Raw genomic sequence first — 144,179 nt, forward strand, 5'->3', positions numbered from 1 at the left:
TAAATAACTAATAATTATTATTTGCATTGAGATGGAAACTGGAAAGTATTTTTCGCTCAATAATGGGTCACAAGACTTGAAAGTAAATAACAATTGAAAGTGTATGGTTTTGCCTTTTTAAGGCCAGTGGTGGAAAAAAAGGATATTCTTGTTCATCCCCATTGTCGCCAATCCCTGCGAAAGCCAAGGAGTTATGTGCAATTTGAATGGATTTGAGTGGTGTATTTGGACATCTGTGGGATATATGAAGAGGATTCTATGATAGTACAAGTGAGGCACATCAAGCGATGCAATGATATTGATTAAGTGGCCAATGAAAGAGAAATTATGTAGAAGCGGTTACGGGACAAATGGTAAGCCCAAGAGCAAAAAAGGCCATGTAGTATTGAACGATTATAATAACCATCAAAACATGAGAAGGATCTAGATGGATAGGGTAAGGCTATAAATAGTAGAGGAATTCTATAAAAAAAAAATTCTTCATACTAACCCAATCAAACCCAATATTATCTTTCAATTACCCATTTTATATTTCTCTGTGTAATCTGATGCAGGGGAGGACGTGAGGTCGAGCACCGTCTTCCTCAAGAGGATAACTATTCCGAATCCACGGAACTTCTCTGGACTCCTCACAAAGACTTCTCGAATCCACGAGGAAAGAAAGCAGAAAATAGAAATAAATTCTAATAAATTCGAAATTGATTGATGAATGATTAAAAATGAGTTCACAACCCTTTAAATAAGGGTATCAAGCAATGGGAAAGAAATTGTAATCAAACTACAGCTCAAACTCCTAGAATCCGCAACTTACTATAAATAGTAAACTTACTATTTATAGACGGTCGTGATGTCTACTAGTGCGCAAGGTTTTCGGCCAAAAATAGTAAGTGTCCTATTTGGCTTCACCAAACCATTCCCCTAATTATTCTAAGCTCTTTTCACGTTGGGTGCAACTCCTAAAGCCCGACGGATGAAGAGTTATAATTAAACTAAAACTTACTATTTATAGTAAAAACGAAATTAAAACAGGGAAACGACTGTCAATCAAGGGGTTTTTCGAAATTCCGGGCTGCGCAACTTGGCATAGCGGGGTTGGTTGGCTAAAGTAGCTCGTTCTACCCCAAAATCATATATTTTACGTCAGCTAACTCATTCCGGATTGCGAGATATGCCCGATCTAAGGTCCGATGGTCTGGATCACTTCTGTCGTCGACCGGGCCTTTTCTGATCCATCTTGGCCATGAAACTATCCGCGACCCGCTCTACATCAGTCCCATCCACTTTTCTATAAGTAAATTACATTTTCTAGTGTAATCTTTTACTTTTTGCCTGCTATTTATTTTTCATGGTGCAATCCATAGTTTTAATTGAGTAGCTAGTAATCTTAGCTGTAATTTGGGTCTACGTTCATACATTAGATTCAATTCCTCATTTGGGTAGGTGCTTTATAACTGTTCTTCACGACCGATTGTGAGAATCCTTTTCTCGTTTCTCTTTTATTTGTACTAAAAAATTCTTTTGTACGGAAGGCAAAGGTGTAACCCATTATTAGAGGATGAACACCACATTTAAATATCGCTTGATTCTATTTACACACTAAGTGATTGGCTGAATAGGCAGTCGATCTCATTCGATCTCAATCATATACTATGCCTATCTCGGCGCTTGGGGTCATAGTTGTTCTGTTTGAATTGAGCTGCAAATTCAATTCTGACACGCCCGCACATATCACTTATCACACAATCAAATTGCTGAAAATAATGAGCAATAATTCTAATCGGTGTTATTTTGGCGTCACTCCATTTAATTTAGGTTCGATGAGATCAACGAATTAGATCGTGAAACCCTTTGCCCCATCTAGATTAAAAAAATGTTACACATCAATAACCCTGACTTAGATGAAGTGAACCCTACAAATCATCTCTGCATAGATTGACTTTTGAGCATACATTTGGCGAGCTGGGTTAACAGGCTAGAATTGGGTAATACCCCACCAGGACCTAGCGAGAGACTGATGGTCGTGTCAAGGGCTCAGTGAGGCTCATCGTGATGTATGTGTTTTATCCAAGCCATTCATCTATTTTAAAAGATCATTTTAGGAGATGAACCCAAAAATTGGATCGAGTGATATTCAGATGGTACGGTTCATCCTCTAATGATGGTTACTCCTTTGCCTTTTGTACGAAAAGACTTTTCAATACATATCAAAATTAAATGGAAAAGAAATCCTTATAATTGATCACGAAAAATAGTTGAAGAATACCTTTCCGATAGATGAACTCACTCCAGAGTGCTAGTGTAAACTCGAATTACAACTAGAGATTATTAATTGCTTGGTTACCGCTACGGATTACACTATGGAATGTAAAAAATAACATGCTTAGAAAGTAAAGAGTACGCTATGAATTGTAATTTAATTGACAGGAAAAGTTAAAAAATTACACTATAAAATGTAAATCGACAGAGTAATTGAAGGAAAATTGAAAGATAAGTTTTAATTTGTTTGGGTTGATATGAGATGATTTTATTTTTTTTTCGCTTTGTCATTTATTGCTTTGATATAGTCATTCCGAATTCTTCTCACGTTCCGACGGTTACCATAATTATTCTCTATTAATGTCTTATGGAAGCTTCCATGTTCTTGCCTATTCTGCTCCCCTTGCCACATGTCATGTAACTATTTAAGCACGATTGTTTCTCCAGTGGCCACTTTAATAGTACACAGTATCACTAGATAGGTCTTGACTACGCTTATTGAGAAATTTCCTTGGTAAATATCCGCACATCTTTGAACATACCATCCTTATCTGTGCAGATCACACGTAAATATCTTTGATTGGCCGTAACAGGGAATGGTGATAATAGAGTTGAACACACCTAATGATTTTTCAAAATAGATGAATGGCGTGGATAAAACACATGCATCACGGTGGGCCCCGTAGAGCCCTGGCAGGACCGGCCGTCTCTAGCGTGGTCCTGGGTACGTAGTACCTAATCGCCGCCCTCTTTTGACAGTTTATTCATAGCCCAGAAACGGTCATTGTTCACTCCCCAAGTATAGGGTTGTGATGTAGTAATAAACTCGGTAAGACCGAGGTCGAATCCACAGGGACTGATACCTGTATGTTATCTGAAACCAAGTAGAACTAGAACTAGACTAAGATGTGATCTAACCAAATAGACTTTTAAGGAATAATTGTGGAATACTTATCTAAAACTTTAAGGAATTCAGAGGAAGGAAACTAGGGATTCAGAGGATCCACTTGTAGAGATCAGGGAGATCTTATGCCTGCTTCGAAAATCATGGAAATCAACTAGACTTCCTTTGATATAGTTTTCAAGAGATGAAAGGTATATGAATTAAAATGGATTCCATCATCAAACCATGCCCAGGAGACAAAGTAAACAACAAAATTAAACTAATTACCAACCAACCAACAATGTATGAAGATCAGGAAGGGTATTGTCATCCTACCATGCCCATGGAACAATGATGAACAACAGGGCTTCCTGACTTCATAAACATAAAAATGGGAAAGAAATATTCAAAGCCATTGCAAACCCATTGTAATTTCAGTCACAACAGACCATTAAAGACTAAGAAAAATATTCCTTTAATAATCAACTAAATCAAATTCAGTTTATGAATTTTAAAGGCTCAAAGTAGAATCTCCCATCTCGCTACAGGCTTCACCTCTTAGCCCTAGCTAAGAGGTTTAGCCACCCATGAATGGGCTAAGCTCCAATTAAAAAGAAGAAAAAGAAGAAGAAGAAGAAGAAGAACCAGGTCAGCCTCTGCTCGCGCCCCGCCCTACTCCTTCCATGTTTTTCTTTTCTTTTCTTCTGTCTTTTTTTCTCCTTTCTCCCACGTGCCAGCAGCCAAACCAGCCAAGCCAAGCTCCACTGCTCTCCTCCTTCTCTGTTTCTCTTTCTCTCTCCCTGACGTCCAGCAAAAAGCCAAGCTCCCAGCCGAGCTCTGCCTCTGTTCACGGCTGCACTCTCCTGTCTTGCTTCTCACGTCCCTGCCAAAAAAACACCCCCCCAAATCAGTCGGCTGAGTGTTGGTTCCAGATTATGCACTCCCCTGTGTAAGATTTGTTTACGCAAAGAGACTTCCGCAGGAGCTATTCTACGAAACCTTGGGTTGCGATTGATCCGATTTTAGTCGGATATCATGGGATTTTCCACCATCAAGACCTTTCAGATTGTTGGCCATCTGATGTCTGGTGGCCCACCAGCAAATTATTTTTAAACTGTTGATTGGACGGTCTTGTTTGATTGGACGATTTGCGAAAGTGCCTCCTAGGTGTTGCGGCTGTCTTGCGTGAGAAATCAGCAGACTCCAAATTTTCTACTTGCTTCCCTTCCAAAAGGACAACGTCCTCTGGGAGATTTGTGGCAGACCTACATGATGAACGGCTCAGATCAGCCGTCCGATCGCCCCCACGAGCGCACAGCTCGCGGTAAAAATCGGAGAATGTCCGGTTACGAAACAGAGTGCGTTACGCACTTACGCTGTTTGATGGTGGGGCCCACATAGCTTCTGTTTTGGAAAATCCACTCCGTCCATTGGGTTTGCAGTCGAATTTCGATGCAGTGGGAGATGATTTGTACTTTCGATACTGCGGCCCTCTGACTCTGTTCTTTAGCCGTCCGACCGGCGTTTGGACTCTCTGTATATGCACTGCTTCCGTGAAAATCGGATCGTAGATCAGTGTGCGGTCGGTTTGACCTCCTGATCACATTGAACGGTGTGGATCATGAAAAAGTACGCTGATATTAGCCCACCTGCAAAGCCTGTTGCGAATTAGCGTCTCTGTTTCCTTGTTAAACACGGACGTTGGGTCAGCGCCTGCTGACCGACTCCGTCCGTTCGATGCACGGCGAGTGCATGATTCCTCTGTACGCCACTCGCATACAATGGACCCCACCTTGATGTATATGCAAAATCCAATCCATCCATCCATTTTATCAACTCATTTAACGCGTAAATACCAACTTTTAAGCATATCCAGATAGCAGGTGGGCCCCAAATCAAGGGTTTATGGGCTGATCTGTCTGTTGGGACACTTGCACAGGGATTGAACGGATGAAATTTGACGTGTACGGTTAATTTATGGTCCTCGGTCGATGTATGAATTTTCGAGCTGAACGGATGGTGGGAACCCTGTGATCTTGCATTCTGGATGTCCTTCGGGCCACTTGAGCTTCAGTTTCTCGATTTTCTTGAATCCCTGACGTGCACATCCGTCGATCTTGGTCTCCTGGGGTCCGTCGCTTGCCTTGGTGATTTCAGACCGTTAAATCCATGCTTTTAGTACCTTTTCCCAGTCCAGGCTCGTAAATACGCCCTGCAACACAAACACGATTAAAATAGGGCGTTTAAATAGTATCATGTTCGTAAATCTAGGTAACAACTGGGTCTGATATGCATTATTTGACCCTCAACACAACCCCCAACCAGCATTTTGCTAGTCCCGAGCAAAATATGCGAAAAGTAAGTTGAGAATTACAGAACAATTTCTATAAAAAAATGACTTCGAGTGATTTTTGCAGAATAATCCAGATATGAGAATTCTCAGATTCATGAATGTTGGGTATTACTTTCTCCTAGACTCAGGCGCACGGTAAACTTCATAATCAAGTTCAAAGTATTATTCCAGGAATTAGAACAATTCTAAACAATGAGTATCATGAGTGTATAATGAAATCTCGGCTTATTTCTATGATAACATTGATAATCAAAACAACATTTAGGACACTCAAAACCTAAACCAGAATTTGCCTTACAATTCTTCTTTTTTTATTCTTCCCACTTTTGATTTTTTTCATCGAGGGAGAGGAGAATCGAATCCGCACCTATAGGGAGTAAACCTATGGTGAAGATTATTCGCCTAACCTTTTCCAAAGGTGTCTTTTTTTTTTTTTTTCAATTGATCATGACGGGCAAATTTTCCAAGCTGGTTCCTTACATGCTCAGTGATTACCAAGTTAATCCTTTAATATCAAACTGAAATCTTAATGTGAAAGCGAGATGTGACATGTGAAATCATAACTTAATCAATGTTTAAAACTTCTAATTATAGATTAACACTTCAAACTTAACTGTGAAATCTAATATAATAGATGACTGAATCTAAGAGTCATAAATTACCAACTTCACTTATCTTGTAATTCTAAATCCAAGATGGTTGTTAAAATGACTTCGAATTTAACAAAATGTCAGAAATTTTTTTAAAATTTTCACAACTTTCACAAATTTTGTTCAAGACCAAGAAAATGCTGATTAGGTCACCTAGTCTCCCACCCCCAACCTAAAAATCTACATTGTCCTCAATGTAAAAGATATGAGCATGCAATGCACTTGGGACAATGAAAAGTAAATATGAAGTGATGGGAAGATAGTACCTGGATGATGAATCGAGAGACACTTTCCAAGAAATCGCAGCATGGGCGTCGGTCAGTACGAGAGAGAAGACAACACAAAAATAACAAAAATAAAACCCTACCTATACCACTTTCGTAGGTGCTCTCGATTGCATTTAGTGTATGTAACAAGCCTTTAAACCCCTAGGTTGCCCCTAGAGGACGAGTTGTAGTCTCGTGAGGGTTTGCAGTAATGTTACTCACAAACATTGAACTAACTAATGATAGAAACGAAATGAAATGAAGAGCTGGGTTGCCTCCTAGGAGCGCTAAGTTTACCGTCTTTAGCTCGACAAATAAACCAACTACCCTAGTCCTATGAAAGCGATAAACCTACCTATACCTCCATCAGACTAGGAGATCAATCCTGGTAAACAGGAGCAGTCAGGGGCATGAACATGTTCTCTGAATCAAATTTCTCGACAAATGGTTTCAATCGATGTCCATTGACTTTAAACTCCTTGCCATTGTCGGGATCTCTTATCTCAACGGCCCCATGCAGAAAAACAGTAACAACAATGTAAGGGCCGGTCCAACGAGATCGAAGCTTACCCAGAAAGAAATGTAATCGAGAATTGTACAAAAGGACCTTCTGACCAGGCGTGAATGATTTTCGAAAAATGTGTTGGTCATGAAATGCTTTCATCTTGTCCTTGTAAATTCTCGAATTATCGTACGCATCATTCCGGATTTCCTCCAGTTCATTCAATTGAAGTTTGCGTAGCGAGCCAGCGTTGTCCAGATTGAAATTAAGATTTTTGATCGCCCAGTACGCTTTATGTTCCAGCTCCACAGGCAAGTGACAAGCCTTTCCATAGACAAGTCTAAAGGGAGACATTCCAATAGGGGTTTTAAAGGCAGTACGGTATGCCCATAAGGCATCGGTCAATCGAATTGACCAATCCTTACGATCAGGGTTAACCATTTTCTCCAAAATGTGTTTGATTTCCCTATTAGAAATCTCAGCTTGCCCACTTATTTGTGGGTGATATACGGTGTGCACCCTATGAAAGATACTGTATTTTTTCATTAAGCTCTCAAATGGTTTATTACAAAAGTGTGAGCCCCCATCACTAATGATGGCTCGAGGCGTTCCGAATCGAGAAAGGATGTTTTCTTTTAGGAATTTAATGACCGTGCGATGGTCATTAGTTCGACACGGAATCGCTTCGACCCATTTAGTGACATAATCCACAGCGAGCAAAATGTACAGATTTCCAAACGATTGGGGGAATGGTCCCATGAAATCGATGCCTCAGCAATCAAATGCTTCAATGATAAGGATGGGGTTCAAAGGCATCATATTTCGACGGGACAATGCTCCCAATTTCTGACAACGCTCACAAGCTTTGCAAAACTCATGAGTGTCCCTAAACATAGTGGGTCAGTAAAAGCCATACTGCAGAATTTTGGCCGTGGTCTTTTTAGCAGAAAAGTGACCACCACAGGCCTGTGAGTGACAGAAGGAGATGACGCTCTGATGCTCATCGTTTGGTACACATCTCCTTAGGATTTGGTCTGGGCAATATTTAAATAAATAAGGATCATCCCAGAAAAAGTTGCGCACCTCAGTAAAGAATTTCTTCTTATCTTGCGTCGTCCACTATATCGGTATGGCACCTGTAGTAAGATAATTAGCAATATCAGTGAACCAAGGTGAATGGGAGACTCTGAACAGTTGTTCATCAGGGAACATGTCGTTGATATGGGTCGTCTCAAGGGAATCAGAGGTATTAAGGCGAGACAGATGATCGGCCACTACGTTCTCTACTCCCTTTTTATCTTTAATTTTCAAATCAAATTCTTGAAGTAGAAGGATCCATCGTATCAAATGAGGCTTAGAATCATTCTTAGAAAGAAGATACTTAAGTGTCACATGATCTGTATAGATAATGATCTTGGATCCGATCAAGTATGACCTAAATTTGTCCAAGGCGAACATTACAACTAAGAGTTCCTTTTCCGTAGTCGAGTAGTTCACCTGGGCAGAATTTAAAGTTCTACTTGCGTAATGAATGACGTAGGGCCTCTTATCTTTTCTCTGGCCTAGGACCGCCCCAAGAGCATAATCAGAAGCGTCGCACATAAGCTCAAAAGGAAGGCTCCAGTCGGGTGACTGCATGATAGGTGCAGTGGTTAACGTGCCCTTAAGCTTGGTGAAAGCTTCCTGGCATTACTCAGTCCACTCGTACGGAGCATCCTTTTGAAGAAGAGTGTATAAAGGACGAGAGAGAAGACTAAAGTCCTTTATGAATCGCCTGTAAAATCCTGCGTGTCTTAAGAAGGATCGCACGTCTCTGATGTTCTTGGGTGGAGGTAGGTTAGAGATAAGATCGATTTTTACCTTATCTACCTCGATTCCCTTGGACGAGATGATATGCCCAAGGACAATTCCCTTCTGAACCATGAAATGACACTTCTCCCAATTAAGTACCAAGTTCTTTTCTTCACATCTTTTTAGCACATTTAAGACTTTCCAAGTACTTGCTGAAAGATGGACCGTAAACAGAGAAATCATCTATGAAGACCTCTAGATATTGCCCCACCATATCAGAAAAGATACTAAGCATACATCGCTGAAAGGTGGCAGGGGCATTACATAGTCCGAATGGCATCCTTCGATAGGCAAAGGTGCCGTAGGGACATGTAAATGTGATCTTTTCCTGGTCTTCAGGAGCTATCTCTATCTGGTTGTAGCCCGAATACCCGTCAAGGAAACTATAATAGGAATGACTAGCTAACCTTTCCAGGATTTGATCAATGAATGGAAAAGGAAAGTGGTCTTTCCTCGTGACGGTATTCAACTTCCTTTAGTCAATGCACATTCTCCAACCAGTAGTGACTCTAGTTGGCACGAGTTCATTATTAGCATTGGCTACGATGGTGAATCCGGACTTCTTAGGGACCACTTGAGTTGGACTCACCCATTGACTATCAGATATAGGGTATATGATACCCATGCCCAATAGTTTAAGAACCTCGGCCTTAACCACTTCCTTCATGTTTGGATTTAGTCGACGTTGTGGTTGCCGAGCGGTTTTTGCATTATCCTCGAGATATATGCGATGAGTACAAATCGAGGGATCGATTCCCTTGAGGTCCGCTATCGTCCATCCCAGGGCTCCTTTATGCTCAATGAGAGTAGATATGAGCATACTCTCCTGTTCTTTCTCCAGGTGGGCAGAGATCACCACCGGGTATGTCTCATCTTGACCTAAATAAGCATATTTCAAATCAGAGGGCAAAGGTTTTAGGTCAAGTTTCGGCAGCTTGAGATTAGACGGTAGAGGCACTACATTGGTTTGAGGCAATTCTTCAAATTGTGGCCTCCACCGGTTAACTTCAAGTACCGGTGCAGTATCAAGCAAGGCGCACGTCTCCCTAATCATGTCATCATCAAAATCATGGGAGTGGGCTAGGTACGTCTCCAGATGGTCGGAGGATAAGGTTAGAGGTGTCGTATCTTCCACGAAAGAGTCAATCATGTTAATGTCGTGGAAATCGTCATCATCCTCTAAGTTTCTGCCGTTATTGAAAAAGATGTTTGACTCCAATGTCATATTCCCAAAAGACATAGTCATGACACCATTCCTGCAATTGATAATTGCATTTGAAGTGGCAAGGAATGGGCGGCCAAGAATGACGGGGATCTGAGTGCTTATGTTATTGATGGGTTCGGTGTCCAGGATGATAAAATCTACAGGGTAGTAAAATCTATCAACTTGGACCAACACATCCTCGATTATCCCTCTTGGTATACGAATAGAGCGATCAACAAGTTGTAGTGTGGTTAGGGTGGGTTTTAATTCACCTAAACCTAACTGTTTGTATACCGCGTAGGGAATCAGATTGACGCTCGCTCCTAAGTCAAGAAGTGCATGATCAATTCGATGGTCCCCGATTACACATGATATGGTTGGGCTACCGGGATCCTTGAATTTCTGCGGCACGTCTTGCTTCAGGATGGCACTCACTTTCTCAGTCAAGAAGATTTTCTTTTGAATACTTTGCCGTCTTTTGGTCGTGCATAAGTCTTTCAGGAATTTGACATATGAAGGTATCTGTTTCACGACATCTAGTAGAGGAATATTGACTTTCACTTGTTTCAACACCTCTAGGATATCCTGAGAGTTAGAGAGAGGTTTTGATGTAACCAACCGTTGGGGGAACGGAGCAACTGGCTTCTCTAGAAGTTCCGGTTCTAATTTTTATGGGGCATCACTAGATCCATCATTGCTGTTCTCTTCTGGTTCTTGAGGCTTTTCGGGCCTAACCGGAAGAGTTTTATCAATGATCTTTCCACTCCTAAGAGTGGTGATGGATTTAGCGTGCCCCATCTGATTTGAAGAGCTGAGATCATTGATCTTGTACTGCGGTTTAGGATTGGGGAGAGGTTGTGCAGGAAGCATCCCCTTTTCTATAACCGTCATACGAGAATCTATCTTTTGCATAAAATCTGTAATTCCCCGCATTGCCTGAGCCAGCTCTTGTATGGAATTTTGAACAGGTTCCTCTTGAGGTTTCGCTTGATTTGGATTTTGATTGAAGAAACCTGGAGGAGTAGCCATTTGTCCATTCCTCCAACTAAAGTTTGGATGATTTTTCCAACCAGGATTGTACGTATTGGAGTTAGGTCCAGTAAAAGGTCTTTGATAGTTGTTTACGGCATTGACTTGTTCATTCAACACTTCTCGAAAGGCGGGTATTGTAGGACAATTTTCAGTTGTATGAATGTTACAATCACAGATGCCGCAAACAATTTCATTAACCTTATCCTTCTTTCCTTCCATGGCCTCAACTTTCCTTATGAGCATAGTCACTTTACATTTGAGATCATCCTCTTCTTTCAAGAGATATAATCCACCTTTCTCCTTTAATTGAGTCAGCCTAGACGTGGTGTTCGACTTTGGGTAATAGTCCCAAGATTGTGTTTTTTCAGCCAAACTGTCAAGGTAGTCCCATACCTCGTCGACATCTTTATTAATGAACTCCCCATTACACATTGTCTCGACCATTTGGCATATGGAAGATGTCAGTCCATCGTAGAAAAAATTTGTAATGCGCCATGTTTCAAATCCGTGTTGTGGGCATGAACTGACCAAATCTTTGAACCTTTCCCAACATTGGAAGAATGTTTCATCTTCCTTTTGGGCAAAGTTCATGATTGCTTTTCTGAGGGTAATCATTTTATGATGTGGGAAGAATTTTTTTATGAATTCCCTCTGCATATCGTTCCATGTGCCAATGGATCTAGGACGCAGTGAATGTAACCACGTCTTAGCTTTCTCTTTTAAGGAAAAAGGAAAGAGTTTCAGCCTAATTGTATCCTCAGATACATTAGGAAAACATAATGTAGCTATAATCTCATCGAACTCTTTCAAATGTAAATATGGACTCTCTGATTCAAGTCCATGGAATTTGGGAAGGAGTTGGATAACTCCTAGCTTGATGTCCATTTGTCTTGTGTTTTCAGGGAAAATCATGCATGAGGGCGTACTCATTCCCGCTGGTTGTAGATAATCTCGTAAAGTACGAGGCAGGGGTGCCTGTTGCACCTTATTCTCATCTTGGGTATCCTCCACCCTGGGTGAAAGTAGAGGAGGTTGGTCTTCAGCCATAACTTCAATTAACTCAGGGGATTTCGAGTGGTGTCTAGTCCTGCGATGGATAGTCAACCCCTCAACCAATCCTCCTTCAGTCAAGAGACGTCGAGTGTTGTCACGGGCCCACTTGGGCATGAAACACTCGCAGCCCTCAATTAAAAACCTAATCTTAAGAAAGGAAAAGAAAATCTAGAAAGAAAGAGAGAGTTGGAAAGAAATTACCAAATTTGAGTCCTAAGTTAAAGACCTGCAAAATAAAACAAAATAGATTAGATTCTAAAAAAAGAAGAACAATCCTTTAAAAGAAAGATAGCAGTAAACTGATTTCTAAAAGAACGAATTAAAAGAAAGTGAAAATCTCTAAAATAAATTAGGAAAGACCTAAACTAGAAAGTAGATTACTAAAAAAGAACTGAAAAAATAGAAAGTAGGGAAAGAGCTTACCGAATTAGAAATTTCTATCTTAAAGGCCTACAAAATAGGAAGGTTAGTTTCTAAACAAAAATTCTAAAAATAAATTAGGAAACAAATTAGATTCTAAAAGAGTTAAAATTAGAATGTTACTAAAATAAAAATAGAAGGTTAATTTCTAAAAAGGGAAAGAAATAACCTAATTTCTAAAAATAAACTATTTCCTACAGATGGGAGGGTACTAGAATTAGAAAATTTCTAAAATTTTAAACCCTAATTCTAAAAATAAGAAAAATAGATAAATTAGAAAGGAATTACCAATTCAGAAGTTTACGTCAGGATCCTACAAAACAGGAAACAAGTTAGTTTTGAATTCAAAAAAAAAAAAAACTAAGGTTAGTAAAATCCTAATCTTAAACTAATTCTAAAACCAATTAATTTCAGAGAATCGTAACCGTCAGTCCCCAGCAACGGCGCCAAAAACTTGTTCACTCCCCAAGTATAGGGTTGTGATGTAGTAATAAACTCGGTAAGACCGAGGTCGAATCCACAGGGACTGATACCTGTACGTTATCTGAAACCAAGTAGAACTAGAACTAGACTAAGATATGATCTAACCAAATAGACTTTTAAGGAATAATTGTGGAATAATTATCTAAAACTTTAAGGAATTCAGAGGAAAGAAACTAGGGATTCAGAGGATCCACTTGTAGAGATCAGGGAGATCTTATGCCTGCTTCGAAAATCATGGAAATCAACTAGACTTCCTTTGATATAGTTTTCAAGAGATGAAAGGTATATGAATTAGAATGGATTCCATCACCAAACCATGCCCAAGAGACAAAGTAAACAACAGAATTAAACTAATTACCAACTAACCAACAATGTATGAAGATCAGGAAGGGTACTGTCATCCTACCATGCCCATGGAACAATGATGAACAACAGGGCTTCCTGACTTCATAAACATAAAAATGGGAAAGAAATATTCAAAGTCATTGCAAACCCATTGTAATTTCAGTCACAACAGACCATTAAAGACTAAGAAAAATATTCCTTTAATAATCAACTAAATCAAATTCAGTTTATGAATTTTAAAGGCTCAAAGTAGAATCTCCCATCTCGCTACAGGCTTCACCTCTTAGCCCTAGCTAAGAGGTTTAGCCACCCATGAATGGGCTAAGCTCCAATTAAAAAGAAGAAAAAGAAGAAGAAGAAGAAGAAGAAGAAGAAGAACCAGGTCAGCCTCTGCTCGCGCCTCGCCCTACTCCTTCCATGTTTTTCTTTTCTTTTCTTCTGTCTTTTTTTCTCCTTTCTCCCACGTGCCAGCAGCCAAACCAGCCAAGCCAAGCTCCACTGCTCTCCTCCTTCTCTGTTTCTCTTTCTCTCTCCCTGACGTCCAGCCAGAAAAACCCAACTGTTGCTCTTTTTTCACGGCTGCACTCTCCTGTCTTGCTTCTCACGTCCCTACCAAAAAAACACCCCCCCAAATCACCTTCCCTTCCGTTGTCTCTTATAGCCAGCCTCAGTCGGCTGAGTGTTGGTTCCAGATTACGCACTCCCCTGCGTAAGATTTGTTTACGCAAAGAGACTTCCGCAGCAGCAGTTCTGCGAAACCTTGGGTTGCGATTGATCCGATTTTAGTCGGATATCATGGGATTTTCCACCATCAAGATCTTTCAGATTGTTGGTCATCTGATGTCTGGTGGCCCACCAGCAAATTATTCTTAAACTGTTGATTGGACGGTCCTGTTTGATTGGACGATTTGCGAAAGTGCCTCCCAGGTGTTGCGGCTGTCTTGCGTGAGAAATCAGCAGACTCCAAATTTTCTACTTGCTTTCCTTCTAAAAGGACAATGTCCTCTGGGAGATTTGTGGCAGACCTACATGATGAACGGCTCAGATCAGCCGTATGATCGCCCCCACGAGCGCACAGCTCGCCGTGAAAACCGGACAACGTCCAGTTGCGAACAGAGTGCGTTACGCACTTACACTGTCTGATGGTGGGGCCCACATAGCTTCTGTTTTGGGAAATCCACTCCGTCCATTGGGTTTGCAGTCGAATTTCGGTGCAGAGGGAGATGATTTGTACTTCCGATACTGCGGCCCACTGACTTTGTTCTTTAGCCGTCCGACCGGCATTTGGACTCCCTGTATATGCACTGCTTCCGTAAAAATCGGACCGTAGATCAGTGTGCGGTCGGTTTGACCTCCTGATCACATTGAACGGTGCGGATCATGAAAAAGCACACTGATATTGGCCCACTTGCAAAGCCTGTTGCGAATCAGCGTCTCTGTTTCCTTGTTAAACACGAACGTCGGGTCAGCGCCTACTGACCGACTCTGTCCGTTCGATGCACGACGAGTGCATGATTCCTCTGTACGCCACTCGCATACAATGGACCCCACCTTGATGTATATGCAAAATCCAATCCATCCATCCATTTTGTCAACTCATTTAACGCGTAAATGCCAACTTTTAAGCATATCCAGATAGCAGGTGGGCCCCAAATCAAGGGTTTATGGGCTGATCTGTCTGTTGGGACACTTGCACAGGGATTGAACGGATGAAATTTGACGTGTACGGTTAATTTATGGTCATCGGTCGATGTATGAATTTTCGAGCTGAATGGATGGTGGGAACCCTGTGATCTTGCATTCTGGATGTCCTTCGGGCCACTTGAACTTCAGTTTCTCGATTTTCTTAAATCCCTGACGTGCACATCCGTCGATCTTGGTCTCTTGGGGTCCGTCGCTTGCCTTGGTGATTTCAGACCGTTAAATCCATGCTTTTAGTACCTTTTCCCAGTCCAGACTCGTAAATACGCCCTGCAACACAAACACGATTAAAATATGGCGTTTAAACAGTATCATGTTCGTAAATCTAGGTAACAACTAGGTCTGATATGCAATATTTGACTCTCAACAGTCACCAGTGCCTAATACAAGAATACTATGAGCTATGGATCTTCAGCCACAACCTGCTTATTAAAATGTTCAGATGTTATCCACGTAGGTACATGGTTCTTCTTCTTCTTCTTCTTCTTTTTATTATTATTATTATTATTATTATTATTATTATTATCTTATGCAGAGATCACTACCATGATTTTGATTTGTTCTTTTGTTTCTATACAGCCACTGAATCCTAACCGTTCTTATGGTGGGCCTGACAATAGATAATCTACATATGAAATTCTACCCATCTCATAAACAAACTTTTGGATAATTGGACATTAATAATTGCACCATCCATTTGAATATAATGGATCAGACAGCGGAGATTGCTTGATCGTTGGTTTTTCCGATATGGGCAGTACTACAAAGATCGCAACAGATGGGTGGCGTGGATTCATTGCCGTTAAGGCCACACGTGTTTTCACGAGCGGGTATGAACCAAACCGAGTTCTATGAACTTTTGTGCCTCAATAAAAAAAAATTGCATTAGAACAATTGCATCAGATCATCGAGCATTGACGTTTACGATCGGCCTAAGCCACCTCCAGACATGGGCTTCTAGACACATCTATTCTTTTATGTGCTACTAATTCCACGCTCGTGCGGGAGCCTTGCCGGCCCAATCCACATGCAGGCACACGTGCCAGTATAGAATACATGGACGAGATCAGATCTTTCCATCAAGTGGGCTTTATTGTTTTGATCATTTAACCTAAAAATTAGGCAATTTTACATGTCAGATGTCCTCAGCGTACCCCACAAAATAAGGACTACAAAACAGCTGTTAATTTACCTTCTAGATCGTGACCACCTGAGGAGGGAAACTCCCTGAATTTTCTCAGGTTGAAGGTCTATATATGTTCCTACCACACGGAAAGATCAGATATTGCGCACGTACTCCATACGAGCACGTGTGCATGCATGTGGACTGGCGGGGCTCCAGGTGTAATTAGCACGCTCTCATCCAAAACAGGCCTTTCTAGAAGCCCACAGGTTCACCCTCTCCGCGCCCACATCGGCCAACATCCCACGTGTGCGAGAAATCCTTTCCAATCATTGAGTGGTTACCCAATCCTTAATAGCCGTCCATTCGTTTTTTACACCGTGGCTCGTACGATGAGTCAAGCAGCTTAATCTTTGGGTCCATAGAATCTAGATGGTGGGCCCGACCGGATGAGCAGTTCGGATGTCTCACATTCGTTCCAATGTAATAATGCACGTGTGTTGACTTTTTAAACAACGCGTTTCATCTTAAATACATCTCCATTTATTTCCTGCATCTGATCCTAGCAGAGGCATCAAAGAACACAACACAGCAATGTCACACCCCATCAACTTTTGCCTACTCGTATTGATTTCTGTTCATCCATGGGCTGCAATCTCCCGATCAATCATCAGTTCCTTACCAGGCTTTCCTGGCCCACTCCCCTTCTATCTAGAAACCGGGTAAGCTGATTAGAAAAAAACACACAAAAAAAGCCTCCCACACTGCTTGTGGTTGTTTTGATCAGTGATCTCTTTCATACATGTAACGTGTTATCGCTGTAGGTATGTGGGTGTGGGGGAATTCAATGAAGACCAGCTCTTCTACTACTTTGTAGAGTCTGAGAACAACCCAAAAGAGGACCCACTTGTGCTATGGCTCACAGGTGGGCCAGGTTGCTCTTCATGGAGTGGCTTTGCTTTTGAAATAGGTATGTATTTTCCCTCCAACTTGTAATACGTGTAGACATCTGAGCCATTAAGAAGTTCCCCATCATTAAGATCACCCGTCATCAAAATTGAAATCAATGGAAGGCCGACGATCAAAACCATGATACTGGTTTGTCCCACCTGGCGGTTGGATCGATCTGATTTTAACATGGTGAGCTTTCATGATAAGACCGACAATTTGTATGGCTTGCATGCTCCGCACATGTGACATCTAACATAAAAAAGAGGGATAGTACGGTAAGCTTATGGTACTACTTAGGGGAGTACCTGATCATTAATATACTGTGCCAAGATCTCCAATGCTTGGGGCCTGCTGCGCCGTTATTTGCTGTTTCACAGCCACCTTGATTGATTTTCATACACCCAATTCGGATTTTGGAAAATTAAATATGGTAAAAAGTGTACTGTTTTAATTCTCGAAATCAAAGGTGGGTAGAAGCAAATCAATTAGAGCGGGTGTAGATTTCATTTCCCTGGAATTAATTAATGAGGTATGGTTTTGTTGTCGAATGTCCTCCACAATCAGTGGGACATACCAGTTTCAGTTGTGGGCCTAATCGATGTTCGTGTGTATCCCATCATTTCGCATGTGGGTCTCATGCTTTCTTCCAATTAGAGCCTGGGGGCCCATCTAATCATGTGATCCTGTGGATCACAATCTTTTTTTCTCTCTCTTTTTTGAAGCACCGCATGCTTTGGAAGCTGCTATTTACATCCACTTAATTGATAAATGCACCCATCATTTGCACTTTGTTCATAACAATCTAACAATTAATTAATTATTATTACTATTTTTTTTTTCTAAAATTCAATGACGCAATCTGTAAATGGTCGCTCAGCATCTCTGGTGTACCACCGGTATACTTGTTGCATTCGTTTGCTTACCATTGATCTAATGGGACACCACAGGCAAAAATCATAATTCTCACCTATGGTACTATATTAGACCTCACATCAGGCGTGGATTGGCTGAATTTTACATTGATCAGACGATTAGAATCACCGGACCGATTTGATTTTTGGGGTATGACCCATTCATAGGACAAAAAGATGAACGGTTTGGATCTCATAAATTTTTACAACATGTAAATAAATGGTTGATATCTAACTTTTTTTTTTTAATTTTTTTAAATTTTTAATTTTTAATTTTTTTTTTCACACACCACACGCACTCACGCTGCTGAGAGTATACCCACTGCTGAGAGTATACCACCTGTGGATACTCAAACCCTTGACCGGGTGTTGAAACTCCTGAGAGTATACCACCGAGCAAGAGTAAATTATAAGCATTTTGGCACCGGAAAATAGGTTGCATGCTGGCCCACCAGTGACCAAACAAGGCATAGGTGTGGAAAATGTTCTGTCTGAATGTTTCATATCATTCAATATTGGACCATCCTGTTCCTACCACTACATGATTATCCAGGCCGTTCATCTAGATGGTCCCATCTGTGGATGAGCCACACATGAAATTTCTGAGTGACCAACGATCCTCACCTATCATGAATTGTCATTGAGAAATGGACTTTTTTTCCTTCAACAGTGAGGGTCTTTACTCAGTGAAAAATATATTAGGTTGCCATCCATCGTGGCTGGACCTTCTAATGAACGGCCTGGATCATAGAAGGGGCAAAGGGGGGAGCCTCTTTAGATTCATCTTATCCTGGGTGACAATTACAGGGGTGGGGTTGACAGTCAACATCACCAGCCGAAGCTAGATGAGTTTTGGTAAGTATCCTATGTTGCGTGAAAGAAAATCTATCACCAACAGGCGAATCATGGACTTTAACGCAGACGCCAGACACTAAATTCCTCCATGCGACGACTGTTGATCTAAAGTCATCGTATTGACAGCTAACTCAGTTGAAAAACTCTCGTATTTTAATGCGAGATTTTTTATTTAAATTAATTAATTAATTAATTTTTTTAAAAAAAAAATTTGTCTTTTTTTTTAAGGTTAACTATGTCCCCACCAACAGTGAAGATCATCACCACCGTTTCCTGTGCTCTGGTCCACCTGAAATTTGGATCTGCTTCATGTTTTGGCCCATGCCTTAAAATGACATGTAGAAACGGGGATGGACGGCATGGATATACAACGCATGCATCAAGTTGGGCCCATGGGAATGACCTGACAGAATCCGCGCCCTACTTTTTGAGAAGTCAAGCTGTAAAATTTTCGGGAGACCCGGAAGCACGTTGAATTCTACACGCACCGTGGTAGGCTCCACATACGCATTTGTACAATAAGCTTGTTCTACAAGCGTTGTAGACGATCCAAGCCCCTAACTTGAGTTTCATGCATGACACACGTGCAGTAATCGTATACATTTAATGAACCATCCAACCAAATCATCAAAGAACTCTTATTGCCCATGAGGTTCTTTCATGCATGGTTGTCCTTGTCCCGCGATGATGCAGGGATGAACGTGATGAGGTCGATCACTGGCCATCTTCCTCCAGGATAACTACTCAGAATTCATGGAGTTTCTCTGGACTCCTCATGGAGACTTTTCGAATCCCGAAAAAAAAAAGCAAGAGAAATAGAAATAAATTGTATAAAATTCATAATTTGACTGATGAATGAAATAAGAGAGTTCACAATCCTTTAAACGGATATACTAAGCCATGGGAGAATTTTCAAAATTAAACTACAACTAAAACTCCTAAAATTCGCAACTTGCTATTTATAAACAATTGTGATTTCCACAATCACGCAAGGTTTTTAGCCAAAAATAGATTTGGCTTCACCACGCAGTTTTCCTAATTATTCTAAGCACTTTTCACGTTGGGCGCAACTCCTAAAGCCCAACGGATGAAGAGTTATAATCAAACTAAAACTTATTATTTATAGTAAAAATGAAATTAAAATAGGGAAACGACCGTCGATCTGAGGGTATTTCACAAATTCAGTGTAGGTAACCCAGCATAATGGGGTTGGGTGGCTAAAGTAGCTTGTCTTACCCCAAAATCATATATGATACGTCCAATAGCTCATTCTGGATTGCGAGATACGCCCGATTTAAGGTTTGACGGTCGAAATCACTTATGTTGTCGACCGAACCTTTTTTGATCCATTTTGGCCATGAAACTGTTCGCGACCCACTCTACATCAGTCCCCTCTACTTCTAAAGAACTTGTCCTCGAGTTCTTGTCCTACTTTGGTTCATGATACTCGGTTAGGTCTGCAACATTGAAAGTCCGTGAGATCGTCATGTTATTTGGAAGATCAACAACGTAAGCGTTTTCATTGATCTTTCAGATCATTGATACCCGTTTAATCTTCTTATTCTTTAATTTGTTTTGCATCCTAGTTGAAAATCTCTCTTTGCGCAGATGGACCATAACGTGATCGCCCACATCAAACACCTTTTCTTACCGATGCTTGTCTGCTTACTCCTTATACTTCTTGTTCAAGGCATGTAGTTTGGTCTCACCTCCATATGAATGTGCATATCCTGTCTGCCATATGATTTGCTGCAATGCTTGTGCCTGGGATCTTGGGCAGAGAAACCAAGTCGAGTGTGCACGAGACACTCGTCCGTAAATAATCTAGAATGGGGATTTCCTTGTCGAGCAGTTCACCATGTTGTTGAATGCAAACTTTACTTGAGACAAGGCCAAATCACACTGCTTCAGCTTTTCTCCTGAAATATATCGAAGGAGGTTTCCCAACATGCGATTCACAAGCTCAGTCTGCTCATCATCCTGTGGGCGGTAGGTGCTTTGAACCGAAGTCGTGTATCGAATTGAGTCCACAAAGTCTGCTAAAAGTGGCTAACGAACTTCGTGTCATAGTCAGAAGTAATGGTCTTAGGAATCCCATGTAGTCACATGACTTCTCTGAAGAATAGATTCACCACACGTGTTGCATTAAGGTTATCCTTGCATGTGATAACGTGCGCAATCTTGGAGAAACAATATACCACCACGAGTACTGAATCCATACTGCGTTATGTTCGTGGGAGACCAAGCATAAAGTCTATAGATAAATCCTCCCAACGGCCGTCAGGCACAGGTAACTAGGTGTAGAGGGCTGTATTTTGAGATTGCCTCTTAGATGTCTGAAAAATATAACAACGTTGTACTGCTTTTCCCACATCGTGTACCAATTGTGGCTAGTAATACCGCTCTTCCACAAGAGCTCACATCTTGTCTCGCCCAAGGTGTCCACTAAGGCTACCTCCATGTAGCTCTTGAATAATATGCTCCCTCAAAGAACTTTGGGGAATGCACAATCGATTTCCTTTGAAGAGGAAACCGTTCTATATATGTGAGTTAATCAGATGACCTTTTTGTCACTACATCAAAGAATCTTTGAAGACCTCGTACTCAGCATACAGCTCTTTGAGACACTCGAAGCCGATCACCTCATTGCTCATTATAACAAGTAGTGATGCACGCCAGATAAGTGCATCAACCACCTTATTCTGCTACTCTGACTTGTGTTTTAGAATGAATATGAATTCCTGCAAAAACACAACCCATCTGCAATGCACATGATTCACATTAGTCTGATTATTAATAAACTTTAATGCTTGATGGTCAGTGTATAGAACAAACTCTCTTTGAATTAGATAATGCCATCAATGTCGTAACGCCTGAACAACTACTACAACTTAAGCTCATAGGTCGACCACTTCTATCGAGCTTTACTAAGCTTCTCGTTGTAGAAGACTATCAGCCTACCTTCCTGTGATAATACTCCAATTCCAACATATGAAGTGTCACGCCCCGAAATCCGGCACCTGGGTATATCCGACCCCGATTCCGTACCCGCAGGCATGACTTATGTTTTGTATGTTTACACTTCATATTCCACGCATATATTGACAAAATAACCTCATTCATAAAATATAACAATCCAAAATTTTAATAATTAAACATTTATTTAAAGAAAAATGTCCATGTTCCGATTATTCAAGATTATCATCAAACACATATCATCGTAATGTTGTCATACTAAATGTTCATTACACTTATTTAGAAAATGGTAAAGAAACAAAATAAATAAAAGAAAATCTCTTTAAGCTCCTCCATGTGATCCTGATCCTGAAATTTTAAAATCCCAACAGGGTAAGCTGCGAAGCCTAGTGAGTAATCTCAACACAGGTTTCAAAATAACCTCATATAACATGAATAAAAGTATTAAAAGATACAATATCTATTTAGGTAAAACAACAAATGAGGAGATCTAATAAACACCAAATTTCAACGTAAATTCAAAGAAACATGAATGAATGAAATCAACATATGATATACTCCATAATAAAGGTGTGGTTTATTCTTTTTTAACACCAGGGCCAGTTTACACCGGTTGGCCAACACCCGTGCCAATACAACACCTAGCCTGACAATGGGAACCTCTTGCATGACATGCTCACCCATCCAAAGGGCACTTGGTGAGGGACCCATTTGTCCGCTAGCTCGTCAGACTACTACTTTACCGAACCTGGCAGTGGGAACCTTTTGCAATCCTGGCATGCTCACCCACTCAAAGGGTACGGTAGATGTTCCAAAAGGTACCAATTGGGTTTCTGGGACTTTCAACCCAAGGGTCTTGATCGCCCCACCTATTTACGCTTTAGGGATTTTCAACCCAGAGGACTTGATCGCCGCACCTATTTTCTGGTGTTTCATAACTATTTTAATGATGCATGATTTTAATATTACACAAATCAAATATTTCTAAAAATATTTAACGACTCCTATTGATCAATTCATAATACGTGATGTGCACAATTTATTAAATTTAAAACAAAATTGTTAATCAATGTAAATTGCATATACATGATTAAAGTTCTACAAAAAAAGAATTTAATAATAGTAAAAATAAAAATAAATAAACATGCAATATAATTTATTTGATTTAAGAATCCAAAATTTATAAACTCAAGATTTTTGCAATCATATCATGTTAATTAAAATAAAGACAACTGAACGACAAAAATTAAAATGACATGTTTAAATCTATAGTAAGCAATTAAAATAAGTAATAAAAATTAAACAAACAACAAAATATATAAGATGGGCAAGTAAGATCTATTTATTTGAATGAATGAATAATTAAATAATAAAAAATATATATTTTTTTTAAAAAAAATCAAGTGAGAGAAAACTCACTTTTTTCTTAAGAAGTATTTTTTTTCTTTTCTTTTCTTCCTCTTTCTTCCTTTTTCTCTCTCCTCTTTTCTTCCTTCCTTTTTCTCTCTCTCTTCTCTCTCTCCCTCTCTTTCCAACGTGAATGTCTAGCAACTTTTTTTTTTTTCTCTCTTCTCCTTCTCTTCTCTCTCCTCACTCTTCTCACGTCCCTACACTTGCTCTTTATCTCTCCTCACGTCACACACTTCCTCACTTTTCACACTCACATCTTGGTTAAGAGCGATCCTCTGATTTATAGTGTTGTTGTAGGCACGTGCATTAAAGAAACTCTCACCTTTATTACTACCGTTTTCATTTTCTTTTGGCCATGTTTTTTTTTTTTCTTTTTCATTTATAGTCATTTACTGTCTAGTGTATACATGTACCATGCATTTCACAACTGCCACGTGTGTGCCACACACATTTGTCAAATGTGTGTACATGCCACACATGTGTAAGTGTGTGTGTCTCATGCATGTGCCACATGTGTGTGCATGTGATGCATGCGATGTATTTGATGCATGTATGCCACGTGTGAAAGGTATGTGTGCATGATGTGTTTAGTGCATGTGTGTGATTGGGATGTATTTGATGGTACATGGATGATGTAGATGGATGGATGGATCAATGTATAATAGATGGACGAATGGATGTATGGGTAGATGGATGGATAAATGTACGGCAAGATGAGATCGAAGAATGAACTTTGTTATGTACCTGTGGATTATTGGTGAGATGGATGGTCAGTTTAGATGGATGGTAGATGGATGGACAAGTATTCTGATGATTTCACCATTTGGACGGTTTGATGGTTGTATTGTTGGATGGATGGTTAAATATAGGGTTGGATTTATTAGTTAACGAACAGTTGGATTGGATATGTCCAAATTAATGGTTGAGATTGAACCAATTGATCTTGTAGATCGACGGTCATATCAGGCTAATTGGATACATTGGTCAATGGTTAAAATTTGACGGTCAAGATTTATTTGGGTTATTACATTCTACCCTCCTTAAAAGAAATTTCGTCCTCGAAATTTACATACCTATAATACGAACAGGTGAGGGTATTTCTCTTGGATCTCGGCCTCGCGTTCCCAAGAAGCCTCTTCCTCGGTATGGTGACTCCACTGAACCTTGATTAACGGTATAACTCTAGATCGAAGCACTTGATCTTTCCGGTCAAGAATACGTACTGGTTGTTCGATGTATGAAGCATCTTCTCGGATCTCTAATGGTTGCCAGTCTATAACATGAGAAACGTCCCGCTCATATTTCCTTAACATCGATACATGGAAAACATCATGAATACTAGACAACTGAGGCGGTAAAGCAAGCCTATATGCGACAACACCAACCCTCTCTAAAATCTCAAACGGACCTATATACCTTGGTGCCAACTTTCCCTTTTTACCGAACCTCATAACGCCCTTCATAGGAGAAATCTTCAAGAAGACATGATCTCCAACTACAAACTCTAGATCTCTTCTGCGATTGTCTGCATAACTCTTCTGACGACTTTGGGCTGCGCGCAAACGGTTTCTAATGATGAAAATCTTCTCTGTTGTCTCTTGCACAATCTCTGGTCCAAGAAAACTACCTTCTCCAACTTCTGTCCAACAATTTGGAGATCTACAAGGCCTCCCGTACAAAGCCTCATATGGCGCCATGCCGATACTTAGCTAGTAGCTATTATTATAAGCGAACTCGATCATTGGTAAATGATCATCCCAACTCCCTTTGAAATCAAGCACGTAAGCTCGGAGCATGTCTTCAAGGATCTAATTCACTCTTTCAGTCTGCCCGTCAGTCTGAGGGTGAAAAGCGGTGCTAAAATCAAGAGTGGTTCCCAGTGCCTTCTGTAAACTTCTCCAAAAATGAGATGTAAACCTAGAATCCCGATCGGATACGATAGATACAGGCACTCCGTGCAGTCTAACTATTTCTTTAATATATAGTTTACATAATTCCTCTAGGCGATATGTAGCACGTATATGAAGAAAATGTGTGGACTTAGTGAACCGGTCGACGATGACCCAACTACATCATGATTATTACATGTTCGTGGCAATCCCATAATGAAATCCATAGATATGTGCTCCCACTTCCACTCGAAAATTGGAAGTGGCTGTAACATCCCCGACGGCTTCTGATGCTCTGCTTTCACCTGTTGGCACGTGAGACATTTGGCTACAAAATCAGCGATCTCCCTCTTTATATTATTCCACCAATATTGCCTACGCATATCGTGATACATCTTCATACCTTCAGGGTGGATTGTGAATTTAGTGCGGTGTGCCTCGTCCATAATTTCCTTCTTTAATTCAGCCACATTTGGTATACATAATTTTCCTTGGAACCTTAATCCACCATCAGTACCAACTTTCCATTCTGACTTACCACCTTTTTCAGCTTCTATTACCTTAGCTTGTATCCATGAATCTTGTTGTTGAGCTTCTATAACCTTACTAATTAAGGAAGGTTGAGCGGCTAGGTTCAAGAGACGAGCTACAGACGTTTGCGGATTCAATTGGATGTCAAAATCCTTCACTGTATCTAACATTTTCCATCGCTGAATCATGAGGTGAGCGATTACTCCGTGTGGCTTACGACTTAAGGCATCTGCTACTACATTGGCTTTACCTGGATGATATTGAAGGGTGAAGTCATAGTCCTTCAAGAATTCCATCCACCGACGCTGCCTCATATTTAATTCTTTCTGAGAGAAAAGATACTTCAGACTCTTATGGTCTGAAAATAGCTCAAACTTCTCCCCATATAGATAATGCCTCCATACTTTGAGAGCAAAAACCACGGCTGCCAACTCCAAGTCATGAGTAGGGTAATTCTGCTCATGCACTTTCAGTTGCCTAGAGGCGTAAGCTACAACCTTACCTTGTTGCATAAGGACGCAACCTAAACCTCTATATGAAGCATCACTGAAGATTACAAACTTTTCACCACTCGAAGGAATGGTGAGGACAGGCGCTGTAGTCAACCTAATCTTTAAATCTGAAAATGCCTGATCACAAGTATCATCCCAAATGAATTTTACACCCTTCCTGGTCAATTGAGTTAACGGTGCCGCAATTCGAGAGAAGTCTTTGATAAATCTTCGATAATACCCTGCTAAACCAAGAAAACTACGTATTTCGGTCACACTCGTGGGCTGTTCCCACTTTAATACTGCTTCTACCTTTGATGGGTCTACTGATACACCCTTCTTCGAAACTACATGGCCCAAAAATTTCACTTCCTCCTTCCAAAAGTCACACTTTTCAAATTTAGCATATAATCGGTGTTCCTGCAGGGTTTGAAGAGTGACTCTAAGATGTTGCTCATGTTCTTCCTGGGTCTTTGAATATATAAGAATATCATCTATGAATACTATGACAAAACAATCTAGGTGTGGCTTAAATACTCTGTTCATCAGGTCCATAAATACTGCTGGTGCATTTGTTAGTCCAAACGGCATCACGAGAAACTCGTAGTGGCCATAACGAGTCCTAAAGGCCGTCTTTGGTATGTCTACTTCTTTAATTCTAAGCTGGTGATATCCTGACCGCAAATCTATTTTGGAGAAAAACTTGGCTTCTTTCAACTGATCGAAAAGATCATCTATCCTAGGAAGTGGGTATTTGTTTTTAATGGTAACCTTGTTTAGTTGGCGATAATCAATACATAACCTCATCGAGCCATCTTTCTTCCTTACAAATAAGACTGGTGCACCCCACGGTGATGTACTCGGCCGAATGAAACCCTGCTCCAATAACTTTTGAATCTGCTCCTTCAGTTCCTTCAACTCTACTGGTGCCATACGGTACGGTGTCATGGAGATTGGTGAGACTCCGGGCATAAGATCTATACCAAATTCGATCTCCCTTCTTGGAGGCAACCCTGGTATGTCTTGAAATACATTGGAAAACTCACATACGATTGGAATTTGATCGATACCTACTTCATGTGGTTCTTCCTCCAAAAGTGCTAAGAAATCGCATAACGGCCCATTCTTTTGCTTTCCAAGAAACTGGAGTCTCGGTCGCCCAGGAATAGAGAATGCCACGATCTTCTCAAAAAAATCCAAATTTGCATGGAACGAAGCTAACCAATCCATTCCCAGAATAACATCGAACTCTTGCATGTCTAATACGATAAGGTCGGCTAACAATACGGAATCTCCAACCATGACAGGGCAAGATCTACATATCTGATTTAACACTACGGAGCTTCCTATTGGTGTAGCAATTACTAAATTCTTATATAGGAGTTCAGGAGATAAACCCAATGTATGCATGAAAAGAGTCGAAATAAAAGAATGTGTAGCTCCTGAATCAAATAAAACTTGAGCGGACGAGGAATAGATAATTATGGTACCTTCCACCACTGCTCCATTAGCATTTGCGTCTGATGGTACTATAGTAAACACACGACCCTGGGCTGGTTGTCGAGAAGCCTGACCTTCCTGCCTCAGCTGATAGTGTTGTTGTTGTGGGCGTTGCTGCTGCTGAGGGGGTCTTTGTTGCGAATTTCTCTGATACTGTTCCGGTACTTGATGATATGGGGGTCTCTGGTACTGCGGTTGATGTGCTTGAAACTGTGGCTGAGGTCTCGGGTGCATCTGAGGGAGCGCCTGATAATGTGGTTGCTGAGGTGGTTGTTTACAAAAACGCGCAGAGTGACCCTCCATTCCGCAGTTATAACATTTACCCGTAAATCGGTTCATTGGCTGAGCAGGAGTTGAGGTATTTGTTACCATCGTCTTTAGTTTCTTAGAAGCATCACCCTGTGTTTGAGATGTATTCGATGCAGCCCTAGCATTGCTCTTCGCTTCTCTCTTTTGGTTACGACTTTTCCAGAATTCTTCGTTGTCTCGCTCTATCATTAGAGCCCGTTCTACTACATCGGCATACAATCTAAGCTTAAGTGGAGTCAACTTGTTACGAATTGACCCTCTCAGACCTCGTTCAAACTTCTTAGCTTTGCGAGCTTCATCCTGAATCATAAATGGGGCAAAACGGGATAATTCAGTAAATTTAGACTCATACTGGCCTACAGTCATCTCCCCCTGTTCTAAGCTTATGAATTCCTCTGCTTTTTGCTCTTACACACACTCAGGAAAGTATTTCTCATTGAATTTCTCACAGAACATATCCCATGTCCATGCAGTATCTTCTTCAATTGTTCTAGCAATTGTCTCCCACCAGTGGTCGGCCTCTCCCTCTAACATGAAAACCGCAAGTGTAACCTTCTGCTCCTCATCACATCCTAAAACAGTGAATATCTTCTCTATTTGCTTTTTCCACTTTTCTGCCTCCATAGGGTCCGATAAACCCTTAAAAGTAGGTGGCTTCAATCTCTTAAATTTCTCTATTAAGCCCCCAATGCCATCCTGCACAACTTGGGCGGCTCCTCTATTATCACGACGAATGTGTTGTCCAAGAATGGTTGCCATGTCACCTAAAGCACGAAAGACCCCATCCAGTGATTGGCCACTTTCGGTGGTCCCCGGTGTGGCTGCCACAGGACTAGCTCGACCTCTACCTCTACCTCTATTTCCACGCCAGCTCCCGGACATGTTCTAAATCAAACAATAAGCTTTAGATATCACATAAGGATGGATCACTAAAAGACAATACTACAAGTTAAGTTTTGATCACAACAATACTCACAGGGGATATATCCTAATTTTCAAAGTGACTAAGTTTTCAAGTAAAACCCTAGGTCCTCAATGATTCTAAACTTGGCTTTGATACCAATCTGTCACGCCCCGAAATCCGGCACCTGGGTATATCCGACCCCGATTCCGTACCCGCAGGCATGACTTATGTTTTGTATGTTTACACTTCATATTCCACGCATATATTGACAAAATAACCTCATTCATAAAATATAACAATCCAAAATTTTAATAATTAAACATTTATTTAAAGAAAAATGTCCATGTTCCGATTATTCAAGATTATCATCAAACACATATCATCGTAATGTTGTCATACTAAATGTTCATTACACTTATTTAGAAAATGGTAAAGAAACAAAATAAATAAAAGAAAATCTCTTTAAGCTCCTCCATGTGATCCTGATCCTGAAATTTTAAAATCCCAACAGGGTATGCTAAGCCTAGTGAGTAATCTCAACACAGGTTTCAAAATAACCTCATATAACATGAATAAAAGTATTAAAAGATACAATATCTATTTAGGTAAAACAACAAATGAGGAGATCTAATAAACACCAAATTTCAACGTAAATTCAAAGAAACATGAATGAATGAAATCAACATATGATATACTCCATAATAAAGGTGTGGTTTATTCTTTTTAACACCAGGGCCAGTTTACACCGGTTGGCCAACACCCGCGCCAATACAACACCTAGCCTGACAATGGGAACCTCTTGCATGACATGCTCACCCATCCAAAGGGCACTTGGTGAGGGACCCATTTGTACGTTAGCTGGTCAGACTACTACCCTACCGAACCTGGCAGTGGGAACCTTTTGCAATCCTGGCATGCTCACCCACTCAAAGGGTACGGTAGATGTTCCAAAAGGTACCAATTGGGTTTCTGGGACTTTCAACCCAAGGGTCTTGATCGCCCCACCTATTTACGCTTTAGGGATTTTCAACCCAGAGGACTTGATCGCCGCACCTATTTTCTGGTGTTTCATAATTATTTTAATGATGCATGATTTTAATATTACACAAATCAAATATTTCTAAAAACATTTAACGACTCCTATTGATCAATTCATAATACGTGATGTGCACAATTTATTAAATTTAAAACAAAATTGTTAATCAATGTAAATTGCATATACATGATTAAAGTTCTACAAAAAAAGAATTTAATAATAGTAAAAATAAAAATAAATAAACATGCAATATAATTTATTTGATTTAAGAATCCAAAATTTATAAACTCAAGATTTTTGCAATCATATCATGTTAATTAAAATAAAGACAACTGAACGACAAAAATTAAAATGACATGTTTAAATCTATAGTAAGCAATTAAAACAAGTAATAAAAATTAAACAAACAACAAAATATATAAGATGGGCAAGTAATCTATTTATTTGAATGAATGAATAATTAAATAATAAAAAAAAATATTTTTTTTAAAAAAAAATCAAGTGAGAGAAAACTCACTTTTTTCTTAAAAAGTATATTTTTTTTTTCTTTTCTTTTCTTCCTCTTTCTTCCTTTTTCTCTCTCCTCTTTTCTTCCTTCCTTTTTCTCTCTCTCTTCTCTCTCTCCCTCTCTTTCCAACGTGAATGTCTAGCAACTTTTTTTTTTTTCTCTCTTCTCCTTCTCTTCTCTCTCCTCACTCTTCTCACGTCCCTACACTTGCTCTTTATTTCTCCTCACGTCACACACTTCCTCACTTTTCACACTCACATCTTGGTTAAGAGCGATCCTCTGATTTATAGTGTTGTTGTAGGCACGTGCATTAAAGAAACTCTCACCTTTATTACTACCGTTTTCATTTTCTTTTGGCCATGTTTTTTTTTTTCTTTTTCATTTATAGTCATTTACTGTCTAGTGTATACATGTACCATGCATTTCACAACTGCCACGTGTGTGCCACACACATTTGTCAAATGTGTGTACATGCCACACATGTGTAAGTGTGTGTGTCTCATGCATGTGCCACATGTGTGTGCATGCGATGTATTTGATGCATGTATGCCACGTGTGAAAGGTATGTGTGCATGATGTGTTTAGTGCATGTGTGTGATTGGGATGTATTTGATGGTACATGGATGATGTAGATGGATGGATGGATCAATGTATAATAGATGGACGAATGGATGTATGGGTAGATGGATGGATAAATGTACGGCAAGATGAGATCGAAGAATGGACTTTGTTATGTACCTGTGGATTATTGGTGAGATGGATGGTCAGTTTAGATGGATGGTAGATGGATGGACAAGTATTCTGATGATTTCACCATTTGGACGGTTTGATGGTTGTATTGTTGGATGGATGGTTAAATATAGGGTTGGATTTATTAGTTAACGAACAGTTGGATTGGATATGTCCAAATTAATGGTTGAGATTGAACCAATTGATCTTGTAGATCGACGGTCATATCAGGCTAATTGGATATATTGGTCAATGGTTAAAATTTGACGGTCAAGATTTAATTGGGTTATTACATGAAGCATCATTCTCAACCTTAAATAACTTGTCAAAATTAGGAAGAACCAAAACCGATGTTGTGGACAACTGATGCCTGATCTCGTGAAAGCTTTTATCAGCCTCATTGGTCCACTGAAACAGTCTTTTTTTTCATACAATCTGTAATAGGTGCAACTATCGTGCTAAAATTTCACCCGAATCGACAATAGAAGGTCGTCAACTCTTGGAAACTCCTCACTTCATGAATGTTTGTCGGGATTGGCCATTCCCTAATGGCTTGCACCTTTACATCGTCTACATAGATACCTGTGGACGTTACAATAAATCTTAGGAAAAACAGACTGTCTGTTAAAAAGCTACACTTCTTAAAGTTGAGGTACAACTTGTTAACTTGTATGACTTGTTGCACTTACCTGAGATGTTCCCTGTACTCTATCTCGTCCTAGCTATATATTAAGATGTCATTAAAATATACTACCACAAATCGGCCAATGAATGGTTTTAGCACTTGATTCATCAAATGCGTAAAGGTGTTTAGTGCGTTCGATAGACCAAAGAGCATGACCAGCCACTCATACAACCCTTCCTTAGTCTTAAATGTCATTTTTCACTCATCACCAGGTCGGATACGAATATGATGGCATCCCCTCTTTAGGTCTAGCGTAGAGAACACTTTGGCCACTTCTAGCATATCAAGCAATATCGTCCAACTGCGGTATTAGGAACCGATATTTGATGGTAATTTTGTTGATTGCCCGGCTGTCGACATACATGCGTCAACTCTCTTTTTTTGCATTAATAATGCTGGTATGACACATGGGCTCATACTCTCTCTCAAAAGACCCTTAGAGATCAATTTCTCTACTCGCCCTTGAAATATCTTACACTCCTTCGTTCTTATCCGATAATGAGGGCAATTGGGCAGGCTAGCCCCAGGGACAAGGTCTATGTGATGTTTAATGTCCCTTATTGGGAAATATCTATCAGGTAAATCTTTAGGACAAACTTCTTTGAATTCGTTTAGTAATAGCCTTAAACTTGGAGGAATATTTGAGGGTTTCGATTCCTCGCTCTTCACACTACTGGATATACTTCGCCAGTTTCCTTGGATTCCTCCACAAATGGTCAGGAGGGAACTCCCCTCTACTTTAAAAGCTTCAGGGTGGTTCTCTGGTGTCATATGGGCAATGATTATTTTTCGACTATTTTTGACGAAGACATAAATATTGTCTCATCCTCAGTGGGTTGCATTACGGTCTGACTGTCATGGTCGACCAAGTAACATGTGGCATGCTTCTATGTTGACCATGTCACAAAGTATTTAATCCTTATAATTTTTTCAATTGAAAATGAGACAGTGCATTGTTCAATTACCTTATTCTCGTTCACTTTTTTTTTAAAAAATCCAGCCAATTGAATATGTGGAATGATGTTTTATTGTTGGTAGCTGCAACTTGTCCACTATCACCCTTGAGACAATGTTCTCGCTTGTAATGCCCCAAAAATCGGCACCCGAGTACATTGAATACCGAGTTCTCGGGTGTCAACTTAATAAAATGCGTATGAGTCTTCATTCAGATTCAAATAAAAATAATCAGAGTAACACAAGTTAACTTAGCGGAAACAAAGCGAGGTAGAGATAGCGAAAAATTCATAAATATAGGGCTAATAGTTAAAAGTATAATTCCAATGGTGGTGATCGCCCAAAATAAGGATTATAGAAGCCACAACGAACATATAATAAAATTTATACATACAGCATGCCCGATTATGGACTCTAATATATATATATGTACAAAAAAAAATAAAACTAAAGTCTTCTAGCTTCACTCGAGGCTCCCAAGGCATCATGACAAAAAGCACAAGTCAATTCAAGCCTACTTTCCGGAGGCCTCGATAGAACCTGCATCAATAACAATACCTAGTTGGTGATTTAAAGTACCGTCCCAGGTGAGAGTGAGTAGCTAATTCAGTGGTTCCATTAATTATAAGTTACACATATTATCAACTCAACCAATGCAGTTAATGATAAAACAAGAAATCAAGAACTTCTTAAATACTCTTGTTAAATGCATGAGGGAGATTATGAAATGATGCATGTACCTCACAATATAACATTCCCTCACAAGTGACTTCAATGCCTATTTCGCAAATGCCAACACTCCCTTATTAGGCGACTCTAACACCAAATCGCCGCATCTTATCTAATGTAATGCGATAGATGCATATATTAGCCAAGTAATTATTAAGTTCTATTCATCTAGTATATTGGTGAAGAAAGGATACCGACGTTGTATCACTAGTCCTTATCTAGATCACGTGGCTCATTGCGACACGTAACGGCTCCTCATCAGTGTCCCTTGATCTAAATTTAGGTGTCACCTGTTTATCTCATAAATCAACGATTCCAAAGGTACAACATCATACCTAAATGTATGAGGATCAATCTGATTTGGGTCGTCACCCAAACACCGAGTATGATCACTTAGTTCTGAGGTGCGGGCTTGTCACATAAAACCAAACCACTACAAAGGAAAATGACTCGTCACCCAATTCCATTCACGCCCGGATTGTTCGAACAATACTCTGGCACAGAATCATCGGCCGGATAATTTGACGGGGGCCGTTCGAATAATGATCTATCACCTCCATTAGTTCTTACCGGTCATTAAAGAGAGGCTCATCACCCCAGCGTAGGCTGATAGCTTAGATAGGGTGTCCCATACTACCATGTCCAACTCATGATTCTTAGTAGGTTATATTACACTAACGGTTGTGAATAAACTCATCCATTGGAAACATGGCATCCTAGATTCTATTTAGTCTTGTCATACATTATGAACATACATAACTAGTCAGCTAGTGAATTAATTTTGATTGACCTGGGAGAACCTCGGCGCAACCGGCATTGAGTGCAAGCATCCCATGTAGTCCAGTTATTATCGAACATCCATGTTTGGCTTGTGTCAATTGAACAAGTCTAGGGTGATCGACTTAACTTGGACCACCCCTTGATTAGGGTAATTTACCGACTGACTCAACATCTTAGCAATCCTAAGTATTTATATGGACTAAACTCTATATCACACAATTATAACATAAATTTTACTATACAACCACTTAGGCATTTCATTGAACACGTGAGCATCCATAGGGTATTATATTTTTTAAAGCATTAAATCAGACATGTAGGCGTGCATAAAGTAATACAATCACTTAAACAATTAATTAAGCATGTAAACATCGACAAAATAACACATTCTATCACTTAGGCATTTCATCAAACATATGAGCATCCATATCCAACCAATAGTATATAATACAACTAAACATGAAATATGAACATACTAGCTATTACAACCCATTGAATATAAGATATCATTAAGTAAGACCTTCAAGGGTCGATAAACGAAAACTTAGGTATAATGGTCCGCACCTTTTCAATGATTCGCCCAACTTAAAGCGCTCATAGGTTAGGGATTTAGGGAAAATCATAAATTTTTACACAAATACCAAGAACTATGTGAGATTCATGAAATTCGTCATAAAAAAACTTAGGTTGGGAAGTAAGATTTGTTTCTTACCTCCCATTCGCGAGTAGGGTGGATTTAGCGGAGGAAAACGATCGAGGCTAGGGCTTTTATTAGAGGAAGTCGAGGAAGGAAAGCACCAAAACCTCCCCACTCTTACTGTCACGCCACCAAACCTAGAAATCGGACTCACAAAATTCCTGATTGCTGAATCTAGTACTGACAGCCTCTGTAGTACCCCATTCTCGGCTCTCAGCACCCATACGCTAGATTCTGATCCTGGGATCCTACAAGAAGAATTTTTCAATGTACATTTATCTCGTAAGCAACATAACCACAAGTTTACCCAAATCACAAAAGCAACCTCATCATCACAGTGCTGAAAGGGATATATATATATATATATATATATATATATATCGATAATTAAGCTCCAAAAGTCCGCTGTATGCTCCAAGCTCCACGCTGCTGCAACCTAACGCCACCCGTACACATTTATCGTGCATAAGCTTACAGAAAGTTTAGAGGGTAGTGAAAGTGTGTGCATAAGATAAGTGTCAAGCAGACAAATACAACGCTATAATCATACAATGCCAAAAACACTGGCAAGATCATGAATCATACGATATCAGAGTAAGTGAAAATACTGACAAGATCATGAATCATACGATATCAAAGTAAGCGGAAACATACTGGTAAGTCCACGAGTCATATAATATCAGAGCACGCAATGCAGATCATAATGAGCCAAATATCATATACTGCGGATGCAATGCAATATGCAAATCTTGTTAAGTTCGTCTAGGCCATATAAGTGTAGAAACATAGTAACCTAAAATGTCATATGCCGTAAATGCAATGCAATATGCGGTGCAGATGAAATGACCAAGCTGGAGTGAAGTCGGGATGATAGTACGTAGTATCGCAGGCTATGGGGTTCATCACAAGGAAATTCTATCCAAACCAATCCCATACCTAAATTTTGACAGTCAAACACAATGTGGTAGGCTCCCGATCTGAGGTTAGTCGCGTGCCCCAACCAAAATCCTGACCATTGTAAAAGTACACAACAATTAGTTACGCACCACTAGCCCGAGTGGATAGTGAATGAATGAATGAATGAGTAAAATGCTGAGTATACAACTCTTACTCGATAAGTCCATATATCAGTACCGTACATCTATGGGATCATTACCGGGGTCTAGTACACTCCAAACCAGATTACTACCCCATCGCGCGTAACAAGGTGAATGGAAGATACCTCACTATCCGCCTGTCAATATCGGGCCCGGTTCGTCCATAGCGGACCCATTCCTGGAACTGGTCAAACTCAGCCTAGCTTTGCCCTTTTCTCTAGTCACATGCAGTCAAATTAAGGCCGTACCCCCTTCCAACCGACTACAACACAGTGGGAGACGGGCCTAATGGTATACGGCCCTCATGTGCTCATACATCCACTCGTTCTAGATGTTGGAGCAACCTTTGGAACCAAGAGAGTTTAGGAAATTTCACCCAGGAAAATCTATAACACCCCATGTAGAATAGATTTTTCGTGTCCCATCTTGCCATCCATGATATGCCTGTGGAGCCTACAACCCTGATGTCACTAGGGCGTACGGTGGTCATATCACAAAATGTAAGATGCATGAGTCATATCATCCAGTCATGCATCAAACTTGCGCATACTATACACTCATGTGGACAACTCCTCCTATCATGGAGTCCTATAATAATCCGCCCAATGACATGTGCTATGATCAATCACTCCTCATATCAAGCATACATATGATGTGCATGAGCATTGATTTGAAGTTATACTAAGCATGTTATAAGATGATGGTGTACTCTCCTCATATCAAGGATAGGCCTAGACAGCCTACTTATAATAAGAATGGGTCTCATAATGGGCCCAATGGAAGGTCACAATGTGGACATCTAGCCATCATTGCCCATCAATGTGGACATTTAACCAACATCGCTCCCAAGTACTGGCTCACATAAACATCATTACTTACATTATAGTGAAATCACACATTACATCGATTTGCACATTCATCGCATTGGGCCTCACTCAAGGGCTATATATATACCACATCGAGCCTCGCCATATGGGCCATAAATACATCACAATGGGCCTTATCAAATGGGCCACAAATACATCACAACGAGCCACATACTTGCACCTCAAATACATCACAACAGTCCACATACCTGGGCCTAATACATATCACAATGGGTCGCATAACATGGGTGTAATACACATCACAATGGGCCACATGACATGGGCCTAATACACATCACAATGGGCCGCATGACATGGGCCTAATACATATCACAATGGGTCGCATGCCATGGGCCTAACATATATCACAATGGGCTGCTCAATGGGCCACACTAATGAGCCTCATGTACATCAAGTGGGCCGCATCAATGGGCCCCACCAATGGGCCTCATATACATCAAGTAGGCCGCATCAATGGGCTGCACTAATGGGCCTCATATACAATAAGTGGGCAACATCAATGGACCGCACCAGTGAGCCTCATATCCACTACAAAGGGCCTCAAGTGGGAGCTTGTATCTAAAATCATTTCAATAATTGCAGGTACAACATGTGTATCACTGTACATTATCATTCCATAGGGCACATGGCACTCTAATGATGATCAGCACCGCCTAAACATGGTCCATGTAAATCAGCACTGTCCAAATTAACATTGTCCATGTAAATCAGTACTGTCCAAACATTGTCCAGCACCGTCCAACACAATCTAGACGGTGTGGATGAAATAGATACATCATAGCGGTCACATGCTGGCAAAACAGATGGGTGGCTTGATAAAACACAAACATCACGGTGGATTCCACCATCCAAAGAGATGAACGGTGTGGATATAAGATACATACATCATGGTGGAGTCCATGATCTGGACGGTCCATCAAGGCAGGCCCCACATGGCACACCGTCCAAAGATGGATGGTGTGAAATATACAACACATATGCTAAGGTGGGCCCACCCCACTTCTCTCTCTATGTAAGTATATATATATATAATATTATTTAATGCATTTGAAAGGCACCAATGTCCAGCGTCCAGGTACGCTGGACGGACGTCCTGGATGTAAGACACATCTAGCATGGGTCCCACGTGGACGGTTTTGATAAAACCCATACATTAAAGTGGGGTCCACCGTCTTGGCCAATGGATGGTTGGATGGAATACATGCGTCAAAAGGGTCCACTGCCCTTAGCAAATGGACGGCTTGGATTAAGGCATATACATGGTGGGTCTGCTAGACCTACGCGAAAAGAATGGACGCTTTGGATGGCATGCATACATGGTGGGGTCCACAGAAGGGTGGGCCACCCCACAGACCAAGCTGATATTTGATTTTTCCTTCGTCCAGGGGTGCTGGACGGTGCCATCAGCTGGCCGGTCTAGGCCTTCTGGCCATCTGGATGGGCCTGACTGTTCAAACCTTGGGTCCACTTGCTGGACAGGGGGGTGCACACATCACAGTGGGGTCCACTGTCCTAGCTGGACGGTTGGATAACATATAAACATCAAGGTGCGTCGCATATGGATGGGGTCCACCGTCAGATGGACGATTTGGATAAAATACATTCATAACGGTGGGCTCCACCATCCCAGCTGGATGGCTGGATGAATCACATTCATTAGGTGGGTCCATGTGGCTGCATGGCGTGGATTAAGTGGGCCACACCCATCACGAGAGAGAGAGAGAGAGAGAGAAGGAGAGGGAGATCGGATGAGGTGGGAGGAGCTCCGCCACTATGAGCTCCTCTATACAAGATACAATGAATACATCAAGTGGGTCTCACCATATGCGGGCCCTCAAATCATCAAAATTAAAAAATCTAATGCTATGAACACCCACATTTGATCATGGACTTCTCCTTCCACCGATGTGTTCTAGAACTCCAAGGGATGCATTTCAACCGTTGAGATGATCTTTGGAGGGTAGGATTGGATGGTAGGAAGGTGGGCCATACTAGCTTCTCTCCCATGGAAGCTTGGACGGTTCTCTCCCTTGGAGTTTCTTAGGAGAATGAGAGAGAGAGAGAGATGGGAGAGAGAGGTTGTAAGAAAGAGGGAGAGATGGGTGTGAGTGATGGAGTGATGGGGAGTGAGTGATAGGTGTACTTGACTAGTATGGGTTGTAAGAGAGAGAGTTGACTTTAGGGAGGGTGGTTGTGATGGAAGTGATGGGATGTGTACTTGACATTTGATGTGATGGATTCTCTTGAAATTTATAAAGCGCAACGTTTTTCTCGAACTAAATGTGGGCCCACAACTCCTGGCTTGGGTATTGCCTCGGTGCGCGAGATGTGGCATCAAAACCTCGGCGACGATGCGGTCACAAGGGTACAAGTTTCAAGTCGAGTTGACTCTGATATATGAGACATGACGCAAGATCACGCACAAACACCGATAATAGATCGCGGGTCGCCGAAATTTGACCATGAGGACCGCGGGAATCTACGGAATAATACGGGCTAGGATACAGGCCTCACACTTACTCTCACTCTTCTTTTCTTCTTCTTTCTCTCTCTCTTTCTCTTTCTCTTTCTCCTTTTCTCTCCTTTGGCAAAGGCAAATTTGTATAAGGAGAGGGGATGTGAAATGAAATGACATTTATAGTGCTAGATATTGCACAAATGGCCCCAATGGCCCTTTATTCATTATACTAACTCTGTGGGGGTAGTTTCTAACCAATGGGACTCGTTGAGAGTTGTATGGTTCAATCTAAGCCATGGGATAAGTGTCCCAATAGGAGATCTATATTTAAACACAACCATCTGATGATCGGACGTGCTGATTAACCGGGAAGGCCCTAACTTAGATCGACGGTCACCGATGATCAATCGGGGTCGTAGCTATACGGATAGGTGTGGAAAAATATCTTTAGTCAGTATCTTGACTTTGTCCATGAATCAATGGTCTGAAAGTTACAACTTCACAAAAGAGTAAAGGGGCTAGTTTCACTTAAGTTCCATATTTTTATCTAAGGTATTCACATAACTCAAGGACTCCCTTTGCGAGTCCAAGTTAAATAATTCGAAACGCGATCTCGGCTCGATGTTCCGAGATGGACGTAAGCCTAATAAGATGAACATATTTATATAGTATTAGGTTTAATGGCCCGCTAATGAGCAGTATAGAGTTTCTTCGGATAATCATGACATTTTTAGAATGAATTGAGTATCAAGATTTCTTGTGCGTAATGATCAGGGTTTGGATTGGCTAAGTTCATAGTGTGGCCTATTTGTAATTAACTGAAACAATGACTCAAACTTAATCACCCTAAACCATTGGTTCTCAGGTTAAAATGATACTAGGTTAGTTTGGTTTGTTAATTAAGATCCAACCTTAGTTGTCTTGACTTTGGGTAGATCTTTATTTAGTTATAGTTGTTTTGATTCGTTAGTGATAGGTTGGCTCGATTTAGCCCCCATATAAACAAATCATATGGCTAAACTTAGTGTTTATGTGATTAGCCAGATTCGTTGGCTTCCTACAGTTGATTAATCGAATTTGTGTGGTTCTTTACTGGTACCACACACGTATAGGCTCACTTCGAGTGTAAAGGGTTAGTAAGTAACAACGTAGGCTAGTTATATCGAAAATTTTCAAGGATTTTTAGAAATTCAAAATAGCAAAAATTCAGGACGTTACATCGCTACTACCATTGCCTGTGATTACATCATAGACTTTGCCGTTGATGATACATCGCGTACGATATATATTGTGTAGTTATGGATGTAATTCCTTCCATGAGGTTTACAATAATTGCCTCACAACTAGAGATTCGCTGCGATCCTCGCCCGTCCATTCATTTCCGTCTGCTCCATCTTCATTGGCTTGTTCATGCTCATCAAAGTTAGGGTCTTCTTCTGCGGCCTCACCTTTGGTGCCCCCCTGGTTTATGGTTAAGTATTCTGCGGGATGTTGAGGACATGTGTTTAATAAATAGCCCGATTAGCCGTGGTGGTAACAATTGTTCAACCTTACCCGAACGTAAAGATTTGTAATCCTAATCGGGCCCGCTGTTGTGGGTGCTACACGTTGAGACCTATATGAGCCACTCCCCGTATTAAGATTTGCGGTGGTAGGAGGTTGAGGACGTCCTCATATTGGTTTCCTTTGTGCTAGCATTAGATCATGTGTGTGACCTGTTATGAGGGTCGAGTTGAAGGATAAGGCCGATTAGAGACTCTTGCAAGCTGCATTTCTGCCCTACCTACTAACTGAACTGCTTCATCCACGGTCTTGACTAGGTGCATCTGAATTCGATCCTGAATTATCGATCGTAACCCCCTATAAATCGTGCTACCTGTTGTGATTCAGATTTTGACAGATCGTTTCGTGTTACTAACCGTTGAAATTCTTCACTGTAATCTGTGACGGTTCGATTTCTCTGTTGGCAATTTTAGTATTGCTGGAATAATATCTGTTCGTAATCACTAGGAAGGAATCGTGATCGAAGAAGGCATCTCATTCGTGGCCATGATGAGATGGACACCTTGTTCTGTCAGGCACGTGAGAGTTGTAATTGCTTCCACCATGCAGAAGCACCGTATTTTAATTTAAACCTACTAATTTCACCTTTTTATAATCTGACACGTCCATATAATCAAAATATCTTTCTACTTCGGCTAGCCAATCGAGGAAATCTTTTATGCGTAACAAACCATTAAAATTAGAAAGTTCAACCTTACTTTGATAGTCTCTTTTAGCACAATCTAGATGATCGCTTTTATGGATTGGTCGTCGGGCAAAGCCTTCATTATGGTTCTCGTTGCTAGAGCTCGAATTATCTGATATAGCCCTATAATTTACCACTTGTAGTGCTCTACGAAAATCTAGGTTTTGCCATATAGCAACCACAGGTCGTTGAGCATCGCCTAGGGCTTGGGGCGGAAGTAGTGCATCTGCTAGATAGTCGAGTGTTGCATGCAACCCTTGCATGGTCAACTAAATCTTTGGGTGGAAAGCTTTCGTTATTTTCGAAAGATAACGAATTCATGGATTACCGTCCACAAGATTTTAATTCATACATTCGTTGTTTGTCATCGGTCCGAGCGGAATCCTCGCTCTGATATTAATTGACATAGGGATGAACATGATGAGGTCGATCACCGTCTTCCTCAAGGATAACTACTCCAAATCCACGGAACTTCTCTAGACTCCCCACAGAGACGACTTCTTGAATCCATGTGTATATATATATATATATATATATCTATCTAAATTCTATAAAATTCGTAATTGGATTGATTAATGAAATAAACCAGTTCACAACCCTTTAAATAGGGATACTAAGCCATGGGAGAAGTTTCGGAATCAAACTACAACTAAAACTCCTGGAATTCGCAACTTTCCATAAATAATATTCATAGACTATCGTGATTGCCACTAGTGCGCAAGGTTTTCGGCCAAAATAGTAAGTGTCCTATTTGGCTTCACAATGCTATTCTCCTAATTATTCTAAGCACTTTTCATGATGGGCGCAACTCCTGAAGTCTAGCGGATGAAGGGTCATAATCTAACTAAAACTTACTATTTATAGTTAAAACGGAATTAAAATAGGGAAACAATCTAACTAAAACTTACTATTTATAGTTAAAACGGAATTAAAATAGGGAAACAATCTAACTAAAACTTACTATTTATAGTTAAAACGGAATTAAAATAGGGAAACGACCATCGATTTGATGGTTTTTCGCAAATTAGTCATGGGCAACCCGGCATAGTAGGGTTGGGTGGCTTAAGTAGCTCGTCCTGCTCCAAAATCATGTATGGTACATCCGATAACTCATTCCAAATTGCGAGATACACCTGATTTAAGGTCTGAGAGTCCGGATTACTTCTGTGGCCACCAGGCCTTTTCTTTTCCATCTTGGCTATGAAACTGCGACCCGCTCTCCATCATACGATAGAATAATTCGGGCAGTTTATCCAGAGCTTCTCAGCTGGATTGCATCCAATAGGTGAGATTCTTTCATGTTGACTGTCTGTTACGGGTCAGGGCATCTACATGGTGAGACACACCTTATGGACAGTTTAGATCGAACTTCCACACACCATGGCGCGGTTATTTGCTACTTCGGCAGATGGTTTATGTGATTTGCAAGCCCTCAGAGATGATAAATGTAGCATATGACTCAAATTAAACCGTCCAACTGGGTGAATTGCCAATTTACCATGGGCAGATCATCGCCTATCAACCCGAGCAATTTAGCCATCCTAACCTTTGATTAATAGATATTTGTTTGTTGACCGTTAATAATATAAAACTGTCTATTAAACGTCCACCAATCTTGTTAGAAAATCAAATCTGTGTAACTTCGTTCTCTGATCTCTAAAAATGAGGGTCCACGATTTGAACGGTCTGTTTTGAGTTTTTACATTACACGGGTAAAATTTCTTGAGTGAATGTGTGTCGTCACTCATCATACATTACGGAGTACCAAAGTTTTCATAACTCATTCATCTGTCATTACGATGTAGCCGACACTCCACCAACGAAAGGGCTCCGCACATGCCAACAGGTCACGTATTTGCACTCCTTTACATTCATAGCCTGGACCGAAGAGGGCAGGACCTTCAGAACCTTAAAACAGTCAAACTGGAATAAGCTTTCAACATATCATATATGATATGATTTTGAGGCCGAAGAAATTACTTTAGCCAACGAATAGTACTATAGGCTAGTTGCCCAAGCAAGATATGTGAAATTTTACAGTATCAATGGTCGAAAGTCGAATTTATTTTTTATTTTATTATAAATAGTAAGTTTTAATTGCATCATAACATTTGATTCATTGAGTTTTAGGATTCGTGCCTGACATGAAAATGGCTTAGAAAAATTATAACATTAATGTGGTGAAGCCAAATTGAACACTTACCATTTTTGGCTGAAAAACATGAAGTCTACTAGGAATTATGACCGTCTATAAATAATAAGTTTACTATTTAAAATAAGTCACGTGAGTTTGAGTCTAAAACTCCATATTAAGTTTGAGTTCACTATTTAATTTTTTATAATTATTAAATAATTTATTTCTAATTTTATTAAAAATAATTTCTATTTTATCCCTGCGGATTTGAAGAAAATTCTATAAGAAATCTAAAGAGCTCTTTAGATTCGGAGTAGTTATCGCTGAGGAAAATGTTGATCGACCTCATGACGTCCTTCCCCATGTCAATGTGCCCAATGACAAAAATCAGGCTAGCCTAATCATCATATTAGCAAGACATGCAGGATGGATATGGGTGCCAGTCATCCTTTTTCCGTCCATTTCTTCTTTCTTGTATGGCCCACCATCTTAATTACTAGTTCGTCTGGTATAAAACTGAGTTGTCCTTTTTTATTTTTTATTTTTTATAATCATACTGCAGGTCCATTGTATTACGAGAATGTGGACTACAATGGAAGCGTACCCACCCTGGGTTTAAGACAACATTCATGGACAAAGGTGCGAATTTCTTTATACGGAGCAGCCTTTTATATTTAGTACAGAAAATCAAAACTCGTATTAACTCGGTGTCCAGCTGGGATGAGTTGACTCGATGAGTTGGGCGAGCCTTGACTCAACTCGATATTTAATAAATAAATTAATAAAATTTTAATTTGGTATTGAATGCTTTAAGTAGTTGTATGCCCAAAACCATACTGAGTTGAGCTGGCTCAGTTGAGTTTTGAGTAAAGTCAGCCAGTTTTGGAACTATGCTATAAATGGCTTACTTCGTTAAGGAAGTGAAGTTGAATTTTCAGGTTGCCAGCATCATCTTCTTAGATTCGCCAGTTGGGACTGGATTTTCGTACTCAAGTGGCTCCAAAGATGGCAATAATGGGGACATAAGATCATCGAAGGAAGTTCATGAGTTTCTAAAGAAGGTGGGCCATCTTTAACGACAGTGATCACTGTTTGAACAGTTGAGATTGAGATAAACACCGGACCGGATTCTGACGCACATTTTTAGTGAACCAGGGGTGAAAGTAAGCCAGGCTGGGCCGACATCCTTATTGGACCAATATCATTTTTTGGCTAGATTAATGGGTGGCCCATGGTGAATATTTGGGCTGGCAGTCCTCATGACTCATAAAGGTCTAGCAGGACAGCCTGACATGTATGGCTGTCAAGAGATACCTATATGGGCGATTTGTAGGGCTCGATCTGGGTCCAATTTCTTGGACCGTTTAGGAAACGGGTTAGGTTTAGGTCCATCATTTTGGACTTGGTTACAATGGGTCTAGTCAGGTTTCTGTGGGGTCCACCATCTTAGACCCATTAATTTGGCTTAGGTTGGGTCCAGTTAATTTTATTAATAATTAATCTATCCATGTAACGGGTTCTGCTCTGGGCCGACTTGATTAGCAACCAGCTAGGCCAACCCCTTGGCGCAGCCTGGCCAATTGAGATCGCTCCTTTAGGCCATTAAATGGGACAAACTCTGCACAGATGGTGTATATGCAAGTCAATCAGGACCATCTAAATCATGGATCAAACTGTTAATGGTGCATATAGCCTCGGAAGTGTACTAATTGTGTGATATTGACTGTCCAATTTGCGAATAAGTGGATGGTTAGAAGTCAGATGGTGAAGATTGTCTAACCAATAACCAGTGCCATTTTCAGTCTAGGGTACATCCAGAGTGGGGCCAAAGAGTTGGAAGGTCCAGATTGACGTGCATGTTTGCCAAGTTCCCTTGTGGCCATGTCTAATATTTTAGGGTTGTAAATGGGCTGGTATGAATCGGCCACAGGTTCAAAAGTGGCACGTGAGATAAATACCCGAACGGGGCTAGCATATTTCGCTAGATAACCGTATAAGTCAAGACCCAGGTAGGTCTGATGACCGTGTGCCCAATCTGAAAGAGATAAATAAGCTTCCAGCCCAATTACTGACACAGTAAAGAGCATGAAGCAATAATGAGGAAGATCACCATTTACCTTGAGTGTGCAAAAACCATGAATCTATAAGGTGTAGAGCTGTACACGAGTCAGAACCTAGTTGAGCTTGGCATGGCTTGACTGGGCTTAGCCACTAGCTGACCCCAGCTCAGACCCAGCTTGGTTCAGTCCTCGAGCCTGACTTGCCAGCTCAGATCAGTTCGGTTAGCTGCCTGGGCCAGTTTGAGCTGAGTTCGAGCATCCGTGGCATTTTTTCAAACACATGGAGTGCACCTTCAATTTCTTATGGTATGTAAAATAGCAGCAATAGTTTACAGGTATTTCATCAAACACTCAGTAGGCAACATAAAAATCAAGATACGGAGGGTGTTTGTTTCATATCCATACCTTCCTTGTCATTAGCCGATACTTCGTTGAGTCATTTCATCAAACACTTGGTAAGCAACATCAATATCAAATTACTCAAGTCACGGAACAGGTTCGATCCAAGTTCGATTCATGTTGGGGTTTGATCTGAGTCAAGTCAAGATTAGGCAAGCTCGAACTTGGCTCAAAAAATCGGCTCGACTCAGCTCAATTCAGTTTCGAATCGAGCTTTTTCGACTCAAGTCGAGTGAGCTAACTGAGCTAACTCAGTTCTTGTACAGCTCTAATAAGGTGTAATGACTCTTGAATTTATAGGAATTAAGAAAAACTCGAAACACTTTGTTGATGACTATCTTTGAAATAAGATTACAATGTTTTTAATAATAAATGCAATTCTAATTAGGAGTCTTAATTTGATTAAATTAAATCTTTTCTGAAATAATAAAATTTACTTAAAATAGAAAGTTCTAACTTAATCATATTTGATGATTCTTGACATAATTAGAAACAAATCTTAAGAAGAAATCATGTATTAAAACTCTAAAACAAAGAAGATATGTCTAACTTAAAACTTACTAAAAAAAAAAAAGAAAAAAAAAAGTTTTTTTTTTTTTTTTTAAATTATTATTATTTTTTAATATAAAATTGTAATTTTGAATAAGAAGGACTCATTTTCTTATGAAATGGAGCGATGCGGCCCACTTTTGTGAGTTGGTTCACCCCGGATGGCTTGTTCTAGTGAAAATTCATAGTTGTTTTGCATTCCCGTAATAATACATGAATTAAAAGTTATGACCAATTTATAGTTCAACATTGAATGACAATTTCTCTCAATCCAGAATGAATTCGATTGATTCGAACAAGCCTATGGTCCAGTTATGTCATGCCCTCACATAGGACTGAGGTGAGATCTAAGAGACTACGTCAGCTTCTGTTCAGACTTCTTTCAACCATCTTTGCCGAGAATTGGTCTGCGGTCCACTCTACATCAATTACTCAGGGACTTACTGAAACATTAAGCTTAGCCCAAATCTAGCCAAAGCGAGTTGGGCCATGCACAGGCGGCCCACTTTCATGACCTGAAATAAAATTCAAAGGTCCTAGTTTCAACGCTTACTTTCCTTCATTGGTCTACAGTGGTTGATTGATCACCCCCAATTCCTTTCAAATTCACTCTACATCAGTGGCGATTCCTACTCAGGCATCACCATTCCCATCATCGTTCAAGAAATATCAAATGGTAATCCTCATCCATTACTTTACATTAAGAAACTATTGCAACATCCAAACCATTCATATTCATACTATTGGCCCATCGTGGCGATTCCTACTCGGGACAATGGATTCAACAGCTTGATTCTGGTTTCGGGTCATTCAAACCATTCATACTGTTGGCCCACTTACCATCGAAGCCTTTTGGCCCAAGCACCATATAATGCCAAGGTTTACTAGAATACCACCAAACGCATTGCAATAAGATACACCATGACTCTTGCCGTTGGATTTTAATTTATCCAATGATCCAAACCGTTTATTGGATTGGGTATGCTCTAAAATAACTGAACCGTTTGCTGGTACCCAGGCTACAGTGATCGTGCATGATCAAATTAAAATAGCCAAATTATCACAGGGTTGAAATAATCCAACAGTGATCTTTTAGTTATTGCTTATCAGGAGAATTATATAAATGGTTTGGATCTTTGGATGGTGAGCAGATTAGAAGGCTAAGGTCCTACATATCTTATTGCAAAACGTCTAATTATTGTGACGATTACTACATGTAGACGAAGTTAGACCATTATAATGAAGCTTTTTAATGGTGTCGTTCAACTGCAGAAACCAGAGGTTAGGATCATCACTGCACCGTGATTAGTGGGCCATGGACTAATTATGACAGCACCATAAGATGGATGATTCAGATCACTGGAGATATCTCAGTAACTAGGTCCCATGTGACGGCATGCATGAGGGGGAAACTTAGCTCCTTGATTGTGCTTTCCATGCAGCCATGCATCTCTTTTATCTACAGATGACTCTTTAGATCTCTGGGACCACAATGTTGTATATATCAAATCCACTCCGTCCATCAGGTGTATTCTAGATGCAAGGTCCAGTGGCTACAAATCAGACAGATACGTGACTCAGTTGGGACACACATAGGGAACAATGGGGATGATACAAGCATTATAGGGCTTGTCTATGGGACCACCACGGTATTTATCTTTCATCAAGCCCATTCATCAGGCATGATTCAGCACGATGAAGGAAAGATACAAATTCCTCCTGATCTAGGGGTCAGGCTGGCCCACCACCTGAACTTAAATGTTTACGGGCAATTTTGCATGTTCAAATTGGTGTGGCCCATACGAGTTTTTTTTATCTAGCGAATTTTTTGGGCTGTATTATGAAGATAGATTTTCCACTTAATGGGCGGAGTGGATTTCATTTGGGGCTGGTTAAAATACAAAAAATGCATTAGGAATGATTCTATTTCTTGCCTTGGATGTCCCAAATCTATAGTTTGATCAAATCCTCTTAATGGTGCCGTTATCGTTGTGATTTTCAAATTTGTATGGTGTTGCAGGTATTGAAACTGGGCAGGAGCCAATCCTCAATCTCAAGGTATGCTTTTCCAGGGCGATTTCAAGATTCCTTTTCTTCACTTCAAATCTTTGATTCACTTCATTCCTTACTTGATTTTCTTGGATCTTTGACATGTAAATTCTTCAATCTTGGTCTCCTAAGATCCATCCCTTGCATTGGTGATTCTTGAGCATTAAATCCACACTTTTAGCATGCTTTTCAATCCAAGCTCTTAAATTCACCTTGCAACACAAACATGAGTAAAATTGAACATTAAGCATTATCATGTTCATAAAAACAAGATATAAATGAGGGATAATATACAATATTTGACCCTCAACACAATCCCCAACCCACATTTTGCTAGTCCCGAGCAAAGTATATGAACCGAATATGCTTAAAATGGTCCAGAGAGTTAATTGAAAATTTCGAATTATCTCAATCACTCAAACCTCCAAGGTCGATCAATTAAACCTCTCCAAAACTGTTCAGAGATTAATCTATTAAATTCAAGGTTCATTCGATTGATCGAGCAGTCTGTTCGATTGATCAAAATCTCCTATTTCTTCATAAGTTGAAGACATCCAGACAATAATCTCCACAATGGTTTCAATCATCATGAACCATATATATAAGCTCTATCTCTAATCCTATCCTTCATAGCTTCATCGTTGTCAGTTTTAATGCACAATCTGTCTTCATCAAACCTTTACCAAGCGCATAAAAGTAGAACAGAAATGAAACTTCTCTAAAGAAACTACCTTTGCAAGTATATTGATTGGATTCACAATCACGTGGATCTTCTCAAGAGTAATATCTCATTCTTCAAGCACCTTTTAGATAAAATAATGACGAACATCAATATGCTTAGTATAAGACTGATATACCAAATTTCTTGTCGAATTAATCATGCTTTCGCTATCACCATTAACTGGTATGGTCTTCTGTTAAAGCCCAAGCTCATTCATCATTTCTTTCAACTAAGCACCTTCTTTGAATACCTTCATTACCACCATATACTCAACTTCGCTTGTGGAAAGAGCAATTATAGACTGAAGATTCAACATCTTACTGATCACTCTACCCCCTAACACAAATGAGTAACTGAAAGTCGACCTTTTATTGTCCACATTTTGTGTAATCAGAATCCACATAGCCTACAATCTTTCTTAGATTAATTGAATGTCAAGAGATAGTCCATTGTACCTCATAAATAACAAAGTAGACATTTCGCTACCTCCCAATGTTGCCTGACAAGGTTTGACATGTATCTGCTCACAACATTGATGCATGTGAAATATCTTGTCTTGTATAGACCATTACATACAATAAATTGGCAAATGCACTCGTGTTGGGCACAGAAGATATAAGCTACCTTTCTTCGTGTATAGTGGGACATTGCTCTGAATAAAGTCGAAAGTGAGCAGCATGGGATATGCTAATTAGTTTAGCATTGTCCATCCCAAACTTCACCAATACATTCTCAAAGTATTCTGCCTAATACAACTATAACATGCTCTTCTCCCTATTTCTATGAATATCAATGTTGAATCCTCTTTGCAGCCCCTAGAAGTTTCATCTCGAATGTCCCTGATAACTGAGTCTTCAATATATTGATTCCAGGCATGCTATATGCTAAGGCATAAAAGTTCATCAAAATATATATGTTGTGTGGTCGCGCAACTAGGATGACTTGTATGCTCGCATGAAAGACATAATTCAAGTAGGTAGTTGAAGGCAAGACATTTTATACCCATTATGAAAGAATGTGTTGCGTGATCCTACAACTTCATGTGTTGTGCAATTGCACAATAGTTGTTGTTTGTAGAAGATTAGCGCATTCACACAACTTTACTAAGTTGCACGAAATCAAGGTGTCACACATGTGAATGCCTATAAATACCCCCTTAGCCTTATCATTTGGTTACATTTTGAGAATTTGAAGCTTCTTTAGAGATATCATCTGAATGAACAGAAGGTACTGAAGAAGACCCATGCAACAGCTTCTCTCCGAGAGTCATGTATTGGTTGTAGCCAGTGTATCTTAGGGGTGGGTGAAATTAGAGGAGGATTAAAGAAGAAAGAGAAGGAACATCTCCTGACGAGCTACGTGGCTATGCTACTCAGTAATTTTGTGCAATCGCGCAATTGCTACGCAGATAAATAGACTTAAATTCTTTTACAAGCTCGAGATGATTCTATTTTGAAGCATGCATTAAGGGCTCTGAACCCACAACTCTTCTCACGCTCTGATGAACATCTAACAAGGGTTGGAATGCTACTGAAATTATTATTCCAATTATCATTTGATATTGTACATCTAATTGTATCTTGTTAATTTAGACTTTAAGGTAATGCAAGGAATGTAATAAGAATTCAGATAAATGAAATAGTTGACAATTATAAAATGTCATGCCCCAGACTCGGTAACCGGAATCACAAGGAATTTGATGGCCGGTTATGGCCGTAACAGCCTCCATAGTACCTAATTCTCGGCTCCTGAAGCAAGTTTCGATCCTGGGATCCTACAAGGAGGATTTTCATAACAGTATAATCATTTCCAATACGAGCATACCAAAGATCACAACAAGTACATCTGAGAATAACAAAGGCACATATCGCAAAATCCACTATAAATTTGAACTTTTATATCATCCATAAGGTCTAAAAGGACATACATGAGAATAAAAGAAAAAGAGAGAGAAATCAGCAACACTAGAGTCCTCACTGCTCAACTTTACTCCATGTTTTACTGCTACGGCGCCTACTTAGAGTCTCCTGCACGCATCAATCGTGTATAAGCTTATAGAAGCTTAGAGGGTGGTGTAAGTGTGTGACAATGGCGCACAGAAGAATAGTAGGAGGTATAAGGAGAGAAGCATGATCAATAAGAATATCACTAGCCTTACCAAGGCTTACCATGAACGCGATGCAATGAGTAATGGGTGCCATACCAAGGCTATGCATGAAGGGGGGCTTGTACAGCCAATGCTAATGCGATGCAAGAAATGTCAGTGCTCATATCCAAACCATAAGTCAAGTACATTTTCAATCATAAGAAAATCACCGGGGTCCATTACACTGCTGAATGACTGTCGCTCTGCAGACCCCGCACAGTTAAACGAGCGTAAGAGACCTCACTACTCGCTTGTGGACAACCAATCACCAACAAGGCCTGAAGGTAGCAGACCCATTTACGAGCTGGTCAGACTCAGCCTAGCAATGCCTTCTCACACCAGGCAGGTAAGGCCACACCCCTATCCAACCGATTACACGACAGTGGGAGTCGCGGCCTACCCTCGTGCGCTTATGTATTCCACCCAGTCACGGCGTTGGAGCAGATCCTTGGTACCATGAAAGTTTTGAGAATTTCACCCATGAGCATCCTATGCACCCGGTATGCTCAACTAATATTTTCGATGTCCAGACATATGGCCATCCACGAATACTCCTGTGGAGGTAAGGCCCTGATGAAGTAAGGGTGGATATCCGCAAGCTATGCAATGCCAGATGCATGAATCACACAATCACCCATGCATCAATCCCAAGCATCCATCTCTTGGGAAGATACCAATATGTCCTACACAATGACACAATTATGGCCAATCACACCTTAACCAAGCATGCATATGATGCGTATGGGAGTGAGCCATGAAGATGAATAGGGGTGCCAATGAGGTGAAGATGAACTCTCTACCTAACTATGAAGGGTTTAGGTACTTAACTAATTCCTTATAAGGAATACAACCTCTAGTGAGGGCCTATATACCTGGGGTAGCGCACGAGACTAAGGAGAACAATGGTATGGGCCTAAATAGATGAAACAGGCCTAGCAAGGGTCTATGATGGACCTTTAACCACCCATAGAAGCCCATGGGCCTACCTTAGGGCCACTAATGTGGACATCCAACCACAATTAGTCCCCAAGAGGTAGCCCATCTCTAATTGATCATGGATCAAGGCTCAAGGACCACGCAACATCAGAAATAAGAAACGGGCAGCTATAGTCATACCATAAACACTCATATTGGGCTTTAGAAAGGGCGGCCCAAGGCCTGTCCAGAACATTGGTCTAAGGGAAACACACATAGCCCAACTCATAATTACCATTATGGGCCTATAGGGGAAAGGTTAGGGCTCAACATAAAGGCCACTAATCCCATATATTGTGGTGGCCTAGTGGGCAACCCATTGCTCAAACCACATTGGCAAATGTCATGCTCTTAGTCAAGTAAGTTGGGCCTATAACCCGGCCCAGGTATTAAAGTTGATTTGGTGGGCAACCCAGGGCCCATCTATTTGTGTAATCTGGCCCACTAACCCAACACAATAGTATGGTAAAAAAAAAGGCCCAAGAGTTCAATGAGCCTATCTGGAAAGTCCCAGCCCAATTGGGCCTAAAGAGTTCAACAATTAGCTACATTCATAGACCCAATTAAATTCAATTGTGGTAGGCCTCAAAAGTGCATTTATTAAGCCCAACATTTAAGGAACCGGTATAAATTATTCCCTCTAAGATCTTTACAATGTGGTGGGCCTCACTCCTCAAAATTTCAGCCCAAAGGCCAAGCATAATTATAACATGTTGCTGTCCTAAATTTGGGCACTCCATTGTAGTGGGTCTAGGGCCTTTAAAACTCTGGAAATTGAGGGCCAAGGCCCCTCATCATGTATACAATAAGAGAAAACTCAAAAGGTGGCCCACCATCAGGTGAAATATTTTTGAATTATGGTTTTATCAAGGCATATTGCTGGACTGCACAGCAGAAAATCTGGCAGTCCAACTATCTTGGCCCATTCTTTTGGATGCCCAAATGAGGTCAGTTGGGGCTGAAATTTTACAGAGTGATACTCCCATGGGTGAGCCACACCCTTATAAAAGTTTAGAATTTTTTGACATCTATAAATATTTTAATTCATTTAAAGAAATAAATCTGTCCTGAAAATCGAACTGATCTGGACACCATGTTGTAATGGGCCGGTCTACCCACCACTATGGTGTGTACAGGTACCCATTGGCCCCAAAATTTTTTAGTTGGGTCCCAACATGGGTGGTACACCTTTCTGTAAATTTTTATAATTTTTACACACCCAAAACTATTTTAATAAATTTTGGAATTCTAACCCGTCCAGGGTGGATTGTTGCTGGAACAGTGCAGAAAATCCAGACTGTCCACCTCACTTGGACCACACCTTTGGGACCCCTATGAATGTCAGATAGGGCTGAAATTTGGGAGACATCAAGATGAGATCCCCACCTTTTAGAAAAGTATATTTGGTGGTTATGAATAGTCCCCCCAAACAGTCCTAAAATCTGGTCTAAAATCAACCAGAAACTGTCTAGAAAATTCTGGACAGCAACATGTACTTGATAAAATTAATTATATAAGTTAAATAAAAAGGAAAAATGCTCTACGAACAAAGTGCTATGGCCCTCCCTAGTGGGCCCCACAAATGTACAAAATAAATCCCAAGGTTACCATACTTGCATGCATCAACAAAGGTCAGCAAATGGGACACCCAACCATAGTGTAGGTGGGTATGGATGTCCCACCCTAGCTGGACTTTTCTGGACTATCCAGGCCTACCAAGTGGACCACACACATCATCAGCAATCATAGGAAAGATGGAAGAAGGGAAAAGAATAATTCCGGCCATTGGGAGAAGGCTCCGTCACTATTGAGCCTTCCCCAACACAATCACACACATACATTGCATTTCCATCTATATTTCACCATGGATCTTCATCATGCATGATCTACACTTGAAATGAATGTATGAGATACCATTCCAACCATGATGCAAGGGTCTAGATGACCCATCAAGTTATGGAATGTGGAGAACCCTCCATGATGGGGTCCATCAAGAGGAAACCCTATGCATGGGACATGCATGCATAAGATGGACCATTTGGCTACATTCAAGGAATTGTGCAGGATCTCCACTATTGATTGGTGGGTCCTACACTTTTCGAATGAAAGAAGAAGAAGATCTACACTATGGAAAGGAGATTGCTTAGAATAAAGAAGCACCCACCTAAATATCTTCACCAAAACTTGGATCACCAAGCTCCAAATGCTCCAAGGAACCAAGATAGATGGATGAGATGGACTTTTAATGGATGTATTAAGAGGAAAAAGGAGGAGAAGGGGCTGGAGAATTTGGAAATTTTTGGAGGAAGGTTGCTAGGGAAGAAGAGAAGAGAGAAATAAATAAGAGGAAAAAAGAGAAAAATCTCTTTTAAGCTAAGTAATCATGAGTTTTTTACCTTGGATAGAGAAGAGAAATCATGGCAATAAGGAGTTAGAAACAATGTTGTAGGGTTATTAGGCTTTTTAGGTTAGTGGGTGGTGTTTTAGAGATGGGTGGTGTAAGGATAGGGCTTAGGTAGTGTGTGTGTGTAGTGTGTGTTGGAAATAGTTTCAAGAGATGGGACCTACCTAAAAATCTATGCACACCACCCCTAGGTGGGCCATATGATCATGATCAAGGGCTTAGAAAATGAAATGCACCCAACTTACGATCTACACATCGGATGGACGCATAAGATGCGTCATTAGAACCGCGGCGATGATGCGGTCACAATGGCATATGTCTCAACTCGATCCGAGTCGGGTCTTCACGACTGGGCTCACGGATGACTGCAAATACTATCCAAGGGTCACGAGTCACCGGGATTCGACCGGTAGGACCGCGGGATCAAGATGGACGGAATGCATACTCATACACACACATGCACAATGCGAACTCGGGTCGGGTCTCACATAAAATGACAACTTTGTTAGTGATCGAGCTGAGAATCGTTGTTTTAGAAATGAAATATTTGTATTTAGTAATAGTAACGGAATGTTTGAAAGATGTTCATCATAAAAAGGGCATCGTTAAGGCATCGAAATGGCGACTCTTGAAAAGAACATTTCTCCCTTCATCTTTAAAATAAGATATAATCTAATTTAATAAGAATAATCAATGGAAGCATGTTTCAAAATGGGTACCATATTCTTATGCAATCGAAATGGCTTCTCTTCTTGTTATTATGTCTGTCTACTTCACACCCAATGGATTTGTCGTAGCTTATGTAAATAAGGCCGAAATGTCACAAAGGTAGATACTGAAAAATGTTGATTTGACTATAGTCCGAAGCTAACAATTGTAAATAAGAACAGGGTGATTTCTACTTCACCCGTGGCATATAAAGCTAATGGAGAGTGGACAGTGGTGACATTTAGGAGAAGAAATGTTTAATCCACTCTTGTGAAAAGCCCAATCTCGTTAAGGACAATAAGAGGACCGATCACATGAAATATTGTAAGGCGTAAGCCCACCTTAGCTCCACCTTCACTCTACCCAAAAAGGACTGAAACGGCCTTCACCCCATAAGACTTTCCCATACTACCCATTATGATGGGAAATATGTTCATCACAGCTTCACCAAGAGTCCAAAGGGAGAAAGGGAAACCTATGATGACAAGCGAACCTTCGCTCGTGGTACCACCCATAATGGAATCAGTGTAAGCTTTCACATCAAAATTGTCCCGTTCTGAGTAAGATTTCAGGTCAAGCATCGGTTCGTTCTCCTTAACGTCACTAGTGACGGCATACTCATCCTCTTGTCAATTAGGGAGTAGGGAAGTGACAGTCTTTTGAAGAGGAGGGGACTGATGTAGAGCGGGTCACAGACACTTTTATGGCTAAGATGGACCAGAAAAGGCCCAATTAGAGGCGAAAGTGATCAAGATCATCAAAACATTAAAATAGTCGTATCTTGCAAACTAGAATGAGTTTTTCAGCGTATCAAATATGATTTTGGGGTAGGAGAAACTACTTTAGCCAACCAACCCTGCTATGCTAGGTTTCCCATGCCAGATTTTCTAGATGCCATTAGATCAACGGTTGAAAGTCCATTTAATTTCAGTTTTACTATTTATGGTAAGTTTTAATTTGATCATAACTTTTAATCCTTTGGGTTTTAGGAGTCGTGCCCAACATGAAAAGGGCTTAGAAAAATTAGGAGAATAACGTGCTTCGGCCAAATTGGACACTTACTATTTTTGGCCAAAAACCATGAAGTCTAGTAGAAATCATGACTATCTATAAATAGCAAGTTTATTATTTCTAGTAAGTCATGATTTTATGGGTGTTTGAGTTGGAGTTTGATTCTGAAACTTCTTCCTAGGATTGAGATTACTCTGCCACTCTTCTTTGCCTCATTCTGAAAGCTGCCTCCCCTATTAAATTCTTTGATTTTAGGCCTATTAGCCTTTGTAATTGCATCTATAAGGTCTTCTCTAAAATCTTTGCTGACATGTTAGGCTGCATTCTTTCGAAAATCATCTCAACGGAGCAAGGAGCGTTTATCAACGGTAGATCCATTGCTGAAAATTGCGCATTGGCCCAGGAAATATTCAAGGACATCAACAGAAAAGCTAGGGGTGGGAACATTATGCTTAAGCTAGATATGGAGAAGGCCTACAATAGGCTCAGCTGGGACTTCCTGTCTAAAGTCATACCGAAGTTTGGTTTTGATAAAAATTGGATTAAGTTGTTGCAAAACTGCTAGTCAAGCTGTTGGTTTTCAATCCTAGTCAACGGCGAGGCTACTGGCTTCTTCAAATCCTCTAGAGGGCTCCGTTAGGGAGACCTTATTTCACCTGGGCGGCCAAAGTCCTCAGCAGGGGCTTTACGCACCTGGTTTCCAATGGTCAGTGCCAACCCTACAAAATGCGTAGGAACTGCCCAGTCATCTCACACCTCCTGTTCGTTGACGACACAATCTTGTTCGCTAGTGGCAGTAGCTCCTCCCTCAGAAGTATCGCCACCTTCATTAAGGCCTACGGAAAGGCATTGGGTCAACGAGTCAATGTGCAGAAGAGCTTTTTCCTTATGGCCTCTTCCCAATAAGATGCGCAGCAGAGATCAGCTGCAGCTATTCTAGGCTTCAGTAAAGGTGCCTCCCCCTTCACCTACCTGGGCCTCCCCATCTTCAACTGCAGGCCTAGGCGAGCCTACTTTCTGCCACTCCTAAATAAAGGTGTCAACAAAATAGCCTGCTGGAAAGCTAGAATCCTCTCACAGGCTGGGAGACTAATGCTCCTAAACCACGTCCTTGCGGGGATGCCCATCCACGCATTTTCTTCTTCTGACGTCCTTGATAGTATCTTGAAAGACGTGCAGAGATCCTTTGTAGACTTCCTGTGGGGCTGGGAGGGAACAAGAAAAAGATGCCACTGGCATAGCTGGCAAGCGATTGCGCTCCCAAAAGCGGAGGGAGGCTCGGGGATCAATAGACTTTCTGCTGTCATGAATGCTTTCTGTCTTAAGATGGCTTGGTCAATCCATCATTGAGGAGAAGCTAGCTACTGGGCCAAGTTTATCAGAGCTAAGTATGTGTTTGATGTGAATAGACAAGGCTCGGGCCCTGCCTGTTCTTCGGCCTCTCCCCTTTGAAAACGTATTCACAAGCTGACTCCGATGCTATCTCCTTACTCTAGATGGCTGCTGGGCTGGGGTGTAACTACAATTTTTAGAAGACAAATTGGTCTAGATTGGGCGACCAACTAGATCCCAACACCCATGCTACAGGCCTCAGTTAATCAGCTGATAGGTCTGGCTGGCTGGGAAAACATCGCCCCCTGCACAATCTGCTTCCCCAGTTTGTTTTCAACCACATATGTAATGAAGGGATTTGTACATCCCCTATAGTTGACAAATGCATTTGGATGCCTTCCCCTTACAGGGAATTTTTTGTCAGCCTAACATCCAACATCCTTCGAAGGGTTTGGAACAACAAATTGCCCCCCAAGCTATCCTTGCTGGCATGGAAAATCATCCATCAGGCCCTCCCAGTTGATGATAGAGTCCAAACAAAAGGAACCTCTATTGCATCAAGATGCAACTGCTGCCCCGCTCGGTCGACTCCTCAAATGGAATCTATTGACCACTTATTTCTGCCGGGGACCAATGCCAAGGTAGTTTGGTCGCATTTCAGCAGGGCTGTGGGCATGGGCAGGTCTTTCCCTACGTTGGCAGTTGGTATGGCATCTCTCTGGTTGTCGGCGGCTTCAACTTCCACAAAAATCAGGCACATAGTGGGCCTTATCCTAGCTATAATATTCTGGGAACTCTGATGGCCAAGGAACGAGGCCCGTTTCGACGGTATCAATGCTCCTATCTACAAAATTCTGACTAATATTCGTCAATGGATCGACATGTTAAACCCGCTACTCCCTGCCCATCTCTCCACCAGCCGTTGCCCTACGCTACCCCTCCCTGTCTGGGGCAGGTCCAATCATCCCTATCAGCCCAACAGTCTTAGAGTGGTCAAATGGGCTAGGCCGCAGGTAGGTTGGATAAAAGTGAATGTGGACGGTTCAACGAGAGGCAACCCGGGCTCCTTAGGTGGGGAGGGGCCTTGCAAGAGATGATGTTGGTAACGCGCTCTTTGCGTTCGCCCACTCTTACGGCTTCGATTCCAATACTCGAGCTGAAATCCGAGCTATTCCGGATAGTCTAAACCTTTGCGCAGACCAAGGTTACACGCAGGTGGAGGTGGCTAGTGACTCCCTATCCGTGGTCTCTGCCCTCGGCTCCGGCGCCTCCCTTTCCTGGTCTATGTGGTATTGGCGAAAGAGGATAGAGGCCCTCTCTTGATCCTTGTCTGCTTCTCCCACTGCCTAAGAGAAGACAACTCCCCGGCAGATGAGTTGGCTTGCATGGGGCGTGACAGAAGGGAAAACCTCTTTTTCCACAATGTTTCGTCTCTCCCGGGTAAAAATCTTGGTCTAATATTCTTAGATAAAACTAGGCTGGGTAACTTTCGTCAAGCCTATCCTGCCCCAATGCTCCTGCTCCTTCTGTTCTGTTTCTTCTTATGATGGGAGGGGCCTTCCGGGGGTTCTCGGTTTTTGTTTTTTTTTGTTTTTCTTTTTCAGGACTGAGATTACTATTTAAAGGATTATAATTTCATTTTTATCATCAATTAATTTATTTTCAAATTTATTAAAAATTACTTTTATTTTCCCTATATTCAGGGATTGGCTAAATCTCTGTGAGTAGTCCAGGGAAGCTCTATAAATTCGGAGTAATTATCCCTTGAGGATGGCGGTGCTTGACCTCATCACGTCCATGCCAACCTCACTGATGCACACTACTTGAGCACCTTTCACTGAGAGGGCATAAGCCTGTCCAATCATTATAACACAGGTAACAATCCCCACGACCCACTAGCCACCTAGCTTCACTTTCAAGAGGCGGGGTGAGGCTACAAATCCATCTCCAGCAAGAGGAATCTGATCTAATAATTGCCCGAGAGGAATTAGAGGGCTCCAATTTATATTTTCCCCGCATGAAATCTACCGTGCATTCTACCAATGCTTTAAATCGGTGTTTTGAATATTGTATCAATTACCATCGAGGCGGCCACATATCACCCCAGTGTTGGGCTGCTTTGGGTTGATGCATGCCAATACAGCTATATCGGTCATGGGTGATACTTCAAAACCTGTAATATTGTTCATGGGTGATACTTCAAAACCTGTCTTCAACAGATTTTATGCCCAAGCAACATTAACATCTTGTAGCCAAACTAACACCTTTTTTGCCGAACCATGGCATCTGATGGCAGACAACCAACAAATATTTTCCGAGACTATGAATTCAGCGTGCATTAACATATTAATGAACCAAAATTGTGAAATCTACTTTAACTAAGGGTGCATTTGGCTGCACCAAATGTCATAAAATTTCATGAGTGTAACCACCAACCGCACCATAAACCACAATGCCATAATCAGATGGGTTGAGCAATCGAAACCTATGTTTCATGAGGCTTGTTAGTTGAGATTTCACAGTTGGATATTCTCCATTTTAGTCATCTAATTAATTTCTCAGTCAGCTAGTTATACAATAGAATGGAAAATGATATAAACCTATCATAATAGGGTAGACATCCAATAGCAAGATGACAGCTCATGTCCAACATGGGGCTTTTAAGAAAAAAAAATAATCAGAAGAAAATGTTTGAAAAGTCTTTTTAGACCCCCTTTTCCCTCTTTGATTAGATGTCTAACCTCTTATGATAGGTGATAACTGTTGGTTATTTATTTACCTATGATACATTTAAATTAATACCCATAATTTGGGTAGTTCAGTCTGACTTACCTATGCAAATTTATCTCATTGGATGCATCATGTTTTACATGCCCACCATTATCATCACCATCATGATCATCCATCTTAATAGCATTCATCACCGTGCTCACCAGTACCTCCCGAAAGCAAATGAGGTTCATCCAAGACCACAGATCTCAACCACATCCATATGATGGGCACAATATCTGTGGTTGAAAATTGTTACAGGGTTATTTACTTGGGAACCCAGGAACAGATCCAAAGTTACCTCAAGAGTACCGATTCCACGTAGGTTGGGGATCATGTAGGACGAACTCTTCGGGTGATTGTATGCCCTAAATACACAAGTACATAACCATGGGACCCAAATCAAATATGTTCATTTTACATCGCACTTATATTCAAATCATAAGATTATTTCCCTCGAGGATACATATGGGGTTTCTAGTTTGTACAGGGAGGGTGGGGCCACCATGGGGTGTGTATAGAATTCCATGGGTCTAACATGTTTGCCCCATAATGAAACTAAAATGTCTCGGGAATCATGCCAATCCAACCATCAAGTGAGCTGCCACGTGAATTTTAAGGCTTTTTATGCTTTCTCTGTTTTTTTTTTTTTTTAAATAAAAAAATACGTGGCCTATATGTTGATTCAATCACCATATTTTTGGCTATCCTATTTTCATAGTAGGGCACTGTTAGATGGCTTGGATGTCATACACAAGCTATGGTAGGCCCCAGACATGGTATTTGCACATTTTCTCAACTACAACATGAAAAAGTTATCACTTGCAATACATGTAGATCATCGTAGTCATGATCACCAGCATCTCATAAAAACAGAACAGATTAAGCATATCAATCTCATGAATATGACGGCCACAATATCAATGGTTGGAAATTGTCGCAGGGTTACTCTATTGGAAACCCGGTAACGGATAGCAAGTTTGATGGTGACTCAGTGGTACCACATCTACACGGGATGGGGATTATATCGGACGAACTGTATGAGGTGAATTCCATGCCCCCCTATGGACACGACTGCCATCTGTTCATGCATCGCTCCTATAATACTTGTTTTGAAACAATGGGGCCAATGGGTCATTGATCTAGATCACTGGTCAGTTAAGTGTAAGAGTTCTATAAGGTGGGCCTTATTGATCAACGGTCTGAATTGTCCTAAGGGTTAGATAATTTGATCGACTGTATCTGTGTACTCTATGCAAGTATAAATCAGCGTTGGAGCCTAGAGGAGTTTGAAACCCATCAAAACTCCTCTCCCTAAATGCTGTAGACAAATTTGCAATCTCAGTTTCACTTAATTACTATATGTGTGTTATAATTATAGCATCCTACCCCCTAAACAAATTTAGATGCATCACAACTAAGTGGGGTGCATAGGTACACCTAATCACTTTATCCAATCCTTAGGACAATCCAGACCGTTGATCAATAAGACCCACCTTATAGAACTCTTACATTAGGCTCCTCCACTGATGGACCATACCCCAAGGGTCTACCTTAGGGCAATGGTACATCCAAGGTGGGCCCAGCAAACAGACGGTCTAGATTGGTAATCACTTGTTTCATAAGTTAAGAACACAAAAACTCGATTCAACTCAAAACCCAGTCGAGTCAATTTGGACTGAAAATTTGATCCATTTTCTTGAACTTAATTGTTCAAGTATTGTCTGATATTTAAAGATTATAAATAATGCCGAGTTGCGACGAATCAACTTGAGTTTTTTGTTGGGTTCTGCCGAGTTTTTCTTGAGTTTTGACCTAGTCATGACCAGATCAAGCTTTGTCGAGTCTTATTGAAATATGGTTAAGCGGAGTTGAGTTTGTTCGAGTTTTTTAAACTATACTGAAAACCTGAAGATACTGTTGAACCCTGTCTTTTCGACTTTCCACCTAGTCGCACAATGAAAGGGCCAACAAGATGAACGGCTCCTACTACCCAGGGTCACAGTATTCTACTGGTAGATGCACCACAAACTATAATTTCAGGCAGACTGGTGTGTCCTGCTGAAATGGATGAAAGATGGAAGGCAGGTATTCTGCTCACAGCTGAAGTGCAATTGTAGCCTGCTAGGTGGGCCATGTGGATTGGTGTGAGAAGCACTTCCTAAGGCAGGGCCCACCATAGACAGACCATGGAATCTCCTCCTTTGCCGTAAAAGAAAAGGAAAAAAAAAAAAGGCCAAGCAAACCATTGCCCCTTCTATGATTGTATTTATCATACTGAATACCTAGGATCGTTTGGACAATCCATCCTGTGGTTTAACCAGGACCATAATTTATGGTGTGTCCTGCCTATTGAACCGTAAGTCTGATAATCCTTACACATGGCCCAACTAGCTGACGACTTCATTTTAGTGATGATGGTTTCATGTTCTTGGTTTCAGGCCGTCAAGAAGAGTTGCAAAGGTGACGACTATACAAACCCAACCAATCCGCAGTGTAAAGAAGATCTTCAAGCAGTAAACAAGGTGAGCTACGGATCAGACATCAAACTTCATGCGTACAGCATAAATTCTCCCACACGTGTTGACATGGTACATGTGTTTGAGAACTGAGCCATCCATAAAGTGGTCACCATGGTTAACGTTCCTTATTCCAAAATCAGCTGACTCATTCAGGAGGAAAACTCGTTTGTGAAGAAACCTCTAAAACATCTGTTGCCCACTCAAGCTCTTTGGGGCCCACCCTTTTGTATAAATAAAATCAACCCAGTCCGTCGGATCGTTCGTCAATGCTACAGCGCTGGGACCAAAAATCATCGAGATCCAATACTCAGGTGGGCCACACACAACCATATGTATGTGTTAGGCCCCATTGTGTATATATATCTTTCATCAAACCCGTTCATCAGGTGTGATTCACGGCGATGAAGGGAATATACAAAAATCAGCCTTATCAAAAACTCAGGTGGCGCACAGTAATTTAACGGTTTAGGTACAATTTTACAGCGGACCATTGGAGTGGTCCAACTGGGTTTTTTTTTTGGCAGGCTGATATCGTGTATATACAGTGAATGTAAGGGTTTTCACCTGGTGAAAGGTGTGTATTTCACATAAACCAGATAGATGATTCCGATGCATTTCCCACCTGATGACTGGCCTGAACTGATTTTTTAGATGGGATATCACCTCCTGTGAATGTCCCCGATTCCATTACACGTGTACCATGTGAGAACGTGTGGGTTGTTTATGGAAACAACATTCCTGTTTGCATGGGCCTGTTTACACCATTTCATTTTGCACGGTAATCTTTTGTAAATGCAGTGCGAGTTTGGACTAAATAGAGAACAAATATTGGAACCCATTTGTTTTTGTGCTTTCCCAATGCCCGAAGAAATGGATAAGCAGAGAAGATCAATGGAAGAGGATTCAAGGGTTTGCCACCCCTTTCAAGCACCCTTCCAACCTTCTGATTGTAGGGTAAGAGCACCTGTATGCCTACATCTACTGAATATTTATTTGCATATGTATGATACTCTAGTTTTTAATTTGCAACATGTGCATGCGCGTGTATGTCCTCGGAAAAATAAAAAATAAAAAATAAAAAAATGAAAAAGAAAGAAGAAGAACTACTGTGGGTGGTCATGCATCGAAAGCAACACATCACTGGGAAAAAAAAAAAAAAGGAAAAAAGAAACCATCCATTATTTATGCCAAAAGAATTTTGTCTGTTTAGCAACTTGATTACACTGGGCATTTACATGGTATATTTTCAAATATGTTATCCGATCGTCAGACGAGAAGATACGACTCGACCTTACAATAGCCTTTCATATGCTCGACCTTATAGTAACATTTCACATATATATATATATATATATATATATATATATATATGGGAAAAGGTACTATGCGCTCGACCTCATGGTAAGCTCCCGTGAGGTTGAGCTGTGTGGGCCCCATCGTGATGCATGTCGACCATCAACACCGTGCATTTGATGGGTCCCCTCTAAATTATGGGATATCCCAAAAATCAGCCGTATAGGGAACTCAGGTGCGCCATACCATCTAAAATCATGTGAAGACACCGTTAAAATATATAAAAGCACTTGGTGGGGCCCACATGAGATTTTAATGCTGTTGAAACTTGGTCTGAACCCTCATCCAAGTGGGACACACATAATGGATGGGCTGGATTTGCAAACCACATCTCGGTGGGCCCAAAAAATTGATTATGAATGTTTTAATGGTGCACGGCCCCTCCCCACTTCTATATGTGGTGTGGCCCACACAAGTCACGAATTGACTTGATTTTTGAGACCTAGGCCCACGATGGAATGGTGCATCTGACTGATGGGGTAGATGTTCGAAACGCATCACGGTGGGGCCCACACAGCTTGACCTCATGGGATGGACTCATGAGGTTGAGCGCATAGTACCTTTTCCCTATATACATACATATATATATATATACATACATATATATATATATATATATATATATATATATATATATATATATATATATATATATATATATATATAAGTTTGTGGAGCACATTATGGCTTCATCATTAAGTTGGACCTCGGTCATAGAAAATAATAATATTCATGTCCATATAGCAATTCACAAAAATGACCATTTGACATAATCATTCATGCATCGATATATCAACTTATCATCACAACATAACAATCATAGCAACCAAATCCATCATAATGTAAAAGAGAAGAGAAATGGTGGGATTCATTCACGTGTACTTGGCAGAGATAAATCTGCAAAATAGTTGTACATGTTTGAATCTAGGATCCCTAATACATAATTTAAACCAATCATGAATTGATCTAATTATTCCATCCAATGGGGCTCATCTTTGATTAAATCATGGTGACCCACTCACATTTATTTATTTTGTAATTTAAGTTCAAGGTGCATCATGTATATTATAAGCTTATTAAGCCATCTTTTCGAAATTCAGAAACTGGAAGATCGGTCCAGGAGTCAAACGATCGATCCCTTTAATCAATCGACACGGATTGAAGAATCCTCGATTAAATTGAACATTGATTGGGAAGTTCCGGATTTTCATAACTAAAGTCAGTGGATAAATTTTGACCTTTTCGATCGATCGGAAACCTATCCTCGATCGATCTAGAAAAATTTTCAAAATTCACATTTGCTTGCTAGACAAAAATTGACCTATTCGATTGATAGATTTCAATCAGTTGATTCAATTTAGATGCCCAATTTCACACTTTTAGGGTTTTCCTTACTTTTTAAGCTTTTATGGATCTTTGATATGCTTAAGTTAGATCCAAACCATCCATTGATTTCCACACCATCGAATTAGGAAAAAATCAAAAGATTTTGAAATCCACACCATCCTAAGATCCATAATCCTCTTATGGTATATTTGTCATTAATATCATCCTTTCGTTGTTGTGGACAATCCAACAGTCAAATCCATCTAAGATCTTGGGTAACATCACAGATCTAAATTAGAATCAAAATGAATTATGTAGGTTGACCTGATACATCAAAAAGTCTAACGAATGACCCAAAATACAAAGTAGTGACTGACATTAACTCTGATTGGTGCGGCTTGCCCCATGGTCAAATCATTATAGAATTTGGGGCCCTTATGTATTTTGGCCTTAGGAAATATATGATCCAAATGGATCTGAGTTGACACTATCAGATAACCCATGACAATCTCTATGGCAAAAGATCTCGCTTAAAACATTCATCTTATTATCATAACTTCCTAGAGATCATAGTGATGAATGTGAGGTCGATCTACCCTATTCATGGTATAGATCAGGGGATTATTAAATAAAAAAACACAAGAAAATATATAAAGAATGAGTTTAGGAACTTAGTGGCAACCTATTTTATAATTTTGTGCAAAAAGTTATTTAATATAGTGGCAAATATCAATCCTCTGGCTTCTCTATCATCTAAGAGTGTTTCTATCAGTGTGACAAGTGTTTTATTTTTATTAAGGATTATAAAGCTAAATTTATAATTTAATTAATCCATGATTTTATATGGAAAAATTTAGGGATGTTACACATGGTATTAGAAGGCACGTTTACCTCGTTAAAGGTAAGCGTTGATGTTAAGATCCAATTTGTCCCGAGGAAAGAAAATAGTATACCCTATAGTCTCGCGAGAATGGGGAGTAGTCTCCAATCAAACACATCTTCTCATTGTCTCAAATCTTTTAAAGGCTCTTAGCGGTGCATTATTTCGTGATAGAGTAGGGATGGGGTGTTTACGATAGAGCAGAGGATGGTCCTCCTAATGCCCTTGGCTTTGCCATTATGGGGTAATATAATAAATGTTCCCAATGCTGTTCTAGTTGTCGTAGGACTATCTGAATTGTATGTAGCCTTTTCTCTTATATAAAATAAAGTTGTTATTGAAAAAAAAATAAATACTATGTTATAGGAAAATTAGGACCTTAGACAATTGGATAGGAGGTCCTTTTTCTTAAACGAAAAAAAAAGAAGGAAAAAAGGACCTTAGCAGTTGGATACAAGGTCCATTTCAATGATCTAAACCATTGATATTACAGGTCTCACCATGAATCTAGGGTTTAAGAAAAACTTTCGAATTGGAATTATTTGGACCCTTTCTGATGGGATTTCTTCAAATTATACAATGGAATAAGAATTTCTCCAAATCCAAAAACGAAATCCTAATCCCAAGATCTCCTAAATACAATCATGCAAAATTTCTCAAATATAATAACTAACTTGAGAAAGTTAGATCATACCTGGAATTTGACAATATGTGTTGATCGAATGTCGATGATGATTCTCCAAACTAGGAGGTATATCCTGGTACCGTAGAGATCTAGATAACCCAAGAAATTTCCTCTGGTAGTGCCATGGAATCCCACAACCATACAAAAGGATAAACCACACCATTTATTTTCTCCATAGAGTTTTCTCTCTTTTATTTGATTTACACACCCAAGGGAAAAGGTGTGAAGGGCTTCTCATATTTACTTCTCTAGGATATCAAACAAATAAGGAGTAAGCTAAGGTTTTAAAGTAATAACAATATGTTACTTCACCACCCTGTGCACAACTTTGTAACCTAGTATGAGGGAAGCGCATCAATCTACCTCATCTATCCATATACTCATGATCCTCTGTTGCCATATCCATCCATTAATAATCATATACTATGCCAAGTAGAAGTGGACCATCAAGTTATAATCAAGTGTGATCAGAGCAATTTTAACTGTTAGAACAAAACTTTAGCAGTTAAAAACCCTTGAAACCCTTGACGAGTACTTAATTTATACAGATCAAAGCCATAAACATGTTCATAAGCAAAGTAATTGATCATTTGTTGTACCGTGCAAGAATCAACAACTTCTGATGTAAGTACGTAACTACATTCACTTTATTGGCCCCTGCATGGACCTCAAAGGAAGAGATAAAGTCGAGCAATTAAGATCATGACTCTTACATATCTTCAACTCTAAATATTAATAATCTTTCATGCATCAAGTATTGATCTCATGATCATAGTCCAGGCTAATAGGCCCTCAGACTATTGACTTGATCTCGATCCACCAATGAAAGTGACTAAAAGTTTGAACTTGGATTCTTTGTTCATGGCATACACAGTCATGTGTAGGATAAGAGTAAGGCATAAACCAATACCAAGTTGATTCTTGATGATAGAAACTGTCCATCATGACCTGAGTTAGTCCACTCACACAAGATAACCATACATCTCATGAATTGATGTCCCATACATGTCTCATATACTTGTGATGGTCATGATCTAACAAGGTACTGAGATCCATGGACCATGACTCTCTTAAGTCAATGATTGCCATGTCCAATCTTAAGTTCCTAAGAATTATCAGAGGAATCGCTCCTTAATAAACAATAACAAAGATTCATGGCAATAATATACACAGAGGATTAATGGTATGTCTGCCAAGAACTCATGGTCATTATGATCTACAGTTGAGATCACCCTAATCATATCCACATGATTAATTGATTAGAGCTTACATTGGTTTTTCCAGGACACTGGCTCCAACTCTTTGATTATTCAAAGGTTAGAGAGAATATTCATATTAAAAAAATAAATCAATTAAGTGATCAAAAGGTTGGAATATTCATTTTAAGAGTTTTTAATATTTGGATTTTCCCCTTAAACCTAGCAGGGGCATGCAAAAAGAGAAGAGATCATTATGAATTGTCATTGAATCCAAAAGGAAAGAGAAAATCTCTATATAAAAAATTAATATCATTGAATGTAAAGTATTGGATATAATGTATTTGATGGCCCTAATCTAACTAAGAATAGAAAATCTTCTTGAAAGAGTAAAAATAATAAAAACATATTAACTTAACTTATAAGCAACTCTTAAATGAGAATAATAAGGACTTTAGACCACAATCAAACTCTTAGAATTCTAAAAATAGACAAAATGGAACTTACTAAAATAGTAAATTTTAACTTAAAACCTTAATTCAACTCTAAAACGATTGAGTTTTGCAAAGTCACTTGGGGGCGAATGGACAACTAGAGCATAGAGCTCGTTGATAACTTTTTAAATATATATTATACATGTAAAATAGATAACTAACTGAAACGTTATGGCATATGTAATGTATAGTGTGCCTTTAGACCATTTTTTCATTATTAAGGCCCACTACTTCAATTTTTTGTAATCCTGCCCATTTATTGAGTAGTCCTTTATCCATCCTATATACCCTTCCAAGGTGAGGCCCATTATATGAATATTTGAACCACTAAAAGATTATTCTAGATCCAACCAATAAAGTTCCAACTTATTCTATAGACTACATTAGAATATACTCTAACATACCTAGGTTAGTAGGTCCGGGTAATGTTAGGGTAGGTCTGGGTAATGTTAGTCTATTCCTTGATAGGATAGGTCTAAGTATTGTTAGGCCACGGTGATGTTTCTCTCTTTTGGGAGGGGAGTATATGATAGGCGGGCCCTGACATCTTTTTGGTGCTTTTGGCTAGCCCAAATTTCAGTGTTCTATTATATAACTTTCATTGTCTCAATAAATTTGGTTTTTTATTAAAAAAAAACTCAGGTTAGTAGAAAAATATGTGTTGGAGAGAGTAACATTCTCTTTCCATAGTAAAAATATATTTAGTAGAAAAATCATTATAAATGATTTAATGCCATTTTTAACATGTAATTTTGGGATAATAAATCATTATAAATGATTTAATGCCATTTTTAACATGTAATTTTGGGATAATATTTTCAAAGTGATGCTTTTAATGGTGTTAAGTGCTTGAACATAAAATTTGAAATCTTGATCTCGAAGGGTCAATTAGCGTCGAGGAGAACTACCCAGTGGTGGTGTTTAACCTTTGGTGTGGATTGTTTCCCTTCCATGCTAGCTATCTTTCTGATCCTCATATTCTCAGCCGGAGATCTAAAACGAACGAAATGACTATAGGTTTGAAGACTTTAAGGTTTCTGTAGGGAGAACTATATATATGTTGGATTCAGGTCTAGTTTTGCCTACTTAGAAACTATTTCCCCCCTCTGAAAGTTAGTCTCCTCGCTATAAAGCAGTCTTTTAATGAACTGGGAATTGTTACTAGGCAACCTTGTTGTTCATCCTTCTCTCTCTCTATAAATGGATAGACAGAGCAAGGAGTTGATCAAAATCAATGTGGATTGCTTATCTTGTGGGAATGTAGGTAATATTGGGTGAGGGGTGTTGGTAGAGGAAGCAATGGAAACTTTATCTTCATCTTTAGTAATGGCTATGGCCTCGGGTCCAATGTCAGAGCGGAGGCTCAAGCGCTTCTTAAGGGTCTTACCCTCGGAAGCAGATTGCATATTAACTTAACACATTTAGCTTACTGAGTAAACTCAATGGGGTCCATCATGATTTATGTAGTTTATCCACTCAGTCTATCCATTTTACTAGATAATTTTAGACCTTAAACCCAAAAAATGAATCATATCCAAAGCTCAAGTGGACCACACCACAAGAACCAGTGTGAATTGAACATCTACTAGTGAAATTTTTTTGAAGGCCACAGAAGTTGACTATATTTGTGTTTTCCCTTTATCCATGCATGTGTGATCTTATGAATCGGTTGGATACCAAATAAAATCAATATGGGCCCTATAAAGGTTTCAACAGTGAAAATTGTTATTCCTACTATTTCCTATGGTGTGGTCCTCTTAAGCTTCTGGTATGCTTTTGGGCCCAACCAGTAAATTTAGTTGGAAAAATGGATGGACGACATTGATAAACTGCATACAAAAAGAGTAGGTCCAACACAGTTTACTTAGTATGATAAAAGCGTACTAACTAACTCAATATGCGACCAGATTTCCTTACCCTCAAGGTGGACCTTGATAACGAAATCCAATTTACTTACCCTTAAGTAGGAAAGGTCATCCAATTGACCCCTTTGGTATATGTACGTGAGACAAGATTAATTCCCTCAAGAGGGGCGTAGAGGTTAAAATTATCTATGCTCCTCGGGAAGTGAACAATGTAGTTGACGCTTTAGCCATGATATGTAGTGAGGAGCGGGTTCATAGGTCCTTCCTCACGGTTGCAGCTCTCCCGATTCCTAGTCGTGGAGCTTTGGACCTAGAATGGGTGGGGATGGGTTCTATTATAAAGAAAGGCAGCATGGTATAATGTTCTAGCTTTGGAGGCCTAGACTTATTTTTTGCACCGTCAGGCTTCCCAGTTGTGTCATCCAGTTTGTATAGCCCTTGTGTTTCTTAGTAATGAAAGTCAAATTTTATTTAAAAATAAAAAAAAAGAGTTCTTTAAAGTGACAAGTTATTGTGCAAAAATTTTACTTTGCAGCATGCTAAAGCTAGAAATGCCAGAAACCCTGTTACAAATTACAATTCAAGTTTAAAGAGGCAATTTCTACCTTAAATATTTATTTAGACATACCACTAAAACCAAGGTCCAAAGATGAAACATCACACTAGCAGCCTGTTTGGATTGCCACCTGAAATTGTTAATTTTAAATTTGGCTAATGAATTAGCCACTAAAAAGCCAACTTACAAAAAATGTTATTTTTTTTATTGCAAAAGGCTTCATAGAAATCACTTCAAAACCAACCCTAAAGAAAGTGATTATTCCATTCTAAAACCTAATTACATCGTATCTTCATCATTTCTCACGTTAATTTTCTTTTGTGAATTTCTTTCCAATAGTTTGATCATATTTTTGCACCTTCGTCGAACATTTACATGTTTAAAATTAGAAGACTCATCCCCTTCTCCAAACCCCTAAATTGACTTGGTTTCATTTGATAACTAAGGCCATGATTGTCATGCCCCACAATTTGAATATAGAGTGTGCACCTTCAAACCCGAGTTATGGATCATAACTGATACTTCAAGTGTACATAATTCAATTCATCATACATTTGCTCGAAAGTATAATTTATCGTATTATATATTTTCACCAAATTAACATCCATATATCCATGCAATCACATACTTTTCTATCATTAAATCTATCACATTCTTAGCTACATAATTAAATTTCGAAGTTCAACTATGTCTACCCATCTGGGACCTTATTCAACTATAATATCAAGTATCATTCAAAAAATTCATAATTATAAACAAATCTAAATTAAATCTAAACATCAGTAACTATCAATAAATTATCCATCCAACATAGCAAGTTCATCTTTTGCCAGATATGACCATTGATCCCATGTTTCATTCGCCAACTAGGCCACATTCTCTGGCACTTGGTTTAGATTACCTGTCTTGTTCACACCTATATGGTTGTCAATATACAATATTAGTTGTCTAGGCTATGAGTGAACCCATCATGGTTCATACATAACAAATTAAAATAGCATAAGCAATATCCAATATATGTGTGCACCTTCTTGGGTTGGATATCTGTCAACCTACATATGCACGTGGGGTAGGCTTCTACTATATGTAGTCATGGGCAAGGTCCACGTCTACTCCATGAGTAGGCTTCCACTAACGTGGGCATCTGACAGGGAATCTTTCAAGAAACCATTCATAGAGATCCCTCAGGAATCCGAGCATAAGGTGTGCACGCAGTTATTTAGAGTGGGCCTATAAGAATCAGCACAAGAATGCTATGGATGCATGTAATGCATGTTCAATGTCTTTGCATCATCATATGCAGTCAACATATACATCTCTATATATGAGAGGAAATAATGAATTCATAATTGTAATGTTTTGCATGTCAATAGATTCAATTTTATGTTAATAATTGTTCCAAAACATGAATCATATAACAAGGATCATCTTAGTATGATAAACCATCATCTTAATAATTATATCAATCATAGCAAGTATAACAATCATATCAATCATAGCATTCATATCATCTATCTTAATCGTACAAATATGATATACGTTAGGATTCACTTACCTATTCTTGGTGGAGCTAAATCCGTCAAACACTTGCATTCTTTGGAATCTAAAATCTAAATCCCTATTAAATAGTTCAAAATTTCATGAATTTAATTTAGTTATTCTATCCAATGGAGTTCACCATTGGTCAATTCAAGATGATCCACCATTAATCCATTAAGGTCTTATTAATTCATTAACTCAGTTTGAAAAAAAAATAAAATCAAGGGTCTGTCGATTAATATGATAGATCGATTGAGCTAACTTGAGGGCCCTCGGTTGATCCTTTGACCAATCGACCATGGATAAATGAATTTTGAATTTTAACATCTTAATTTTAAGGACACTTTTGGTCACCTTTGATCGATCGAACCTACCCATCGATTAATCGATAATAGTTAGTTTTAATTTAATTTAGTCACTGAACAATTTTTGCTATTCTTAATTGGAACCCTCGATCGATCGGGAGTGCTCAAGGAAACCATCAATCGATCGAACTTAGACTTCGATCAATCAGACCATATTTTGAATTTCTAAATCTGGTTGTTAGACAAAAATTGATCGATCGACCGAAGTTGGCTAGGTTCTGTTTCCCAATCAGATTTTTTCCTCCTTAGCTTTTATCGATTAAACCAATCTAAGGGTTAAGACCTAACCATCAATGGCTTTTCCATTGATTAATTTGGAAAAAATCAATTGATTGCTTGGATCTAAATTATTCAAAATTTAAAATTGTCTATATGATCTTTTTGAAATAAAGTCCATTATCATTAATACCATCCATAAATCATTATGGGCAATCCAACAGTAAGATCACTTTTAAAATTAAGGTCATGATGTGGTTTGGTCTTAAGAAATCTCTGATTTAAATTGGTTTAGACTGACATGACTAGATTACTCAGACCGTTCATGATAAAAAATGATCTGTAGGAATTTTCTACAGTTCCTTCAGATCTATAAGATTTAATCGACGTTTTTAATTTATCACAAAATGTTAAATATCACGATGCCAAGAATTAATCCTCTAACCTATCATTCCACCAAGGTTACTTACACCAATTAGGCTACATCCTTATTTTTTATTAATTAAAAAAATTGAATTAATTAATCTAATTACTTTGGGTTTTATATGACATGAAAACTGAGGTTGTTACATTTTGCCCCCTTAAAAGAAAAAAAATTGTCCTCAAAATTTACCAAATCTATCTATTAAACAAATGAGGATACTTTTCATGAATTTCTATTCCCTACTCGCAGGATGCTTCATTAGCTCCATGATAAGTCCATAACACCTTAATTAGTGGTTAAGTCTTGGTCTACAAAACATGATTCTTTCAGTTAAAATTGTGAATCAGTTTCTCTATGTAGGTTATGTCTTCCTAAAGCTCAGGATCTTGCTAGTCGATGATTTACGAAGCATCTCTTTTGTATTTTCATACCATTGATACATGGAATACATTATGAACACTAGCCAGCTGAGTTGGCAACACAAGACGATGAGTGACCACTTTAACTTATTCTAATATCACAAATAGTCCTATGAATCAAGGAGTCAATTTCCCTTTAGTACAAAAATGCATTGGCCCCTTCATTGGTGAAACCTTTAAGAACACATGGTCTCATACATGAATTTCAAATTACATTTACGATTATCCGTATAACTCTTCTATCTACTTTGGGCTGCTAATAGTCACTTTCTGATAATTTCTATGTTATTCGCGTCCTTTTGAATAATATCAAGTCCAACCAACCCTTTTTCTCTGACTTCAATCCAATAATTTGGTGCGTGACACGCACGCCCATAAAGTGCTTCATAAGGGGCCATCCTAATATTGGCCTGATAACTGTTGTTATATGCAAACTCTACCAACTATAAATTGTTATCCCAACTTCCCTTAAAATCTATGGCACATGCTTGTTAAAGGTCTTGGAGTATCTAGTTCACATGCTCCATCTACCCATTTTACTATGGATGATATGTAGTACTATATTTCAATGTAGTGCTCATAGATTTCAGCAAACTCATCAAAAAATGTGAAGTAAAATGCGGGTTACGGTTTGACGTGAAAGAACTCATTACCCCATGCAATCACACTACTTTCTTGATATATAATTTGGCAAGCACATCCATAAAATAATTAATATGAATTGGGATAAAATGTGCAGACTTCGTCGACTGGTCAACAATTACCCACACATAGTCATGCTTCTTCTAAGTCATTAGGAGTCTAGCTGTGAAATCCATAAAATGCAGTCTCATTTCCATTTGGGTGCCTTTAAAGGCTGTAAAAGACCAAAAGGGTTTTAATGATCAGCCTTCACTTATTGACAAGTAAAATACCGAGATACATACTCGGCTATCTCCATCTTCATATTCGGCCACCAAAATGACCTCTTCACATTTTGATATATCTTAGTTCCTTCAGGATGAATTGTAAACTTTGATCGGTGTGCTTCCAATAATATTTCTTCCCTTATCTTTGAAATGTTAGGCACATACAAATAATCACGATATTGAATACCTTTATCCTCCAAAACTTTCCATTTTGAACTATTCTTGTTCTGATGTTTGGCCACTATCTTTGTTAACCACTCATCATTTCCTTGGGCTTCTATAATTCTCTCTTTCAAAGTCTGCTTAATCGTTATATTACCTAGATGAATGTGATATTCCTAAAATTGTAACTTTACTTCAAACTCTTTCACAAAATCCAACATATTCCATTCTTGAATCATTAGCTTGACTATACTTTGTTACTTCTATTGCTTTCTGCTTAGAACATTTACCAATAAATTCACTTTGCCAGGATGATAGGATCGTTCAAAATCGTAGTCCTTCAACAATTTCACACATCTTCTATACCTCATGTTCAAATCTTTTTGCGAGAATATATAATGGAGGCTTTTGTGATAAGTGAACAGATAAAATCACTCGTCATACAAATTATGTTGCCAAATATTAAGAGCAAATATGATGGCATCTAACTCTATGTCGTGAGTTGGGTAATTGAGCTCATGATTTTTCAATTGCCATGATGTGTACGCTACTACCTTTTCTTCCTAAATCAACACACAACCAAGTCCTAAAATTGACTCACCGGTATATACTACAATCTTCACTCCCTCTCGACGAAGAGTAAGAATAGGAGTGGAAGTTAAAATTCGCTTCAACTCAATGGATGCTTATTCACATTTCTCAATCCATTTAAATGACATACCCTTTCGAGTCAAGCTTATCAACAGGCCGAAATTTTTGAAAAAATCCATGAGAAATGTTTTGTACTATCCAGTAAGTCCGAGGAAACTTCTAATATCCGAGATAGTCATGGGCTGCTCCCACTAAACCATTACTTCCATATTTATAGGATTTACCATAACTTTGTTCTTCATAATTATATGCTCGATGAATTTCACACTCTCCTTCCTAAACTCATACTTTGAGAACTTAGCGTGCAAGTTGTTTTCTCTTAAGGTCTTTAGTGTTGTCCTTAAGTGCACCTCGTGATGTACATTGGTCTTAAAATAAATTAATATATCCTTGATAAATATGATCACAAATTAATCCAAATATGACTAAAATACTTTATTCATCTAGTCCATGAACACATCTAGGGTATTGGTCAAGTTGAAGGGCATAATAAAGAATTTATGGTGCCCGTAACGCGTCCTGAAATCTTTTTCTTAGATGTATTCGTCTTTGATTCACAACTGGTGATATCCTAACCTCAAGTCAATTATAAAAAAGTAATAGGCTCCCTTTAACTGATTGAATAAATCATTAATGCGTAGTATTGGATACCTATTCTTAATTGTTACTTCATTCAGCCGATGATAATCTATTCATAGTAGCATGTTCCCATACTTTTTTCTTCACAAGTAGTACTTATGCACCTCACGGTGACATACTTGGCCTAATGAAACATTGAGTACTTAGTTGTTCCAACTACTTCTTAAGCTCCTATAGCTCCATTGGGGGCATACGATAAGGCCACATCGATATTGGTGTAGTTTCTAATACGAGATCAATGCTGGATAATCCCACAGAATTGTAATTTTCTCTAGCATTGACTCCTACGGTTCTTCATCCTTCAATGCCATAATGTGTTATACTCTTTTGTCCTTGTACCGCTCTCAGATTTGGAAAGCCTCTCTCCCTGAAATAGAGAAACTAAATGTCTTGGCATGATAGGAAGTGAGTTAATCCATTCCTAGGATAGCATTATACCCATTCATCTCCATCACTATAAAATCTACTAGCATCAAAATACATTTAATACTAATTTCATAGGACTTGCATTTCCTGTCCAACATGACAATTTTGCCCAAGAGTAATTCTACCGAAATTAACTTACTAAGAGCTACTGGTTTAACTCCTAACTGTTTAACTAACACAATTACAACAAAAGATATTAAAGTTCCAGAGTCAAATAATACGGTAACAGGCTTATCGAACATGATAATCGTACCTTATATAACATTATTATCAACTTACAGTTCTTCAGTTGGTGTGACAATATAAACCATGGCTTACATAGATTCTTATCATGTCCTATCATTCCTCAACATTCTCATCATGTTCTTTAAACATCGTCTCAGATTCTAACAGAATATTTAGGCCTACTATTGGTTCATGAAGACAATGATGCTAGTTGATATAGGACAATGTTGCATAAGTTGTATATCTTCTTTGGGGCCATTGCGTTATATGAAAAGAGCTAATGTTTAATTTGAATACTTTTTACTGTCCACTTTTGTTCAGTAGAACATTGTAGATTATAAGTTCAATTTTCAGTTATTAGTTACTAACCACAATTCAGGGTGTTTGTGGCACCTAAACTTGGTTTCTATGTTCTTTGTTAATAATCACAATACAAGGGTGAATCCTAAGTATAGAGTTTTTAATTTCAGGGATCTACCATTTATGTAAGTGTGCATGAGAACATAACCTATATGTCACTCTAAGTTTATTGGAGGCTTCTCTCAGATCATAGCCTGTATATCAAGTGTATATAATTCCACCCATCATACATTTGCTTATAGGCATAATTTATCTTATTCTAAGTTTTCACTGAATTAACATTCATTCATTCACACAATTGCATTCTTTTCCATCACTAAATTCATCACATTCACAACTAAATAATTAAATTCCACCCATCATACATTTGCTTATAGGCATAATTTATCTTATTCTAAGTTTTCACTGAATTAACATTCATTCATTCACACAATTGCATTCTTTTCCATCACTAAATCCATCACATTCACAACTAAATAATTAAATCCCCAAGTTCAACTACATCCACCCATCTAGGACCTTATTCAATTATAATGTTAAGTATCATTGAAAAAAATTATGATTATAAATAATTCCGAATTAAATCTACACATGAGTAACTATAAGGAATGAAAATTAAATCTCTTATGAATAAATAGTATAAATAAATCATCAATCCAGTGTAATAAGTTCATCTTCTGCCAAATATGGCCATTGATCTTATGGTTATCCGCTAATCAGGCCTCATTCACCGATACTTGGTTCGGATATTACCTGTCTTGTTCGTCTTTATATAGTTGTCAATCCACAACGTTAGCTAGCTAGGTTAGTGAGTGAACCCATTATGTTTCATACACAGCACAATTAAAATAGCACAAGAAATATCTAATATATGTGTGCATGCATGAGTATGTGTGCGAAGATGTCATGGAATGCATGTCAAGCAGGATAATTGTTCACTTGCTTCGGTTGGATGTCCGTTAACCTGCATCTGCACCTTGCAGGCTTCTACCATAAGTAGGCATGGACAAGGCCCCCATATACTATATAAGTAGGCTCCCATTAACATAAGCATTTGGTAAAAAATCTACCAGGAGATAGTCTAGGGACCCAGCAACCCATGCACAAGGTGTGCATGCAGTCATCTAGAGCGGGCCTCTAAGAATTAGCGCAGTAACTCTATGGATGCATGTAATGCATGCTCAATATTTATGCATAGTCATATGAGGTCAACATATGCATCTATATGTTCGAGAGGAAATAATGAATTCATGATTGTAATGTTTCGCATGTCCACATATTTAGTTTATGTTAATAATTGTTTCAAAACATGAATCATACAACAAGGATCATTTTATCATGATAACACATCAACATAATAATTATAATAATCATGAAAATCATAATAATTATTAAAGTAATAACAATCATAATATTTATATCATCTGTATAGATGTAAGACACATTGTGATTCACTCACATATTGTTGGTAGAGTTAAATCTGTCAAACGGTTGTATGCTTTCGATTTTAGAATCCAAATTCCTATTAAATAATTCAATAATTCATGAATTTAATTTAGTTATTTCATGCAATGGATTTCAAATTTGGTTAATCCAAGATGATCTACCATTAATCCATTAAGGATTTATTAATTTATTAATTTTGAAAAAAACTCAAAATAGGGGAGTGTCGATCAATACGATCGATCAATCGAGGTAACTCGAAGGCCCTCGATCAATCCTTTGATTAATCGACCATGGATTGATGAAAGTCAAATTTTAACATCTTAAGTTTTTGGAGACTTTAGTCATGTTCGATCAATCAAACCTATACATCTAATGATCGATAAAGGTCAACTTTATTTCAATTTAGTTGCTGGATAGTTTTTGTTATTCTCGATTAGTACCCTCGACCAATTGAGATCGCTCGAGGAACTCCTCGATCGATCAAACCTTGACTTTGGATAAATAGGGCTATATTATGAATTTATAACTTAGGTCGTTTGATAAAAATCAACCTGTTCGATCAATCAAAGTCAGCTGGGTTCTGTTACACAATCCGATTTTTCAAAAATGTTATATTTTTCCTCTTCTACTTAGCTTTTATGGATTCAATCAATCTAAGGGTTAGGTCCAAACCATCCAATGGGTTTTCCATCGACAACTGTGGAAAAAACTAATGGATCGGTCAGATCTAAATAATTTAGAATATAAAATTGTTAAATATTATCTTTCCGAAATAAAATCCATTATCATTAACACTATCCAAAGAATCAATCCTCTAACTTATCTTGCCATTGAGAATACTTCTACCATTGTGCTAAGTGTTTAGTTTTTTTATTCAAATCGATCTGGATTGACATGCCTGGATTGCTCGACTCAATCTCTGCGACACTAGTCTATGTGAAGCCTTCTACCTTTTCTCTTTAGGCGTTTGTAATTTATTGAATTTCAAAGATTGAGTATAACCGTAATTTCTGAATTCCTGAGTATCACTTTCAACGTAATGGTTAATTTAATGACATGAATTAAAAATGTATTAAAATCATTATTAAAGAAACTCAACCTCAACAGTGTGTATGAATATCAGATGAAAGAAAAGAGTATAAAACATACACTCAATTATATATAATAAAATAGTCAACTCAATGTGGGGACTCAATATATGCATGTCCAAAAATAAGAAGTATAAGTCTGTCATCTATAAACTGCTCTCAAATGGATAAAACGAAACTAAAAGTATGATAGGCTATAACTGATCATTGACAAACTAATATTATAACCCACTGGAAATGGGGTCCATAACTTCTTCATCATTTATCATTGCCTCTTTAGTACCTACGCCATAAACATCTGTTTGGTGTTTTAAAACACCATCCTAGAAGGGAGTGAGTGATCAACGTAGTGTTATCATTCCCTAAGTTACACATAATATCAACACTATCAAGTTCAGGTAATGAAATATATCATCTCAAACGGTTCTTAAACTAGTTGATTAAATGTTGTGTGCAATGACATGTATTTGCTAGAAACTTTTAACATGGTGCTCGCTCACCTACCACGACATAGTGATCTCTAGTTTACCACACTATGATTGTAAGGCTCGTATCCTAGACTGTATAATTTCTTAGACTTCCGTGATCCTTCCCATTAAATTCCGGCAACTCGCAACCTATAGTCGGCATTTGCGTGCGACCCTAAGTCGCATCCCCTAGAGAACTGACCCAAGTTCACATGTGTGCATTTGTTTGTGTGAGTATGCATCTCATGTATTTTGGTCCCGCGGTCCTACCGGTTAAATTTCGACGACCCGCGACCTTCGGATAGTGATTGCGGTCACTCTTGAGTTTGGTCACGTAGACCCGACTCGGATTGACCCAAGACCTATGCCATTGCGACCGCATCGTCGCCGCGGTTCCAGCATCGTGTCTCATGCGTAAATCCGGCATGTCCATCAAAAGTTATGGGTCGGGCATTATTTGGACCGTTGATTGCATTTTTGGTGGGACCCACCTGATTGCACATTTCCCCATGTGCATTATTCCCCATGTAAGCCACCTTTAGGCTAGCAATGATGGCTTCTTTTCTCAAAAAAACCATGATGAGATTAGCTTCTCTAGGCAATGATGAGCCACCATATCCCATGAGCAATGATTATTTTCTCTTTTCAAAACTCATCTTTTTCTAGGAAAGCAATCATTTCAACCTTAGAAACTCTCTCATCTCCCTCTCTCTTTCTTCATTTCTCTCTTCTCCTCTTTGCAAATGCTCTCCAATGTCCTCCATTGCTGAACTTTTTCAGCCATCTTTCCTCTTCTTTCCCCCTAGATCTAACCATCAAAGATCCATCATCACCATTGAACCTCCTTCCTTGAAGCTTAAGGAGCATGGTGGTTGAAGAATCTTGAAGATCTAACAAGTGGGTGAGCATGTAGGATAGATTGCATGATTCTTATTGTCATAGATCTTTTGTTGCTTCATATGGAGAGTGTAGGACCCACCACATCAATGGTGAAGGTCCACCACTCCTTGGATAAGGTTTTTTTTTTTTAGCCAACACTTGCATGCATGTGATCTTGATGGGGCCATTCTCCATGGACCCCATCTTGATGAGATTTCCTTTATTCTTCTCTTCTCTACTTTCTATGGTTTGGATGTAATGATTATGTGGCCCACCTGATGTGCCATGCAACCAGAATTTTTAAATTTTGGGACATCCAGGCCCAAGTTGTTGGACACCCAGGCCCAACTGTGCTGCCTAGTTTTGCTGCTTGATTTGGAAAGCCTTTGGGCCTGATTTTATAGATTTTCTTGGGGAGGGGCTGGGCTTGGGAGTTGTGTGACACATCAGGGTGGACCCCACCTTGTGGAATCTATGATTTATTTCCCATTTATTAATTTTTTGGGCTGATCTAGACAGCAACATGTTGCTGTCCAGATTGCTGGAATTTTTTTATGCTGTAATGTATGTGTTGTAGGCCTTGTTTGTGGTCTCCTTTTTCCTGATTTCTTAGACTTCTCTTTGAGGTGTGGACCCCACCTAAAAGTATGATAAACCTCACCTTCAAATGTCCCTATTTGATCACCCAAAAGGGTGGGCCAAGGAGGGTGGACGTTCCAGATTTTTCTGGACTGTCCAACTACACTGTTTGCTGGAAAATTATAAATATTTGCCTGATTTTGAAATAGTGGGCTACCTTTGTGGACCCCACCTTGCTGTATACTTATATAGGAAAGTTTTCCTTGTATTTTTTGAAATTTACATAGACCTGGGCCCACTCAAATGGGGTGCAAAAGTCAGGGACAGCAGCATTGCTGCAGTAAGAAAATAAAAATTTGGACCTTGCTGTCCATAAATTACAAGAGTTAAATAAAATATTTTTACTATCCCAAAAATCCTAAAATTTTGTAGGAAGGTGTCCCACCCATGGTAGGACCTATCCACACAATTTCAGGGCCAAGGAATCCTATTTGGGCATCCAAAAGGGTGGGCCAACATACTGGACTGCCAGAAATTTCTGCTGTGCAGTCCAGCAGCATAGTCCCATAAAAACAAAGTTTTAAAAATAATTTCTAAGAAGGTGGGCCATATTTCTTTATCCCAACTTGTTTTAAGCTTGATGAGGGACCTTGGGTCCAAATTTCAGGAATTTTGGAGGCCCAGAACCCACCCATTGGATGGCCCAAATTCAGGACAGTTATATTCCAGCAATATTTCACCCTGGATAGATTGTATTCTTTAAATTAATTTAAATACTTCTGAGTATCCTAAAATCATGAAAATTTACAGAGAGGTGGTCCACCCATGGTGGGACTCACCTACAAATTTTTGGGGCCAATGGAGCCCTGTGTACACCGTGGCAAGTGCTGGAATGGCTCACCACGTTCAGGTGTCCCGATTCACCAGATTTTCTTGATGGTCTGTTTTATTTAAATTAATTAAAATACTTCTGACCGTCCAAAAATCACAAAATTTTGAGGATTCGTGGTCCACCTATGGGAGGACCATCTTGTAAATTTTCATGGCCATCGGGCCCCTGTACTGATCGTGGTGTGGCCTGCAAACTTGGGTCAGTTTTGGGCCAGATACTCAGGCCCGTAGGACTACCCATCACGGGACGCCCCTACCTTGGGCTGTTGCTGGGCCTGTATTCTAGCGGCATGGCCCACTTCTAATGTGTGTTGTGCATTCCCCTCTCATCTGGTGGGACCCACTGATATGTGTGGGTCACCATGGGCCAGTAACCCATCTGAATTACATAAATTTCTGGATTTCCAGCAGGCCCAGGAAGTGGGTGGGCTGGAATTCCAACAAGGGGCCCAAATTTGCTCCATAGTTGATTGTTTTGAAGCTGTTGTGTCCCACCAGATTTAAGGGAGTATTGCACATACTCCTTGCCTTATTTCCTTAGACATTTTTGGGCATAATTAGTGGCTCTTAAGGCTCACCTTTATGGTGATGTTGGGGGTTAGCCTTAACCAGATTTTTGGTAGTTTGTAGGCCCAATGGGCTGGAAACCTATTTCTTGAGCCCAAGATCATGTAGGGCCTGACCTTATTATTTCACGGGCCCAATGGGCCGTCTACAGGCTGACCGTGTGTATTTATTAGCCGTGATGCCCTCATGAAATGCTTAATTATGGGCTGACTTGCGGGGCCCACATAAATGTATAGTGTGGAGGGCCTTACTAAGTCTTTGGGCTGATATGGCAAGGCCCACACTGTCAGTATAGGCCATGCTTATGTGTATTCTTGGGTTTTTGGGCTGCACTCAAGCCCACCATAATGTATGAATTGGATGACTTTTGTTTTGGGCCATTTCTTTAGGGCCCATTATGTGATATAGTATATGCATGTTTGTGTTAGCAAGTAGGCCTTGTGGACTCAGTTCTTTTGGATAGGCCCACTGATCTTGAGCCTATACTCTCCTATCTATTGTGATGGGCTTAGGGGCAATGATACACAAGAAGTCGGGCCCTTGGCTGCCCATTAAACTGACCCTGTACTTAGGCCAAAAGTGAGGCCCAACTCACTTGTGTTAAATGTGAAACTTGCCCATGTAAATGAATTACTGGGCTGCCCATGAAGCTCACCACAATATGTGGAATTATGACCTTTGTGGTTGGGCCTAAACCTTACTTGAGGGCCCACTATATGGCTTATGAGTTGGGCTTGGTGTATGGCCTACTAGTCCACACATTGCTTAGGCCTTAGATCTTTCATTATATGGGTAGTGGTGAGCTACCTCTTGGAAAACAGTTGAGGTTGGATGTCCTCCTGGGTGATCCTAAGGTAAGCTCATAGGTTTCTCTATGGGTGGTTAAAGGCCCACCATAGACCTTAGGCCATTTATTTAAGGCTCAATGTGCATGTATGTGGAACCTACCTTAATGCATGTTTGGTCCAGGCTGTCCAAGCCTTGGATCGCCCGATTGTGGAAGCACTCTCTGCCTTGGGTTGCTGTTGGACTCACAATCCAGTAGCAGGCCCACTTGATCTTTTCATGATATATACACACTCTCCATCTGGTGGGGTTCCCCAGTGAGTATAGTTGGCCTTCATGAGATTATTTCCACATACTCAACTAATTTCTGGACCTTAGCAGGCCCAGGAAGTCAAACGGGCCAAAAGTTTATCAAAGGGCCTTCGATGTACAATTTTATGGTTACAACTTTATTTGGCTGTGGGGCTCACCATATTGAGAACTTGTGTACGTGTTACATGCTTATGCTTTCTTATAATCCTTGGGCTTAATCAGTGCATTCTTTTGGGTCACTTTTAGTGATCTTATGAGGACCACCATCTTAAGATCAGAATTTTGGGACATCCAGTGAGCCCAGATTGGGCAGGGACATCCCAGCTTGGCCCAACCATACATTGGGCCGACTTCCACCATTTTGATGGACTTGTGGGCTGAGGTAAGGATAGTATTGGGCCCTCGGTTGCCTACTTAAATTGCTAATTATTGGGCTGATGTAGTGGGGCCCATTTCATCCAAACTTAAACCTATTTTTGGGCCGTATATTGTGTACGCGGGCTGCCCACCAAGTCCAACTTAATGCACGGATTCTATGGCCATTGGGAATTGGGCCTTGGGCCTTAATTCCCCTCTTAGAGCCATGTTGTTAAAAGTGGTATTATATCTTTTTATGGCCTATTATGAGGAATATATGTATGTGGTTACTTTTATTTTTATCTTAAATGTAGGCCTTGGGCCTTTTATCCATATAGTTCATGGTAGATATGCCTTTTTGGGGAATGGTGGTTAAATGTCCCCATTATGGACCCCTCTAGGTCCGGTTGTATTTAAAAGTGATTAGATACTTATCTTAGACAGTTGCTAAGCTCATTTCTATATTACTTAGACCCGTAGTTGTATGCTTAGTCTCGTGGGCTACCCCAGGTAAATGGGCCCCCACTAGAGGTGGGATTCCTTATGGATATTGTCTAAGTACCTAGTCTTGGTTCCTTCTTAGATAGGAGGAATGTAATTTACTTTGTATATCACCGCATGATGTGCCTAGACCCATCTTCATGGCCCATGTGCATCATTGTATGCTTGGATGACACAGTGTGTGCGGTTATGGTTGGCCATTAGGCATTGCATGTTACCTTCTCTGAGGGACGTAACATTCCCTCTTGAGCACGTTGGATGCTTGGAATTGATGTATGGTTGATTGTGTGATTCATGCATCTGGCATTGCATAATATATGAGCATTACTGCCCTTGCTTCATCAGGGCTATAGCCTACATAGATACATCGTGGATGGCCATGTTTGGACACCGAAAATGTTACTTGAGCATACCGGGTGCATAGGATGCCCATGGGTGAAATTTCCAAAACTTCCATGGTACCAAGGATCTGCTCCAACGCCGTGACCGGGTGGAATATATGAGCGCACGAGGGCCTTATACCATTAGGCCGCGACTCCCACTGTCGTGTAGTCGGTTGGATAGGGGTGTGGCCTTACTCGCCTGATGTAAGAGGGCATTGCTAGGCTGAGTCTGACCAGCTCGTGAATGGGTCCGCTACCGTCAGGCCTTGCTGGTGATTGGTTGTCCACAGGCGGGTAGTGAGGTCTCTTATGCTCGTTTGACTGTGCGGGGTCTGTAGAGCGGCAGTCATCCAGCAGTGTAATGGACCCCGGTGATTTCCTTATGATTGGAAATATACTTGACATATGGTTTGGTTATGAGCACTGGCATTACTTGCATCGCATTAGTATTGGTTATGTAAGCCCCTTCATGCATTGCCTTGGTATGGCGTCCAGTACTCATTGCATCATATTCATGATAAGCCTTGGTAAGGCTAGTGATATTCTCATTGAGCATGTCTCCTTCCTGTATCTCCTATTATTCTTCTGTGCACTATTATCACACACTTACACCACCCTCTAAGCTTCTATAAGCTTATGCACGATTGATGCGTGCAGGAGATCCTAGGCAGGCGTCGCAGTGGCAGAGTTTGGATTAGAGCTGAGCTTGAGGACCCAGTATTGCATCCTTCCTTTCTTTCTTCTATTATCTTATGTATGTCCTTTTGGACCTTATGTAACTTGTAAAAGTTCAAATTCATAGTGGATTTTGTGATATGTGCCTTTTTTATTCTCAGATTTACTTGTTATGATCTTGGGTATGCTCGTATTAGAAATGGTTATATTGTTATGGAAATCCTCCTTGTAGGATCCCAGGATCTGAACCTGCTTCAGGAGCCGAGAATGGGGTACTACGGAGGCTGTTGCGGCCAGAACCGGCAACTCGCAACCTATAGTCGGCATTTGCGTGCGACCCTAAGTCGCATCCCCTAGATATGAGTCGACTCGACTTAAAATGTTTACCTTAGCAACTGTACCGTCACCACGATTCCAATGCCGCGACTTGCGCACTGATATAATACCCATGTTAGGAGTTGTGGGCCTGCATTTATCTCGAAGAAACGCCGCGTATTGCGAATCCTGAGAGAATCTCTACCCAATCTATCACATCAATCAATCAAGTACAAGTCAAGTACAACCCATCACTCCACCCATCCCTCTCTTACACAAGCCATTCCCAAAGTCAACTTACACACACCCATCCCTCTCTTACACAACTCATCCCTTTTCATCCCATCACATCCCCTTTCCCTCTCATTCTCTTTACCATTTCCAAGCAATTAAAGAGAGAACCATTTAAGCATTCCAAGGAGAACCAAGTGTGTGGCCCACTCCCTACCCCAAATCTCTCATCCTAACCCTTAAATCTTCATCATCCTCTATCAAAGAAGAAACCAAGGAGCTTAGCATCCCAATGAACCAAGAAGAAGTGTAATCGGTGAGTGAATCTTCCTTATTTGTGGGAAAAGGATTTCCACCATGAATTCTTTTGATTTGTGGGCCCACATGTGGTGGGACCCATTTAATGTATGTATTGTAAAGCTCAACGGAGGGCTCATAGTGGTGGAGCCCCTCCCCTCCATCACGCCGTCTCTCTCTCTCTCTCTCTTATGATGGCATGTGGACCACCTGATCCAGACTGTCTGCTTCTAAGGCCCACCTTACGGCCTATCCAGTGAGCAAGCTTGCTGCTTATCCATTGGGACAGGCCTGGATGAAGGAAAATACAAATATCAGCTGATCCAAAACTTTGGTGGGCCACCACGTGGACCCACCTTGATGTATATGATGTATATCCTCACTGTCTAGTCCCTGGACAGTGGGAATCCACCATGATTTATGCATTATATCTACATAGTCCAGATCCTAGATGGTGTGGCCACACGTGATGTATGTGTAGCACCCACGCCATCCAGCGGCTGTGGGGCCCATGTGATATATGTGTTTTATACCTGCCGTCCAGATGTTTGGGACGATGGGCCTACTATGATGTATGTGTCAGTCCACGCCATCCACATGTGGATAGTGGGACCCACATGATGTAGGTGCTGTATTCACACCATCCGTCCGTTCTGCTAGGCGTGGGGCCTCACCTTAATGCTTGTGTTTCATCCAGACCGTCCATGATGGTGGGGCCTTGACGTGAAGCATGTGATGTATTAGCACCATCCAACAGGAATGGTGGGATCCACCATAATGTATGTATCTGTCCCACCGTCCAGATGGGCTGGATGTGGGACCACCTTGATGGATGTGTTTTATTCCACGTCGTCTAGTCCCTGGATGTGGTTCGTGGACCCCACAATGATGTAAGTGTATCATCCTCACTGTCCAGCTATTTGGGACGGTGGGTTCCACCGTGATGTATATGATCCACACCATCCAGGGCAACGGCCCACCCTAATGTATTTTATCCATGTCATTCAGGGTAGACAGCCCACTGAGATGTATGCGTTGTGTATCCATGCTGTCCATCTGGTGGGGCCCATCTAGCACGTGCAAGCCCATTTGACACATGCAGGGGCCCATTTGGCATGTGCAGGGCCCACCTGCTGCATGTGTAGGGCCACCTTATTGTACACATATGCTGCCCATCCACTTTAATTGAACCATGGGCTGCCCCATAAGGCCCACTATGTTGTATGTGTTACAGACACTATCCATCCATTATGGCTAGATCATGGGCTGTTTCATGAGGCCCATTGTGATGTATGTGACGCCCATGGAATGTGGCCCAATGAGATGTATATGTGAGGCTCATGGGATGTGGTCCAATGTGATGTGTATGTGAGGCCCATGGGATGTGGCCCAATGTGATGTATGCAAGGCCCTTGTATGAGGCCCATTATGATGTGTATGAGGCCCTCGTGTGAGGCCGATTCTGATGTTTATGAGGCCCTTCTGCGAGGCCCATTGTGATGTATATGAGGCCCTTATATGAGGCCTATTGTGATGTGTATAAGGCCCTTGTGTGAGGCCCATTGTAATGTACATCAAGCCCTTGTGTGAGGCCCATTGTGATGTGTATAAGGCCCTTGTGATGACGCTCATTGTGGTGCATATGAGGCCTACGTAATGAGGCCCAATTGTGATGTGTGATCCCACCATAGTGTATGTTTCCCTTGGCCATGATATTTTTGGGCCATGGGCTACCCATATATATAGCTCATCTTGATATATGTGGGCCATGGGCTATTTCTTGAGGCCCACCATGATGTATGAAATGTTATGTGTGATACCCACTCTTGTTCCTAAGTAGTATTCGGGCTATGGGCCCCATTGTATATTAGACTTCTTAATGGGCCGCTCTCTAGGGAGCAACAGTGGTTAAATGTCCACACTGTAAGCTTCCCTAGGGCCCATTGTTAGGCCCATTCTCATCTCCCTTAGTGGGCCAACCCAAACCGTTGGGTCCCCATTATTGTTGATGCTTCCATCATGCCTTGTAGATTAGTCTAAGGTCATTTAGCCCATCTTATGCTTATTGTGCCCATATGAAGCTCAGTTTTTTACATTGTGGAACAGCTAAGGAAGCCCATCCCCTTGTTGTTAGACCCATCCTTATTATGAGGAGAGTTCATCATCATCATATAACATGCTTAATATAACTTCATGATTCATGCCCATGCACATCATATGTATGCTTGGTATGAGGAGTGGTTGATTATAGCATATGCCATTGGGTAGACCATTTATGGGACTCCCGGAGAGACAAAATTGCCCTATATGAGCGCGTAGTATGCGCAGGATTGATGCATGACTAGATTGTGTGATTCATACACCTCGCATTGTGTGATACGATTACCATATGCTTTAGTGATATCAGGGCTGTGGCCTCTGCAGGCATAGTGCGAATAACAGGATTGAATACCCGAAATACTTGTTTCTATCATTGGGGCGCTATGGATGTCCCTGGGTGAAAGTCTTAGAACCCTTGTGGTACCAAGAGGATGCTCCAACATCGAGACCGAGTGGATGTATGAGCGCACGAGTGCCGAATACCATTAGGCCATGTCTCCCACTATGTCGTGGTCAATTGGAAGGGGGTGTGGCCTTATTCACTCGAAAGTAGGGGGCAAAGCTAGGCTGAGTTTGACCAACTCATAAATGGGTCTGTTATCGACGTGCTAGGTAGATATTGACTTACTACTGGCCATGCAGATAGTGAGGTCTCTTCCACGTACATGGTTGCGCGTCCAGTTGGGGCGGTAATTTGGTGTAGAGTGTACTAAACCCCGGTGATATTCCAGAGATGAATTGTATTGATATGTGGATTCAGATGAGGACTGACATGCTTGAGTTGCATATTTGTCCATGTAGGCCTTGCGTCGCATAGCCTTAGTACGGCTAATAACATTTATGAGTATGCCAGCATGTTTCTGCATTAATCTGATATTGCAAACTTGGCACTTACCTTAAACACACACTTACACCACCCTCTAAGCTTTCTATAAGCTTATGCATGATCATTGCATGCAGGTGACGCTAGGACGCCGCAACAACATTGAGATTGGAGCATGTAGCTATCTTCTTAAGCTTTTGATATTGATATTGTATTTCCATTATGCATTATACTTAAATTTTTTTTTTATTATAGTGGATATGTGGTGATGTTTCTTATTGTTGTTGTTTTGGATTATGCTTATGATTATGTTTCTTATGAGATAAATGTACGTTAGAAATCCTCCTTGTAAGATCTTAGGATCGGAATTTGGTATATGGGTACCAGGAGTCGAGAATGGGGTGCTACGGAGGCTGTCAGCGCCAAATTCGGTGATCAAGAATTTTGTAAACCTAGTTTCTGAGTTTGGGGCGTGATAATGATAGGGTCAAGTTATTCATTTGGGTTCCCATCAAACAATTAGGCACTCGATGGCACTCTCTACACATGGATGCATGATTGTTACGCCTTTATTAATATGTATTTAAGCAACAATATTAATGATACCAGATTACTATAATAAGAGTCAAATATATAGTAACCATATGGCTCGTTAGAAGGGTCCTTTATCCATTCAGGGTTGTCACCTAGTGTTTGAAATCAACAAATTCATTGGAATTATTATTTGCCAAAGACATAATTAAATATGGTAATGGGTCATTGCCAGAATCGCCACCTCTACCAGTACTCAAGACTAATTGTAAGGTTCACTCACATAGAAAAATCAGAGACAACACAACCACTCGTACCACTGTGCCGATCTCATGAGTTATAACTAGTAGCGCGTTGTATCACAGTTATAAACGACTATGAATGGTGACTATATATCAATGGTAATAATGTAATACTAGATTTGATCGAATGTATAACAACATTCACAAATGGATGATTAGTCCTGGATTAGAAATTTTTGGTAGATTAAGGAACGTAGATTAGACGGGCCTTGAGTACAAAGCAACCCACAAGTAGATCAAACTATGGTCAGTTAACCTAATTCCACTTCAATTGATTGAATATGCTATTGATTACCAACTCTAAAGTATAAAATCATAATTTCATTAGTTTTTTTAAAGAGTAATCCCAAACAAAATAATTCAACATTATCCTAATTATACTGTTAAACATAAATTTATAAATCTCAACTAAAAATCTTACTTAGACATTTAATCAAACATCTAATATGCCAATTTCATATTTTCATATTTTTACAACAAAATCCAGCCCTTGTGATTTTCAAACTCAAACAACTCACAAATCATGTAAACAAATTGTCACATATATCGTGAAATTTATAATCAAGTAGTAATCATGGTACTCAATTATATATTAATTTAAATAAATTCAAATTTCACTTACTAAAAACTATTAAGAACTGATAAAAGCTAACTTAAAAGAATATTACTCACCTGCAGACACAATTTTGTATTTTGACTAGGAGTAAAATCTAAAATTCCAAGCACTCTGGTTGGTGGAGGGATTATTAGGTCTTTGGAGAAAAAATACACAGTTTCAAATATCTAAATTATTTACATGATGTAAACTCACATTCAATTAATACTTGATGACAATTGAATGGAAGAATGACGGCAAATTCGAAGTATTTAAGCTAAAAAAAACCCAAAAATCCCTAAAGATAATCCTAAATTTATGATTTCTTGAAAAGCTTTAGGTAATCATTTATTCTTATTTTAAGCTTAGTAATATATGCATGGAGTGTGTGTACTGACATGGGTGTGTACTAACAAGCTAACATTTAATATATATATATATATATATATATATATATATATATATATATATATATATATATATATATATATATAAGGTCAATTGCTGAGACAAACATATCCTTATAATTTCACAATTAATAGCCCACCAATGAATGGTTGGGAGCTCTTTTGGACATTCTAGCCATCATTACAGTTTTTAGGAAATAAACTTCCATTGAAAACAATATTGGATTTGTAGCAGACATTGTCAAACACATGATACAACTTACTAGGTCCATTTATTTGTTATCTAACATCGTCTAATCACACACGTATAGTTTTACTATAATAATACTCACATATTTATTCAAGTTAAATACTATTAAAAAAATATAGGTCGTTACACCTAAGCACTCTAAGCATCTCTCACATTCCCATCTTTTCCCTATCACTCTCTTCAAGCAACTAAAGGTAATACTTATAAATTTTAGCTTTTGTTTCCCATGTGGTTTCTTCTTATGTATGTGTCCATAATACATTTACCAGTGGAATCACCTCATTGTGAAGAACTTGCTCTTTCCTATCATGGATGTAGTATCATCTCGAAGTTCTGCATGTTCCCATTTAATGATTCGTGACCGATTAAGAACATGCATCTTCATTATCAAGATATGAAAAACATCATGCACACTATAAATGGACATAGGCAGTGTAAGATGATAAACAACTACTCCCAAATAATCTAAAATTTGAAAAAGACTTTTATATATATATATATATATATATATATATATATATATATATATATATATATATATATATATATATATATATATATATATATAACGTGGAGTCAACTTCTTTTTCTTAAAGAATGCAATATTCCTTTCATGGGAGAAACTTTTAAGAAAACATATTCCCCTACTTTGAATTCTAAATTTCTTCTTTTAATATCCTCATAACTTTATTTATTTATTTTATTTTCTTTGAGTTATTAATAATCATCGCCTAATTATATCAATTTTCATAAAAATAATTTGAATCAATTTAGGTATAACCAAGCTTTTCTCTTCAACTTGGTTCCAATAATGTGGAACTCAACATGGACATCTATATAATGCTTCATAAGGTTCCATACTGATACTAGCTTGAAAGCTATTATTATACACATATTCTGTATAGGGGAGATAATCATTCCAACTATCCTTAAATCAAGCTTATATGTGTGAAGCATATCTTATAAAATTTGATAGACTCATTCTGTTCTTCCATCTGTTGGTGGGTGGAATGCAGTGTTGTACTCTAAAGATATACCCCATAGTTTATTGATATGAGTCTAAAACATTAACGTAAATCGGGAATCTCTATATGATACTATTTCTAGATGTACCGCATGCAAGCGTATTATCTCTTTAATGTACAAATTAGCTAAATAATTTATTGTAGGTGTCACACGAATAGGTAGAAAATGACTTTTCTTAGTGAGTTGATCCACAATCACACATATAGAATTTTAACCTTTCTTTATTTTCGACAGTATAGAAATAAAGTCTATAAAAATAAAATTCCATTTCCACTCAGCAATAGGCATAGGTTTTAAGAGTCTTGGTGATCTACAACATTCGACCTTAATTTGCTAACAAGCGAGGCACTTTGAAACATAATCTACTATTTTATTTTTCATATGATCCCCACCAATAGGTATGTTTTACATCCTAATACATCTTGGTGCTTCCTGGATGAATTGCTAGTTTAGATCAATGAGTTGAATTGAGTATTTCATGTTTCAACTCATGGTTACTTGGAACACACAATCAAGCGTGGTAATATAAACGACTGTTGGTACCAACTTTTCATTCTAAATCTTCTCTATGAATTACCTTTGCTTTCAACTTCACTAAAAGTCCATCTTGATTTTCCATTACGGTAATTCAACTGTTAATTGTAAGTTGAATACAAATGTAGGCTATACTCTTATAAGGTTCTTCTATATATAATTTTAGTTCAAAAGCTTGTACAAACTCCAACATATTTTATTCTTCTAACATAAGTGGTGTTGCGAACTCATGCACTTTCTTTCAAATTAGGGTGTTAGCCACCAAATTAGTCTTTTCCAAGTGATAAGATACGTTAAAATTAAAATCTTTTAATTTCTCCATCTAATAATGTTGATACATATTCAATTCTTGCTCAGTGAAAATATACTTCAATCTTTTATGATCACATAAAAATTCTAATTCTTCATCGTACAAATAATGTCCCCACAATTAAAGCACAAAAATTACTGCTGCTAATTCCTGATCATAACATATCGAATCACCCTATCTTTCTAAGAACACAATCTAGGACAACACATTATGCACCATTATAGATCACATATCTAACTCCCTTTTCTGGTAAGACAAACACATGCGTGGTTGTCAATATTATTTTTAACATTTGAAATGCTTCGTCTGCTTATTCATTCTTAATGCTTTTGCGGGCTAGCTAAGATAGAAGCCTATCTGACTTTGAAAAATCTTTAATGAATTGTCAATAATAACCACTCAATCCAAGAAAAATTCTAATTTTTGGTAAATGAAGTAAGATGTTCCTAATTTAATATGGAGCCGACCCTGGCAAGATCAACTGAAATGCCTTGACTAGTAAATACATGTCCAAGAAACTTCATCTGTTTCTTCCATAAACCACATTTTAAAAATTTATCATATAGCTGGTATTATCTAAGTGTATATTAGGAATGAGTCACAAATGTTTTTTCTTAATACTTATAACTCTTAGAGTATATCAGATTGTCATTAATGAATATGATGACAAATCTATATAAAAAATTTAAATACTCGGTTCATCATATTTGTAAATACGGCAGGAGCATTGGTAAGCCTAAACGATATCACTAAAAATGAATAATGCCCAAAATTTGTCTTAAAAGTTGCTTTTTGTACATCTTTTCCCCTAAATAGCAATTAATGATACCTTAATTATAATTCTCGGCTAGTACAGTGGAGCAACTCCTACTCCGCTGATGAGCGTATGGCTGAAGCTTAGAAGCTGGCCCCTTTCTTCATCTGTTGGGAGCTGTGGAAAGTTAGAAATGCTACAATTTTTAATGGCCAGCTATTCTCCATACCAGTTCTGATATCCAAGGTGATGTAGTGGATTAGCATTGTATCTCAGCCTATCAGAGAGCCCCATGGCCCTTCGCATGTCCTTTTGTAACGACCCGTGTTTTGAAAACCCGAGTATATGACCTGTTTCCTAAAAACCCGAGTGTTAACCTAAAAAAAGTCAAATTTCAAATATAATCTTTTTCTTTTATCAAAGTTAGCAGATAAGCATAGAATGGACAAGTCAACATAAAGAAAAATTTACATTTACATTTAAAACATACAAGAGGTTGCCCATAATGACTTATATAAACCAATGTCTCTACATTAACAATTACAAGATTTAAATACATGAGAAATATATATAAAAAAAACATATAAGCGATAGCCATAAGATCGCACAGCTTCCTAGATAGGTACAACCATGCATCCTTGACCATCATAATGGCTCCTCATCAGTTTATACCTGCATATCACTTTAAGCCACCTGTGCTACCTGTACGGTTATATATTTGATGGATGAGTGGCCAACTCAGTGTGAATTTCTCTCAAGATTACACACCACCGTATTAGGTAAGCATAGTTATAAAACATCCAGGCAACCAAAACATAGTAAATATAGTCTTATTATATGCATAGATATGTGAATGCAATCATTACCATGGGGATGCTCATCCGTGCGGAGTTTGGGCTCATCACCCATGCAATCATTGACTTGGGAATGCTCATCCAGTCGAACAGAGGCTAGCCATTAGTAAAGCGCATCACGTACCACATAATGACTGTCAATCATATATCACGTACATTAGCGATAGATGTTGGTCTGTGCCATGTATGCATGATTAGCCAAACCATTATTAGTCAAGTTACAATAAGCTAATTTTAATAAGCTCAAGTTCACTACGGGGGCTCGTTACTAGCGTAGGTCAACAGCTCGGGCATAGGTCCCATACCACCATTCCCGGATCATGAGACTACCCCTTAGGATGTTTAATGGAAACCCGTCGACTAGTGGCCAATCATATTACAGTATATGGGGCTTACCATCACATGTTTGCATAATATGAAAATCGAACCCATATAGGGTAAATACCAGAACAAAGCTACCTGGGCAAATTTCAAAACTAAGCCATATAGGGCAATTATCAAAACTAAACTACACATGACAATTATTAAAACTAAGCCACATAGGGCAATTATCAAAACTAAACTACACATGGCAATGATCAAAACTAAGCCACATAAGGCTGATATCAAAACCATGCAATAAAAGACCATCCTTAAAAACCATTTAGACATAGTAACCTGTGGATGGTAGGCCCACATCAATATTCAATTCTAGCCACCATTCAATAACCACTAAGTCGCAGGTCTATTACAATCACATTCAGTCTAGTTATATTCTAAGTATGGGTGTACATTTATAAGTGGAGGTTTTCCACTGATGTACTAGGTTAAGTTCCATAAACAATCCACAAGTAATTCATAAGCATGAGAAAATGTGCAAGATAGATATCAGGCATATAATCTAGAAATTCGATTCCAACAATTAGCACATATGATTATAAGATAAAGGATATCAATTATCAACTGAAATTTTAAATAAAAACAATCTCTTAAGCTAATAGGAAAATGGAAAGCTCAAGGTGAAGAATCATCACCTTACGAGTTGGATCGTCTATCAATATTGCTAAGAAGTGCATGCGCTCTTAGAATTGAGTTATCTTATCAAGAATGGCTATGTACGTCAAAGAACAGGTCGACTCAGTAGTGCGATGATTAAACTCAGCGGTATATAAGAATACCCTATGCGAGGGGCTAGCTCCGACCTAGGATCAAACCAAGATTGTTTCTAGCATTTGGAGACTAACATGGGGCAACCACAAGCCTTAAAACACTCACACAACTCAAACTCGGGTCAGGTCGACTTGGCAAGGGAAAACTGAATCCTCTTTCTTCTCTTTCTTCTTCTTCTTCCTTCCCTGTTCAACACCAAGCAACCACACATGGCCAGCAACATAGCTTAAGTAACTCTGAGTTTAGCTTGACTCAGTGCCGAGTAGGCAACTCAACTCAATTTCTCATATGATCTTTACTCACTAGGAAAATTGACCTTGGATCTGAAGGAAGTGTATGTTATTGCCAATAAGCTGGTCGTGCTTAATCCTTTGAAGTTGGTGAGGTCTCAAAGGGCTTCCTTAGACAACTCCTACAAACAGTTTGGCCCCAAACAACTATGTCAACTCATTAACAAGTTGAGTGATTTCAAATTTAGAGGAGAATGGTACCTGACGATGCATTGTTTCACCATCATTAAAATCTTAATGGCTTGTTTCAACAACTCATATACCTCAGACAGCAACTGGTGGTAATCCACCCATTTTTATTTTTATTTTTTTAAAATTTTTAAATGAGTCGATTAGATAACTTGGTCTGAGTTCTACCTTAACTTGGATGCAAATTCTTTATTAGACTTTATTTTGAGTTTGACTCAAATGGGAGGAGTGACAACTCTGATGGGGCGAGATAGTGGCTTAGAGGAGGCAAATCAGTGACTTAAATGGGGTGAAACAAAGACTTGAACCGACTCACTCTACAACCCACTCGGCTTGTCTCAAATGAACTTGACAGTGAACTCGGACAGCCGGTCTTCCTTTCTCTCCATCTTCACCTGATTACTCTCTTCTTTCTTCTCTCATTTTCTTTCTCTCCCTTTCCAGAGTTCAGGGATTGTGGTTGCGCTCCGACTTGATCCGAGTTGGTCTAGCCAACGAGACTCGAATGGGTCTTACTTGGTGCGGCAACAAAGCTTGCTCGACCTTCACTCCCTCATTCCCTTCCTATTCTCTCTCTCTCTCTCTCTCTCTCTCTCTCTCTCTCTCTCTCTCTCTCTCTCTCTCTCTCTCTCTCTCTCTCTCTCTCTCTCTCTCTCTCTCTCTCTCTCTCTCTCTCTATTTTCCCTCTAAGTTTTCTTTTTCCTCTCTTGGATTTCTGGTGGGGATCTCGAGAAAATAGGGTCCTATTTATAGATTTAGAGCTAGGTTTAGGTTTGCATCCAGCGGCCGACTTTCGTTGTTGCAACGACTTAGATGGGTCGGTTATTCCATTGCATGGTGCTGATCCGACACGTGGGATGTATTCCCACAGCCATGGCCCATCGAATAAACCTTATTGATCAGAAAACGAGGCCCACTTCATCACGGTGGGTTTTCTAGTTTAACGTGGAAGATGATGCCACCTCCAATGGCGAATTTTCATCCATGGCCCATCCAGGCAATCGGCACCCGATGGACGGAATGGATGGGGTCATTGATTAATGTGGGCGCCACCATTCCCATCGATCATTTTAGTTTCTTAGTTTCTCATGAAAATTACCGCCGTCCACACCTTCTCGTGAGATGAGAAGTTTTCCTTGGGCAAAGACGTTGCTGCCCTAGCAGGAACGGTGGAGATTGCGTTGCAGTGCCTGGGTATGAGGTTGGGATCGAGCCAACACATTTCCCTGAAGAGGAAAGCATCCTCTTATCTTCCGTCCATCAGCAGCGTGTTCCTCCTCTTTTGGCGCTGGACGAAAGGCTGAGATGACTTCCTACGAGCGGTCAGGATTCACGGAGAAGGGCTCTCACGCAGATTGCCAGCCTGGCGAGAGGGTTCCAGTTTTGGTAAAAGAGCCAAACGTATGTGGGATTACGCTTGGGATCGTGCACCTTAATGGGTGTCCCAACACGTGGACGGCTTGGATCACTGTAAGGTGGCCCACCTTGATCTCAATGATCTAGTCTTGGAGCAGCAAGAAACACAAGTCTGCTGACGTCTTTTTGTGAGCATGTACGCGTGTTTCCACGTGCGAGAAGGGCATGCTCTTCATCGACCTGACCCTCTATACTGGATGGACGTTTCAGATCGTCCTGACGCGAGGTGATGATCGGCCACAATCCAATGCACGGACAGTCCCAATTTCAAACAGCCCGTAGCCGGGAAAATGAGAGAAAGAGTGGAAAAACCCTCTCCTTTTTTAGCAAGGCTCGGGTCAAACCTTGTTTGACCGAGCAGGCAGGTTCGGTGCCTGGCTGGTGCACTATCCCTGGCATGCACTCCACCCCGTGTGGGGCCCACTGCGATGTATTTGACAGATCCACACTGTTCATCAGGTTCTGTCAGCCCTATCAAGGCATTCGTCCAATGGTGAGGCGGATCCAAGGCTTAAGTGGGCCAAATCAACTAAAATATGGCCTTTGAGTGTCAATTACCATCGATCCGACACTCAGATGAATCCAAACTTGTAGATTAAGTGTTCTAGGAGTCCAATACTTGTCCACATGGGCACTAGTGGTAGGGTTTATAGTCTTATCGACCATTCAATTCTAAATTTAATCCCAAGTGACTTCTAGGCTCGATTAATGATTTGGTTCGTCTAATGAGATGGTTGAAATAGGTTTTTGGGATAATGTGATGATCCATCTTGGAAGTCAATGGATGGATGGCTTGTTCTTTGGACCAATGTTATCCCGTATGTCAAATTGATCCCTGTCAAATTGATCCCTATTCACTCTCCATTGCCAAATCTAATTCTCAATCATTATAAGGGTTCCTCACCTGGTTTGTATAGGTTTTAAACAAGAGTTTTTGAAGTCTGAGGGCTCATTGGTATGCCCAAGTGATGGATCACCTATTGGCAGTTGTAGGTTTTCACCTAGGTTGGGTTTAGAGGAATAGGACTTGTCATAACAACTTCTAAACTTTCCAAGTTTTGTTTATATGAGAGTACATACATCGTATAAGTTACATGTACTCTCACACACATATGTTGGGTCAAATTTACACTAGTAACACCCAAGTACTAAAAGTATGGGGTGTTACACCTTTTCTTCTCCTCTGGGCCATCGGCAGCTGCTGCCTCGTCGAGTTGCCCCCTTAGACCTTCCTTGGTTCAGTGAGCCAAGCTATGCCTAAAATGGGTGAAGATCAATGTTGATGGTTCCTCTCATGGGAATCTTGGTTCCTCAGGAGGTGGTGGAGTCGTAGGAATGATAAGGGAGATGTTATCTTTGCATTCTCGATCGGTTATGGGCACGACACTAACACGTGTGCTGAACTTCGGGCCATTCATGACGGCCTATCCTTTTGTCTTCGTAGGGGCTTCTCTAAGGTGATGGTCGAATCCAATTTACATATGGTGGTTAATACCCTGAATGGGGTAACCCGTCTGGGCTGGAAATGGAGATTTTGGCTCAATAGGATTGAGGTCCTCATGCGGACGGGGCAAACTCGTGTTGGGCATATTTTTAGAGAAGCTAATTATCCGGCTGACGCGTTGGCTCGCCTTGACAGCGATTCCCAATCCTTCATTTTATTCTCCGCTCCGACTGAGCTTCCTTCTAGTATTAGATGGCTGATTTTCCTGGATAAAGTGGGGCGGAGTGCGATTTGGGATAGTTAGCCCTCCCAAGCAGTTTTTTTCTTGTAATTACTTTTTGCTATGTTCAGATAGCCATGATAGGTTTGCCCAGAAGTTTTCCCTGGGCATCCCCGAATGTATATCCTTTAAAAGTTTTAATGGAATTAGGACCTCCATTTGCCCTTTTAGAAAAAAAAATAAAAATAAAAAAAATAAAAAATTGTAGATATATCTTAGAAAAGGACTGGGCATCTTCTAATTGATCAAATGAATCATCGAATTTAAAAAGAGGATATTTTTTTAATTGTAACCTTATTTAATTTTTGTTAATCAATACAATGTTACATTATTCTATCCTTCTTTATATCAAACAACATTGGAGTACCCCATGTGATACACTTGGATTAATAAAATCAAAACATACAAGTTCATCTAGATAATGCCTTAATTCATTCATTCGCATGGAGGCATATGATAAGGTGCACATGTAATAAATGTCATTCCAGGCATAAGATTAATAGTAAAATCAATCTCACACTGTGAGTGTCATGCCCCAAACTTGGAAACTGGGTTCGCAAAATTTCTGATCGCCAAATCCGGTACCGACAGCCTCTGTAGTACCCCATTCTCAACTCCCTGGACCCATATGCCAGGTCCCGATCCTGGGATCCTATAAGGAGGGTTTTTGACATGAATTTATCCATTAATAAGCATAACCCACGAACAATAACATGAACACCACCACATATCGACTATAATAAAAAATTTGAGTACAATGCATAAAGGGAAATACAATGGATAACAAAAATCTTTGGAAGCTCAGCTGCATGCTCCTGCTCCTGCTTAGCTATGTCTTCGCATCACCTACACGCAATGGTCGTGCATAAGCTTATAGAAAGCTTAAAGGGTGGTGGAAGTGTCTGCACAAGGTAGGAGTGCAAGTATGCAATATCAAAGTAATGTGGAAGATGTTGGTAAGTCAATGAATGCTATCAGCTGTACCAAGGCTATGCGATGCAAGGCAAGAATGCCATCGGCCGTATTAAGGCTAAACGATGCAAGGCATAAATGTTGTCGACCATATCAAGGCTATACGATGCAAAGCATGAATGCTGTCGGCCATATCAAGGTTATGCGATGCAGGGCCTACATGGCCAATGTCATATGCGAGATATAACTCAAGCATACCAATCCTCATCTGAACCTACATATCAATACAACTCATCATTAGAGCATTAAATATTAGTATAATTCTCACTCTGGACAATCACCGAGGTCTAGTACACTCAACGTCAGCTTACCGCTCCTATCTGAGTACAAAACTAGGTAAGTGGAAGAGACCTCATTATCAACCTGCTAATATCGGGCTCCGCTTGTCGATAGCGGACCCATTCCTCAAGATGGTCAAACTCAACCTAGACATCGCCACATTACATAGGCGGGTAAGGTCACATCCCCTTCCAACCGACCACGACACAGTGAGAGATGCGGCTTACTGGTTGTTCACAACCCGAAGTGTAGGGTCGCGATGTAGTAATTATCTCGGTAAGACCGAGGTCGAAGACACAGGGATTGAACCTTGTACGTAATCTAAAATAACCAGAACTAGAAGTAGGTGAAGATGTAATCTAATCAAGAAAAATTAAGGGAATAATTTATAAATTTAATTAACTAAAACATATAAAATCAAAGGTGGGAAACTAGGGTGCCAAGGATCTACTTGTAAAGAACAGGGAGATCTATGCTTGATTCAAGAATGCAACTGGAATCAAAGTCCTATCTTCATCCAGTCGGAGGATATAACATTAAAAATCAAATCTGAACTTCTTTTGATCTAGTTTTCAAGAGATGAGGAGGATGTGAATTAGAATGGATTCCATCACAAGGCCATGCCCATGAGACGATAGCAAACAAAAAAATGTAACCAATCCACAACCAATCTAAGGTGATTATGAATGTTAGGAAGGGTTCCATCATCCAACCATGCCTAAGAGACGATGGTGAACAATATGGTTCCTAATTTCATAATCATACTAATGCAAAGAACATGCTCAAAGTTATCGCAGATCCATTGTAATTTTAGTCACAACAAACCATTAAAAACCGTAAGCATTCCTTAAAATCAAACTAGAATAAAAGTTAGTTCAACATAGACATGAATAAAAAACTATAGGAACACCACACCATACTACAAGCTTCACCTCTTAGCCATAGCTAAGAGGTGGTTTAAAGTTGGCCCATAGAATCTTTCTTATTATCGTCCATCCTACGTTTGAACTACTGGGAACCCATCCTCGCCGTCTTTTAAAATTCTGTCACCTAGGCCGTTAGAAGATGGATGTGGGATTCTAATAGATGGTCCAGATTAATCATTTGGACCACAATGGTGGCCCACAACGATCATCCCACGGTAAGACCGAGGTCGAATCCACAGGGACTGATACCTGTACGTTATCTGAAACCAAGTAGAACTAGAACTAGACTAAGATGTGTTCTAAACCAAATAGAGTTTAAGGAATAATTGTGGAATAATTATCTAAAACTTTAAGGAATTTAAAGGAAAGAAACTAGGGATTCAGAGGATCCACTTGTAGGGATCAGGGAGATCTTTTGCCTGCATCAAGGATTATGGAAATCAAACTGAACCTACTTGATCTAGTCTTCACAAGATGAAAGGTATATGAATTAGAATGGATTCCATCATCTAACCATGCCCAGGAGACAAAGCAAACAACAGGATTAAACTAATTACCAACCAATCAATAATGTATGAAGATTAGGAAGGGTATCGCCATCCGACCATGCCCATGAGACGATGGTGAACAACAGGGCTTCCTGACGTCATAAACATTAAAAGGGAAAAGAAATATTCAAAGCCATTGCAGACCCATTGTAATTTCAGTCACAACAGACCATTAAAGACTAAGAAAAATATTCCTTTAATAATCAACTAAAATCAACATCAGTTCAGTCTAAACAAAAGGCACAAGCAAAAAGGTCCCCCATCACGCTGCAAGCTTCACCTCTTAGCCCTAGCTAAGAGGTTCAGCCCAACATGAATGGGCTGGATCCAAAACAAATACAATAGAAAGAAAAGAATAGAAAAAAGAAAAAAAACAAAAATTACTTTCCTAGCTCCCCGTCGAACATCCCACGTTGAAGCCTTCCAAAACGAGCTCTCCTGTTGCCTCTCTCTCTCTCTCTATCTGACGTCCCCTATTCAAGCCTGACATCTTCTCCACGTTTGGAACTCTTTTTATAGCTTTTGGAGTGGTGGAAATCGGATTTGGGAAGCTATCGCACGTGCAGCGAAAGCCTTTTCGCAGCCAAGTTCGGGGCTTCATAACTCTCGCGTTCCTTGCATTATTTCTATAAAATCAACGTCTCTTGGAAGTATTTTGGCTGGCCTACACGATGGACGGTTCAGATCTGCCATATGATCAAAGATGGTGGGCCACAACTGCCTGGAAAGTCAGATTTCGCGGACGTGCGTAGCCTTTCGCACGTCCGGCGCTGACGTGATCGGTGGACCTCACAGAGGTATTTTCGGAGAAATCCACCCCGTCTATTAGATTTAGGACAAAATTTCAGTCAAGAATGGGTAGTTTTGAACGTCCATTGACGCGGAATCAGAGAAGAATCACCCAAACATCAATTTGAACGTTGCAGGGTAGTCCACTTATGGCCACTGTATCGTGCACGTGTGCTTGCATGGGTCCAAAAGTTTAGCATGGGTTTGAAGAACTCATGGCCCTCTACAATATGGACGGCTTGGATCATTCACTAGGACAATGTGTGGGGCCCACTGGCGTCTGCAAAAACGGACAGCGTCCGTCCGTTACACGGCTTAAAACGGCGACTTCCGTGTTTGGGAAGAAGACGCGTCTGTGAAGAGCTTTTGTTAATTAGGTGCGGCTCGCGTCCATGAACACGTTGTGCACATAGGCTGTACATATGGGGCTGTTATGATCTTCAATCAAAATCGAATCCATTCATTCAATTAGTCCCCCTATTTAAGGCGTTGAGACCAGATTTTAGGCAGCTCCAGATATCAGGAGGGCCCAGAATCAACGGTTTATAGGCTGACCTGTCAGTTAGGGCACTTCCATAGTGATCCGAGGGCTGAAATTTGATATGTACGGTTAATTTATGGCCCTCAGGCCATATATGAAGTTTTGAGCCAATCAGATGGCGAGAACTATGTGATCTTGCATTTTTCACCAATTTTGGGCCTCTTTAACATGAATGGCTTGATTTCCTTGGATCCCTGGTATGTAATTCCATCGATCTTGGTCCCCTGGAGTCCGTCCCTTGCCTTGGGTGTCATCAGAGCGTCAAATCCATGGTTTAAGCACCCTTTTTCAGTTCATTCTTGTAAATACACTCTGCACCACAAACACGATTCACCTAGGCCGTTAGAAGATGGATGTGGGATTCTAATAGATGGTCCAGATTAATCATTTGGACCACAATGGTGGCCCACAACGATCATCCCACGGTCTCTGTTTGCTGTTACGCGGCCGGGAAGAAGAAGGATTCTAAATCCTTTTGAATTCGTTGGTCAATGGTCTGTTGACCAGTTTGGCTGGCTCAGTGCACAGCGCATTCATGTGTGTTGTGTGCACACATGACTTAAGGTGGGGTCCATTGTGATGTTCATAGGAAATCCGCTCCGTCCATTCATTTTGTTGCCTCATTTAAGGGGTTGAGACTAGAATTGAAGCATATCTAGATATTAGGTGGGCCCCAGATTGATGATTTTGGTAGCTGATCTGTCCATTGGGGCACTTCCACTAGGATCCAATGGTTGAAATTCTACATGTACGGTTTATTTATGGTCCTCAGGCCAGATATAAATTTTCGAGCTAAATGGATAGTGGGAACCCTGTGATCTTGCATTGTGGACGATTTTTAGGACCGTTTAACATAGTAGCTTGATTTTCTCGGATCTCTGGTATGTAAATTCTTCGATCTTGGTCTCTTGGGGTCCGTTCCTTACCTTGGTGATTTATGAGCATTAAATTCATACTTTTAGTACCATTTTAAGTCTAAGCTCCTAAATTCACCTTGCAACCAAAAACATGATTAAAATAGGACATTAAGCATTATCATGTTCGTAAAACCATGTGATAACTGGGGGTCTAATATACAATATTTGACCCTCAACACTTCTATACCTACATAAAATGTGGTGATAAGAGTTGTAAGATGATCGTAGATAGTAGTAGTTGTGTCAATGTAGCCCCAACTGGCACTGTGAGCCATTTAGGCTTAAAGGTTGAAGCCCATCCACGATATGCCTGTGGAGGCCATTACCCTGATGTCGCTAGGGTACACAGTATAAGATGCATGAGTCATACAATCCAGTCTTGTATCAATCCTGTGTGTACCGTGCACTCATGTAGGACAACTCTGTCTATCAGGGAGTCCCATAAACAACATACTTAATGGCATAATGCTATAATCAGTCACTCCTCATAACAAGCATGTAGATGATGCGTATGGGCATATATCATGATGTTATGCTATCACATACTTATAGTCAGTATCAATAATCGACCTATATACAAGGCGGGGTCTATAGAAGGACAGCAAATCTAAACCATAACATAAAGATCGGTCCTCAGCATCAGATATACCAAACCTAGTACCACAGATTCTTCTATTTATGGTAAGAGGTGATGATGCGTCCTTCTCATAATATGGATGGGCCTAGATTGCCTACTGAAAGAGTGGGCTTCCAGGTTTGGGTACTCTACTAGCACCAATATGGGCCCAATAATTTGAGATAGCTCAAAAAGGTGAGATGGATCATACTTGTACTAGTGGGGGCCCATTAGTTTGGGTTAGCCCACAATAAGGGGAGATGAGAATGGGCCTAAGGATAGGCCTAGGGAGGATTACAAGGTGGACATTTAACCACCATTGCTTTTACAATGTGTACATTTAACCATCATTGCTCCCAAGGCATGGCCCATTAGAATTTATCTTATGATGGGGCCCATAGGCCTTATACTAGTTAGGAGAATAGTTGAGCATCATAACATTACTATATACATCATGGTGGGCTCACACATCATAATGACCTCCCCACATGGCCCTCTCATATATCATAGTGGGTCTCATCATATGGGCCTCTCATACATTACATTGGGCCTCACATAAGGGCCTCATATACATCACAATGGGTCTCACTCAAGGGCCTCATATACATCGCAATGGGCCTCACTCAAGGGCCTCATATACATCACAATGGGCCTCACTCAAGGGCCTCATATACATCACAATGGGCCTCACCAAATAGGTCACATATACATCATATTAGGCGTCACACAAGGACCCATGGGCTAGGCACAAGAGATGGATAGTGAGTGCATCATATACATCATAGTGGGCTTGATGGGGCAGCCCATATAGTCTAGAAAATAAATGGACAACATGCTCAATGTACACAACAAGGTGGGCCTCAAATATCAGCCCTATGGTCCATAAAAATAGGTGGACAAAGTGCCTACAATACATACATCAAGGTGGGCCTGTTGCACCACAAAATGGGACTCACCACTGATGGCTAGGGTGGATATACAATGTACACATCATGATGGTCCCACCGTTTAACAGGCTAGACAGTGCAGATACAACACATATCATCAAGGGGAGCCCCACAACCCTGGACGGTGTGAATATACAACACATATATCACGATGGCCCCACGTCCTTACTGGACGGGTGGGGATATAACACATATCATCATAGTGGGATCCATGTCCAACTAGACAGTGGAGACCCCACACGTGCAGGGTGGGTCCCGCTGTCCCAGGGACGAATAGATGGTGTGGATTATACATTACATCAAAGTGGGGTCCCACCGTCCAGGGACTAGACGATGAGGATGAAAGCCCTACATCACGGTTGGGCTCCACCATCCATGGACGGATGGTGGATGGTATGGATAAAACATATACATTGGTGGATCCACATGTGTGGCCCACCATAGCTTTGGGATAAAACTGATATTTGTGTTTTCACTCATCTAAGTTGCTGGACGGTGCCAACAGCGCTGGAATGTCTAGCCACCTACTGGACGTCAGCAAGGTGGGCCCCACAGGTGGCCGAAATGGATAAAATGCATACATCGAGCAAGGGGGTCCATGTGGGTGGGCCACACATCTAGAAAATCAGGTCGATCTAAGAGTTTTCCTTCATCCAAATTAGCCCGAAAATGGGCAGCATGGTGTCCCAAAAATTTGGATGTGTGAATGTCCCATGTATGAATAGCAACATGCATCATTAGGTGGGCCATCATGCAAGGATCCACAGAGAGAGAGAGAGAGAGAGAGAGAGAGAGAGAGAGAGAATAAAAAACGTGTGATGGAGGGACCCCGCCATTATGGGCCCCTCTATACATGCACCTACATCATACATTCATCAAACTGGGTCCCATACATTGCATGGCTCTACATTAAAAATAATAATAATAAAAAATAAATAAATCTTAATCAAGGGTCTAAATGACCATCAATAGCATGGATTCAATAAAAACATCATGATGGGGTCCATGGAGAATGGCCCCATCATGGATCATGCGTGCATCAAGAATAGGCCATTGGCCATATCCAAAGGGTCAAGTAGGATCTCCACCATTGATTGGTGGGTCATACATGATCCTATATAATAAAAGACAAAGATCTAATAAAGAAATGAAAAATCTAGTCCTAAACAAGCACCCACCTTGGATCTTCAACTTCTTCCACCACTAGGTTCCAATGCTCCATGGAAAGAGAGTATAATGGTTGAGATGGGTTTGGAAGAGTTGGATTAGGAGGTGTAGAGGGTGTAGGTTGCTGGATTTTGGGGAGTCCATTGCTTCTCTCTTGCTAGGGGAGATGAGAAATGAGGGAGAAAGGGAGGGAAAGAGAGAGATGTAGTGGTGTAATGATGGGTTTGTAAGGCTATGATTAGTTTGGGGAAGAGAGGGCATCATTACATGTAAGAGCATGCCTAGCAAGCATGGGGCTATGGGCTAGGGTAGGGTGATGTCACCCCTAGGGTGACATCATCCTAATGATGGATTTCCTAGGAAAAAGCAACAACTGGAATAGGTGGGTACCGCAATCAAACGATCAATGGTCGGGATAATGCGCGGGCCACATCTCCCGATCTAAGCATCGAATTGGTATACGAGATGCGGCGTCGGAACCATGGCGATGACCCAGTCGCAATGGTATAGGTCTCGGGTTGAGTCGGCTCAGGCTTGCACAGTGTGACTTAAGGTCATGCGCAAAAATTAACTATAGGTCATGGGTTGTCGGAATTCGACCTAGAGGACCACGAGATCCTACAGAACGACGAGATGATAGGACACAGGCCTGACAGTGGGGGTAGTCCATTTATCGCCTTAAAAATATCACTATATTCATATACTTAAACATATCACTATAGTCATGTACTAATGGAGTGTTTGATAATGCTAGTCCACCATAACCTTCTTCATTAACCGCATATAAATAGACACAACACGAATAAATAAACTTAATAGGAAAAGAACAAGAAGTTTCATCATATTCCTGAATAATTATAGTCTTGTTCTCATAATCTATTTCTTCTTTTATGGGAGTCAACCAATCCATGCCAACAATTAAATTGTCATGATATATTCTTGCTATTAATAGCTCAATTCATACTTCTTTACTTCACAAAATAATAGGATATTAAGGACAAAGTTTAGAAAAATCAAAGTAATCTCCTGTGGCAGTTTTCACATATACACTAACTATAGTAAGGTATCTAACTTCAATCATTTCACGATGATGCATGAAATAAAAGATGCTTAAGAGCCAGTATCAATACACACACACACACACACACACACACACACACACACACACACGAGTATTGTGAATATAATTAGTACCTTCAAAAGTATAATGTACAAAAAGGTTGTTTCTTCTGCCTTAGTTGTTAAAGCATGTACGTGGGCTTGCTATGGCCAATTTGGAATAGGAGCAATTGGCTTTACAGGAGGAAAACTCGCTTGCACTAGAGGAACAACATTTGTTTATTGCATGGGATGATTTACTGACGAAGGAGACGTAATACCTTCATCGATCTCTCAATTTTTTGTAACATTCTTTCAACATGTGATTAGGTTTCCCACAATAGTAATAGGCTTGGTTAGCAACACTATAAGGCGTTGGTGTAGTTGCTTGTGGTGAGGTGAAATGAGGTTTCTTATCAACTAGATAAAGAGAAAGACCTAGTCTATTCCTATTGACCATCTATATATGGGCCTTCAATAGACATTTCCAGTCTTATTTAGACCTCAAGGCCATATCTACTAACTCAACATTTGAAGAAATACATGAACAACACATTTTTGTGAGAATTCCAGGATGTAACCCATTCTAAAATTATCTCATCTTAGACATTTCATTTGTAACCATTGTTGGTGCATATCTGGATAATTTGGTAAACCAATTCTCAAAATTTGGAATTGACATATTCCTCTGTTGTAATCTTATAAAATTGATTTTCTTTTCTGTCTTTAAAACTAGGCGGAACATATTTCTTAAACAATGTTTCCTCAAAACTCATCCCATGTCCATACAAAATCCCTCCGAACAATTCACAAATACACTATCCCACCACAAATCCACTTCTTTTTCAAATGCATAAGTGACAAGATCTACTTGCTTAGCCTTTGAGTTTCAAAAGAGTTTGATTGTTTTGAAAATCCTATAAGTCATGTGTACCAGGAAAAGTAGGTTGTTGTAATTTCTGAAATCTGTGAAATATATTATAATCATATACAAAACAAGATTGAGAAGTAGGTACAGTTGGAAGGAATGACTCAATTGGTAAATTGGCAGTGAGGGATGTTAGTTCAACAAGAAAAGTTAGCTCAAAATGCAGAGTTGGCACAACTAATGGAATAGTTGGTATTCTTTAAGTAATAGTTTCTACCAGATTCACTATAATGCAGGGGCATTTCACACCGAGCTCGAGTGGGGTAGCCCGTGGGATGCGAGGACACACTCGGGGTGGGCGGCCCATGTGATTTGGCACCCACGAGCCTAGAAAGGGGGTTCGGCTGAGGTCCTAACCCATGAGATATAGGGCCTGGGTTATGAGATAAGGAGATTAATTCGCCATACTCTAACAGTTCGAGCTTTTAGAACAAGTGGTTATTTGTCCTGCATCAAATTGGTATCAGATCGAGAGGTCTCGTGTTCGAGACTCCTCATCGGGGGTGATTAATGTGGGGGCATTTTCACACCAGCCTTGAGTGGGGTAGCCCGTGGGATGTGGGGACACACTTAAGGTGGGTGGGCCCAAGTCCTTAAAACCAAAAATAGATCCATGGTTGACTGTGAAATACAACGATCGACCGTGACCCTTATATACGGTTGAGTGCAACTCCTCAGACTTATTTTCTTAGAACACACTTAGTGTTCCACAGTTGACCATGAATTTTCATGCTTAATCATGACTCTCTAGATGTAAATCCTTAAAACACTTTCAGCGATCGATGGTTGACTATGAACATTTAGACACCTCTTTGGTCTAAACTCTCTCCAAACTCATGATTTTTTAACTTTATATTTCTATTTTTATCTCCAGAGCTTTAATACACTTATTTAAACCTTTTCTAAGCCAGACTTATTAAGTATATATGACTTTTCATGCTACATATTATAAACCAAGGTTGTCTTATCGTTGAAATTTTTTAGATTTCATATCAAAATCATCATATAAAGGGAAAATTGAATCCTAGGTTTAATTATCACTAGTTCATAATCTAACTACGTCAGTGTATACCTTATGCGGAGTTCCCAACCCAGTAGCTCAGTTTATTTCTTAACTCATGATTTGATACCAACTTCTACTGTCCCGAAATATAAGGATCGATTATAAGCGCAATCCCCGAATTCTCTAGTGTAGCTTTTAATACAATACTTAATGACATGAATTAAAACGGTATCAAATCATTAATACTGAAACTTAACCTTAATAGTGTGTATTTATATCAATTGAAAGGAAAGTGTACGAAATATACACCCAACCATATATAACAACAGAGTCCACTCAACTCGGGGACTCAACATATATGTCCAAAAATAGGAAGTCTAAGTTCTTCAACTCTAAATTACTCTAAAAAAGATACAACATAAGCTAAAGTATGAAAACTTATAGATGATCATCAACAAATTGATAGTATGACCCATTAGAAACATGGTCCAAAACATCTTCATCATTTACTATTACCTCTTTAGTACCTGTGTTACAAATATTTGATTGGTATTTTAAAACACCATCCCAAAAGGGAGTGAGTAATTAACTCAATGTTATCATTCCCTAAGTTACAAATAATATTAATATTATCAATTTCAAGTAATGAAACATAGCATTGTAAGTAGTAACTAAACTTGTTGATTAAATACATGCATGCAATGAGAAGTATGTATGTTCTGTAAACTTTTAATGTGGGGCCCTCTAACTTACCACACTATGTTAGGGGTTAGGTTATCTGCTAGGCTTCTCGTCAAACAACTAGGCGCTCGATGACACCCTGTGCACACGTATTATAATTGTGGTAATATTTCTTCATTATAAATGGATTAATATGAGTCAAATAAATAAAAACCATATGTATGGCTCGTCACCAAGGTGCTTAATCCAATAAGGGTCATCACCTAGTTTATGAAATCATCAATTTCATCGGTATTGGCATTTTCCCAAGATATAATTAAATAAGGTAATGTGTTATCACCCAGGATTAATGATGGCAAACACGTCACCTCCATTGGTTCTCAAGACTCACTGTAAGGTTCACCCACCTACACAAGTTAGAGATAACACAAACATAGTCTCTCATACCATTGTGCTTACCCCATGAGCTATAACAAATAGCTTGTTGCATCCCGATTACCAACAAAATGGTGACTATATATTAATGGTAATCATGGTAAACTTGATTCGATCAAATGTATGATAACATTCACATATTAATTATTAGTTCTGGATTAGAAAATTTTGGTGGATCAACAGAATGTAGACTAAACCAGCCATGGGTGCAAAGGAACCCACAAGTAGCCTAAGCTATAATTGGTTAGCCTAGTTCCACTTTAATCGATCAAATACATCATTGACTACCAACCCTAAAAGTAGACAATCATAATTTCGATACTTTTCTAGAGACTAATCCCAAAAAAAGCAGTTCCACAATATTCTAAGCATGCCCATAAGTATAAATTTATAAAGCTCAACTAAAAATCTTACTTAGCCATTTAATCAAACATCTAATACACCAATTTCTTAATTGCATATTTTTACATCAAAATCTAGCTCTTATGATTTTCAAACTCAAATAACTCACTAATCTTATTGACAAATTGTCACATATATTATGAAATTCAAAATCAAGTAGTAATCATGGTACTTAAATATAAATTAATTTAAATAAAATCAAAATTCACTAATTGAAAGCTGTAAAGAGCTGATAAATTATAACTTAAGTGAATAGTCCTCCCGTATGGATATGATCTATCCTAACTACGAGTAAAACCTAAAATTTGAAGAAACCCCTAAATCCCTAAATAAATTTTAAATGAATTTCAATTAGGGAAAGAAATATGCACTTTTAAATCTCTAAATTATGTGCATGATATAAACTGACCTTCAATTACTACTTAACAATAATCAAACGGAAGAACGACAATAAATTCAGAGTATTCCAGCTTAAAGCCCTCAAATTCCTAAAGGAAACTCTAAATTTATGATGTGCTAACCTTACTCCAAATGAAAACCATGTATATAAGTTTCTTAAAAAACTGAGGTGAGTCGCACAATACACACTCATAAGTTCTAACTCAATTGCTTGATTTTGGATACTATTTTTAATATTGGGTCCATATGGAAGGTCAAGCCCATTAAAACGAACGTATCCCGATAACTTCATGATCAATGGCCCACCAACGACCGGTCTGGAACTCTTTTAGACATTTTTTCCACTATTAGAACTTTTAGGGAATAAAATCTCATCAATCACATTATTGGATTTATAATGGACATTGTTATGCACAAGATAAAACTTAACATGTGCATTTATTTGATATTTAATGTCATCTAATCACACACATATGGTTCTACTACAATAATACTTTCATATTTATTCAGCTTAAATATGATTAAAGAAAATGTAGGTCATTACAACCTCTTCATAGATCAAAACAATGGACGCGAGATTAATCCACCTCATTCATTATTTAGATATAAGATTTTAGAAATTGAACAAAAAAATTTTAACCAGGCAAATGAACTGGAACTTATCGACGGAAGTTCTCTCTTCATGACTTCCTTCTCTCTCTCTCTCTCTCTCTCTCTCTCTCTTTCGACTTTAGAATTTCCTACTGAAATTTACTTAGGGTTTTATGATTTTTAGCAAAAATTTAAATATTACACCACCAATAATCAATCCTCTAACCTATCCTTCCACCAAGATTACTTCTACAGGACACATGCATGGTTTTTGCTAATAATTAAAATTTTAAATTATTTAATCTAATTAGTCCATGTTTTATATGATTTGAAAATCAAGGTCGTTACAATGATATTCTATGTTTATAATGATTCATTATCGTATGCACAAACATTCTGAAAATGTGCATGTGAGTGTAAATATATCATCATCATTATTATCATCATAATCTAAGCCTTACTTTAACTGATTGTAGTCATCTACATGAAACTTGTTTCACGGTTGCACTCTTTCACGGGCCATATCTTCAGTTGCACTCTCCTATATCCACCTACATCCATGTTTTATTAAAATAAGATGAGGAAAAGTATAACTATATGTCATAAGTAAAGTACCCTTATATTGACATGCACTTCCAGAGTCAAGCAAAAATTGTAAGCATATTATATTTTCTGCAGTCATATGGTTATTTGCTCTCCCACTTCTGGGCTAACAACGAAAGTGTTCGAAAGGCTATGTATATTAGAAAGGTACGTATGTCATGCAAATAGTAATCTCTATTGCTAATCTTCTCTATACATAATGTTAATCAATAAAAAGATTTTTTATGTAATTAGTTTTTTAAATGCCCAAAACTTTTCATTCTTTAAAGATGTGGGAATGGTCGGTTTAACCAAAGAAAATGGTATTTATATAGTATATGATGACTTTAACTGCATGTTTAATGGTGTACCATTGATATTTGCATGCTCTTTAAGAAACAACATAATATTGTAGATTTTACCAGCAAGAAACTAGACCTAAATTCTCTACTACATTATTGTATGTTTAACATCCACTCTATCCATTACATGCAAGCACTCATGTTCATGTTCAGGCCAAAACAATGCCTGATTTAATAACTCAAGAGACCACAATATGGGCGAACAATTCTAGATTATGCCTAAAACTTTCAATTCATGTGGTATGGCTTAGTCTTCCTTTTAAATAAATCTCTTAATTAGGGTGAATCACACTTGAAGAATGGGTTAGGTAAAATATCACATTATTGTGAGCTTCATTCAAAACTAAGGTTGACCCGAATCCAATTGTTCCATGTGTTGTGGCTCACTTGAGTTATGACTTTGGTAAATATTTCCCACCAAGCTTACTGCTGACAACTTAATGGATGTAGTGGATGTCAAATAAACACATAACAAGGTTAGTCCCATGGATTGGGTGTTGTACTCACTGAATATTCGATGCTATAAAAGCTTTCAATCCTTAAACACTTTTAATATAGGTGCAATTCAAACTTAACTCTCACTTTTTTCAACTGTTTACATGTCTTGCAAACCACTCTCTTTTCACATGCCACCTTTATTATTTGTTATAAACAACATGAGTGGTTAACGGAAAAAAAATTTACTTACACAATTTTTTAGCTTCTTAAACTTTGCATTATCAAAGGACATGCGGAGGGTTTAAAAATCAAAAGTATGACATTTCTATATTTTACACAGAACTAATAGTACATTTTGAACTTTTTATACTACAAAACTTTGATATTCTAATAGAGCAAGACAGCCGATACTGAAGTACATAGAATATAGATGTGGCATGAAAAATATATCTATTTTGACTTCTTAAATAGATAATCATTTGATATTTAATAGACGGTCTAAAATTATCAACAATCTAAATTCAACATACAAATGCTAATAATTTAAAGGTTAAGATACTGAAAATAAATAGGTTATTTATATAATGGTCTATTTGAAGTAAGTTACATTACTTGGATGGTTGATTGATTTAATATTTTACATGATGCAAATTTATTAAATATGAATGAGCACACTAATGTATTAAATCACTTCCCAGAAGATATTTTATAACCACTTCTGAATCTCCTTTACCAAATCTTGCAAGGCACTACCTCTCTATCCACATGCATTGCATGTGCATATATCCTTATCTATAAAAAAAATTAGATAATCACAATATGAAAAAAAAAAAAGAAGGTATCATACGTAATCACATAGCATGAAACTTTTGTGTAATTGGTTTTAAAATAGTAATAATATGATAAAAGGATTATATATTATCTCATAAGATTGATTTTATTTTTTTTACAAAGCAAGAATGAAACTCTCTTACTGCTAACCAAGGACAAGGCCAAAGCCTAGGAGAAATACAAAAAGAAAAGTACAGAACAAGGCCTCTATACAATTGCCTTTGACATGTTCAACACAAAACTTCTCTAACTAGAAAAAACTCATTCTTAAGTTTCAGACTATAATAGTCTATTATGGTGACTTGCCTTTATAATGCATCTTCTATAGCTCGAATAGAAACTAATGATGAAGATCTACACTTTAGAACTTCACATCTTTTGTTTCCTTACAATCATCTATGGATATAGGGCATCCACTTTTACCTCTTTTACCAAAGTGGATTTGTGATTGTGGTTATCAAAACATTGACGTGGCTTCACTCGTCACTCTTTATCAATTTCCATTGGCTATGGTATTGTTGTTGTCAATGCTAGCTTTCAATTTATGCATTTTCATTATCACTAAGAAGGGAAAAGGGAGCTAGTCTTCATAGAGTTAAGTGGGGTAACTATGAATGTATTTATTTCCTTGGCCATCGAGTATTCCTTAACCATCTTTACTAAGCCATTCATCAATTGGCCTTCTAATTCAATTGAAACTTTTTCATGTCCAACCTTTACCGAGCCATTCATTAATTGATAATTTGATTCATCCATTGCTTCATTACATAATCCAATGGCAGATTTCTCTTAGTAAGATTTAATATTTTTATGCACATATAAAGCAATTAAATAATCGTCATCATAGGATTGTGGTTTAGATTTACCATTGTTGTTGAACTTTTTAGTCATTAATTTTCTAACCACAATCTCCTTTAACATCATAGGAAAACTTTAACAAAAATCATAACTTGGTAAAATTAGTAAGTTTTGACTTTAAATATTAATTTGACTCTTAAAGTAATTGAATTTTATGAAACCATTAGTTATAATATAGGACCCATTGATAGCTTTCCATTGATATATGATATGCATAATTTCAGTGGTAAAGTTTTGACTATCAGAAGTTGTAATGCACATTGTGCCCCCTTTCCCTATCTCTGCCCATAGGACTGTTGTATGCGAACACCCCTTAAAGGGCATGGAATCAAACTAGATTCGAACCAAACAAATAATAAATAAACAAAAATCCAAGCATAAACAGAGAACACATGAATTTTATGGGAAAAACCCTTATAAGAAAAACCATGGCATCAAGAAATGATCAATCCTTTATAATCAAAAGGTTACAAGAGATGGATCAACTTATAGAAGAGAAACCCCTAAAATTCCCTTCAAATCCCTTCCAAGTGTTTTAGCTCTCTAAGATTAACCATAATTGTAATTAGGAGATCCCTTAAATACTCATGTATAAGATTAAGAAATAAAACCCACACTTACGCAAAACTTGCGTGTCACGCCACAAACTCGGAAATCGGGCTCACAAAATTCCTGATCGCCGAATCCGACGCCGACAGCCTCCGTAGTGCCCTATTCTTAAATTCCGACACTCACATGCTAGATTTCGATCCTGGGATCCTACGAGAAGGATTTTTAGTATGATTTCTTTTTGTAATGGAGCATAACCACAGGCATAACCAAGCCATAAAAGAACATCACCACATATCAAATATATCAAAAACTTTAAGTACAATATGGAAAGGAAAATACAAGGTGATCAAAAAGCTCAAAAATAGTCAGATGCACACTCTTGCCTCAGCGCTGATGCTGTCCAACCTACCTGCATGCAACGGTCATGCATAAGCTTACAAAAGCTTAGAGGGTAGTGTAAGTGTATGCGCAAGGCAAGTGCCAAGTATATATAATATCAAAGTAATACGAAAATATGTGGATAAGTCCATGAATGCTATCAGCTGTACCAAAGTTATGTAATGCAAGACATGAATGCTATCGGCTATACTAAGGTCATGCGATGCGAGGCCTATGTAGCCAAATGTCATATGTGAGATGCAGAGCAAGCATGCTAGTCCTCATCAAGTATACATATCAGTATAGTTCTCTCCGGGATATCACCGGGGTCTAGTACACTCCACATTGACTGCTGCCTCCCTAGCCGCATAACCCAGCGAACGAAATTGACCTCACTATTCGCCTGACCAGTAGTCTAGCAATACCTACCCGGCTCGTCGATAGCGGACTCATTTGCAAGCTGGTCAAACTCAGCCTAGCTTATAGTCCCCTCACTTGGGTGGATAAGGCTACACCCCCTTCCAACAGACCACGACACAGTGGAAGACGCGACCTACTGGTATTCGGCACTCGGGCGCTCGTGTATCCACTCGGTCTATACGTTGGAGCAACTCTTGGTACCAAAAAAGGTTCTGGGACTTTCACCCAAGGACATCCTAAGTGCCCATAGTGCTAGAACAAAGTATTTTTGATATCCTGTACGGTCATCCACGATGTGCCTATGGAGCCATGACCATGATGTCACTAGGGCTTACAACGATCATGACACACAAATGCGACATGCATGAATCACACTGTCCAGTCATGGAGCAATCCTGCATGTACTGCGTGATCATGTGGGACGCTCCGTCTCATAAGGAGTCCCATAGATGTCTCAACCTAACTGGCTTATGCTATGATCAAACATTCCCCATATCAAGCATACATATGATGCGTATGGGCATGAGTCATGGAATTACACTAAGCATGTTATATGGTGATGAACTATCCTTCCAACGACGATGGGCCTAAACGGCTAACACATAACAAGTATGGGCCTATCAATGGGCCCTAGGGAGAGTTATAATACAGACATCTAACCAACATTAATCTTATAATATGGACGTCAAACCAATATTTCTCCCAAGGCATAGCCCGCCTTAAACATCAACACATAAACCACAGTGGAATCACATTATAATGGGCCTTATGTACATCCCATTGGGTCTTGACCCATGGGCCTCCGGTACATCAAATGGGCCTCATAACAACGGGTCTTATATATATCAAAGTGGGCCTCAACAATCGGCCACAAATGCATCAAGATGGGCCTCCTCAAATGGGCCTTATAATATCAAGGTGGGCCTCAACAACGGGTCTTGTATATGTCAAAGTGGGCCTCAACAATGGGCCACAAATGCATCAAAATATATAATTTTTATATAAATGAATCACCTCAAAAGATCAACTGGATCGCACTCCAAGTACCAGTGGTAACGATGATCTCCACCGTTAAAATCCTATAGGGCCCACCGTTATGTATTTTTGGGATCCGACCTATTCATAGGTTAACATGGAGATAGATGGAGTGAGAGCAAAAACATTAGCTCGATCGGAACTACCGTGGCCCTTAAGAAGTTTTGAACGGTGAATGTCACTGTCCCCACTATTTTTCAGCGGTGGGGATCCACTTGAACCATGGATCTGACTCATTCTTTAGCTCATACCATGAAATGAGCTTTCAAAATAGTTGGACGGTTTGGATGCAACACATGCACCATGGTGGGTCCCATATAAATGGACGGCATGGAGAGAACACATGCATCATTGGGGTCCCACCGTCCAGCACTGGACGGTGTGGTGAAAACACATACACCGTGGTGGTTTCCACCGTCCACAGCCGTGGACGGTGTGAGTAAAACACATACATCAATGGTGGGTTCCACATGAGGCCCACCATAACGTTTGTTTGCAATCCAACCCGTTGATCAGGTCACACGGTCCCTGAATGCAGAGGGAAAATAAATTTTATAATGATCCAAAGCTTCTGTGACCCAGAAAAGGGTTTCAATGGCAGACGTTCATCATCACTGTTTCCTGTGATGTGGGCCACCTGAGTAACGTATATGGCTGATTTTTGGAAGGGGGCTCACTGCCCTAAGGGGCATCAAATGCATGGTGTGGATTGCCCGCCACACATCACGGTGGAGCCCACGGCTGGGACCCAAGTCCTAACCCATCCGTCAAATGCAGCAGCAGTAGGTGCTGCCTACTTTTTTTTTTTTTTGAAAACAAAGTTTTCTTGCGTTTTTTCATAGGTGGGGCCTGCATCAAGTGGATCCGACCCAACCATTGGTCACTATGGCTCAAGACAAGCCAAACAAGCCCAATATTCAGGGGGTTTTGGTGTATAGAATCATCAGGTGATTTTTCAACGATAAAAATCACAGTTTGCTAAGGAATGACCCACAAAAAATTCGGATCAGCATCATTTTTTGGCTCAATGCCTAAAATGATCTGAAGAATGGAATGGACAGCGTGGATTGAATTTATACATCAAGGTGAGGCCTGCACATGTAGTCCACTCAAAAGCTTGTTGAATCAAGCTTATATTTGGTTTCACTTCATGTCCTGCGTCTCTGGACGCTGGACGACTTGGCCATAACGCATGTATTTAAGGTGTGCCTTGCTCAGGTGGGCCACCAAATGCACAGATGGTGTGGATACAACACAGATAAGTGGGCCCCCACCTATGGATCACTTGGATAAAATACATGCCTTATGGTGGGGTCCATCCGGGTGGGCCACACGGCCACATCATCACATGAAAAGAAATGAAAAAGAGAGGGAGAGAGAGAGAGAGAAAGAGAGTGGGACACGTGTGATGGAGGGCTCCGCCACTATGAGCCCTCCCTTGCATTCAATCATACATCAAGTGGGTCCCAATACATGTGGGCCTACCAAATCAAAGATCAATGGTGGAGGTTCCTTCTCCACCCAAATGGACAGTCTAGATGACCTCTTTTATGTAAGGAAAATAAACATCATGATGGGGTCCATGGAGAATGGCCCCATCATGGAATGATCATGAGGATCAAGGTGGTCCATCGGCCATATCAAGGGTCCAAAGTGAGTTCCATATGATTAATCGGTAGGCCTCACTTGGCCCATCATCAAAATATGAAAAATCTAGCCTAATACCCACCGTTCGATCTTCTTGGTCCATTGGAAAGCCGATCTCCTTGTGTCTCACTTTGATGATGGAAGATGAGAAGTGGATGGCTTGGATGAAGGATTTTAGGAGAGGAAAGTGGGCCACATAACTCACTCTTCTCTCACATGGAAGAGCTTGGACATGGGATTTTTCCTTGCTTGGGAATGTGGCTTTGAGAAATGAGAGAGAGGGAGTTGTAAAGAGAGAGAGAGTAGCTTAGGTAGGCCATGATTACTTGTAAGAGAGGGCGGCTAGCAATAAATGCTTGTAAGAAGGGCTAGGGGTAGGGTGGCTAGCCATAAGTGCTTGTAAGAAGGGCTAGGGGTAGGTAGGGTGGCCATAGCTAAGGTAGGGTGGCCATAGCTAGGGTAGGGTGGCCATAGCTAAGGTAGGGTGGCTATAGCTAGGGTAGGGTGGCTATAGATAGGGTGATGTCATCACTCTCATGATTTCTTAGGGATTGGTGCCACATGGAGTAGGTGGGTCCTGCAATATGTGGTCCACAGCCATTATAATGCACAGTCCACATTTTATGACCTAAGCATCGGATTGGCGCACGAGATGCGGTGTTGGAAGCACGGCGACAATGCGATCACAATGGTATGGGTCTCGGATTAAGCTGACTCAAATCTAAAGGATATGACTTAAGATCACGCGCAAATGTTGATTATAGGTCACAGGTTGTCGAAATTTGACGGGAATGGTCGCGAAAGTCGATGGAATAGTACAGACTAGGATACGGGTCTTACATTGCACGCACTGTCATTTAGAATATCGATCGAATTAACATGACTTGACACTCCTCAAAAATGCGGGGAGGGAAAATGAAACCACAATGAGTACGAAAGCTTCGTGGAGTTATATAATTATAGCTAAGTGCTCGAAGGGGGTGTAATTAGGACCAATTAAAAATTATACAACTTAAACCATAAATGCATACTTAAACAATTTTCCAATTATAACTAAGAAGGAAAATTTAACACTATGGCTTTCATCCAAAGGTGCCTAGAGGACGGGCCAGACGCAGCAGAGCGACGACCCGGGAGCGGATTCCCCACCGGCAGGGGGACAGGAGACGGCCATCTCGAGGCACATCACGACCTACAGGCAACACCGGCGAGACCGGGGAAGGCAACCCGATTGGGAGTCAGAGGATCACTCCTTCCCAAAAGACCGGGGGCAAAATCCTTATCCTTGACTGTCTTGCTTACCTCTTGTAAGGGCAGAATAGTGGGTCCAATTACATATACTAGATATAATTTACCCATCAAGCAAGTAGTCTATATAACAATATAGTGATATTGTGTATTGGACGTATAAGTTATTCAACTCCTAGCATTCATCTAATCATGCATATTCATGATTCATCAAATTACATTCACAAGCATAATTAAAAATGTTCTCAATTAACAATCCCAAATATAAGTATTTGTTGTGGTTTAGTTTCCCTACTCCACTTCCAACTAATGCACTCTTGTTGAGTGTACCAGTACTTACTATCATATGTTTTAAATCAGGTTCATCTCTAACTTATACAAGTATACACTCCTGATGGAGGCCTACATAAGGATTTAATATGTACACACCTGTGTTGTTGGCCTACACATGGACTTACCCAAATACACACAAATGTCAATGGCCTAAACAAAGACTTATCCACGTACACACCTATATCAGTGACCTACACAAGGATTTACACATGTACTCACCCATGTTGGTTGCAATACGGTCCCATATAAGACCCTACACGAGTTTACGTTACAAACTCTACACTCAATTCTACACAAGGAAGATGTGTAAATGAGCTCCATAATTGATACTTACTTATTGGATTAAGCCCTTTTGTAGTGTCTTGCTTGAGTTACTTCTTCAAAGCTCTCCCGTGCTTGCATTCGCTCCTTAATTGCTCTCACGTCTGTTAATGTTGATGATTCAACTCCACAAATAAACACCTTACATGTAATGTTCCATTAAGGTGACCGAGGTGATAGGAGGATGATATAATCTCCTACCACTTATGGTTAAGTTGTGATCCTAGGGTGTTCACTTATATGTGTGTTCTAGAGTGTTTAGATAAGGATTATATCTATAAGCTTGGGTCTAATCTCTAAAACAAGATGGAGATCAAATCCATCTTTAAAAGGAGCTTGGAATGCTCATCTAAGAGATAAATAATAAGGATGGTAACTTAGATATCATAGGTTTAGAGGCTTAAAATGAGGAATATGAGTTGGGAAACTCTTAAGCTCTAGCGGCACTAAAAACCCATCAATTTGTCCAAAGATCAGATACTCTTTATAAAGGAATTGAGTTCCAGTAGTTTTAAAATGGGCAGAAATGGCGACCCATGATCAATCGACCAAGTGTCATCGATCGATCAAGCTAGGGCAAAATAGTCCATTGAACTCACTAGACTGTTTTTGCCATGTTTAATTGATTGAGCTTAATTGATTAATCAATTGAACTCACCTTGAGTTCGCTACTTTCGGCTAGCAACTTGGGACCTCTAAAGCCAATTTCATCATGTTCAAATAAGGACTCCTAAGGCTATGGATGATCAATTTAAGGTTTACATATAAGGTTATGATCATCTAGAGGTTAAGTTGTTTTGTATCTAAGGTTTAGGGTCACCAAGGCACCTTATTTACATGTTCTTTATTCCTTGATGATCCATGTCCTCTTGTATCTTCGGTCTTCAGCTTCTAAGGGTTCAACCAGCTACGTGACACACAGACTCACGTGATTGACAAAAAATGCACACAAATTAATGCGCTAACAACTCCATAAATTGAAATCAACACTTTTATCAATCGAATTGATAACGTCTAAACATTCCAAAGGGCAAATTAAAAATTTTAAAAATATTTTGATCAAATCAATGCAACCATCAATTGAATAAAAAAAACTTGTTCTATCACTTAGATTAAAGGCACTCGATCAACAATCTCCTCCGTGAATTTAATCTTCTAACTCCACTACTCCAAGATGTTATCATCATCTCTAAACTTTAATATAACACCAACATCATTTGTGCACACTCCATCTTTACTTCTTCTTTACTAAGCCCAGAGAAGTCAAGAAAAACTTGAACTTCTCTATAGGAACAACCTTCATACACATCCACCATATTTTTATCGATGTGAATCTTCTCAAGAGTAACACTGCCTTCCTCTAGTTCTTGCTAGATAAAATAATGACAAACATCAATGTGTTTAGTTCAAGAGTGATACATTGAGTTCTTTATCAAATTAATCATCCTTTTACTATCACAATGCACATGCGCGACTTCATGCTGAAACCCCAACTCATTCATCATTCCTTTTAATAAAACCACTTCCTTTAATGCTTCCATCACTGACATATATTCAATTTCAGTTATGAAAAGTCAACCACTAACTAAATCTTCGAAATCCAATAAATAACTCCACCCACTAATATAAGAAAGTAACCGAAAGTCGATCTTCTGTTATACAGATTCCCTATAACATCTACATATCCTACCAGTTTCTCCTCAGATTTTTCTAAAACCAAGACAGTTTGTCATACCTCGTATCTAATGAAGTAGCTATTTCACTACCTCCCAGTATTTCTTGCCGAGGTTTGACATATATCTGCTCATAATAACCATCGCATGTAAAATATCCGATCTAGTATAGACCATTGTGTACATAAGACTGTCAACCACACTTGAGTAGGGTACATGAGACATATAGCTCTTTTCTTCATCTATCATAGGACATTGCTCCCAAGAAAGCTGAAAGTGAGCAATGTGGGGTGTACTAACTGGTTTAGCATTTTCTAGTCTAAACTTGACCAAGACCTTCTCAATATACTCCTTATGACACAACCATAGTCTTCTCTTTTCCTCGTCGCTATATAAATCAACACCGAGAATCCTCTTTACAACCCTTAAATCTTTCATTTCAAATGTCTTGGATAACTGAGCCTTCAATATGTTGATTTCAAATATGCTATGACTAGTGATAAGCATATCATTAACATACAACATCAGAATTATGAATTCCCTATCACTAAGTGATCTAAAATAGACATAATGATCGAATTCCCTTGTGATAAACTGTTGACTTAATATGACAGAATCGAACTTTTTGTACCACTGTCTGGGTTGCTGTTTTAGGTCATACACCAACCTCTTTAACCTGTAAACCATATTCTCCTTTCCCTGCACCTCGAACCCTTATGTTGTTTGATGTTGATCTGCTCTTCTAGTTTTCCATTTAAAAAAGTCATCTTTACATTTAACTATTTAATTTCAGATTGTAGTGGGCAACTAATCGAACCAAAGGGTTGACAATCCTAAGTACAAGGCTGTAATGTAGTAATAACTTAGTGAGACCGAGGTCGAATCTTTAGGTAATGGGAAACACGGCCTAGAACTAATTTAACAGTAAATGTTTGTCTAGGTTTTCAATCTAGAAAAATAGAAAAGGGTTTTAAAACACATAAATAAAAAACTAAGGATCCAAGAATCTACTTATAGCAATCACAATATCTCATCCATTGATTCAATATATAACTCAATTGGAATTGAATTCCTATCCTATCCAATCATAAGATAATTCTATTAAACCAGTCATTAACACTAATAAGAATAATTTCAATTGAACGATTTTCTTATGAAGTATTCAGATCTCAATCGCAGGAAATCAAAAGCGTCTAAGGCACCCTTAAGCATCATTAAATCAATCAATTATCTAGATTGAATCCTTCTCTAATTTAAGGTTAAACAATTGTTAAATCAGAGCATTCATTGTAACCGAAGTGTACAACAAATCCATAAATAAACAACTCAAACACTTTAAAGTAAATCCAAACCAAATAAATATATTATCATCATTCAAACCATTATTATTGAATCAAATAAACAAAATATTTTAATTAACTACAAGCTTCATCCCTTAGCCATGGCTAAGAGATTAGCTTAGCGTAGGTAACATCTTAAAAATAAAAACTAAAATGACAAACTTAATTTGAGGGATCAAATAATAAGGACAACTTCATGAAAGCTCTGTCACCCATAGGCCTTTCTTCCAAACCCTCATTCGTACTTTGTAAGACTTAGAATACCCCTTTAAATAAGAAAAACTTGCACCAACTTGGAACTGAATTCAAATTTATACATTTATGTTACACTCCAATTGCATCGACAGTCACCTTCGGTCACACCGAGTCCAGCAGAAGATTCCTTTGATTATATCTGAATTTCATCTGAACATGTTTGAAGTCTCTGTCCCCTTCAGGTCACACTGAACTCTCCCTTCAGTGGCACCGAATATAGCTTCAATTGTACCTAAGTGTTGAGTCAAATTATCTCTGAAAATCATAATTTCTTATTGGAATGTTCTGTGCACATTTAGTCATACGGAACCTACCTCATGTGGGGCCAAACAATCTATTATTTCTGCTATTGTGTTGTATGATTTTTCAATCTTTTTTCCATCATTTGTCCTTAATTTTCTTGGATCTTTGGCATTTGAATTCTTCATTAATAACATCCAAATCTCGAATTCTTCAACATCTTTAACTTTATCTCCTTTTAGCTTTCAATCTTCCATTTAAGCACATATTCTTGTTTAGGTCTAAAATCTCCTCCCATGCAAAAAATATAAATTATTATATCAAATTAACACTTAAATACCAGGAAAGCTAATATAATTAAGAGGATAAAGATCTTATATTTAGACATTATCACACCCCTAAATAGCATTTTACTTGCCCCGAGCAAAATATGTGAATGATATTTTGAAACCAAATAAATAATTTCCTATAAAGTCAAGTAATTTTTTAAAAAATGAAAATTATAAAAGTCTAAAATACATTAATAGAGAGTAATACTATTACTAAACTCCAGCACTTAGTAAACATCCTAATAAGGTTCAAAGCATTAATCCCATAATTAGAAAAATTTTAAACATTTAGTTCCATGGGTGCATAGTAAAATCTAAACTTATCACAAACAAAGGTTCAGTTATCTACTTCATGATAACATTGATAATCAAAAGAGCATTCAGGATATCTAAAGCCTAAAGCAAAACTTGTCTTATAGTTCAACATTTTATTCCTTTAGCATTTGATTTTTCCATCGATGACTTTCACACCATTTTCAATATATTTCTTCTTTTCTTTTTCATAGCATTCCTTTCATGAAACTTTGATAGCTAGCCCTCTTTTATGGTAACTAATTTTTAGTTGGGTATTTCTTTTCTTCTTTTTTTTTTTAAAAAAATTGAACATGATGGACAAATTCCCTAGGTTTGGTTCCTATCATTCTCAATAATCATCAAATTAATACTACAATATTCAAAATTAAACTTTAATGCATAAGCTAGATGTGACATGTGAAATCATGACTCGATGAATGTTTTAAACTTCTAATTAAAGATTAAAAGCTTATAACTTTACTTTCAACTTAACTTTGAAATTTATCAGATAACTTAAATTCAGTATTAAGATCACTCTACTCGCATTTTATTTCTAAATTGCATGGAGGTTGGGCTAGACAAGCCTCTTCCTCATTAATTAGGTGTGACCGAATTCTTTGAATAGAGGATTCAAACATCTCTAATGATGTTTTAATATCTTGGAATGTTTGTTTAATGTTTTGGTTAACTTACTTTTAAGCATCCATGAACCTCTGAACTGGATCCTTTTGGGTTGTTTCTGGTGGGATCTCATAAGTAGAAGGCCTAAAGGAATAGTTGTTAGAATCTATAGTTGGTTCACCTCTCCAATTTGAGCTTTGATGATTCCACCAATTAAATCATATGTGTCATATGTGGGTAGACTCGATGGTTGATGATGAATGTTCTCACTTACATAATCGTACATTGTCTTTTTAACTGGTGGAACATCATATTCTACTCAGCCCTTGATTGTGGTTCCAGTTAATTTACAAGACATAAGGCATTTCCTAACATAATTGTCTGACCGCCCTTCAACGAATATTTTGTCTCTTAAAAGTCAATTATAATATTCTCTTATCCACTTCAGCATGAACATGATAAAACCCTAGTTTTAAACCTAAACTTAAAAAATAAAAATAAAAATCCTATAGAAAAAAATAATCTTATAGTAATTAAGGAAGAAAGCGAAGGGAGTAAGGAATGATGTTACCATAAGAGAGGAACAAGAACTAGGAAATCCTATAAAAAAAAAAAAAACACAATGTTAGTAATGTTAGAATATCTTAAAAATTCTAAAATTCGAAAACCTAAAATCCCAATGTTAGAAAAATTTAGAAAAATAGAGAAACCTATCTAAAATAAAAAGCCAACTTAGAAAAACTAAATCTAATTGTGTTCAATGCCACTCCCTAGCAACAGTGAGAAAAACTTAATTAGATCCAATGGTTGACAACTCCAAGTGCAGGGTTGTGATGTAGTAATAACTCAGTAAGATCAAGGCTGAATCCTTAGGAAATGGAGAACACGGGCTAGAACTAGTCTAAGAGTAAAGGTTTTTCTGGATTTTTAATCCAACAAAGTAAAAAATAGTTTTAAAATAAATAAAAGACTAAGGATGTCACACCCCAAACCCGGAAATCGGATTCATAGGAATCCCAATCACCAAATCCGGTGCGACAGCCTCTATAGTACCCCATTACCGGCTCCTAGCATCCATACGCCAGATTTTGATCCTGGGATCCTACAAGGAGGTTTTTTTTTGTACATTTAACTCGTAATAAGCATAACCACAAGATTACCCAATTCACAAAGGCAACATCAATATCACGGATCCACTAATATAATCATTTGAATACAATGCTGAAAGGAAAGATACATCAATCGAAAATCAAGCTCCAAAAGACCGCTGCACGCTCCAAGCTCAACACCACTGCAACCTAACATCACCTGCACGCATCTATCGTGCATAAGCTTATAGAAAGCTTAGAGGATGATGTAAGTGTATGCACAAGGTAAGTGTCAAGTATTCAATATAATGACGTCATCATACAGTACCGAAAATACTGGTGATCCATAAATCATACAATATCGGAATAAGCAGAAATATTGACAAGATCATGAATTATCAGGGTAAACAGAAATACTGATAAGATCATAAATCATACGATAACAGAGTAAGCAGAAATACGGACAATTCCATGAGTCAATCAATATCAGAATACACAATATAAAACAGCTATGCAAATGAGGAGTCATAAAGAGCAGGTATCAGATGCCGAGGATGCGATTCAATATGCAATTCTTGATGAGTCCACGAATAGCATCAGTCGTATTTAGACCATATAATGCAGAAACACAGTAACCCAAAATGTCATATGCCATGGATGTAATGCAATATGCAGTGCAAATGGAATGACCATGTTGGAGTGTGAAGTCGGAATGATAGTACGTAGTATCGCAGGATATTATGGGGTCCATCACAAGGGACTTCTATCCAAACCAGTCCCATACCTAAATTTAGATGGTCAGACTCAATGTGGTAGACTCCTGATCTCAGGTTAGTCGCGTGCCCAACCGAAATCCTGATCATACGAAGGTACACAATAATTAGTTACACACCACTAGCCTGATTGGATAGTGAATGAATAAATGAATGAGTATGCAACTCCTGCTCAATAAGTCCACATAACAGTACGGTTCCTCTTTAGGATCATCACCGGGGTTTAGTACACTCCCAATGACACTACCGCTCTCCTAGCCGCACAGTCCAAGTGAGCGTAAGAAACCTCACTATCCGCTTGGCCAATAGTCTGCCAATACCTATCTGGCACATCGTTAGTGGACCCATTCACGAACTGGTCAAACTCAGCCTAGCGATGCCCCCTGCTCTCGGGCGGGTAAGGCCACACCCCCTCTCAACCGACCACGACACAGTGGGAGACGCGGCCTCCTAGTATTCGGCACTCGGGCGCTCATGTATCCACTTGGTCTTGACGTTGGGGTGTCCTCTAGTACCAAGAGGGTTTAGGAATTTTCATCCAGGGCCATCTATGGCAGCCCGATGCTAAAATAAATTTCTGGTGTCCCATCTGGCCATCCACGACATGCCTGTGGAGGCTACGACCCTGATGTCGCTAGGGCGTATAGTAATCACAATGCAAGATGCATGAGTCATACAATCCAGTCATGCATCAATCCTACACATACCATGCGCTCATGTGAAATAACCTCCACCTATCAGGGAGTCTTATAACAATTTGCCCAATAACATATGCAATGGTTAACCACATCTCATAACAAATATGTAGATGATGCGTATGGGCATGTATGATGATGTTATGCTGTCACATACTCATAATCGGTGTCAATGATCTGCCTCAACAATGTGGACATTTAACCAACATTACCCCCAAGGAATAGCTCACATAGAGCCAAACATATAATGGGCCCACGGCCCCACATAAAGGCCTTAATATACAACACAATGGGCCTTACTCAAGGGCCACGTATACACAATAGGTGGGCCCTGCTCATGGGCCTCAAATACATGACATGTGGGCTATACACATGGGTCTCGAATACATCAAATGGGTCATGCATCATGGGCCTAATACATATCACAACGGGCCTTGCCCTTAGGCCACGAATACATCACAATGGGCCTTGCCCATGGGCCTCAAATACATCACAATGGGCCTCAACTACAGGTCGCATACAGATCATATAGGTATCAACAATAGGCTTTAGCAATCGAAATCAGCCTTAACAATCAGGTTCGACACTCAGAACTGGCCTCGATACTCGGCCTCGGCAATCAGAATCAGCCTATACAATTGGCATCGACAAATAGGAATCGATCGATAATCGAAATCGGCAAATCGGCCACGTCAATCGGCAATTAGTCACAACAATCAAAATCGATCGATAATCAGAATCAACAAACCGGTCATGTCAAGCAGAATCAGCAATCGGTCACGACAATCGGGGTCGATCGATAGTTAGAATCGACAAATCGGTCATGTCAATCGGCAATCGATCATGACAATAAAAATCGATTGATAATCAGAATCGGTAAACTAGTCATGTTAATCAGAATCAGCAATCGGTCACAACAATCAGGGTCGATCAATAGTCAGAATCGGCAAATCGGTCATGTCAATCGAAAATCGGTCACGATAATCAAAATCAATCGATAATCAGAATCAGTAAACCAGTTATGACAATCAAAATCGGCAAAAAGCCATGATAATCAGAATCGATCGATAATCAGAATTGGCAAACCAGTCATGTCAATCAGAATCAACAATCGGTCATGACAATTGGGGTCGATCGATAGTCAGAATCGGTAAATTGGTCATGTCAATCGGCAATCGGTCACGACAATTGAAATCGATTGATAATTAGAATCGACAAACCGGTCATGACAATCAAAATCGACAAACAGCCATGACAATCGAAATCGATCGATAATCGGCCTTGATACTCAGAATCGGCAATCGGTCACGATAATCAGCCTCGATAATCAGAATCGGCATCGATAATTGGCCTCAATGAGAATGGGCCTAACAAGGGCTAAGGGAAGATCACAACGTGAACATTAAACCATCATTGCCCATCAATGTGGCTATTTAACCAACATTGCTCCCAAGGAGTGGCCCATATAGAGCCAAATATAATATATAGTGGGCCCATGGCCTCACACAATGGCCTATACAAATCACTTATGGGCCCCACTCATGGGCCTCACATACATCACATTGAGTTTCATACAAGGGCCTTGAATGTATCACAATGGGCCACACCCACGGAGCTTGAATACATTACAATGGGCCTTGACCATGGGCCTTGATTACATCATATTGGGTCTCGCCCATGGGCCTTGAATACATCTCAATGGGCCGCACCCATGGGCCTCGGATATATCACAACGGGCCTTACTCATGGGCTTCATGTACATCAAAGTGGGTTGCGTGACATGGACAACTCGGATCAAACACGTACATCACGTGGGAACCACATGAATGAACGATGTGAATATAAAACATATAAATCACGGTGGGTCCTATTTCTTGATGGACGGTGGGAGCTTGGATTACATCTAAGATCATTTCAATAGTGGCAGGTGCAACATGTGTATCCACGATCATAAACATAGTCCAGCACTGTCCAGCACAATCGGGACGGTATGGATGAAATAAATACATCATGGTGGGTCCCACAGAACCTGCTGATGTCAATACCCAGCTACTACTGTGTAGCCCCAGAAATGGATGGATGGTAGGGATACAACACAAGCATTAGTGGCTCACAGAAGTGCTGATGTTATCACATCAGTTATATTGCTGGTGTGGGGTCCACATGCTACCAGGCAGTGTGGATAGACAGTTCAGGTGTAACACATACATCGGTGTGTAGGTCCCACCGTCCAGCTATCTGGACGGTGTAGCTAATACCCATACATCACGGTGGTCCTCATGAAAATGGATGGACAGAGGAGATATGGGGACCACAACATTATATATATCACAGCAGGTGGGTTTGGATGAATCAAATACATCAGGTGGGTCCCACGTACATGGGCCATGCACATAGTATTATTAATATAATATATATTATATAATATAATATTGTATATTATAAAATGGCAGAAGGCTGCCCAAACTCACCGTCCAGATTCATCTAAATGGTGCAAATAATATATATATATATATATATTAAAGGTGGGTCCCATGCACGTGGGCCACCATTTCATTGTGTAGTATAAATATTATATTATAAAATAATTTATCATATAAGTCTATACACACGTGTGTGTGGGAGGGTGTAAATGTTAGCGTCTAGTAGAGCCTGATGAATAGACGGTTTGGAAGAAACATCACAGTGGCTACTCAAAGCTCCTGCCGTCCCAGCTCTATCTGGTTGGATGGTTGATATGCAACGCATGCACCATAGTAAGGTCCACACACATGGGGTACACACGTCACCAAGATGGGCTCCACGGCACCTGTAGGCTAGTGTGTGGTACACCTACCATTCTAATCCCATCACAGGTGGGTCCCAAGTGGGACCCACCATAATGGTTATCTGTCATCCAATCTGTTCATAAGGTCACGCAGACCTGGATGCAGAGAAAAAAAAATTCATGTTAATCCAAAATTTCTGTGACACCTAAAAAGGGTTTCAAGGGCAAACATTCATTCACACTGTTTCCTGTGATGTGGGCCACCTGAGATGCGGATGAGGCTGATTTTTGGTGTGGGGCCACTGCCCTAAGGTACCAACAAATGCACGGTGTGGATATTCGACACACATCATGGTGGGGCCCACGCATGGGACCATGGTCCCTGTCTGCACGCCCAAACGTAGCAGGAGTTGCTTGTACCCTCTGGCAGCAGCAGCGCTGCTGCTTATATTAGTTTTTTTTTTTAAACGGGTATTTTTGAGGTTTTTCTGTGGTAGGACCTGCATCAACAAAATCCACCCCACCCATTGGTCTTTACTGCTCAAGACAGACCAGACGAGCCCAATATTCGCTATATTTTGGTGCATCAAAACATCAGGGTGGATTTCAACGGTAGACACACTGTTTAGTATGCTATGGCCCACTTGAGAGTCAGATTAACCTCATTTTTTCGCTCAACGCCTAAAATGGTCTAGTGAAAGGAATGGACGGCTTGGATTAAAAACATACATCGAGGTGGGGCCTACATGAAAAACCCTTCCCAAAAAGCCCTTTTTTTTATTTTTCTTTTGTCGTGGGTACACCCACTGTCAGCTCTCCCTTCACTGCGTCCCTAGACGCTGGACGGTTGTGGATACAACATATATATTAAGGTGGGCCCCACCTTCAGACATGCTGTCCGGGTGGGCCACTATAGGCATGGATGGTGTGGATAAAACATACACCAAGGTAGGGTTCATTTGGGTGGGCCACACGGCCACATCATCATACAACAAAATGAAAGAGAGAGGGAGAGAGAGGAAGAAGCACCCACCATGATCCAAAGGTCAAGATTCACATAAAAAAATCACCCACTTCGATATCTCTTCTTCCTTCTTCAGCTAATGCATGATAGAGTCCTAAATAGACAATTTCAACGGTGGAGATAATCATTGGATGGTGGAGATGGGAGGTAGGGAGGTGGACTACACTAGTTCTCTCATGGAGAGCTTGGACGTTGGCTCTCATGGGTTGCTTGGAATGAAGTAAAGTGAGAGAGAGAGGAGTGATGTAAGGGAGTGATGGGAGAGAGGGATGGGAAAGTTGACTTTTTGGGGTTGCTTTTGTACTTGGGAATGGGAAGAGTAATGGGTTGAGTGATGGGTGTACTTTTGACAAGTGAGGTGATTGATGTGATGGATTCTCTTGGGATTTACAACGCGCGGCATTTTTCTTGAATTGAACACGAGCCCACATCTCCTAGCCTGGGTATCACCTCGGCGTATAATACGCGGCATTGGAACCGCGGCGACGATGCGGTCGCAATGATATAAGTCTCGGGTCGAGCCGACTCTGGAATATGGGATACAACTCAGGGTTAAGCGCAGTTGCCGGTTACAGATCGCAGGTCATCGAAATTCGACCGGGAGGACCACAGAAGGCTATAGAATGGTACGGGTTGGGATACGGGTCTTACAAAGGATCTAGGAATCTACTTGTAGCAATCACAATATTTCATTTATTAATTCAATGTATAACTCAATTGGAATCAAATCTAGTTAGAAGATAATTCTATTAAACTAATCATTAATACCAATAAGATATGATTTCAATTAAACGATTCTCTCAAGAAGCACTTGTATCTCAATTATAGGGAATCAAAAGCATATAAAGCACCCTTAGGTGTCATTAAATCAATCAACTATACAAATTGAATCCTTCTTTAATTTAAGGCTAAAAAATTGTTAAATTAGAGTATTTATTATAACTGGAGTGCATAACAAAAATAGAAAGAAACAACTCAAACACTTCAAAGTAAATCCAAACCAAATTAAACTATTATCATCATTCTAACTATTGTTATTAAATGAAATAAACTAAATACTATGATTAACTACAAGCTTCATCTCTTAGCGTTAGTTAAAATATTAGCCTAGCATGGCTAACATCTTAAAAAATAAAAACTAAAAAGTCAAACTTGAATTGAGGGATTGAAGAAGCAGGAGGGCTCCATATAAGCTTTGTCACCCCTAGGTCTTTCTCTCAAGCCTTAATTCATGCTTTGAAAGGCTTAGAATCCCCTTAAAATAGGAAAAACTCACACAGACTTTGAACCAACTTCAAGTTTATGCACTTATGTTACACTTCAGTCACACCGATAGTCACATTTGGTCACTCCAAAGTCGCAGGGAGTCCAGTCGAAAATTCCTTCTGCTGCAGTCAAATTTTATCTGAATATATGTTTGAAGTCTCTATCACCCTTAAGTTGCACTAAACTCTCCCTTTAATGGCATCAAATTAAGCTTTAATCGTACTTATGTGTTCAAAAAATTATCTCTAAAAATTACAATTTCTTATTTGACTATTCTGTGCACATTTGGTCACACTGAACCAACCTCAGGTGTGACAGAACAGTTAGTTTTTTTATTATTATTAAAGATTGATGTTTATTGAAAATGAAAAAGAGCTATATAGGCCTACGGGCAAGATCCAACAAAAAGATACGGAGCCTACCTTTCATATACCGGACTGCACACTGAACAAGACATGGATAGAAGCGGAAAACAGCAAGAAGGAAAAAACAGGCTCAAACTCTGAGGGTCCCCAAACCTGCCTTATCAAGGAGGAGGGAGCCCCTGATTCTCCTAAGCAGGTCCAAGGAGAGGTGAAAGAATGAGTTTGGGCAGCCATCACTTGCCTCTTTAGTAAGCGCATTCGCCACTGCATTTCCCTCACAGAATATGTGGCTGAAGGAGATATTAAGGGAACAACTTAGGTGGTGGGTAGCCCCCATCCGGTACCATATATTCCAAGGACAATGCCCAGACGGGGCCGCTGCAGCGTCAATTACTGTCTTCGAGTCAGATTCAACTTTAACATTGGAGAAGCCCAATTTACCACAAAGAAGGATGCCATCAAGCATCGCCTGTGCTTCCGCAATTGTGTTCATCGTAATCCCATCATATCTATGAAACACAAAAATAAAATGACCCTGAGAGTCCCTACAGACCCCCCGCCGCCACTCTCACTTGGGTTCCCTCGAGAGGAGCCATCAACGTTCAATTTAACCTACCCGGGGCAAGGTCTTCACCAAATAACTAGCCGAGGCCGGGCAGACGACTCGGCAGGGGCGGGATCGTGCACGAGGGAGCCCGAATCAGAAATCACAACAAGGGAAGAATAGATGCTGGCTGGCTAAGGGCTAACCAATTCCTGTAACTACTCCATCCTTTGTCCTTGATTTTCTTGGATCTTTAATATTTTAATTCTTCATTAATAACATCTAAATCCCCAATTCTTCAGCATTTTCAATTTTATCTCTTTTTTAGCTTTAAATTATCCATTTAAGCATGTATTCTTCTTTATGTAAAAAATCTCCTTGCATACAGAAAATACATATTATTATATCAAATTAACACTTAAATATACCATAACAGTCGACCGCCGAATCCACTCCAAATAAAAAGGGGAGCCTAAGCTGTCGCACAATTAATCGAAGGCAACGATCCACCTGAAAGGAGGGAGGCTTGCCTTTAAATAACTCGTACAACATTTTTATAGCTAGTGGACCTTTACATCACTCCAATCAGACCTAGACCTTAATCAATCCACCTATAGAGCATAGGAGGCTCTCATAAAGAGCAACGAAGGCCAGGCCAACCGGTAGACAGATATGTCATAGGACATACCCTTTTCTGATCCTTTTTCCCTAATCACACCTAGCCCAACACTATCTATCATAATCGAACCTCTAACCAACTTTGGGAGTTCAATCCTACTTCTATACACCTTGTTGGGTGTTCCAATGTTGCCTAGTTTGGCCATGTAATCCACCACCTTATTGCCTTCTCTTAGGATATGAGATATCTTGCAGTTTAAAATGGCTCGCATATGTTTAATCGTTCTAATTCGATATCAAATAGCCCACAGGCACCAATCTTGGGGATTAGACATCACTTCAGCAATGACCCTCGAGTCTGATTAAATGACGATGTTGGAAATACCAAACTCTGAACATAATTAAACCCCATCCACCGTAGCTTTGGCCTCTACCACCATATTTAAGACAATCATAAAAATTATGAAAAGCAAACATTATTCTTCCAAGATGATCTCTACAAGCACCCCCTCCTCCACCTACTCCCAGGTTTAGTTTAAACCAACCTGGCTCCGGATGGACCCATCTCACTAGCTAAATTCCATGTTCAAGTCTGCACCAACTGTGCTTCAGTCCCAAAGCCTACAATCCATTTCTCCCTAATTCTTACCCCATATTTCAATCTTACCAATCACGATAACTGGATTGATTCGAATCTCTTTGAACCTATAGGCATTCTTGGCGAGCCAGATCTCCTAAAAAATGAAGCACAGATCATATCCTCTCAAATCCTCCAAAAAAAATAAAAATGAAGTATGAATTCAAGTTGGCTAACTTGAAATTTTGGATCTTAATTTTCAGATTTTACTATATCAAGTTTCAATTCAAGACCCAAACATCTCTCATTAAAAATATACTCAAGATTTTCCTTTTCTTATATGAGGGAGGAATTTTCATATTGTGCTTTTTCTAATTTATTAGCCAATTGATTCTTTTCTTTCTTAACCAATCCCAACTTCTTTATGAATTTCATACATTTCTTGAAAACTTGCTCATAGGCATCTTACAAATTGACATCTCCTTCATTATCATCTTCTTTTTTATTGGAGGAGGATGTCTCTTCTTAAGCACTAGAGGTACTATGGTCAGATACTTCTCCCATGTCTATAGTCATAAGGAGAGCAGAAGTATTGGAGACCATTAAGATTTGCATTGGTCCATGGTCTACATCACAATGAGATTTTTCATAATCTAATTTCAAATCTTCAGTCTCATCCCGTTTTGTTGTATAGAATTTCTTTTTAATTTTAAAATGTTCGAACATGAGGAGGCAGCATGACTATAACCCTTGCAAATGTGACATCGGATTTATTTTAAAATTTTAAAGATTTACCTATATGTATAAAGTCAAAAGATATACCCTCTATGTCAAAACACCATTTATTGTTAGACATGATTCTAAAGCTCCTTATGAATCTTACTCTAGACGGTTAAGTTGTTGAAGAGCAACCCACTTTGATACCAATCGAATTTACGAGGATTGTCTACCACGACACGTGGAAACTTAGTGGAGCTTAGAATTATTGCTATGTCCTATAGAGGGTGATTAGGACCATTTAAAAATTCTTTACCTAATTAACTAATTTATAAATTCAACTCAATAAGAAAAATAACACTTAGCCTTCTAAGACAAGTAGGTCTAATTATAAAGACTACAAATGATGCACCAAGTTAAGCAACTAGTCTATATATTGAACATATGTGCTTACAAGTTAAGTGTCTATCATACAATCAAATTCAAGCATTCATATAATTCAACTAATTAAATACACACGCATGAATAAATTTATAAACAATCATAATTGCAATCATAAAGATGTATAATGGTTTGACTGCTTACTTACTCCACTCCTTGTGGACATACTCTTCTTGAGTGTACCGGATTTCACTATCTTAGGCGCTTTAGGTTCATCCCTAACCTTTACAAGTGTACACTCCCACTAGAGGCCTGCATAAGATCTTAAAAAATATACACTCCTACCAGAGACCTACATAAGGACTTAACAAATGTATACTCTCGTCGGAGGCCTACACAACAACTTAACAAATGTATACTCCCTTTGGAGGCCTGCACAAGGACTTAAACATTTATTCACCTGTGTCAGTAGCGATATTCTCATACACAAGAACCTACACGAGTTTGGGTCATAAACTCTATACTCAATCCTATATAAGGAAGAGTATGGGGACTCTTACAATTAACAACCTTATATGTTGGATTGAGCCACATTGATGTGCTTCTTGAAATTCTTCTTCAAAGCTTTCCCATGCTTGAATCAACTTCTCATTTGCTTTCATGATCGTTGATGCGGATGCTTCAGCTTGTACAATCAATCGTCTTTCATTTGATGCTCTAATAAGGTGACCAAGGCAATAGGAGGATGGTTGAATCTCTTAAAATTATGAGATAGTTTTTTTCAATTAGGGATTCACCTAAATGGGTATTATAGAGAGTTTAGACAAGGATTTACCTATAAGATTAGTGTCTAGTATTTAGAGAAATGAAAAACATGAACACCTTTATAATGGAGCTTACAATGCTCAGTAGAGTAATTAGTCACAAAAAGAGTGTCATGAATCTCTTTGGTCTGGATTCTATGAGAGGGATAATGAGTAAGGAATCACCTAAGGTCTAATTACACAAGAAAAACCCATCAAAATGCCTAAGGTTTAAATGCCCTTTATGAAGAAATTGAGTTCCAGCGGCTATAAAACGGGCAGAAAATGACACCTTAATCAATCAAGCACCCATTCGATAGGATCGAAGGTCCTTCGATACGATCAAGAAATTTTAGATAAATATGATTTTACTTGCTAGACATTTTAGGCTGACTTCGATTGATCGAGCCTTTAAAGCTTCGATCAATCAAGGGTTCGCTCAAGACCTATCAATGATCTATTGATAGAATTGAGATTCACTCCAAAATTGTTAATTTTAGGTTATGTACTTATAATAGCATTGTAACTCTCCAAATCCTAACTTAACATGTTCATTATGGGCCTAAGGCTTGGTTTAAATGAATCAAATATTTAATTATGTTATAAATCATTTAGAGGTAATTTATTTTGGAACCTTATAGTATCTAAGGCTAGATTTACTAAGGCACCTCATAATTTATCTATTGTCTCCGAGTCTTGATGCTTCAAGTCTTCAAGTCTTTGGTATTCAATGTCTTCCTATGAAGGCTTAACCGACTTAAGACTCTCTAGCTCACGTCATTAAAAAATCGAGGCCCTGACAATAACTCTAGTGTTATACATCATATGCATAGCGAATAATAGAACATAATCACTAAACCACTTTACAACATCCGGAGATAACATCGTAATAGATGTAGATTCACAAGCATACTATTAACTCTAGTCAAGTAGAACAGATTCATGGCCAACAATAGAATCTAATCACTGAACCACTTTACAACATCTAGAGATGATGGAGCAATAGATACAAATTTTAAACCGCTCACCTTAATGAGAGTTTTAGATCAAATAGGAATATTTTGAATCTTAAAGAGGACCGAATATCTTTAAAAATGCATGTGCCCATACGATGATCAAAACCAACGTGTGATTTTCTAGTAGACAATTTTAAATACAAATATAAGGTAAAATTTAATACTTCTATACAAAAGAATGATTAATAGTAACATGCATTAAATAGTTGAAATTTTCATTTATAAGATAACCGAAAATGATATGAAGGAGAGATCTGTTATAGAGGACCAAAGTCAATCGACCGAATGATGGCATGAATAATAGGCCCATATCTATTTTGCCAAGAAAGATTGATTTGCAAATAAAATGAAAAAAAAAACATCAAACTAATGTAAAAATAAATAAATGATAGAAATGAACATGCATCCATTTAAAAACGTGATGGAATAGAAAGATTGATTTAGAGCTAAACGGGACAAAAGCCATATCTTTAGGCTTGTGTCCAAACATGGTCAGATTTTATCACCACCTTCGACATGCATGTGAAGTGTGGAGAGATCAAATGACTTCTATCAAAAGAAGGCGTGGAGATCCTCTAAACGATCAACATGCATGACACTGGAGAGTGACCGTAGAGAGAATCAACCAAATCTACCTACATGTATTCAATTTGTCATGTTAATAATGACATATACCTCCGCAGATGGAAGGTTTATGTTAGAAATAGATAATATGGCTATAACTAGTACATGCGAAAAACCAAATTTGTATAAAGGTTACCTATAGTTCCAATGTAGAGTCGTTCTTCTGAAAAGCAACATACCTCTAATATAGTTTCCATTCAAGTAGCACATGGGTCCATAGAAATCGTTCTCTAACCAATGTTAATGAGATGCAAGATGACACTCGATGAAAGCCCCTCTTCATTAATCCTTATCAGTCTTATTCATTTCGGTAGCATCATTTCATAAAATAAAAAAATTAAAAAATTAAAAAAAAAAACCCTTCCATAAGAAACACCTCATCCATGGATTTGATGAATTAACAATATGCCACACATTAGAGACAACATGCATAGGAAGATTATTATACAACCATTTAAAAGATGACAATGAGAAGTGCATCACATACCTCAATTTGTTGATATCTAAATAGTCGGTGGTGAGATTTTAGACTGACGGGATCACTGGCCTAGCTGAGAGCAGCATGCTAATAATATTACGGAGCACGCCAACAACACAGTGAACTGAGATCTAATCTCCAGTTTCACCCACAAACGATAAACAAGAAGAAATATAAACTAGAAAAAGAATCAAAGCATTCCAAATAAACCACAAGACAAGATATACGTGGAAAAACCCCAAACAAGGGTAAAAAACCACGAATGCAAACTTTCACCATGAAAAAATGAAGATTACAAGGCAATATACTAAACTATCCCTTGGAAGTACAGAGAAAACCCTTTCCCCACACCTTGGAATAACTCTCATTATACCTAGAAAAGCCCTAGGGACCCCTATTTATAGTTTAGGCAACTCCCCTTTCGCACCTCTGTGAAAATCGAGTCAAAAATCTGCAGTCCGCATCAAATCCAGAAATATATGAATCTGCGTAACCTCGACTGGTTGAGCAGGGTGCTCGACTGGTTAAGTTAACCCTCGACTGGTCGAACATGACCCTCGATCGGTCTAGTACTATGGAACCCAAAAACCAGATGCTCACTGGACTTTGAGTCGAGCCAATCCACGACTGGTTGAGTGGGCCACTCGACCGGTCGAGCAGGGCACTTGACTGGTCGAGCGGCCGTCCAGATGTGGCTCCACATCTCAATAATTTTCTACTTGGAGACACATCGTAATAAACCTTCGTCTTCTACATCCGAAGTGCACCACCTCCCCAGCTTCAAGTCTGAAGACCAATCAAAGCTGAACAGAGCTTTAGCTTCTCCTAGGTGACCACCTTGGTCAGCATATCCGAAGAATTCTCACTTATATGAATCTTCTCCAGAACAATCGATCCATCTTCTAGTAACGAACATATGAAGTATATTTGATGGCAATATGTTTGGTCCTTGAATGAAAGGCTGAATTCTTAGCCAAGCATATTGTACTCTGACTGTCACTGTATAACTTGTAATCTGCTTACTTCTTACCCAACTCTTTCATGAAACCTTGCATCCATACCATCTCCTTGCATGCTTCTATAGTCGTAACATATTCTGCTTCCGTCCTACTGATAGATACTATTTTTTGTAACTGAGAGACCCAACTGACTGCAGTACTACCCAGAGTAAAGACATAACTCGTAGTGCTTCTTCTGCTGTCGATATCTCTTGCCAAATCTGAATCTACAAAGCCTTGTAGCTTGATTACTGATTCACCATAGCACAACCCTACATCCTTAGTACCTACCAGGTATTTAAGGGTCCACTTCACAGCTTCTCAATGTTCCTTCCTGGGGTTGTTCATGAACCTATTAACAACTCCCACTACTTGAGCAATGTCTGACCTCATGCTTACCATAACATACAAGAGACTCCCAATAGCTAACGTGAATGGGACTTTAGCCATGCAGTCCCATTCCTCATGTGTCTTTGTCCCTTTCTCCTTAGATAGCTTGAAGTGGTTGGCTAATGGAGTGTTAACCGGCTTAGCACTCCCATATTGAATTGATCAAGTACCTTGGCTATGTACTCTGCCTGTGACAAAACAAGTTTCTTGTCTTCCCTATCACATTTTATCCTCATGCCTAAGATTTGTTTTGCAGCTCCTAAATCCTTCATGGCAAATTTTCTAGACAGTTGTCTTTTGAGATCTGAGATGTCTTTCATGCTTGAACAAGCCACAAGCATATCATCAACATATAAAAGAAGGATGATGTACGACATATCAAACTTCTTCAAATAGCAACAATGGTCTGCATGACATCTCTTATAACCGTTTCCCGACATGAAACTGTCGAACTTCTTGTACCACTGCCTCTGGGCCTGCTTTAGGCCATATAAACTCTTCCTCAGTCTACACACCTTATTCTCCTTTCCTTGTGCCACATATCCTGTTGGTTGATGCATATATATATTTCTTCTTCAAGGTCCCCATAAAGAACGACTGTCTTAACATGTACCTGCTCTAGATGTAAGTCCTCTATAGCCATTATACTTAAGACCATGCGAATCATAGACATTTTCACGACTAGTGAAAATATTTTGGTGCAGTTAATACCTGCCTTTTATTAAAACCCTTTCACAACCAATCTAGCCTTATACCGTTTCAAACCATCATGCTCCTTCTTCAATTTGTAAACCTACTTGTTATGAAAATCTTTCTTACCCTTAGGTAAAGTGACTAGCTCCAATGTACGATTAGAATCAAGATAGTCCATCTCATCATCCATGGCCTGCTCCCACTTAACCCGTA

General features: G+C 39.5%; 1 protein-coding gene and 1 non-coding gene across 2 annotated transcripts; both read left to right on the top strand.

The window, feature by feature from the left end:
• The first annotated feature begins 11,499 nt into the window (after positions 1–11,499).
• Positions 11,500–11,606, top strand: LOC131219854 (small nucleolar RNA R71). Its single transcript, XR_009158496.1, has one exon. It is a non-coding gene; the product is annotated as a small nucleolar RNA R71 (small nucleolar RNA).
• A 3,891-nt stretch (positions 11,607–15,497) lies between these two features.
• LOC131218032 (serine carboxypeptidase-like 18) lies at positions 15,498–101,177 on the top strand (the record flags this gene model as incomplete). The annotated part of the gene is made up of 12 exons (XM_058212714.1): positions 15,498–15,535; positions 16,779–16,844; positions 16,947–17,092; positions 44,354–44,430; positions 44,730–44,852; positions 47,373–47,475; positions 48,820–48,857; positions 61,176–61,235; positions 63,356–63,439; positions 64,235–64,345; positions 71,771–71,829; positions 100,745–101,177. Coding segments are annotated over 12 exons (1,338 nt in total), but the record flags the coding sequence as incomplete, so codon positions are not given.
• Between the last annotated feature and the right edge of the window lie 43,002 nt (positions 101,178–144,179).

Source organism: Magnolia sinica, chromosome 11 (assembly GCF_029962835.1).
Source record: "Magnolia sinica isolate HGM2019 chromosome 11, MsV1, whole genome shotgun sequence".
In the NCBI taxonomy this organism is placed as follows: Eukaryota; Viridiplantae; Streptophyta; class Magnoliopsida; order Magnoliales; family Magnoliaceae; genus Magnolia; species Magnolia sinica.